Source organism: Lacerta agilis, chromosome 1, assembly GCF_009819535.1.
Source record: "Lacerta agilis isolate rLacAgi1 chromosome 1, rLacAgi1.pri, whole genome shotgun sequence".
Taxonomy (NCBI): Eukaryota; Metazoa; Chordata; class Lepidosauria; order Squamata; family Lacertidae; genus Lacerta; species Lacerta agilis.
In genome coordinates, this window is record NC_046312.1 from 80,778,216 (window position 1) to 80,909,166 (window position 130,951).

Consider the following 130,951-nt stretch of genomic DNA (forward strand, 5'->3'; position numbering starts at 1 on the left):
ATTATAGACTCTGCTACGGAGTTCTGTATGTTGCAATTAAAAATAATAGGACTTCATCAGCAAAGAATGCCAGCACTTATATCCTCCTAATAATGTCCTTTGTACACAATTATTTATTCATTTGCTTGTCTTCTCTGGGGTGCAGAATCCAGTAAAATGTTTGTTTTAATAAAGCCTCACGGGGCTAGCCACAAGTCATTGAAGAAGTTATTAATTAGAATCAAGATTGTTAAGTAAATGAGAATCATTTATTCCTACAAGTGAACCAAGGCCAGAGCTGTAGCTAATCCATTTACTATATTTGTCAACCTCTGTATCCTGAATATTGTCAATACGCCATGTTCTTGTCTGCATGCCATTGCCTGTACACTGACATCACACACATCTCCTAAATCTGTATGGAAATTGTACAATCAAAGTGTCATAACACCAGTGGTTTATAGTTGTTGTCTCCGTTCATTAGTGTGGCAAAGAGCATGTAACACAGTGTTTCCCAGACTTGGGTCTCCAGCTGTTTTTGGACTACAACTGCCATCATCCCTGACCACTTGCCCTGCTAGCTGGAGACCCGAGTTTGGGAAACACTGATGTAACACTACTGGGAGAGTGGAAAGTTAATAATTGTAGGAGAGGCTATCTGCCTTCCAGAGGCAACACGGGAATGCCAACACCTGGTTGGGTTATTGATAAAGTGGCTGCCAATAATTAGAAGCTATAGGCCATAATTGTGTTTATATTTAAATATTTTTAGAAGGGAAAAAGTCATCATGCTGCTGTTTGTGTGGCCACCAATAGGTGATCATGTGAACTGTAGCATGACAACAGTGGATGGAACGAGCAAAGCAGATAGGATGACAATGTGAGTGAGCAGGCCAGCAGAATGAGCAAACACACTGGCGAGCAGGCAGTCCAGGTGGGCTTTGACCTGTTCCCTGTGGTGCTGCCACCCGTCTGTCTGCTTCCATGATTGCACAACAGAGGGAAGCCTGCGTTTGAATGAGCAGACAGCTTAGCTGAGTGAGTAGGTGGGTGGGGTGAGTGAACAGACAGCCTGCCAAGTGGCTCAGGAAGGCTTACCACAGCTGGTTCACACCAATTGGTTGTTTGGTTCTTTGTTGCTTCCAGAAAATATTTATAAGGCAGTTCTTTGCTCTCCCTGCAATGGTTTTTCTTAATTTATAAAAATTGGCAAGTGTAAAAGCAACAAAATGGAAGTTGAACAATATAGAAAGATGAGTCTTCCTATATGAATTAATAAATTACTCTTTGCTTTCATGAAATCCCTGAAACCAACCAAGTTTATGAGATCCCCTGGAAAATGCTTTAGAATGAGAATTGACTGAATAGTATTGTATGGCTACTAGCAAATGCACTGTTCTTTCTTTGTCTTCTCCTCCTCCATTTCTCAGTCCTTTACCTTTCTACAGACTAGCCACACTCAACCTGCTGCTAGTGGAAACCCGTCAACCAGAACTGTTTTGAAAGCAAGGGTACCTCTCTTATTCATTGATGAGGTCATGGATCCCTTGGACTGAGTGCCTTCTGCACCCTTTTCCTCCATCCCATAAATAACCATTTATATGTTATTTGTCAACAAATAAAATATCGAGAACCAATATTCATGTGGAGGGGTAAGCTATGTAAATTTCCCCCATACTTACTATTCTGATACCAGTTACAATTTTGCTTCCAGAGCAAAATATTCAAACCTGAGCCATAAATAGCACAACACATGGACTCTTGCATAAAATATAAAGAAAGGGACTGGGGAACTGAGAAGTATGCACTTCTGTTATCTTTAAATACCCAACCTTTCTCAGAGCTTAATTGAATAGTCAAATTTGATCCTGGGAAACCATACAGTATCCATTCTGGTCCTCTGCTATTATTTGTGGTTGCACGACCCTTTGGAATTGTTTCCGGTTCCTTGCAACGTCCTAGAGGGTTTTATTAATTTATTTCTCACAATCCGTTTTTAACACATTTTCACAGGCAGCCTGCAATAACATGCTAATCATAGGGCCGGTTGCATTTGCTGACTCCATGCAAAACACTATCACCCCAATGCTTGGTGACAAATCATACTGGAGAAGAGATCTAAATCCTTCCAACCCTTGCCACATAATGGTTTCATTCCAAATTTTCTTTCATTCCAAATTTTCTTTAAATTCTTTAAATTCCAAATTTAATTCCAAATTTTCTTTAAATTCCAAATTTTCATTCCAAATTTTCTTTAAATTTTCTTTAAATTATTCCCCAGGATGTAAGCGATCTGTCAGGAATGCTTTGATGGTGTTTCCTGCTTGGCAGGGGGTTGGACTAGATGGCCCTTGTGGTCTCTTCCAACTCTATGATTCTATGATTCTATGATTCCCTCCCATCATCCTCTGTACAGCAGAAAGGCTGCACTGCAATACTCTGTATTTGCAATAAACCCCACCTTTCAGTTTGTTGAGATACAGTCCTTCTGCCAAAGAATTAAACATTGCAATAAATTTTATTTATTTCATTTGTTAAATTTGTATACCACCCTTCATCTGTAGATCTCAAGGCAGTTCATATAGCACAGGTATAAGATTAAAAAACAACAACTAAAAAGACTTAAAAGCAACAGCAAATTTATAGAACATGTTAAGTCCAGCCACCAAAGGCCATGATTCCACCAAGGGTCAGACACTCCCTAGTGATGTTCAGGTCCAGACCATTCAGATGGAAATTTTGGAAAATCTTCTATCTTAGTATTTTCGCTATCAATAGTTGGCCTTCCAAAAGGGAAACAGTTTGTTTCAGTTTACCAGTCTTTCTGGAAAAATGCTTTAGTCTGGTCATCTGCATCAGAATAGCCTCAAGGGGAATATCTGTTGTGCTTCTCATTCTTGTAATTCTATGGTCTGGTTTTGGAGTGACCTTTTCCTGGTCAGTCCCTCAGCTGTGCTCCCCCAAGGCACCTGGTGTTCCCCTAACCTCCAGGGTAAGAACCTCAAAAGGTCAGGAACTCATTTTAACTTGCATGCAGCGTATCCAGGTGTTGTTTCCTTCCCATTTTACAGTGGGATGAATGGCCAGAAGAGGGCTATCCCACTGTGCCTGTAGGCAATTCTTTCTCATTACCTTCTTTACCAGGACCCAATCACAAGGTTGCAGATCATACAGGGCCACATCCAGAGGCCAGGATTGAGTATTCCTAAAGAGCGTAACAGGGAGAGTCAATGCATTCTGGAGTTCTTCAACATGTTCAGCCAAATTTTAATCTCCTCCCATTAGTGAAGCATATATAGAATGCATAATGGCCCAGTTAACTGAAATAATCTTCCAAAGAGGACTTCATCGGGGCTCAGGCTTGTACCTACCATTGAGGTGATTCTAAGCTAAGTTTCTTCACCAAGTTTTCACAATCCCACCTTAATTTTCCCAATAGCTTTCTCAACAAGCCCTGATAACTGTGGACAACGCAGTGGATGCAGTTGCTGGGTTATTCCCCAGGATGTAAGCACTGTTTAAACAGCTTGATTATTGAAGTGGGATCCCCAATCTAGCTCTGTTATTTGAGGACCTCGAAACGGGGGGGGGGGGGGTTGACATCCTTCAGTAGAGCTTTGACTACTGAAGCAGCACCTGCCTTTCTGGTCAAGAAAGCCTTGACCCATTTAAAAAAAAGTAAAAATCATTAAATTCACCACTTCCTTCTCAGTTTCCTCTATCCATGTTTTACTCAAAAGATGCTCATAGCCCTGGCATGGAGGCATATCTGCAAAGTCTGTCTGTAATCTCTGAAGGGGGCCAAAGATGTTACTGGAATACAACTCCCATCATCCCTCGACTATTGGCCATGATTGCTGGAGAAGATTGAGAGTCTAGCGACATCTGAAGGGCCTCAGGACCCCATCCCCGCTTCAGAGCAAGGAAGGAATCAACATTGTGTCACACATTACAATTACCTGATGAGACTAACATGATGGTGATTATTACAGTGTGGTCTCTCTAGGATGAGTGTCATGGGAAGTTGCCCCCAAGGCTTTCTGTTGCTCAATAAGAACATATACTCTCTCATCACTCATCACCTCTAAAATCAGTTCTTTAAAACACATGTACACTCATTGCCTCTAGAATCAGTGCACAATATGAATAAAATTCAGTTTGACTACAGGTAAGGCGATGTAGTCAGATACTATAATATACATGCTGAGTTTTTATGGGGAAGGAAGAATCTTTTTTCTGCAAGAATAGTAGTTGCCATTACTGAAAGTATTTATCCACACTTAATGGGTTTTTAAAATTTTTGGTAAATATCCATTTTAATGAACTTTGAATCTTTTGTTTTCAGTTAGTTTGAGTAGCTGGAAACCAATGAGTATCTAGTTGAGGATGCAGGGCTTACTAAACTGTGATTTCTGAATTTTGGGAGGGGGGCACTGAATGGAGTAAACTGCTTTAATTTTGGCTTAAAACTGCTTTCCCCCACCCTCAGTGTCACCTACCCCTGCTTACTCTACTCAGACCTCTGTCATTGTTCAAGATCGCTCCTTTCTCTCTCTCAATTTTTCTACATGCCTGCTTTATTCAAGCCTCTGCTGTTTTAAATTTTGCATTTTTCCATCTTTGCTTTCCTCAAACCTCTGCTGTCATTTAAAACCACAATTTTCCTATGTATCCTTCAATCTCTGCTTTACTTAAACCTCAGTTGTTGTTTTAAAATGGGCAATTCCCTCTATGTCTTTCCACTCATGCTTTACTCAAACATCTGCTCTTGTTTAAAACCACAATTTTCCTCTCAGTGTTTCTCCACCCCTGCTTCACTCAAAGTTCTGTCATTGTTTAAAATAGCCACTATTTTTTCTTTCATCATCTCACACATATCTCATGTGTGAGATTTAAAGGATGTGTAGCCCTCATATGTTCCATTGTAAGAAGCAGTGGCAAAGGAAGCCTTTTCGCTGCCCAGGGCGGCGGCGTGGAGGCACCCTCTGGGGACGGGGTGTCACGACGCATGTGTCGTGATGCCACGACACATCAGATTCACTGTGCATGCCGGGAATTTCTGGGCATGCATAGTGGATCCCGCCGGCACTGCTGCGAGCCGGCGAGCGAGTGGGAGCAGCAGTGCCGGCCAGATGCACTATGCTGCCCCATCCGGACGGGGTGCTGGGCAGTGGGGGAGGGGCTGGGGAGTGTCACCCCCTCCCCTGGAACCCGAGGCACAGCGCCCCCTATGCCCCGCCCTTCCTACGCCACTGGTAAGAAGGTACTAGACTTAAATCTCTGTTGTTGTTTAAATCCACCTCTTCCTTCTCCGTTTCCTCTATCCATGCTTTACGCAAATTTCTGCCTTTCTTTAAAACCACCACCTTACCCATCTCAGTGCCTTTGCCTTCTCATTCCCAGGTCATGGCCATGGCTGGTGTGCAACCTGCATTCTCTTTTGCTCCCATATACCATGATAATTTCATGCAAACCCAGGCTTGTGATGAGGCAGTACAAATCCTCCAATGGGGGCTGCATGATGAAAGGAAGGCATGGCCAGTTGGTCCATGAAGAGCTGAGAGTGGTAAAGAAAATCTGAAATGATGGCACACGCTCATTAAAGTCCCCCCCTTTCTTTTTTATTTTAATGAATGTACACAAATATAAAATTAACTCTGGAGTGGCCATGCATTTGCCTAATGTAAGTGGAGTTTGGTTCATAGTGCAACATGAAAAATATTTTTGGAAAATATTTTTCCAAATTATATACATGAAAATCACATTCTCTTTTAAAAAAATAAAATAAAATGTTTTCAATGCATACTCTTATATTATCTCAGGTTTTCACTATACTTTTCAATGTTTTCTCTTATCTATCCTAATTTTAGCCCTTATTACTGATTGATGGTTAATCATACTGGAAGAATGCAAGAGGGGAACAGGACCCAGGTGTCTGAATTCATTCTCTCAGGATTCACAGATCGTTCTGAAGTGGAGATACCTTTGTTTTTGCTCTTCCTATTAATTTACCTACTGACAGTGATGGGAAATCTGGGTATGATTGTGTTGATCCAGACAGATTCCCTTTTGCAGTCTCCAATGTATTTTTTCCTCAGCAACCTGTCCTTCATTGACATTTGCTACTCCTCAATCATCATTCCCAGGCTGCTGTATGATCTCCTTACAGAGAGGAAGGTGATTTCATACAATGAATGTGCAACCCAGATGTGGTGCTTCACCCTCTATGCTACAACAGAGTGCTACATTCTGGCTGCTATGGCTTATGACCGTTTTGTTGCCATCTGCAAACCACTAATTTATCCTATTGCCATGGCTAGAAACGTCTGTCTTCAGCTTGTGGCTGGGTGCTACCTGGTGGGGCTTGTGAATGCTATTGTTCACACCTGTGGAACCTTTAGTTTGTCTTTCTGTGGTCCCAATGAAATTAGCTCCTTCTATTGTGACATCCCTCCATTGTTGCGGCTCTCCTGCTCAGGCAACTATGTTTCCAAGGTTGTACTCTTCGTCCTTTCCACTTTTGTTGTGGTAGGGAACGCAATTATTGTTCTTGTGTCCTATGCGTATGTCATCTCTGCCATCTTGAGGATGCGGTCATCCACAGGTAGACAGAAGACCTTCTCAACCTGTGCCTCACACCTGACTGCCGTTGTACTGTATTACGGGTCCTTGACCTTCATGTATGTGCAGCCTGGAGGCATTGAGGCAGTGGAGCAAGACAAGATTGTGTCTGTCTTCTACACCATTGTGATCCCCTTGGTGAACCCCATTATCTACAGTCTGAGGAATGAGGAGGTGAAAAGAGCCCTGAAGAAAAGACTAAGCAATAATATTTTACTCCCACAGCAAAAGCAGTGAATATTCATGTGGTTCTGGTTGTTAAAATGTTGTCCTATCTTGCACCTTTGTCTCTCCTCGCACAATATTGGATCTGAGCCAAAATTTCTCAGAAGTCATTTTTCTTGAGAGAGAAAAAACATCACTGTTTTCCCATTTCAGGCTGGGTACATTCCCAGCTCTGCCATGACATGCCAGGAATTGAACTATGATTTCCTATGTCTTTTTGATCTGTCTCCAGAAATATATGAGAAAACTCCTTAAAATAGGCCATCTTGACCCCAGCCTATCTTGCACATATATCTAGATTTGGGTCCCCTATGTGTTGGAAGGTATGTATCAAAAGAGCACATGTGGTAGTCTTGCAAACATGTATACAAATTTTGAGAAAAGTTAATGAAAGAAACTTCTGAAATAATAGGTGAACTGTTGCCCTTAAACCCCTAACTATGACTTTTATCCGTTTTTTGATTTGTTTAATGTGTAATTCTGTGAACCGCCCTGAGAACCCCGGGTATAGGGCAGTATATAAATTCAATATATAAATAATAAATAAGCAAACCGCTTAAATTTTTTCTATTAGTAGCTGCTCATTTGACAATATCACAGGGCTGGAAGGTGTCCTCAGGTTTTTCTTTAAATATTTGGTTCTATAAAGTAATGCTTGTTCCCATTTTTGAGAAATTGACTTATACATTAAGGGTATATCCAGATCTCGGTAAACATATCGATCTTGCTTCCATTTTGTGGCCATTTATTAATTACATAATAGGCCAATCATGGGGGTGGCGAGTCTCAATGAAATATGACTTTATTTGGTATTCATAACATTTGTTTTGTACCCATTCTGTATCAGTTTGGTTTTTGTTGTAACATCTAATTCAATGTGTGGTCAGCATGATTAATCACTTGGCTTGGCAAAGAACAGATGGTAAGGTTCTGGTCATAGACCTTCGTAGAGTTCTCTTGGTTTTCTGAAAGCTTTAAAGCAGCCCTTGTTTCCACTGGTAGAAACCTGCAGGGAAATAGCCAAATGATTAAGTTAGTTAGGGTATTTAAAAACACAAAGACCAGGAAATTTTTTTTGTCTTGCCATCAGATAAAACACCTGTTTAATTGGCCAAAAGCCTACTGAAGGAATTTTACTGCAGTTTCAATGTGTTCTTGTACCCGTTACAGAAATTGGCTAATTGTAAAGAGTTCTCTTTTGTTTTCTAGTTGGAATGTCAAAACATAGGCTATAAAACTGTGCAATATACTTGGCGAAGGAATCAAACATTATATAGGACATTGGTTTCTGGTAGTCATCGTTTTGGAATCCATTAACTCCATTCTCCAGTCCAATATATACCAGCAGAGAACCCATTTGTCAACCGTCAATCCTTATGTTGCAAATATGTATCAGCAGGCTTTGGGTGGGAAAACCCAAAGGTTTGTTGTTGTTGTTCAGTCGTTTAGTCATGTCCGACTCTTCGTGACCCCATGGACCAGAGCACACCAGGCACCCCTATCCTCCACTGCCTCCCACAGTTTGGCCAAACTCATGCCAGTCGCTTCGAGAACACTGTCCAACCATCTCATCCTCTGTCGTCCCCTTCTCCTTGTGCCCTCCATCTTTCCCAACATCAGGGTCTTTTCCAGGGAGTCTTCTCTTCTCATGAGGTGGCCAAAGTACTGGAGCCTCAACTTCAGGATCTGCCCTTCCAGTGAGCACTCAGGGCTGATTTCTTTGAGAATGGATAGGTTTGATCTTCTTGCAGTCCATTGGACTCTCAAGAGTCTCCTCCAGCACCATAATTCAAAAGCATCAATTCTTCGGCGATCAGTCTTCTTTATGGTCCAGTTTTCACTTCCATACATTACTACTGGGAAAACCATAGCTTTAACTATACGGATCTTTGTCGGCAAGGTGATGTCTCTGCTTTTTAAGATGCTGTCTAGGTTTGTCATTGCTTTACTCTCAAGAAGCAGGCGTCTTTTAATTTTGTGACTGCTATCACCACCTGCAGTGATCATGGAGCCCAAGAAAGTAAAATCTCTCACTGCCTCCATTTCTTCCCCTTCTATTTGCCAGGAGGTGATGGGGCCAGTGGCCATGATCTTAGTTTTTTTGATGTGGAGCTTCAGACCATATTTTGTGCTCTCCTCTTTCACCCTCATTAAAAGGTTCTTTAATTCCTCCTTACTTTCTGCCACTAAGGTTGTGTCATCAGCATATCTGAGGTTGTTGATATTTCTTCCGGCAATCTTAATTCCGGCTTGGGATTCATCCAGTTCAGCCTTTTGCATGATGAATTCTACATATAAGTTAAATAAGGTTTGTAGAAGCACCCAAAAGACAGCAAACCTGGGTGGCTTGGGGAAAACACAAAAACAGACCAGTGAAGAACATGGTCAGTGGTTGGAATACACTGTTTGTGATCCTCTCAGCTCTTCTCCTTTGCACCTTGACACCACCACCCCTCCCCCAGCCCTTGCACCTCCCAATTCTTTAAATCAGTGGTGACTAACCTTTTAGGCCAGAGCCCAATGGTAAATTTGGGATTTTGGGTGAGTGAGTGAGTGAGTGAGTGAGTGAGTGAGTGAGGTGGGCTCCTGGCTGCAGGGATGGTTCTTGACACAAAATAACTGCCATGAGCGGGTGTGGCTTGAAACAAAATTGGGGAATACTACTGTTCCTATATACGGTATGTGGATTTATCCATATTTAATGTTTTCTTTTTCTAGATGTTAACATCCATTTCACTGAACAGCTAGGTGAGGCTGGTGAAGTCAAAGACCTGCAGGCAGCCTTCTAATACTACCTTTCCAAATGTTTGCCTTATGCCTGTAACTATTGCTTTTATCCTCCTACCTATCACTCCCTTTTCCTTTTTTGCTGTTGCTTTAGTCTGCAAGCCTGGGGTTAAGGACTGTCTTACCACTGATATTTGTAAGCTGCTCACAGAAACTTTTGTCAGTTGAAGAATGGGATTTAAAAGTTCTAAATAAATAAACTTGGATGGTGGATAGAGGGTTGTTCTCAGTGTCTATTTTGAATTTTCTCAAGATGTGGCAACAAGATGTTTTAATTAGGTCCACAGAGCATTTATATTGTAATGATATCCAAAAAGGACTCCCAAAACCAACTATAAAATCCTTGTTTCTCCATTGGAAGTCACAGTTCCCCTTGACTCCTTTTAATATTAAGCCTTGACTTGCTAAAACTGAAAGATTAAACCAGGAACATGGACCATATCAGAAGAGAGTCACTGAATGATCTACAAAGCTTTTTTATTTCATGCACGTCACTGCTAAAGCGAAAAGGTAAGGTGCTAACCTTTGTAGAGCTCTCTTGGTTTTTCTGAGAGCTATAAATTAGTAGCAGCCCCTGATTCCAATGGGAAAGAAGAAGAAGAAGAAGAGTTTGGATTTGATATCCCGCTTTTCACTACCCGAAGGAGTCTCAAAGCGGCTAACATTCTCCTTTCCCTTCCTCCCCCACAACAAACACTCTGTGAGGTGAGTGGGGCTGAGAGACTTCAGAGAAGTGTGACTAGCCCAAGGTCACCCAGCAGCTGCATGTGGAGGAGCGGAGACACGAACCCGGTTCACCAGATTACGGGTCTACCACTCTTAACCACTACACCACACTGGCTCTCAATAGCCAAAGGATTCAGTTAAGGCTTTTGTTTTAAGCACACCAAAAGGGGCACCAAGAGACAAATTCTTATCTTGCCATCAGACAAGCACCTGTTTAATTTGGCCAAATATCTACTGAAAGAGACTTATTGCAGTTTCAATGCAGTTTGTGTGTCCTTGTACCCACTGCAGAAATTTGCTGAGCGTAAAGAGTGCTCTTTTGTCTTCTTGCTCAAATAACAAATCATAGGCTATAAAACTAGGTGAATGGACTAGACATTACATATGAAATTGGTTGGTGACATTCATCTTTTGGGGACACTTTACCTCCATTTCCCACCCCAATCTATACCAGCCTGGAACTCATTCTTCAAGCGTCAATCCGTATGTAGCCAAAACTGTAACACCAGCCAGGAACACGAGAGAGGTATTGGCAGGCTTTGGGGGACCCGAAAGATTTGTAGATATAGCAAAAAACTTGGTTAACTTGGGGTAAAATACAAAAACAGACCAATGAAAACTGAGCCTGAGAACACTGTTTATTCAGGGAAGAGTGGGAAAGAGACCTTGGGAATGGAATGGAGTATCCTGAAACAGAGCATGAATAAAATAATACTCTGTGTGTGTGTGTGTGTGTGTGTGTGTGTGTGTAGTGCATGTATTCACTCCATACAGTTTCAAAGGGACATAGTCATCCATCAAGAGAGCTATGGCTGAAAGTGAGGCATACATTGATAAAAACTCTGGGCTGTGAACTTGCTCTCTTCACTTGCTAACCCTCTCTACTCTAATCTATCTTAATTTCCCAGCTCCCACTTACTCACCAGATGCCTACAGGGCTGCACTGCTTTCAGAGGTGGGAAGGAGAGCAGCAGGAGAACAAAGCCCTTTGTGATCCTCCCACCTTCTCCTTTGCGCCATGCTTTGTTGGAGCTGCAACCATGTTCAGGCACACGGACACACCACCAACCTCCCTCTCTCCGATTCTCTGTCGCTCACAGAACACACACATGACTTTCTCCCTTACAAAAGCCTACCCAGGCTTGCAGACAGTCGGAGAAACAATTAGGGCAACCACCCCAACTGCTTCTCCAACACTTCGGTCATTATGTAACAGGAACAAATGTTTTTGAAAAGTATATTTCCAAGTAATGGAAATCACCATTTTAAAAGATGGTTTGCAATGCACCCCCTTGTATTATCTCAGCTTTTCACTTTCATTTCCAATCCTTCCCCTTATCTATCCTTATTTTAGCTTTCACTCCTGACTGAAAGTTAATCATATTGGAGAAATGCAAGAGGTGAACAGGACCCAGGTGTCTGAGTTCATTCTTTTAGGATTCACAGATCGTTCTGAAGTGGAGATACCCTTGTTTTTGCTCTTTCTACTAATCTACCTCCTAACAGTGATGGGAAATCTGGGTATGATTGTGTTAATCCAGACAGATCCCAGTTTGCAATCTCCGATGTACTTTTTCCTCAGCAACCTATCCTTCATTGACATTTGCTACTCCTCCACTATCATTCCCAGGCTGTTGTGTGACCTCCTTACAAATAGGAAAGTGATTTCGTACAACGCATGTGCGACCCAGATGTGGTTCTTCACCCTCTATGCTACAACAGAGTGCTACCTTTTGGCGGCTATGGCTTATGATCGCTTTGTTGCCATCTGCAAACCACTGATTTATCCTGTTGCCATGGCCAGAAACGTCTGTCTTCAGCTTGTGGCTGGGTGCTACCTGGTGGGACTTTTTATTGCCATTGTCCACACAAGTGGTGTCTTTAGACTCTCCTTCTGTGGTCCTAATGAAATCAGTTCCTTCTACTGTGACATCCCTCCTTTGTTGCGGCTCTCCTGCTCAGACAACTATGTTTCCAAGGTTGTACTCTTCGTCCTTTCCACTTTTGTTGTGGTAGGGAATGCAATTATTGTTCTTGTGTCCTATGCTTATGTCATCTCTGCCATCTTGAGGATGCGGTCATCCACAGGCAGACAGAAGACCTTCTCAACCTGTGCCTCACACCTGACTGCCGTTGTACTGTATTACGGGTCCTTGACCTTCATGTATGTGCAGCCTGGAGGCATTGAGGCAGTGGAGCAAGACAAGATTGTGTCTGTCTTCTACACCATTGTGATCCCCATGGTGAACCCTGTCATCTACAGTCTGAGGAACGAGGAGGTGAAAAGAGCCCTGAAGAAAAGACTGAGTAAGAAAATATTTCACCAGAGGCCACAGTAGCAACCATTCATATGGTGTGGATTATTATGATTTTGCTCAGTCCTGTGCATTTGTCTGCCCTCTCACATATGGGTGATACTGGAGCTGAGCCTAAATTTCTGAGATGTGATTTTTTTCTAAGGCAATTTCTGAAATTCTTTTTCTGTTTTGAGTGGTATAAAAGCTTGGTGAAATAAATAAATAAATGACAAATCCAGGTAGCTTTGAGGCACTGGGTGGGTAGGTGTTGTAGTGCTGGTGGGGATGTTGGTCAGGCTGCCAGCACAATTACTGCTGTCCAAATTGGGCATTAATGGAGTATTGCTTCTGCTGTTGAGGGTGAAGAGATAAGGGGTGATGCAGCCACAGTGGCAAAAGCATTGAATTGTCTCTCTCTCTCCCTCTCCCTCTCTGGAACTGGCAGTGACACTTGGCATTGGGAAGGCATGTGAGCAGTGCCACCATGCCTGTGCTGCCTCATTGCCTGCTGCAATTGCTATTGCCATTTCCAGTGGCAGCAATTTAAAAATTCATTTTTTAAAAAAGAAGCTGTGCTGCTGCCACTGCTAATGATGAGCCCCACTTCTGAGATACTGTGATCCCTGCCCCTGACAGTCCCTGCAGAAATTGAGTAAAATAGCCCACCAATTTGTCTATCTGGAAATATGGCAGATAAATTTGAGGGGCTATTTGTGCACAGCCCTAGCCTATATATTGCATGTATTTTACTGTCTATACAACACTATCAGTCTTCAACATCTGGCAGAATTTCAGGGTGCAATTCTGATTTATTTTTTGAATAGTGAACATTTTCATTTATTGCTCTTTTGGAATTTTGAGTTTGAGGACTGTTTTTAAGGAATTGATGTAAAGCAGGGATGGAAAATACCCAGATATTACTGGACTACAACTCCCATTATCACTGGTCATTGGCCATTCCAACTGTGGCTCCCACCACTACAATGAGAAGGATGGACTAGTTTTGACTGGAGGCATACCAATCTGGTCAGTGGTGCTTCTGCTATTGCAAGCACGTCCCTCTGCCCCCTTTGACTCTGTGCACCATAGCTACAAACAGGGGTGCTGACTTGGGCCCCAGGTTATGAGTGCCCAATGGTGCATGTGATGTAAAACGACATCATGGCTTCATGTTGTGTTGGTGCTTCTGAGGCCTTGCAGGGTCTCAGAGGTTACATCCAAAGCCTCACGAGACCTCTGATGAGATTTCTAGTTTCTACCGGAAGTCGTGTTCAGAGGCTGGCAGGGCCTCGGACATTGCTTCTCAGACCTCGCAGGGTCTCCAAAGTCACATCTGAGGCCTCGTGAGGCCTCCGAATGCAACTTCCAGTAGAAGGTCTCATTTTATGGCTTGTGTGTTGCAGCACTGATTGTGTGTGCTGGATGTACTCACATAAGACTTACACGGAACAAACACAAGAAAACAACAACTAAGACTACAGCCAAAATGGAGGGTGGAGGGTGCACTAGCCAATTAAGATAAAACACGGGCAACAAACAATGTTTACTTATTTATTTACTGATTTACTGACTTTAAGGAAGGGAATGATTAATTGGCAAAGGACAGAAAAATGAACAGATAATAGGCTGGATACCAGTAGGCATTGGATGGGAAAACAAGACAAAATAATTAATATAAATAACCACTAATGGATTAACCACTAATGTTAACAAAAGCTAAGTAGGGTACTACTGCAAAGATTCACACATGCACACATGCACACACAACACAAGATGAAGTGGAACACAGAACTGTAAAAAAAAAAAACTATCTAAAAAGCTTTAAGTAAAAAACAAACTTTAGCTCCTTGGATAGAGGATAGAAGGTGGTTCTCAGTGTCATGCTCTATTTACGAACTGTATTCTGTTTACTGTTTTGAATTTTCTCAATATTTGACAACTCAGATTTTAATTAGGTCCACCGAGCTTGTATATTGTTATGGCATCTCAAAGGACTTCCAAAACTAACTATAAAATTCATGTTTCTCCATTGGAAGTCAGAGTTCTCCTTGTTTCCTCTTTATATTTAGCCTCGACCATCTCAAACTGAAAGACTAAGCCAGGGACACGGATCATATCAGAGGAGAACCACTGCAGGACCTGCAGATTTATTTATTCTTTTTAACATCATGCACTTAACTGCAAAAGACACGTGTATGTGAGGCTGCTTTGCATGATTAACCCCTTGGCTTGGCAAATAACAAGAGGTAAGGTGCTGATCCTAGACCTTTGTAGACATCTCTTGATTTTTCTGAGAGCTTTACATGAGTATCAGCCCCTGATTCAGTTGATAGAAACCTGTTGGAAAATAGCCCAATGATTGTTAGTGTGTGTTTTTTAAAACCAATTCTGCTTGTCCCATAACTAGAAAGCACATGTCTGAGTGGTTTTCCACTTGACCAATGCTTTCTAGGCATGGATCCAAGTGATTTCCCCCTTGCCTCACTCCTTTCCCAGGGAAAACCTGCTCTTTAGGTCTTAAATCACAACACCAGATGGTGCTGTGGAGTCCCGTCTTTCCCTACTAGATTTCCCTGTATGAGTTTACAACGCATTTAACTGAATTGCTTCTTTGATGTGTCTAGATCCAGCCATGCAATCACCATGTACATACAGACACACATGCCTATGCATACCTCCTTCCCTCTCTCAGTTGGCCCAAGGGTATTTCTCTGTCTCTCATAGAACTGAACACACCTCTCTCCCTCACAATTGCTTCTCTAACACTAGAAGAAGAATCTCTTTAGGGCATTGCAAGCCCACCACCGCCTTCAACAGTACACAGCAGGGTGGCAAAGTGATCCTTTTTCTCCAATGGAAGTTATACTTCTCCTTGTTTCCTTTTAATCTTTAGTCCCAACCATCTAAAACTGAAAGATTAAGAAGGATCGTATCAGAAGAGAATCACCGCAGGATCTGCGGGAGTTTTTTTACATCATGGACATGTTGTTGTTGTTGTTCAGTCGTTCAGTCGTGTCCGACTCTTCGTGACCCCATGGACCAGAGCACGCCAGGCACGCCTATCCTTCACTGCCTCCCGCAGTTTGGCCAAACTCATGTTAGTAGCTTCGAGAATACTGTCCAACCATCTCATCCTCTGTCGTCCCCTTCTCCTTGTGCCCTCAATCTTTCCCAACATCAGGGTCTTTTCCAGGGAGTCTTCTCTTCTCATGAGGTGGCCAAAGTACTGGAGCCTCAACTTCAGGATCTGTCCTTCTAGTGAGCACTCAGGGCCGATTTCCTTGAGAATGGATAGGTTTGATCTTCTTGCAGTCCATGGGACTCTCAAGAGTCTCCTCCAGCACCATAATTCAAAAGCATCAATTCTTCGGCGATCAGCCTTCTTGATGGTCCAGCTCTCACTTCCGTACATTACTACTGGAAAAACCATAGCTTTAACTATACGGACCTTTGTCGGCAAGGTGATGTCTTTGCTTTTTAAGATGCTGTCTAGGTTTGTCATTGCTTTTCTCCCAAGAAGCAGGCGTCTTCTAATTTCGTGACTGCTGTCACCATCTGCAGTGATCATGGAACCCAAGAAAGTGAAATCTCTCACTGCCTCCATTTCTTCCCCTTCTATTTGCCAGGAGGTGATGGGACCAGTGGCCATGATCTTAGTTTTTTTGATGTTGAGCTTCAGACCATATTTTGCGCTTTCCTCTTTCACCCTCATTAAAAGGTTCTTCAATTCCTCCTCACTTTCTGCCATCAAGGTTGTATCATCAGCATATCTGAGGTTGTTGATATTTTTTCCGGCAATCTTAATTCCAGTTTGGGATTCATCCAGCCCAGCCTTTCGCATGATGAATTCTGCATATAAGTTAAATAAGCAGGGGGACAATATACAGCCTTGTCGTACTCCTTTCCCAATTTTGAACCAATCAGTTATTCCATATCCAGTTCTAACTGTAGCTTCTTGTCCCACATACAGATTTCTCAGGAGACGGATGAGGTGATCAGGCACTCCCATTTCTTTAAGAACTTGCCATAGTTTGCTGTGGTCGACACAGTCAAATGCTTTTGCGTAGTCAATGAAGCAGAAGTAGATGTTTTTCTGGAACTCTCTAGCTTTCTCCATAATCCAGCGCATGTTTGCAATTTGGTCTCTGGTTCCTCTGCCCCTTCGAAATCCAGCTTGCACTTCTGGGAGTTCTCGGTCCACGTACTGCTTAAGCCTGCCTTGTAGAATTTTAAGCATAACCTTGCTAGCGTGTGAAATGAGTGCAATTGTGCGGTAGTTAGAGCATTCTTTGGCACTGCCCTTCTTTGGGATTGGGATGTAAACTGATCTTCTCCAATCCTCTGGCCACTGCTGAGTTTTCCAAACTTGTTGGCATATTGAGTGTAGCACCTTAACAGCATCATCTTTTAGGATTTTAAATAGTTCAGCTGGAATATCATCACTTCCACTGGCCTTGTTGTTAGCAAGGCTTTCTAAGGCCCATTTGACTTCACTCTCCAGGATGTCTGGCTCAAGGTCAGCAACCACACTACCTGGGGTGTATGAGACCTCTATATCTTTCTGGTATAGTTCCTCTGTGTATTCTTGCCACCTCTTCTTGATGTCTTCTGCTTCTGTTAGGTCCTTTCCACTTTTGTCCTTAATTGTGGTAATCTTTGTACGAAATGTTCCTTTCATATCTCCAATTTTCTTGAACAGTTCTCTGGTTTTTCCCATTCTGTTATTTTCCTCTATTTCTTTGCATTGTTCATTTAGAAAGGCCCTCTTGTCTCTCCTTGCTATTCTTTGGAAATCTGCATTCAATTTCCTGTATCTTTCACTATCTCCCTCGCATTTTGCTTGCCTTCTCTCCCCCGCTATTTTTAAGGCCTCATTGGACAGCCACTTTGCTTTCTTGCATTTCTTTTTCATTGGGATGGTTTTCGTTGCTGTCTCCTGTATAATGTTACGAGCCTCCATCCACAGTTCTTCAGGCACTCTATCCACCAAATCTAAGTCCTTAAACCTGTTTTTCACTTCAACTGAGTATTCATAAGGAATTTGATTTAGATTGTATCTTACTGGCCCAGTGGTTTTTCCTACTTTCTTCAGTTTAAGCTGGAATTTTGCTATAAGAAGCTGATGATCAGAGCCACAGTCAGCTCCAGGTCTTGTTTTTGCTGAGTGTATAGAGCTTCTCCATCTTTGGCTGCAGAGAATATAATCAATCTGATTTCGATGTTGCCCATCTGGTGATGTCCATGTGTAGAGTCGTCTCTTGTGTTGTTGGAAAAGAGTGTTTGTGATGACCAGCTTGTTCTCTTGACAGAACTCTATTAGCCTTTGCCCTGCTTCATTTTGAACTCCAAGGCCAAACTTGCCAGTTGTTCCTTTTATCTCTTGACTCCCTACTTTAGCATTCCAATCCCCTATAATGAGAAGAACATCCTTCTTTGGTGTCATTTCTATAAGGTGTTGTAAGTCTTCATAGAATTGGTCAATTTCAGTTTCTTCAGCACTGGAAGTTGGTGCATAAACTTGGATTACTGTGATGTTAAAAGGACTGCCTTGGATTCGTATCGAGATCAATCTATCATTTTTGAAATTGCATCCCAGTACAGCTTTCGCCACTCTTTTGTTGACTATGAGAGCCACTCCATTTCTTTTACGGGATTCCTGCCCGCAGTAGTAGATATGATAGTCATCTGAACTGAATTCGCCCATTCCCGTCCATTTTATTTCACTGATGCCTAGGATGTCAATGTTTATTCTTGCCATCTCATTTTTGACCACATCCAGCTTACCAAGGTTCATGGTTCTTACATTCCAGGTTCCTATGCAATACTTTTCTTTACAGCATTGGACTTTCCTTTCGCTTCCAGGCATATCCGCAACCGAGCGTCCTTTCGGCTTTGGCCCAGCCGCTTCATCAGCTCTGGATCTACTTGTACTTGTCCTCCGCTCTTCCCCAGTAGCATGTTGGACGCCTTCCGACCTGAGGGGCTCATCTTCCAGCGTCATAACTTTTATATGCCTGTTGTCTTTGTCCATGGAGTTTTCTTGGCAGGGATACTGGAGTGGGTTGCCAGTTCCTCCTCCAGGTGGATCACGTTTGGTCCACATCATGGACATACTGTACCTGAAAAAGCCAAAAAGCCTTTTTGGCGGCTTTGCATGATTAATCCCTTGGTTTGGCAAGTAACAAAAGTTAAGGTGCTGATCATAGACCTTTGTTGAGCTCTCTTGGTTTTCAGATAGCTTTTCAAGAGCAACAAGCACTGTTTCCGTTGGTAGAAACCTATTGGGAAGTAGCCAGATGACTGAGTCCCAAGAACACATGTTCTCTAGGCCTGTTCTATAGACTTGATATCATAACTGGAAAGGAAAGGAAGGAATTGAACATCTGTTTGGTATTCACTTTTGTAAACAAGTTCAGGTCCACAGTTTCCCCCCAATATTCTAGGATGAGAAAAATTACACATGGTGAGGAAATGGTCATGGAGAATTACACCACAACGACTGAGTTCATCCTTCGTGGACTGACAGATCAGCCAGAACTGAAGATTCCCCTCTTTGTGATCTTTCTAGGGATCTATGCTGTCAGCATCGTGGGTAATCTAGGAATGATTGTTTTAATAGGAATTGACTCTCGACTTCACACACCCATGTATTTTTTCCTTTGCTACCTGTCCTTTGTTGACTTCTGTTACTCCACCGTCATCACTCCCAAGATGCTGGTGAACTTTGTAGCTGATGCTAACATCATTTCATTCCGTGGATGTGCAGTGCAGTTCTACTTCTTTGGCTCATTTGCGGGCATTGAGGGTTTCCTTTTGGCGGTAATGGCATATGACAGGTACAATGCCATTTGCAACCCACTCCTCTACAAGGTGATTATGTCATGGAAAGTCTGCAGCTACTTAGTAATTGCCTCGTTTCTAGCTGGGTTTATAAAGGCAGCAATTCACACTTATTTCACGTTCCACCTGCACTTTTGTGATTCTAACATCATCAACCACTTCTTCTGTGACACGCCCCCTCTCCTCGCACTCTCTTGCACTGACATACACATCAACCTGATCATCATTTTTGCCTTTGCCAGTTTTAATGAATTAAGCTGCCTCATCACAATTCTTATTTCCTACATCTATATCCTCTCTGCCATCTTACGGATCAGCTCCTCAGAAGGGAGGCACAAAGCTTTCTCTACCTGTGCTTCCCACTTACTGGCAGTCACCATATTCTTTGGAACAATCCTGTTCATGTATTTGAGACCCAGCTCCAGCCACTCTATGGACCAAGACAAAATAGTCTCTGTCTTCTACACTGTGGTGATTCCCATGCTGAACCCACTGATCTACAGCTTGAGGAACAGGGAGGTAAAAGATGCTCTGAGAAAAGCTGTGCGTAGGAAAGCTGTGTTTTAACACGTTGCCTACTGGAAGACTATCAATGTGTGCTTTGGGCATGTTGGTAGTAGACTAGCTTTAGCACAATTTTATAAATGTATTGTTAAATGTAAATGTTATCAGTTGATTTTTACCCAGTACTGTTTAGCTCATATTTTCATTATGTTGGGAAGAACAGACTGTTTGGGGTAGAGCTGCAGCTCAGTGGAAGAGCATCTGCATTGCCTGCAGAAGGTCCTCTGGTTCAGTCACGAGCATCTCTAGGTAGGCTAGGAGAGACCCCAGTCTGAAACCCAGGAGAGTCCCTGCCAGTCAATGTAAACGATGCTGATCTAGATGGATCAATGATCTGATTCAGTATAAGGCAGCTTCTTATATCCCTAACTTCATTATAATGGAACCTAATGACTTGTAATTCAGCCAGGTATCCAGATTGTGCAGAAATAACTTATGGAGACCTAGCATCAACTAAGTTCGACTCAAAGTAGACTCATTGAAATTTATGAACCTAAGTTAGTAATGTGTATTAACTCAGGACTACTCTGAGTAGGGCTAGCATTGAATGCCACCCATAGACATGGATCCTAATTTCCTTTCTTTCAACAGGAGCTTTCTCTGAGTGAAGTTCCATCAGCAGCAACAGAGAAGGTGATTTTTGCCATTCCCCCATGCAGTCACTGTTGGATTTCCACCCCTGGAAACCTGCTCAGGAGGGTTCTGGATCCTTCCAGAACAGTGTGAGAGGCTTCAATGGGAGGGGGTAATTGCCCCCCCAACCCCCCCAACCCTGCATCTCTTTCTTTTGATCCTTCAGCCAATCAAAAGCCCTGCATGAATGAAAGAAGCCCTTCTGTCTGCATTTAATTCATTTGCTGAATTAAAATATGCTGTATAATTTAGTACAGGAGTGGCCAATGTAGTATCCTCTGGGTGTTGTTGAACTATATTTCCAATTTGCCACAGCCAGCATGATCAATAATCAGGAATAATAGGAGATGTAGTCCAAAAACATTTGGAGGGCACCACGTTGATTACTCCTGAAGTATATTGACAAAAGTCTTGTCATCCCCAAAGAAATATCAAATTGAAATACAAACTATTTAAAGGTTCCATAAAGATGATCTATTTTCTCAGTTCTAGAAATATAATTAAAATATTTTTTGATAAAGCACCATTGTATTATTATTTCCCCCCATATTATCGATTTCCAGATCTAACATGACCTTCAGTGGAAACTAAATAGTTGTTGTTGTTGTTGTTGTTCAGTCATTCAGTCGTGTCCGACTCTTCGTGACCCCATGGACCAGAGCACGCCAGGCACGCCTATCCTAAATAGTAGCAAATTATAATTATGTCATAAAATTTATATGCCGCTTGATTGTAGAAAAAAGCCTCAATGTGGTTTACAAAAAGATAAATTTAGCAGAGCAAGGTGAATTAAAGATGCAACACAGACTGAATTCACATGTGATGCCACATTAGGGATGCTCACTGGAAGTTTTCTGGTGTAAAATGGTACTCCACGCTATAGGACCTTGTGAGGTTTTGGTGAGTTAGTCTTGAGAATGTGGGGACAAGAGGGGAAAATGTAATTCATTGGCATAAAATACCTGGTTTATTCAATAAATTACCTTACACTGAATATGACAAATATACATATTGCACAGAAAAAGTATCATTTTGTACAATGCCACACCATTTTATCATTCTACTAGTAGGCCTGGGATACATATTGTATTATGAAAACACACAGGGGGTCCTGCCCATTTAGGTTGCTGTTGCAGATATCAGATGGGAGATGGAGCTCTGAGAAAAGGAAGGAAATGAAGATGTTGTTTTCCATTGTGAATATAAGCCTGTTCAGGGTGATTCAGAGCTCTTTCTGAGCAATAAATGTCCTTTAAAAACAAACAAACCATGATGCTCAATAGTCGAATATTTGGAACTCAAATCCAATTCAGAAATATCCCTCATGTGAGGAGTGGGGCCATGCTGACTAGCCCACCAGGAGATTGCATGAACCAACTACCTCCTCCCCATCTGAACATTTACAGGAGAAAGCATTCGTTCATACCACTGTATGAAACCATACATATATAAAGGTTTTCCCCCTGCAGACATTTGCACTGTACAGGCCGATGTTAGAGTTTAGGCACATGGCAGGTGCAAGGCCTGTCAAAGCAGGCCCACTCTCTTTTTATGCACTGGCCCAATGTGTGAGGGATACTTTTGAACAGAACTTCAGTATGGAGGAAACTGAGCTAAGGGGATCTTCTTACCCCCTTTGAGATATAGACTTACAAAGCCACTGGGGCGTGGGTGGCGCTGTGGTCTAAACCACCAAGCCTCTTGGGCTTGCCGATCGGAAGGTCGGTGGTTCGAATCCCTGCAACGGGGTGAGCTACTGTTGCTCTGTCCCAGCTCCTGCCAACCTATCAGTTTGAAAGCACGCCAGTGCAAGTAGATAAATAGGTACCAATGCAGTGGGAAGGTAAACTGCTTCCTAGCAGTGGTTTAATCATGCTGGCCACATGACCTGGAAAGCTGTCTGTGGACAAACGCCGGCTCCCTTGGTCTGAAAGTGAGATGAGCGCCACAATCCCAGAGTCACCTTTGACTGGACTTAACCGTCCAGGGGTCCTTTACCTTTACTTTACAAAGCCACTGTAACATATGTAACAAAAGGTGAATCACTGTAGGATTAAAAACTTTACTGGACAGTATCAATGTCATTCTTAGGTATTGGCTCAGTTTTATTTCTACTGTAATCACTTTTAGTTTAACAACAAATCAACTGCTGTTGTGAAACTCCTGCACATCTTTGTCCTTTTATTCTAGTAAATTAAGACAGATATTGGGGTCTTAGGGGAGGGGTAGTACCTCTGGTGGGGGACACATCATGCTCCTTCTGGGGTAGTTTGCCCACCTTTGATCCCCACCCTGCACTCGGCTCTCACCTGTAGCTTCCAGAAGCTGTCAGCATGCAACAGCATGCAACACACCCCGGGAAATAGCTTCAATTGGCCAGATAAACCAAGTGAGGGTAGCCAATGGGTCTTAAACCCTCAGTGTGTTAGGGACTAGTCTGTAGGTGAAGAGTGAAGCCCTGTAGGCTCCAGTGGATTGAGTGGACGAGACCAATAGTGGGTCCAACAGTCAAGAAGGTGGTTTCTGCACATGATGTAGAGGCATATGGGGCTCATCAGCCTGGGAAGGTTGCCCATCTAGGGGAAGGAAAACTCTGATCCTAAACCTCTGCTGCCTTGTGGAATATTTTCCAGCCACAGTAAACCCTACACAAATCTGGAGTGGAGTCCCTAAGGTGGTTGGAAGGTGCCTTGCATGCCTCCTTTCAGCAACTCCTGCAGCAAAGCTCGTGCCAAAAGTATTGCTCTGCCTTCCTTTGGAGCACATCAATGAGGCCAAGTGGTGGTGGTGGTGGTGGTGGTGGTGAGGTCTTCTCCCTGCTTGGGAACGGCTTACAAAGGTGCATCAGCCTTCCTTGCCAAATGCCCTGCCCCTTGACAGCCCAGGTCACTCTGCGTAGTCCAAGGCAAACTGGGGTGATCCAGGACTGTCTAACTCTCACCCCAACTTCGTTGAAGCCAAGATCCCCCTTGTGCCCAAGCTTTGCTGTTCTAAGATAAAAAGAATCAGGCCCAACACTGCACAGATAGAGCTGTCATTGTCAGTATTATTTTTGTGTGGGGCGAAACCAACAGGTTTCTCTGGGTCTATTAAAAAGACCCTTGGAAGACTTACAAGTTTCAGCCCCGAATTAGTGACGTATCTAAGGGCATTGGTGTTTCACTAATCTCTGTTTTCTCCCTTGTCAGCCTCCCTAGTATTTCTTAGGGTTAGAAACAACCACTAACAATGTGGTAGCTGCTTTAAAGCCTTACTGCATCACCACCCTTAACAGAGGCAATTGTGTTTATTTTCTGGTTTGATGGAAGCTCTGAGAGCCACTCAGAAATTGATGAAAGTGAGGAGGAGTGGAAGAAATGGCAATGCTGGGCCTCCCGTGTTATTAGAGTTTGCTATGGTCTCAAACCTACAGAGATGTGTGAAAAGTCTATGAGCAGTGAAGGCTCTGGATAGCACCTTCTTTTGCCCATGGCTTCCCATCCCCAAGTCTGCCAGACATGCATACATTGGATGTCATGTTTGAATAGCTACACACAGCTCCAAAATCATAATGACCATTCTATACAACACATGTCCTTAAAATCAGAGATAATAATGGTATGGGCAGCTCTAATTCGAACAACAGTGCACTAGGCTGCTATTTTTCAGTAGAATTTCAATTTCATTTGTAATGTCCACTTCTGTCTTTAGACTATGTAAATGTACAATGTAAGAGCAAGCCGGCTTCCCATTTTATAATTATCAGCAAGTGCAGGTGCCGTAAAACTGCAATATTAATTTAATCTGAAACTAGCTCTGATAAAAAATGATCAAGAGCTGAACCCATTCTGCTGCAGTAGTTGACCAACACGGTTACTTGTTGCCTAATGCCCTTGGCATTACAAGCAGAACAGAAACACACAACACTCACAACAGTTCTTTATATAAGCATAGACTTCACACTATTTATGGAAATAAATAATAGTGGATATTAACCTTTAAATAAGGAATTAATAGACATTATCGTTTATGGTGTATATTAGTAAAATACTTCCCTACCAGTCTCTTCATGGCACCCTTGACCTCCTTGTTCCTTAGGCTATAGATCAGTGGATTCAGCATGGGAATCACCACTGCATAAAACAAAGATACTATTTTGCCCCGTTCTGGGGACAGGCTAGAAGGACGCCTGATATACATGATGAAAACTGTCCCATAAAAAAGGGTGACAGCCATCAGGTGGAAGCCACATGTAGAGAAAGCTTTGTACCTACCCTCGACAGAGGGTATCCTCAGGATCGCAGAGAGAATGAAAATGTAGGAGATTAGAATAGCAACAAGGGAGCTGATGAGGTTGAAACTGGCAGAAAGTAACATCAGGGTCAATTTGACATGGGTGTCAGAGCAGGACAGTTTCATGAGAGCTGGGTCAGCACAGTAAAAGTGGTTGATGACATGGGAGCCACAGAAGGTCAGGCGGAAGGTGAATATGGTATGTATCATGGCATCTAGGAAAGCATATGCAGAGGGAACTGCCACCAGCCACATGCAGACCTTCCATGACATCTTTGTGGTATAGAGCAGTGGGTTGCAGATGGCTACATACCGATCATATGCCATGATGGCCAGGATGAAGGATTCTGTGAGACCCAGAGCAATGAAAAGATAACACTGTATCAAGCATCCAGTAAAAGAAATGTATTTGTGGCCTGTAACTAAATTTGCCAACAACCGAGGTGTGACATTGGAGGAATAACAAAAGTCTATAAAGGACAAGCTGCTGAGGAAGAAGTACATGGGTGTGTGGAGTTGGGGATCCATCTTGATTACTGTGATTGATCCCAGATTTCCCACAACAGTAATAATATAGACCAGCAGGAACAAAACAGAGAGTGGGAGCTGCATTTTAGGATACTCTGCAAATCCCAACAGAATAAATTCAGATACTGATGTATTATTTCCTTTCACCATTCTGCTATGCATTTTGCCTTTTGAGGTACAAGAATTGAAATGCAGGCAGTCTAAGTGCTTTTCCTGAAAGACAAAACAACCCAGTTTATGTTTTTCCCTTCCTTTGGGCAGACGCTGGCACAATATACTTCCCTCGCAGGAGATAAGAACATCATTGTCATCAGTAAGTTTGTTGTTCTAGCTCAGGGGTCCTCAAACTAAGGCCCAGGGGCCGGATGCGGCCCAATCGCCTTCTAAATGCAGCCCGCGGACGGTCCGGGAATCAGCGTGTTTTTACATGAGTAGAATGTGTGCTTTTATTTAAAATGCATCTCTGGGTTATTTGTGGGGCATAGGAATTCGTTCATATTTTTTTTCAAAATATAGTCCAACCCCCCACAAGGTCTGAGGGACAGTGGACCGGCCCCCTGCTGAAAAAGTTTGCTGACCCCTGTTCTAGCTGAAGGACATGACAATTGAGTAGATTATCTATGGAAGAATAAACAGTCTACTCTTCAAGCCCATCTAAGCACAAACAAGCCCCAGATAATTCCCATTGAAAGAATAGAGGAAAGTAGGAATCCCGTGTGGAGGTTTATGCCATAATCACTGGGTCAGGTGGCATGTGGCTGACTTTTCACAGGATGGTTCACTATTTGAAGTGCTGCCAGATGATAGTCCTCAATTTGAAGACATCTTCTGTTTGAAGTGCTGTCTGGTCCAAGTCCAGTCTTAAGATAAAGAGCCACAAGAAGAGATAGCAGAAGCCTTGAACTTGCTCATCAGCAATTAGCCCCTGGACTGTAGACTGAGCAGAAACAAAGGTCATCTAGTCACATACTTCCCCATTATGGTGAGATATATTGCATTTCTCCTTAAATTATCATAATTCTTTCAACATTTGCACATATACATATAAATTAAAGGTAAAGGGACCCCTGACCATTAGTCCAGTCACGGATGACTCTGTGGTTGCAGCGCTCATCCCGCTTTATTGGCCGAGGGAGCGGGCGTACAGCTTCCGGGTCGTGTGGCCAGCATGACTAAGCCGCTTCTGGCGAACCAGAGCAGCGCACGGAAACACTGTTTACCTTCCCGCTGGAGCGGTACCAATTTATCTACTTGCACTTTGACATGCTTTCGAACTGCTAGGTGGGCAGGAGCTGGGACTGAGCAATGGGAACTCACCCTGTCGCAGAGATTCGAACCACCGACCTTCTGATCAGCAAGCCCTAGGCTCTGTGGTTTAACCCACAGCGCCACCCGCATCCCATACATATAAATTAGGATGTGTTAATTACATGCCAACCCATGTTCTCTTTTTTATGACAAATAAGTAGCTACCCTAATCACAGGTATGTTTTGCCAGCACAGTCTTGCCATTCTGTAGATTGGAACAATCCCCCCATAGGTATAGTGCTGTGTAGAATTACAAATAATCACTGGTCCTGGTACAAATAATGAATACTTTTTACAGCCATGTTCAGCCTACCAGTTCAGGAAATGTTGGAGATATTTCCACCCAGAGTCCAGAGCAGGGGTAATTATGGTAGTATGGCACCCTGAGTGAAGCCAGAATTTGGTGCCCCCAAATGAATCTTCTCAATGATGGATCTTCTCAATTTTGTGCCCCCTGGGCTCAGCACCTTGTGCAGGGAAACTGCCCTAAATCTGGCACTGTCCAGAGCACTGACACTGGAGCTAGGCAGAAGAATAGTTTTATACTGTCATCCTTAGCTCTAGGACATGTGACCACTAACATTTTTACTGAACTTCCCGACTAGCGTGGACCCCCAAAGACATGACACAATCATTATTTTAGCACAGCCTCAGAAGTCAATTAAAGATACTCTGAGAATTTATTTCCCCAGAGTTGCTGAGAATAGAAAAGGATATTTATGTTTGTGATTCCCATGAGGTTTTGAGTGAGTGGAATACAACCTCTTTCTACAACCGCCATGGCCTGTTTGAAAAGAGGCATTTAATTATTTGTTTTCTTTATTTATTTACAGCATCTATAGAGTGCTCTTTGTGAATGCTTTCAATCCCAGAGGGGGGTGGGGGACAAAGTAATAAAAATAAGCAGAGAAAAGCAAAATAAAAATACAAGGATCATATAAACAGGACCAATAAACAACTACACAATTCTATTGTAAGTTAAACAAGCAAAAATACAATGCAAATCAATATTTCCAATTTAACAAAACACAAGCCTCCAGGTTAGCAGGGCTGCCAGATAGTGATGTGGAGATGGATTTGCTGCCCCGCCATCTCTCTTCTCCTTACTTGTTGGCACAGACAGCATTCAGGGTCTTCCAGGGTCTTGGGAGGGGGGTCTGTAGCATTTCTCCTTAAACAGGGAACAAACACAGTTTCTTCATGGTATGGAGAGAGAAGCATAATTGTTAGGCATCCAGGCATGGCCACGCCTTCATTAAACAGCATTTGGGTTAATGGCTTGGCATGGCTGGGAAATAGTTCCTCATTACCTAGGGATGTTTTGAATGCAGGAAACTATCACTTGGGGGCATAGCTGTCAACTTTCCCCCCCTTTTAAGTGAAATTCCCTTATTCTGAATAGGATTCCTCACAAGAAAAGGGAAAAGTTGACAGCTATGCTTGGGGGCAGGTGTGTGTGTTTGATGGAACAATCACACAGGTTTGCCATACCCTAGCTCCCTCATAAAAGAAGACTCAGGTTGGGTTTTCTTCTTCCCCAGCTGTGGTGAACAGGGCCATTGTGGGGATGGCCCAGCTTATAAACCAGCTCCTCCCCAAACTGAATGAATGAATGAATGAACCAATGAATCAATCTATTTCTTAATTTATTATGGTCACAGTACAGAAATTCCTCCCCAAACTGCCCCCAAACTGTGTGGTACACACCCTTCCTGCCTTTGTACAGTGTGAACTTTGCTAGATGCTTGTTGAAGGGACTGAGTAGGAGTTCTTGGTAGTGCACCTAATTGGCTTGGGATTTGGCCTCTTTTTCACCTACTTTACTCTGTTGGGAGTTCCTTGTTTGGAGTGGAGTTCCTTATTTGGTTTAATCTGGCCTGTAGTCTAGGCAGCAAAGTGGAATTAAGATTTTGTTGAGTAAATTCCTGAGGCATTATGCAAGGCATTATGGGTAAATGTGCTCCTTAGCCAGCCTCCATTGCAATTGCTTTGTGGGTTATTGAGGGTGTCGTGTAGCATATTTACTAGGGAGAACGTCAAACCAGTGGGCTGTGATTCTTTGTTTGGCTCAAAAACCCAAGGCCTTGGTAGCAAGGAGGAAGTGTTACTTCAATATTTGCTGTGGGGTCATAGGATGTACCTGATGATATGCCCAGGAGCAAGAAGGGACATGATCTCTCCAATGAGGAACTTTCTTGCTTGGATTATTTGATTTGGTTGATCAGTTCAATTTTCTATTTGGTTATTGCAGATCCTCTTATTGTTATTTTCATATTTTAATAAATATAACATTCCCCCACTTTACTATTGTGCCCTGAGTCTTCTTTTGGGGTATGATGGCAATAGAAGCATTTTTGGAACAAAAGATGGGGAATGGGAAACACAGAATGGGACAGAGAAGCAGAAACTCACCTTTGAGCTCTAGAAGCTCATTTGCGTTGCAAGTGTCTCTGTTGACCTGAATGGAAATGCTGCACTGCTAGAAGGATGAAAGCTGTCTGCCTCCAGCTATGTTCTATTTGCATATTTCCACACATACTTTTTATTATATTTTATATTTTATATTTTTTACAAAAAGCTGTAAGTTTTCAGTGGTCTCATCTCCCAAACTCAGGTAAGTGCTTCCGCTTGGAATCTCTAACCATGTGAGGAAGTAGGGAGCATATAACAATATAAACCATCTCTATTTTATTTATTTATTATTAGCAAGCTTAGGAAGAATGTAGGCTCGTGTTCACCTTAGCTTTCTGTCTCCTAGTTGTGCAGTACTGCAGTTACGGTTAACATTATGGTCCATAGCCACTCCGATATCATTTGTACCATCTGGTTGTTTGATGTAGGTCCTAGGGATATGGCACAATCTAGTAAGACTCCACTTCTGGCTCCTCATCGCCAATTCAGAAAAAAATCTTCATCTATACATTATGTGCTACATGGGTTGCCAGCCTTTTTGAACCAATGGGTACATTTCAAATGTTGAGAGCGCTGGAGGCACTTGTCAATAAACAACTGTTATGGCATAAGACAAAATGGCTGCCATGGGGAGCGTAGCCAGAAACAGCAAAAGAGATATGGCTACCCCCAACAAAGTTATGCTTATTATGGAAAATCAGCTACTGCATGTTGTGTTGGTTTTGATTCTGGAAATCATACAATATTGGTTTTACGCGCGCGCGCACACACACACACACACACTGATCCCGCCACTGTCTAATGGCAACAGGGGACATTCTTCAGTAGGAAAAGAATATATACAATATAGCCACACCACACTCATTGTACATTTTGTCCCATAACTCATTTTTGGAGGGATACAACTTCCTTTTTCAATAAATAAAGTATGAAAGCTCAGAGACAGCAGTGAAACCCTTCTAAAGCATCATGGCTCCTGCACGTTTCAGGATGGCAATCTCTGATCTTCTGATTTATATTAGTCCAAAAGGTCATACCACTATAGTCTAATTAAACAGGAAAGGGGGCACAATTTCATTGTCAACAACAGCTCCCAGGAATCCGATGGAGAGCAGTAATTTTACTCTCAGGACTCTAGAGGACAACAAGTGGAGCAGAAGAGCCATTTCAGAGACAATCTCCCTGGGCTCATAGATGAATATAATGCCTTCTGCTTCATTCAGTTGCCAGTGCTCTTGGAGTCTGTAGGGTTGCCTCTTTCCTCATTGAGGTAGGTTTTACCAGCATCCATTGCCTATATTTGGGTGTGGGACATCTTATATCAATGGAGGCATTCAACCTAACATCCATTGGACTCTATATCTATAGCATGGTGTGTTGAGAAAGACTGCCACTGTGCAGTGGTCCTATCTGTTTCTGAAGTAGCTGCAGCTAGATGTGTCTACCAACAGCATGATTTAGTTTGGACCCCGATTCAGAACTGTTGGAAAACAACAGACCTCAGTCTGAAGTAGTTTGTAGAGTTGGCAATTCAATCAGAAAAAATATACCTTTTAATTATTATTTTAGGGTAGGAATGGATGAGATTTGCAGGCAAAGTCATCTGCTAAAGAGGGCACAGAACCTGTCAGATTTTGGAATAGCTGCTGTGGTTTTCCCTGCAGCTTTACAGTTTGGAGGTAGGTAAAAAAATAATCAACCTCGTCTGGGGTTTTAAGAGTAGTTGGTCTGAAAATTACAAATGTGTCTAATGTTCTTTTTTCTGAACTGTTCTGAGACCTCTGTGTATAGGGCAGTATATAAATTAAATTAAATTAAATTAAATTGAATGAATGAATGAATGAATCTCCCATTGAAATCCTCTAAAGCAGTCACCACCAAAGTACCTTCTTTTACCTATCCTGAATCTCTTGCCAATCACTTTCATTGGATGACCCTGAGTGCTAGCATTATTATTTAAACAACAACAACATTAGGAACTTGTCTCTGTTCATCATGTCCACAGTATGCATATTTTTAATTAACTTTAACCACCACCACTTGTCTCTGTTTTCTATGAGATCTGAACACCTTACTTTTTAAAGGAATGGTTTGCCAATCCCACGATCATTTTACTGGCATTTTCTGCATCTTTTCCAGATTGACAATATCCCTTTTGATACTGTGTGGCCAGAGCAGTAGGTAGTATTCCAAATACAGCTACCATTCTAAATTCTTTCTACCATGATCACAAGACGCTATGTCATCATTATAATCAGCAGATCCCTTTCCTGTATATGTCAGTTCTTGATATTTTGTCCCATTGTGTGAATCACTTTACATTTGCTTTCATTCAATCTTGTTTTCATTTCTCCCCTTTCATTTAATTTGGAGCTATTGACAAGCTGTTTGATTTTAGCTTGAAAGTAGTTTTTCTGGCTCTGGAATATTGAGTGGAGTTCTATGGTTGTGTATCTTTTCAGGTTCTTTTTTGAAATTTACCGGTACTTTAGCTATACCCTACCCGCCCCCCCCCCCCCAAAAAAAATATGGTGAGTCAATGTAACCACCTCTTTCTTCTGTACAGTGGACCCTTCGGTTACATACCTCTCTGGATATGTAACTTTCAGTTTCTTCTGGGTTTTGCCGCACGCATGCACAGAAACACTCTATCACGCCGAGCGCATGAGTGGAAGCAGCACCTCTGGTTACGGAATTTTCGGGGTGTGCACAGAACGAATTTAATTCAAATCTAGATGGTCTACTGTATATAGAAAAGAGATCCATTGCTCTATCTTCTCCATACATATAAGGTCTGATAATATCTGGATTACCAGTGCACCAGAAAGCACTTCAAGGTCCCCACTTTAACCACCTGCTTTACACGTGAGAATATGGACACCTCTGATGATCAGATGTTGGATCTAAACAAGGCAGAATAGCATTCACACACTTTTTTGTCACATTCTAAATGCATCTGTTTGGCTGGTGTGAGAAGGAAAATATTGAACTAGCTGGTGCTTTTTGTGTTTGTATTCTCTGTGTAGTCTCATCCCTCATATAATATTAACCTTTTCCAAATTTATAAGTTTGTGCATGTGTGCGCGTTTCAACTATGTTTCTATTATTCATTCCCTTTTCATTCAGGTAGCACAAAGTCTATTATGAAACAAAATATGTTGTCTTCAAGCTAGTTCTGTAGTGTGTTAAAACAATGGAGATAAAAAGGACCCCAAGATGCTCTCTTGAATCACACACAAAAACAGTAGAGGTTTGAGACCATAGAATAAAACCAGAGAAGAATATTGCTTCACCAGCACATCAAATAATCAGTCTGCTTTCACATTCTTTGTGTGTATGTTCCTTTTGTTTTCAGAAGACATTATTAATGTGTAGATGGCTGAAAGAAATAACACAATTGTATCTGACTTCATTCTTTTGGGTGTCACAAATCGTAGAGAGCTGCAGCTTCCTCTCTTCGTGCTGTTTTCAGTCGTTTACATTATCACCCTTCTGGGGAATCTGGGGATGATCACATTAATCAGGATGGACTCCCAACTCCACACTCCCATGTACTTCTTCCTCAGCAGTCTGTCCTTTGTAGACCTCTGCTATTCCTCCAATGTCACACCTCGGATGCTGGCCAATTTTGTAGCAGACTATAAAGTCATTTCCTTTACTGGATGTTTGATACAGTGTTATCTCTTCATTGCACTGGTGCTTACGGAGTCCTTCATCCTGGCCATCATGGCATATGATCGGTATGTAGCCATCTGCAACCCACTGCTCTATACCACAAAGATGTCATGGAAGGTCTGCATGTGGCTGGTGGCAGTTCCCTCTGCATATGCTTTCCTAGATGCCATGATACAGACCATATTCACCTTCCGCCTGACCTTCTGTGGCTCCCATGTCATCAACCACTTTTACTGTGCTGACCCACCTCTCATGAAACTGTCCTGCTCTGACACCCATGTCAAATTGACCCTGATGTTACTTTCTGCCAGTTTCAACCTCATCAGCTCCCTAGCTGTTATTCTGACTTCCTACACCTTCATCCTCTTCACTATTCTGAAAATTCGCAATACCGGAGCGAGGTACAAAGCTTTCTCCACATGTGGCTCCCACCTGACAGCTGTCACCCTTTTCTATGGGACACTATTTGTCATGTACATCAGACGTCCTTCTAGCCTGTCCATAGAACAGGGCAAAATAGTCTCTGTGTTCTATGCCGTGGTGATCCCTATGTTGAATCCGTTGATCTACAGCCTAAGGAACAAGGAGGTCAAGGGTGCCCTGAAGAGATTATTGCAGAGGAAGGTGTTATTGCATTAAATGTCTATTCGTTCACTAGTTATGAAATGAAATGATCCATGGGGAAGATGTTTCCACCATATGGCGAAGAAGAGGAAATATGATATTCTACAGCTTATGAATGTATGGTGTTTAATATGGTAGATAAGTTCTTGCACCTTGCTGTCTAGTTTCTTCCTTCCCTCCCCACTTTTCCAATTCAATTTTGGTTGTTGGTTTCCATCTCCATAAAATATTGACAGTATGGCCCAAATACAACATACTATCTCTCACTCATCATCAGCATCTACAGTAATTTTCAGATCCATCAGTTCTTCAAATTTGAAACAGGGTGTTTGGGTGGACATATTGCTTACACACTGCAATGGCACCTAATGGATGGGTGAAATGCTCTTTGCAGCCTCTTATGAAACTTCTGACTTACATTTTCATCCTCAAATTGTGAATCTCCTGGGGAAAAGGAGAAAGTTGGAGTCAGTACCAGGTACGGAATCCTTCTTACATCTGCAAGGAAACACTGATGCCCAAAGTCTAGCCTGGTGTCTTCTTCTCCATGAGCCCCCAACTTCATGATACCGTCAACTACAATGAATAAATGAGTATCTTTATCCTATCGGTGTTACTTCTCACTAATGATTTATCATTTTGGTTGTATATACACTATTCTTTATTTGGCTCTCCAAGAAATTCATCTCATGGTGTTAATGTGAGGTGGTATTTATGTTACTATTGGTTGATTGGAATTTACAATGTTCAGAGAGGGCAGGCAGCTTTCCCCTTTCCATGGTGTTTCCCTCCGCCCCATCCACAAACCATTTGTTTGCACCACAAGTTCCTTAGTCTTTCTGAGGATGCTTGTTTAGGAATGATAGGGGCTGGAGTGGGAGGGAGTAGTTGGGGTGGGGAGTTTTGGGAATGTGGAATTTGTTATAGGACACACACATTAGATTTTAGTGATGGCCCTGGGCCTGTATATCATTATGGGATTCCTCTTTTGTCATGACTGATGTCTATAGTGTTTCACCTGAAGGTACAAGGTTTAGATGATGTAATCAAGCAATGAAGGAACTCTGAGTACATTACTTTATTGTGTTTTTTTTTTTTTGCAGGAGACACACGATGCATCTACAAGCAGTAGCCTCTTATCCTACTAATACCTTAGCAAACATTATATGTCTCCAGGTAATAAGCAGTCCAGAGGTGTTGCTAAAACTATGTCCTAATCTCATGTTTCCCAGTTAGCTAAGTACTGTGGACCCCATATTTTTCAAAAGCCAAGCCACAGACCCCCTACTTTTGAAAATTGTGATATCTTTATGGTAGATTTTGTTATGTGAATGGTGCCACAGACCCCCTGGGTGTGTTACATGGACCCCTCTGGGTCTGTGGACTACCAATTGGGAACCACTGTCCCAATTTTTTAATTTTCAGGACCTATGGGGAAGGGTTTTGTGTGTGGCTGAAATGTTAGGTACCCTCACTCTCTTATTTGCATCGGTTTAAAAACTGGTCCTGTTTTACGAACACAATGGAAATCATTCCTTAGGCAATTGTTTGCATAACAAGTCAATGATTTCCACTGATTTCTGTTGGAAAAATTATAATGCACTCTTGACTATGCAATCTGTAGTGCATATAGTGAGGAATGGATACTAATTCATTTTGTTCAGATAAGTGAATTTTCGCATAGCAAGCGTTTGTAAAATGGGACCTGAGTGTTATCTTCAAAGCTATTTTTGCAGGCAATTTGAATGCTATCTGTAGTAAGCATTTGGATAGACTTCCCAATGTGTCTCTTGGCAGCTATTCTGGAAATAAATGTATATTCCCACGCTTAAACAGATACAATCTAAAAAAATGGATGGTGTCAGATAAACCAGGGAGCAAGCTATCACACATATTTATCTCTGAAATTTCATTCTTATTCAGGAATGAATTTTCTTTTTGATCTCTGTCTCCCTAATTTTGATTTTATTGAACATAGAACCCATGACTATCTGATCACTCCCCTACTAAGGCCTCTTTACAAATACAGGACCCCATTATCCCTGACTCAATATGGTGGTTGCATACATTCCTGCTGCACCACAAGATATTGCAGAAACAATCCAAATGGCTATAGCAAATTACTTTGCTGACCATGCCTCTCCCAGCGTGGAACCTCATATTCTCAGAGGTGCAATGAAGGCTGCAGTACTTGGCATATGCATTACAGAAATGTCTAGAACAACATCAACAAAAGGAATTCCTCTAACAAAAATGCCAATCTAGTCAGATATACAAGAACATGAATTAAAACATAAAAGTACAGGTTCCAACTGAATTTATGTCCACCTAATCACTAAAAGGATTCTGCATCCTGTGTCCATTGAACATATTCTTTGCTGGGCTACATTTATGTCCCTTCTTCCCTTGATTTTTGTTTTTGTTTTTTGTATTCTGCAAATCATGGAGTTGCCCCAAGGCTGCCAATAATTTTCTCTTGGGCATGGATGATTCCTTTTAGCTACGTAAGGGTTGATAATCTCAGAATGAGTTCACAATTAATATAAATTATTACACTAGCCCATATTTTAAATACTGGATATCTCTTCTGCAATTATTCCTGGTATTATTACCAAACTTTCACATTTCATTTCATTTCACATTTCATTCCTTTTCCATGAGTGATGAACTAAAATAATGACATAGTCAATGGTAAAAGAGAACAGGAACTCTAATATCTTCAGCCAACAAATTAACTACTAAATTATACTAGTTCAATAGATGCAATAGTCTAATTAAACAGGAAAAAGCATGGATGCATGTTCATTGTCAACAGCAGCCACTTAGTATCCTATGGAGTGCAGTAATTTTACTCTCAAGGCTCTAGAAAACAAGAGAAACAGAAGAGACAGTTCAGAGATTATGTCCCTTGACTCACAGATGACTATAAAGTTTTCTGTTTCATGCAGCTGTCAGTGCTATCAGGAATTTTTTGGGACTGCCTCTTCTCTCACTGAGGTAGGTTCTACCAGCATCCATTAACTATATTTGGGTGTGAAACATCTAATATCTATCCAGGCATTTAGCCAAATGTCCCTTTGGCTCTGAGAATTTTATTTCTATAGCATAGTATGTTGACTAAGACTGCAGTTGTGCACTGGTCACATTCATTTCCAAATCAGTTGCAACTAGATGTGTATCCACCAATGACAAAATTCAGTTCAGACCCCCTCCCCCATTCAACGCTTTGAGAAAACAGATTGCCCCAGTGTGAAGTGCTTTGCAGGCTCGCCAATTCATTCAGAAGCATTTATACCCTTTTAATTATTATTTTGGGCTAGAAATGAATGCAATCTGCTGGCAAAGTTGCTCCTTATGAGGGCATGGAAACTGCCACATTTCAAAATAGCTGCCATTGTTTTCCTGCAGCTTTATCTGCTGATGAGGTCTCACTCCTGTCTGCACTCGTGCTACAGCATTCTGTACCAACTGCAGCTTCACAAGAGAAGCCCCACACAGAGTTCAGTAATCCAATGCATGAACTACTGTGGCAAGGCTTTCCTGGTCCAGGGATGGTCATAGCTGTTGAAACAGTTGCAGTTGGTAAAAGGAACTAAGCACTCGCAAATGACAAATCTGCTCCTTCAGGGGGAGTGTAAACCCATCCAGGGTAGGCAACTGAACAATTTGTCAGACACAAGAACTACTCATTCACAGTGCCTCTGTCTTGCCAGGATTCAAGACCACTTCATTTTTCCTTATCCATTTCACCACTGCATCCAGGCAATGGCCCAGAGACTGCACAGATTCCCCTGATTCCAATGTTATGGAGAAACAGAGGTGATTGTCAGCAGCATACTGATGGCCCTCATCCTGAAACATTGAATGACTGCTCCCAATGGCTACGTGTAGATATTGATAGTACTGGGGACAACAGTGCAGTACCCCATAACATAGCTGCCAGGGGACTGAAAAGCACTCTCCCAATGCTACTCTCTGGACTCAGTCCTGAAAGTAGGATTGGAACCAGTGTAATAGAGTGTCCCCGATTCCCATTCCCCAGAGTTGGTCCAGGAGGATGCCATGGTTGATAGTATCAAAAGTCAACAAGAGATCAAGAAGTAGGAGCAAGGTCGCAGTCTCCCTGTCCCTCTCTCTGCACAGATCATCCATCAGGGTGACCAACAAAGTGTTTCTTATGTTCTTATTCTGTGTGTGGTCTCCTCTCCTGTATAATGCTAACCCTTTCCAAATTGTATCAGCTTGTTTATGTGCATGTGTGGAAATACATTCTGTCTTTCTGTCTTGATTTCACTGAGATTTTGATAGCACTAGTTCTATTAGAAAACAAAATGTGTTGTCTTCAAGCTAGTTCTATTGTGTGTTAAAAGGTGGGGGCATTAAAAAATAGGACCCCAAGTTCCTTCCCCAATTTACACGCAATCATAGAAGAGGTTTGAGACAACAGAATAAAACCAGAGAAGAGTATTGTTTCACCAGTACATCCAATAATAAGTCTGCATTCACTTTGTGTGTATGTTCTTTTTTCTTCTCAGAAGATATCGTACATGTGTAGATGGCTGATATTAATCAGACAACGATGTATGACTTCATTCTTTTGGGGTTCACCAATCGTAGAGAACTGAAGTTTCCATTCTTCATGCTGTTTTTATTTGTTTATATTATGACCCTGCTGTTGAATCTGGGGATGATCACATTAATCAGGATGGATTCGCAACTCCACACTCCCATGTACTTCTTTCTCAGCAGCTTATCCTTTGTGGACATTTGTTATTCCTCCAATGTCACACCTCGGATGTTGGCAAATTTAGTAGCAGACTACCAAGTGATTTCCCTCACTGGATGTGTGATACAGTGTGACCTGTTCATTGCACTGAATCTCACAGAATCCTTCATCCTGGCTGTCATGGCATATGATAGGTATGTTGCCATCTGCAACCCACTGACATATACCACAAAGATGTCCTGGAAGGTTTGTATGTGGCTGGTGGCAGTTCCCTCTGCATATGCTTTCCTAGATGCCACGATACAGACCATATTCACCTTCCGCTTGACCTTCTGTGGCTCCCGTGTCATCAACCACTTTTACTGTGCTGACCCACCTCTCATGAAGTTGTCCTGCTCTGACACCCATGTCAAATTGACCCTGATGTTACTTTCTGCCAGTTTCAACCTCATCAGCTCCCTCGTTGTTATTCTAATCTCCTACGTCTTCATTCTCTTCACTATCCTGAAAATTAAAAATGCTGGGGCGAGATACAAAGCTTTCTCCACATGTGGCTTCCACCTGACAGTTGTCACTCTCTATTATGGGACACTCTTTGTCATGTACATCAGATGTCCTTCTAGCGTGTCCCTAGAACAGGGCAAAATAGTCTCTGTGTTCTATGTGGTGGTGATTCCCATGCTGAATCCATTGATCTACAGCCTAAGGAACAAGGAGGTCAAGGGTGCGCTCAAGAGATTAATGCAGAAGAAAGTATTATTGCATTAGCTGTCTATTCATTCACTTGGTATGAACAAAAAATAAAGAAATAAGGAGGTTGTCTCCACATTATGTCCAAGTAGAAAGGAAATTAAATTGTAAAGCTTATGAATGTGTGAAGTTTATTATATGCTAGATGTGTTATCGCACATTGCTGTTCGGTTTCTTCGGTCCTTTACGAAATTTCTGATTCCCATTTAGTTATTGGTTTTTATCTCCAGAAGATACTGACAATATGACCAAAGTTTAGCTTAGTACCTCAAAATCCTAAGGAATCACCAGCATTTAATTCTCAAATTCACCAGTTCTTTGATTTATCCTTCTTGGGAATTTTCAGTTTTTTCTCAGGTTTTCTTCTCTATCAGTTGTGGAGCCATCAGGATGCAGCACTGTACTCCACATTCATTACAACTTTGAGATAAATGTATTGTTATTGTTTTGGGGGTCGGTTTGGGTGATATTAGTTGGTCCTTCTCAGACCTGTCATTCTTTGTGAGGTTAGAATCTACAAGAGGAAACCTGATGAACCAGTCAAACTAGTTACTTTTTTTAAGGTTATGGCCTTGGCTGGCCTCATTAGCATTGCAAAAATTTTGCTAAGAAAATATATGTTGCCATAGTGACAAATGAAGATGTGTCCAGCAGCAGATAGGCTTCCCCCCAGTCCTCTCACCTGGCTGGATGCCATGCAATCCAAGGAAAGAGAACAATAGACCAAGGGAGTTAATGTTTGTTGGTGAAGCTGGAAACACTGAGGCTTGCCTTGCTCTGTGCTCAACCCAAAGTTATGGCTTCCTGAGAACCTAATGGGGAAGCAAGATCTGTCTACCAGCTCCATCTGGTATGCAGGCTGAGATCCTACCTGCCAGCGGACTGTCTTGCCAGAGTGGTGCATGCTCTGGTTATCTCCCTCTTGGACTACTGCAATGCGCTCTGCATGGGGCTATCTTTGAAGGTGACCCAGAAACTGCAACTAATCCAGAATGCGGCAGCTAGACTGGTGACTGGGATTGGCCACCGAGAACATATAACACCGGTCCTGAAAGACCTACAATGGCTCCCAGTACGTTTCTGAGCCCAATTCAAAGTGTTGGTGCTGACCTTTAAAGCCCTAAATGGCCTCAGCCCAGTATACCTGAAGGAGCATCTCCACCCCCATTGTTCTGCCCGGACACTGAGGTCCAGCGCCGAGGGCTTTCTGGCGGTTCCCTCACTGCGAGAAGCCAAGTTACAGGGTACCAGGTCTCGGTAGTGGCACCCGCCCTGTGGAATGCCCTACCACCAGATGTCAAGGAAATAAACAACTATCTGACTTTTAGAAGACATCTGAAGGCAGCCCTATTTAGGGAAGTTTTTAATGTTTGATGTTTTATTCTGTTTTTAATATTCTGTTGGGAGCCACCCTTCCCGGACTTCCAACACATGGGTTGGGGTCGGATATAGTTGGTTAGGGTCCAATGCCTAAGCCAATACAGCTCAACATCCGTAACCAATAAAGTTGTGGCCTTTATGCCCATTAAACCTATATCACGTCTCAAGTGTCATTATTCCCTTCAGGGAGGGAGGGACATTGCCACGCAACTCCACTGCCAGTAGGAGATAAACTATGGAGATGGGAAATGCATTTTCATAGTGTACACTTCCTTGGTTTATCTCCTGCTGGCAGTGGAGTCACCAGAAAGAGATTACAGAAACCCTTAAGGTGGACTTTTGCAAAGAGAAACAAGTCAGACACAAAGCTTTTCCAAACACAATACTAAGGACAACCTCTCCAAGCTTTCTGGAGATTTCGGTATTGATATAATTTATGATAGGATGGTATAGAAATAATTATATAAACAAATAAATGGATTTTTAAATGGAAATGCCACATATGTTATGACTGGTCACATGATTTATTTTTGTAACCGGTAAACCTATTGTTGTTTCAGATTTTGCTGGGGTCAGCTGCTCATTGTGAACTCCTATAAGTTATTAAGGAAGAGCTTCTAGAATGAAAGAAGGATATCAAGGAATGCCTAAGAGAAGAGAGGGAAATTGTGGGAACTGAATTAAGTTTCTGAATGAATACTTTTATTGGAGACATGTGGCTTTTGCCTCTATGTTATTGAGACCTTCAGCTCCAGATGATAGTTTACCAGCCTAAGACTGGGCTCAAACTGGCAATAACTGAATGATTTATATGGCTTGAGTCCTTGGTCTAAGGCAGGGGTGGCCAACTTCCAAGAGACTGCGATCTACTCACAGAATTAAAAACTGGCAGTGATCTACCCCCTTTTGCGGGGTTCAGGTTGAGGTTGTTGAGCTTCTTTAGGAAGGAAAGCCATCCATGTTTTGGGGCGTTCAGGTCAAAGTTGAGCTTTTTTTTTTAGGAGGGAAAGCCTTGTTTTGGGGGCTTCAGGGCAAAGATGTAGAGCTTTTTTAGGGGAGCCAAAGCTGCTGAGCTTCTTTGGGGGGAGCCAGTGATCTACCACAGATGTCCAGTGATCTACCAGTAGATCACGATCTACCTGTTGGACATGCCTGGTCTAAGGCATCTAGTCGAGCAGGAGCAGATTCAACCAAAAATTGTGGTGATTTAGAATTGATTAATCTTTTAAAAATAACATACTTTTCGAAAATAAATGCATTGCCAAAAGAGACCCACCAACTAAATAACTGTAGGATTTGACAGAATGTCAGCTGTGCCATTGCCATGAGAGATACACTGATGGTACACTGATGGATTCACCAGTGGAACCAATATAGCTCCACTATATATATATTTATATATTTTGTGGTTTTATATTCTGATTTTGTTATGTGAACTGCCCTGAGACCTTCGGGTATAGGGCAGTATATAAATTCAATGAAATAAATAAATAAATCTGCACACTGCCCTTTATCCAAAGATCACAGAGTGGTTCAAAACATAAAAATACAAAGTGGGGACACAAAATACATAATAAAACAAAAAATAAAAGCGAACCAATAACCCCACTCCTAAAAGCACATTTTAAAAGGCCACATAATGTTAATCCGCCAAAGGTCTGGTTGTAGAGGAATCACTGTCTGAAAACGACCATCCAAGAAGTACCAGAACCACTGCAAAGTGGTGCTACCCACCCATAATTTGGACATCTGCTCCAGTAGTATACCATGGTCAAAGGAATCGAAAGCCACTGAGAGGTCAAGGAGAACTGACAGGGACACATTTCCCCTGTCTCTCTCCTGGCAGAAGTCGTAATCCAGGGCAACCAAAGCAGTTTCTGTGTCAGAACTGGGCCTAAACCCTTATTGAAATGGATTTCATTTCAAAAGGAATGATCGAAATGTATTGAAACGTACACTTTAAGATAAAATATATTTAGAGGACTGAACATTTTCTTGCAGATTTCTGAGAAGAAATACATTAGCAGATTAATGGGGAAAGGGAATTAAATGGCATTTTGAGTGAGCATATGTGGAAGTGACATAGACCAGAAAGAGATTGATTTAGCTATCCATCCCTACATTGAGACTCTTCCGTCTTGTCTCCTGTGCTGCTTTCTAGCACCACCTCCTTTTGACCACTCCAGGCATACACACAACACCGTCCATTCTTTGCTTGAATAAAATACATTTGGAAGAATGTTCTAAATATCCATCAGTGGACAACAACAATTCTTTCTGTTGTTCTCTTCAGAGCATCTTTCACCTCCTTGTTCCTCAGGCTATAGATCAGAGGATTGAGCATAGGAATCACCAGTGTGTAGAAAATGGAAGCTATTTTATCCGTTGCTAGAGAGTGGTTTGTACTAGGTTGCAAATACATAAAGATCAGAGTTCCATAGAAGATGGTGACAGCAGTCAAGTGCGATGCACATGTGGAGAAGGCTTTGAGTCGTCCCTTAGCAGAGCTGATTCTCAGAATGGCTGAGAGGATAAATGTGTAAGAGACAAGAACAATGAGAAGAGAGCATAGCATATCAAAACCAGCAAAAGCGTAGATCAGTATCTGCTTGGTGCTGGTGTCAGAGCAGGAAAGGGCTAACAACGGGAGGTCATCACAGTAGAAATGGTTGATCACATTAGCAGAGCAGAAGGACAAACGAAATGTAACCATGGTGTGGAACAAGGCAACACAGAAGCTGTATGCATAAGGGCCAGCTGCCAGCTGGATGCAGACTCTCTGGGACATGACGGTCCGATAAAGCAGTGGATTGCAGATGGCCACGTAACGGTCATATGCCATCACCGCCAGGAGAAAGCACTCTGTGATCATGAAAGTAAGGAAGCAGCCCAGCTGTGCTGCGCATGCATAGTATGAGATGGTTTTCTTAGCTGCTAAGAAGTTTGCCAGCATCTTAGGGGCAATGACAGAGGAATAGCAGAGGTCAACAAAAGCCAAGTGGCTGAGGAAGAAGTACATGGGGTTATGGAGGTGGCTATCAGTCCGGATTAGAAGGATGATCCCCAGATTCCCCATCACAGTGACAATGTAGATCAGGAGGAAGATGACAAAGAGGGGGACTTGTAGGTCCGAGCGGTCGGTGAGTCCAAACAGAATGAACTCCTTCACTGTGGTCAAGGTGTGATTGGCATCTGCCATTGATTCCACATCAGATCATCTGGTTAAACAGGGCATGATTAAATCAGGGGAGAATTTCACTTATCTCTGACAGGCAGAAAACATACAGTAGTGTTATCTCAGCATATGTGGATGATAATTTTTTCTGGTGGGTACTTAAAAAAATAATACTGTCTTGTTCCTGTAGGTGTTCTATTTTCAGTTCTGATGTGGTAAACATTGCCATGCAATCACAATGTCACCACCACCTGAAATTATGCTTTGAGAAATGTTATGTGTTTCTGATCTGCATAAACAGCACCACCCCAACCCTAAGAGTTTGCCTGGGTTCAGAAAGCATTTCTTGACCTTCTTACCAGATAAACCCCATGACTGAACACGGGTAGCTTAAACTCTGTCTCCTTATAGGGTTTTTTTTTGTCATTTGGGATCAGGAAGGCAATAGAAATCCTGCCCATTTTGAGACATTTCTGCATTTGCTCCTTAGAATAAGGTGTGTAATATATCCATTGTACACAGCAGGGAAATATTCAAACGTAAATACATCATACAGCAAAAGTGATCAGGGTGGAGGAGTGGTGGCACTTGCCTAACCTGCTGTGACTGGTGTTGCTGCGGGTTACTGGGAGAGGTGAGGTGGTGGGGAGGTTGGTGTGGTGCAAACACAGCAATGAAGCCAATCTGGTACTCCTGTTGGTGAATTTATATCTTGGCAACCTCTCCTTCCCAGTAAGCTGCACTGGTGTCAGTGATGAGAGGCCATGTAAGTGCCACCCCTCCTCCCCACCAACCATTATGGTCATACAGGTACACTGAAGAGACTAAATTGGTTGCCGCAACCTTTTGAGTGCACAGGTGACAAAATTGGACCTGCTGCTACATAAAGTGTGAAATGGTCTGTAGCAGCACCTTATTCTTGCCAGCAGGGCAGCTTTTTCAAACTGCCTTTCTAACAAAGCTGATACCACATGAACACCACCTCCCAATCAGGTTTTTGCTTGAATCATAACACACCTGACACTTTTCTGAAGAATCTCTAGGCAAGTAGATCCTCAGCCATATTGTTAGGGGATGCTTGAGGAATTTCGTCTTTTGTGACTTGCTCTGAACTTCTTAGACTGGATATTTTTTGCACTTCTCTGAATTTTGCAAGACTGCTGTCTGCAATTTAAGGGTATCAGAGTACATTTAGAAACACACACGTGCATGCGTGCACACACACACGCACGCACGCGCACACACACAGAGAGAGAGAGAGAGAGAGAATACATATAGAAATACACACCAACACATATATAAATGCATTTTTGTGTGGAGTTTCTTTTAAAAAAGAAATGGCTGATTAATGAGCACCTATGGAACAGATTTATGGATGACACAAATGAGAAACAGGTTGGTTCTTCCATCTCCATATATATCATACTTCTGTTTTTATTTCCTGGACAAATCCCATTTTCTACCATAAGCGTTGCTATTCCACCCTGCGCTGCTCAATGTCTGAAGGATGTTCTCTCTGTTTCTATACATCAAAAATGTATCTATCTACGTATACGAAGATGTGCATTCAATTTTGCACCTGTCACTCTTCCTGCAGAGAAGCAAAATTCACCCTCCTTGGAAGAACGGTGAGCAAAGTTGTGGGTGAAGAATGTGACAGTGTCCATTTTTTGCCACCACTAACCATGCTGAGACACTTCTGCACTGATTGTTTCCCCATCTCATGGAAGAAATATACTCTCCTCCAGCATTCCTTGTTCACAACAGAATACACATTTTTTTAAAACATGGAAATTATCCCCTAGAATTATCCCCTAGAATAATGCTAAGTGAGACAAAAAATTTTTTTGAAAAAAATTCCTTCTGAAGAAGTGTGCATGCACACGAAAAGCTCATACCAAGAACAAACTTAGTTGGTCTCTAAGTTGCTATGGCAGACCAGCACTGCTGTCTACCTGTAATGCTAAGTGAGTTGGTTCTTGGTTAAAGTAGCCAGCTGCTCAACTTACCAGAGTGTTCATTTCCTTGTTCTTTTATGCACTCTGCATGGGTCCCCTTGACTGCTTTCAAGCTCTTTATGTGTGTATCTGTCCCTCTAGCATTCTGCCTCATATTCTGCCTGTAGGAGTTTTGATCCTTAGGGATATCTCCAAATGAGCTGCTGATGTAAACATGTGGCATGTAATCGTGTTTCTTTGCATGATGGAATCCACTTCTTACCAACTAGTAAGTGCAGGATTCAACCCTGCATGGCATTGCTCCTTCCCAAGGGGTTTCCCTACAGGGCAGGTGCTTGCGAACAAGCAGCACCGAGCGCAATGGAATGTTTTGCTTATCAGATGGTAAGTGCAGGATTCAACCCTGCATATTGCACTCACAAACATGCAGGACCCAGCATTCAGTCAGGAGAGGGGAAAAGAAGATGCAGCATCTCTCCCCCATCGAACCATAAGTTTACTTAGGTTTTTAGAAAACCCTAAGTAATCACTAGCCCTGCCCCCGAATCAGAGGCACCAGCTTGCAAGGCCAGTGTTGCATGTGTGACACCCCAACTTCCCAACATATGTTTGACGTCAAGAGGTTAGGGGTGGAGCCAAACATGGTGTCCATGCAGTTTCAGTGGCTGGTGGCTTCTCCTCCACTTCCTCTTGGTACCAGCAATGATGGGAGGCTGCTTCGACCCTCCTGCCCCTCTGCAGCAGCAGCAGGAGAAGAATGAGCCGGCCACTGGAGCTGTGCCACACTCTTCTCCATGCTTCACCTCTGCACTTTTTGGACATTGGGGGGGGGCAGTCCCCACTCCCAAAATATAGGGAGGGCGAAAGGGTTCAGCCCCCAGGAGCTGGCACCGCTGCCTTGAATTGATCAGGGACCAGATTTTGGGTGGGTGACCTTTTGGCAGGTCTGCAAAATCCAGGGAATCTAGATTAGGGCCCTGGTGCACATTCAGAGTTTGTGTGAGTCTGTGCACAGCCCTAATAAATGGCTGCAATAAATAAATAATAAAATGTGACTTGTCATTCTATTTTGAAACAAGACAAGGCCAGGTAAGAATGTTTGATCCTAAGTGCTATCTGTGGTTTAAACCTTTTTTGTACATACAAAGAATGGGGTGAACATACATTTTTCTGTTTTTTATATTACAGAGTTTTATAACATTTAAATTAAAAAGAGATGCTGCTTTATAATGAATCAGAGCATCAATCCAGCAGCCCCCTTTTAAGACTCCGAGAAAACTTTGGAGATTCTGTGGTTTAGAAAATGAGACAGAACCAGGAAAGAAAAGTGCACCAAAGGGGAGTAGAAAACAGCAGTCGTTTAGGACTACAAGGATTCCTATAGAGCTTGGTGTCCAAACAACTCATTCACCAATCACAGCCCTGACTTCACACATTGATTGAAAACATTGAAAGGCAGGATCAGCCTGGTGACTCATTTCATAGAAATTGCTTAGAAAGTTGCATGTACAATACATTCTAGAAGGGCTTGGTATTTACAGTGGTACTTCGGTTTTCGAACATAATCCGTTCCGGAATACCGTTTGAGTTCTGAAACGTTCAAAAACCAAGGACTCAACAGCCGACAGCTAGGCCTCCGGATCTTGCATTCAGTGGAGGCTGCGTGGCATGTTCAACTTCTGAGGCATGTTTGAAAACCAAAGCATTTACTTCTGTGTTTATGGCATTCGTAAACTGAAATGTTTGTTAATAGAGATGTTTGAAAACTGAGGTACTGTTGTGTCGTGGGTTCTGGTAGCAAGAAGTCCAGCTACACGTCTTAGTGAAAACAGCTCTTTATTGTTGGGATTAGACAAGACTGGGGATAGGGGGTAGGGAAAGCTCTATTTATAGACACATTGGGACTGAGGGAAAAGATACATTTTAGCGGGAACCAATAATATTCAAACTTTCCGGCGGGACCCAATCAGGCTGTGGATTGTGATTGTACACTTCAAATTGACCAATAACAATACTTTACCCTGCTGCCAGAATCTCTTATTTAATACACAACAGGTACCACTGTACTTATTATTATTATTTAAATGAAAGCTTAGACTCTAGGCCCCTTGCAAGTCTGGACCCTGATGAGATGGCACCATTATAATCTCTCTCTCTCTCTCTCTCTCTCTCTCTCTCTCTCTCTCTCTCTCTCTCTGTGTGTGTGTGTGTGTTACTTGATGTTATGGGGAATTTTCCCAAGGCTCGGGTGAAATTGATGAATTTAGTCAGCTGCAGACACCCAAGTTGGGAGGCAGATAAACTAATCCTGGGCCATCCACAGGTGTGTCGCCTAGTGTGACTTTCTCTGCTCTGCAGCAACACAGACATAAAAGTGATTGAGAGCCTATAGGGAATCCTCACAAGGGAATGAATAAATACTCTGTGAGCTCCTCATCCAAGCTCAACCCTCTGAATGCTGCTGAGGCTCCATTCCATAGGTGAGCTACTAAAGTATGAAAATGGTGTTCAGGAGACAAGTCCTAGGAATCTCTGGTTGTTGTTGTTGTTGTCATTTGAAATTCATTGAGTACTTTAAAATAGATATTAGTGGTAGACAGAATGGTGCCGAGAGTTTAGGATTTTGCCCTTTGGTTACAATTAAAAATGCTGCAATCCATAGCTGATTGTGCTTTTTGGATTCTCAAATACATATCTTGCATAGATTGGAATTACCAATTCACTTCCGTGTGGGTGGAAGGGAGCCAATTTGTGTGTTCTGAGGAATATGTGAGTGGATCAGGGTTTTTTTTCCACTGAAAACAAAGAGAGAAGTGATTTGGTAGGGAAGATAGCATTATACAGGCACCAGAATTTCCACATTTGGAAAAAAATTACAGGAGGGCAGTAAGTTAAAATCTACCTTCGAAAGGTGTTTTCATGCAAATTGTGTAGGATTTTAAAAATTAGCAGCACTTTATCTCCAAGTAAAAAAAAAAAAAATGAAATATTTTCAGGCTTCAGAAGTAAATAACATTGAGTCTAATGTGGTTTGCCCCTGAATAAATGGGTACCTCGTGAAAATAGAACGTTCTGTAATTTGAAGGGAATTCTGAAATGATATCTCCTCCTGAATTTTAAAAGGGTGTAGTTCCACCGATTTCCCTCTTGCACATCATTTGCTCCTAATGACCATATGCAACTGGCAGGATTAAGGAGATGGAAATTGTCTGACCCCTCCTCCCATCTTCTTTGCTCTCAAATTAGATAGTAGATACTCAGCCTTTTTCTTTCTTTCTGTCCCAGCAGCTAATCTATAATAGAAAACATGTCTGTATGGAATCATTCAAGCACCACCGAGTTTATTCTCCTGGGAATCACAAGCCGAATGGAGCTGAAACTGCCCCTCTTCTTTCTGTTCCTTCTGATCTACGTTGTCACCCTGGTGGGGAACATAGGGATGATCTTGCTCATCAGGAGAGACCCTCGCCTCCACACCCCCATGTACTTCTTTCTCAGTAACTTGGCTTTTGTGGATGTCAACTATTCCTCAGCCATCACACCCAACATGTTAGTCACTCTCTTGGCAGAGAACAAAAGCATTGGGGTCATTGGATGTGCAACTCAAATGTTTATGTTTGTTATATGTGGGAGTTCTGAATGCCTCTTGTTGGCAGTGATGGCGTACGACCGGTATGTGGCTATCTGCAACCCACTGCGTTACGCCATCATAATGTCAGGGAAAAGGTGCATGTGGCTAGTAGCTGGTTCCTATTTCCTTGGCAATTCTTATGCAGTTCTACATACAGTGTTTACCTTCACCCTATCCTTTTGTGGGCCAAATGTGATCAACCATTATTACTGCGACATTCCCCCCCTGTTACAGCTTTCTTGTTCTGATACGCACACCAACGAGACAGTGATATTTGCACAGGTTAGCATAAATTGCATCGGCACGACAGCAATCATCTTGCTCTCCTATGCCTGTATCTTGGCCACCATTTTGAAGATCCATTCTGCCGAGAGCAGGCGCAAGGCCTTTTCCACCTGCACATCCCATCTGACGGTTGTCAGCTTATTCTATGGGGCAATTTTCTTCATGTATCTGAGGCCCAGCTCCACGTACGCATTAGAGCAAGACAAAGTGGCCTCGCTATTCTACACAGTGGTGATGCCCATGCTGAATCCCCTCATCTACAGCCTGAGAAACAAGGAGGTTAAGGATGCATTTTGGAGAATGCTTGGGAAGACACTGCCATGCTAAAGGACAATTATGGAATAACAAAACAGTATAATAATGAACAGGATATTCAACTTCCACTCTGTTAACTAATATTCATTATGCCTTTCAGTTTTTTTATTATTGTTGTATTTATATTTTAATGGTTTGTTCTAATGGCGGTGCAAGTAGAAGGAAGCTTCCCTAACCAATGCTTATCATGTATTTATTTATTAGATTTATATACCACCCTTCATTAAAAGATCTCAGGGCAGTTCACAAAATAATAATAATAATAATAATAATAATAATAATAATAATAATAATAATAATTTGTACCCCGCCCATCTGGCTGGATTTCCCCAGCCACTCTGGGCGGCTTCCAACAAAAATCAGATACAAAAATATCACACATTAAAAACTTCCCTAAAAATGTTCACCTCCCCTTTGCAGCCCCCTCTACCAAGGATAGAAGCACCAGTCATATCTGCATGTTGGTTCAGAAGTCCATTCCATCCCATTTCCAGATTAATTTGCAATTTTTACTTTAAAAAATACAAAATAATTTTTGCATATAATACACACACATACTTTTATTATAAAACACATATATAAATATTATTTGATCCCAACATGAGTATTTAAATACCTATTTCATCTCACGTTGTGCATTTTAAAGCATATTTTATCCTAAAACACACATTTCTTTACTGTTTTTTTTGTTTTTATGAAGAACTGTATTGAAAAATTCAGAGAAGCAGAAAGAAAATTACACTCTGATCTATGTATTATTCCGGGAGACGTGGATTACGTTTGTTCACTTATAAATTCAGACCAAACAAAATTCATCTCCCAGGCATCTTATTTTCATTTTTTTTTTTTTTTTACATTTTTTAAAATGCCAAAGCAGTCAGTAGGATAGCCATTCTCTACTTTGCAGAGAACAGTTCTCCATTTGAAGAGTTATCCCAGGACAGCCCTCTGATTTGAAGGGCTACTAATTACATGCTTAGTATACAAAGAACCACAAGAAGAGAAAGCAGCAGAGGCCTTGAGGTTGCACTTGCGCTGCAGTCTAAGTAGACACAGATGCCACCTGGTCACAGTCTTTGCTACTATGGGGAGATGTATTGTATTTCAATTGTAGTAATTATTTCCAGATTTGCATCTATACACATTAGCACCTGCAAATGTTAGGTGAACCTGTGTCCTACTTTATCCTCTTTATTTTTGGCAGTTTGACAATGGGTAAGTCACCACCCTGGCTTTAAGTCATGGAATCTGGAGTTGTACAGCTTAAGAATAGCTTTACCTCCACAACGAGAGACAGGCTAGCAGCAAATACAGCTGAACGTGCATTTGTTTATATAAAGAAATATAGTAGAAATGCATCTGCGAATAAGTGTTTATATGCTAATGCTAGAAGCCTCTGAACCTAGATAGGAAAACCTGAATGCAGGAGAGGAAGGTTAGGGCTGCCATACATCCTGACTTTCCAGGACGTGCCTTGGAATAAAAAAAAGCGCAACAACTTTTGTTCCCCTTAAAAAAAACCAAAAAAAACTCTGTTCTCGTTTTCACTTGGAGATATGGCAGCTCTAGGAAAGTGCCTGCTTGTATGCTGCCACAGGCATGTAGCTGGCCACTGTGAGAACGGGATGCTGGACTAGATGGGTCATTTGCCTGATCCAGCAGATTCATCTTATGTTCTTATGCCAGGCATAGGCAAACTCGGCCCTCCAGATGTTTTGGGACTACAACTCCCATCATTCCTAGCTAACCGGACAAGTGGTCAGGGGTGATGGGAGTTGTAGTCCCAAAACATGTGGAGGGCTGAGTTTGCCTATGCCTGTCTTATGCTACATTTACACCTATATGAAAGAGCTGGGGTGGAAACCACTACAAACAATATTCCTTGTTCAAGTAGCTACACACCCAGCTAGAAACATATAGTTTGATGTGGTTTTCATACATGAAACATGAATCTCCAGATTTAGAAAGGATAAAGACTGCAATGTACTTGAACATTCTGGCCAATGTAATTTTAATATATGCATTACAAACCCAACTGAAGCAAAAGCTCCATTAAGCCTTGTGTGTGGAAACTATATTTATCATGGCTTTCCATTGGTGAATTCCCTGTGATCCACCTATTATGGATACAGGCTCCAGATGGATATGTAAGTTAGTGGTGATGATCTATTAATACACTAGTGGTTATTATAGGCAGAATGTTTACAAAGATATAATTCCTCTTAGAGACTCATTAAGTTTATGGAAGCAATAATTACTGAAGGCAAATCTTTATTTAGCAGTAGGAACAATGCTTCCTAATGGTAACAATGATTATGGTCTATGATATGATAATGAGATTGGAGGTCCACAATGGCCTGCGCTTGCCCAGGCAGGTCCATTATGTGACCTATCAGAGCAGTAAAATAACCAGACTGTACAATGGTGATGGGGTAAAATCAGGCCAAATCTTTATTGAAAGCAGCAGGCAGGGCAAGGGTTGCCATGGCACTGGGTCCCAAGACCAGTTCATCATTCCACAAGCCCCATGTTGATGGAATAGATCTGCTGGGTTTGGATCGCTCCAAATCTGTATGATGGGAGTCAGCTAGTGTTGAAACTGCTGTTTACCTCCTCAATGAGAGTGCAAGCAAGGTCTCACTGGGGGACCAGGGTGCAGATTCCAACCAGGCAGATACCAAACCCACACTTGGGTTTGCCGTGGTCAATCCTCCCCTCAGGCCCCTTATGGGCCCCACTATACTATGTTGATCCTCACTAATGCCATTTCCGCCCTCATACAAACAACATTCTTCCGCCTAACAAAGGAAAGCCATAATTTCACTGAGGGAAAGGTGAGAAAAGCCCCAACCAAATGCCAATTAAGTTGAGAGAAAGAAATTCATTTCTGGTCCTTTCAACCAATGACCCAAAATTGCTATGTGAAGGCTCCAACCCAAGGGCAGGCAGGTGGGAAGCTCTCAAAACAAAATGGCAGTGAGCTTCAGGCTCTTTGCTTTGTCTGAATCTATACAAACCTCTGCCCCACCAGAACACCCTCCTAGTGCTTTGCCCCAGTGGGAGTTATCCATTGGCGGAGGAAGAGGAGTGTGGGGGGAGTGCACCGCCCCCGGCAGCACGATCCCGATAGGGTGCCACCGCGGCTGCCCCCCACCCGCGCTGGGCACCATGTCCCTGCGGGCACCATGCCCCGCCCCTACGGGCGGCTCACCCTGCCCCCAGGATGCGCATCACACCCCTGCAGGCGGTACGTCCCACCCCCGGTACGCATGCCAGCCCTGCCCCCACCTGCTCTCCGCCCCCTGGTGCCAGAGCATGAAACTCCGCCACTGGAAGTATCTGCTAATGGAGGAGAAGGGGGCCATTTTGACAATTACCCCACCCACTGCTGCCCCAAATGTCCCTTGAATCTAAGCTGGAGGGTGGGGAAACAGCCTACCCAGCCCCTGAGATCACTTTCTGAGGCTCTCCTAAGTGTGCCTCCTCCACCAGAGGTCTGGAGGGTGGTAACACAAGAAGAGGCCTTCTCTGCGGTGGCTCCCCATTTGTGAAATGCTCTCCCTGGGGAGGTTCAGCTGGCGCCTTCATTATACATCTTTAAGTGCCAGGCAAAAACATTCCTCTTCAACCAGACTTTGGGCTGATTCATTTCTATGGACCTTTACCGTTAAGTGTGTCTTGTGGCATAGTGGGTTTTGGTGGTTATTGTTTTGTTATTGTTTTTATTATATACCTTGTGGTTTTATTTTGTGTTGTTATGCTGTGAACTGCCCTAAGATGGTGATGATGATGATGATATTTCACTCTTTCTGTCTCTGGAATTCTGCTCAACAGCGCCATTTCACCTCATTTTTTTCATTAAGAGGCAAATAATAATAATTAGCTCCCTGTCGGTCATTTTCGTTGCTATCAGACTTCAGGAGGGATTAAAGTCTGAAAAAGTCATGTGTGGGGAAGTTCAATATCCTATCAGCTGTTTATCTTACAGCAGCCCAACAAAAGTGCTCCATAATAAATTGCAAGGTAGTCTCTTGCAAATTCAGATCAGAATAGACATTCTATTTATGCTAAGAATTCTGAAAGAACAGAACTACTGAGAGAATAACATTTGGAGGAAATAAAATAGAAAATTCTTTCCAGTAGCACCTTAGAGACCAACTGAGTTTGTTCTTGGGATGAGCTTTCATGTGCATGCACACTTCTTCAGATACTGTATTTGGAGGAAATGTATTGTTAGGAACCAAGTGTCACTAGAAAGATTGGTGAAGAAAGAAAATGGAACAGAGCTGCTTATGGTACCCATATAGTACCAATCATCAGGGGGCTGGCAATCAGATTAGGGGCACTTTTGTAGCTTATTTTAGAATCGAGGAGAGAAAACATTGTTGCAAATTATCAGATCCCTGTGATTCAACACATCTAGTTCATTTTAATATTATTTTACATCTTACATGAATTTGCTGACCTCTCTCTCTGCAACAGAGTACCACAGCTGTTTATGCAGAAGCTGCGCAGAGCTTATTTTCAAAGGTATGTAAAAGTATGCAAAAGTGCACTTTATGCTGTGCTTTCTTGTGTTAGTGTAGATAGAAGTACAGTATGTGAAATGAAAGAAATTACCTGCATGGGTTCTTGGAACATTCATAGCACAGGAGTAAATATATCCAAAGTAGATGCAGTGATAATCCAATTTGGTCTTAGATACCATCCATAGTCAGAAATAAGTCCTACTGTGTTCAGTGGAGTTTACTCCTATGTGATCATAGAACTGTTGGAAGGAATCATAGTTGGAAGGAACCCTAAGCATCATCTAGTCCAACTCCCTGCAATGCAGGAATCTCAACTAAGCTCTTTTAATACGAATTGGTTTGCAAAGTTTCTAACTGGATTTGTTTTTCCAACACTCACAATGTTAGATGATGTTGGATTTGCTGGCTTTTTAAAGTAGAAGTATGCCTACAGCATGATCAATTTAAGAGGCACACCCTGTACTAGAAGCAATTCATGATTCTGAGCTCTCACACTGTATCAAATATAGACAGCTCCCTGCACAAATTGACAATGCTTCCCCAAATCATCCATGCCTCCCAGTTGTCGTTGGACTATGCAGGGGTCCCCAAACTAAGGTCCGGGGGCCATATGCGGCCCAATCGCCTTCTAAATCCGGCCCGTGGATGGTCCGGGAATCAGTGTGTTTTTACATGAGTAGAATGTGTGCTTTTATTTAAAATGCATCTCTGGGTTATTTGTGGGGCCTGCCTGGTGTTTTTACATGTGTAGAATGTGTGCTTTTATTTAAAATGCATCTCTGGGTTATTTGTGGGGCATAGGAATTCATTCATACTTTTTTTTTCAAAATATAGTCCGGCCCCCCACAAGGTCCGAGGGACAGTAGACCAGCCCCCTGCAGAAAAAGTTTGCTGACCCCTGGTCTACAGCTTTCTTCATCCTTGTTCATTGACCCCAGCCCACATCTCTAGTTGTGCAGATAGGCAACTTTAAACATGGACTTGGTGGTCTTACAGATACCTCCTCTTTAGATGGTGATTTCATTTCTTTAAAATATGACATGCCCAACCTGGTGCATTTGAGATTCCTCTTGCTCATTCTACTGTGTGGTGCCTTGGACTTTTGCCCCCAGACTCCTGCCCTGAGGGGACTGCTGCCTATCACACCAAAGTTGAGCAAAAAAACCTCCATCCAATTCGGCAACTCACCTCAAACTTTGGCCCACTAGTTTGGGCTGGGGAGCCCACAAAGAAGGCATGGGGAAGGTGGCCATTCCCTGGTCTTTTTCACGAGCATTTGATAACCAGATCTATAATATTGCTTCTGTAATTGACATTTCAGATTAGCCACAGACAGTACAATCCTATGAATGTTAAGTAATCTGGAAGTAGGTCTCAGTGCATTCAGTGAGATTTACTCCCTTGTAAGTGTGCATAAGATTGCAGACTAAAAGCATAGCAAATCTGTTCGTCTCTAAGATGCTACATCAAACTGTTTGTTGGTTTGAATGCAAGCCTGCAGCGAACCCTGCCTGAAGGTCTTGTCCTTCAAGTATGCACAAAACTTTCTGTTAAAGCAATGAAGGCTCATAGTCATCCCTACCACTATTGGCATTGAATTCCATACATTGGTTGTGAAGTATTGTTTTACCTGTGCCATGCTTTGGTGTTTTTTCAGATCTGGACATTTCACCTGGGTATAATGTCTGAAGAAAACTCCACAACAGTGGTCAGTGAGTTTGCCTTTGTAGGATTAACAAACAATCCTACACTACGAACTAGTCTATTTTTGGTGTTCCTGGTTATTTATATGATCACCTTGGTTGAAAATCTAGGAATGATTGCCTTAATAAGGGCCAGTCCCCGGCTCCACACTCCAATGTACTTCTTTCTCAGCAGCCTGTCTTTCCTGGATGTATGCTTCTCTTCTGTGTTTGCTCCAGAGGCATTAGTGAACTTCCTAGCAGAGAAAAGGTCCATTTCCTTTATTGGGTGTGCAATGCAAATGTACTTTTTTGTAGGTCTGGGGAGCGCGGAGTGCTTTCTCTTGGCTGCAATGGCATATGCTCGCTACGTGGCTATCTGCAAACCCTTGCTGTACCCAGTCCTCATGTCTCCTAGAGTCTGCATTCTTCTGGTGTTGGGATCTTATGCTCTTGGCCTTTTGCACTCTCTCCTTCACACGGTCTTCACCTTCAGGCTGTCATTCTGCAGGTCTAATGTGATCAATAACTTTTTCTGTGACATCACAGCACTTTTGTCCATTTCCTGTTCGGATATCCACCTCAATCAACTCCTGATTTTCTATGTGGCTGGTCTTGTAGAAATAACCACCATCCTGAGTGTTGTAGTTTCTTATACATATATTCTCACCAACATTGTGGTGAGGATCAGTTCGGTCGCAGCCAGGTTGAAAGCCTTCTCCACCTGCACCTCACACCTCATCGTAGTTACCATTTTCCATGGGGCAATTCTCATCCTGCATTTCCGACTGACCTCTAGCGATGAATCCTTGGTTCAAGGCGTCTTTGACAAAACACTGACCGTGTTCTATACAGTTGTCATCCCTTTGCTCAACCCTTTGATTTATAGCCTCAGAAACAAGGAGGTAAAGGATGCTTTGGGAGGCTTTCAGCGGAAGGTGTGTGACAAAATGTTTTGCCCATGAACCTTATAAAAGCAAATGGGCATGACATTATTAAATCTGTAAAGTCTGGAAAGAAAGAAAGATGCATCCAAGTCCCTCTGGCCTCTATGTGCTGATTTGGTGAGGAATGTAATGCTTCCCTTAAACTAGGTCCATATTATTCCAAGCTGAATGAAGGGAACATTCTATGCTATGAATGATATATGGTGTATCCCCTAATATGGAGTTTGACCACTGTTTTAACTATTCTCTTTTGTATGATTAACATAGTGCTTAATAGTGCATTGTATCCCCACCTCCTTAAGTCAGAGATGGGGAGTTGCTGTGGCCCTCCTGGTGTCATTGGGTTCCAATTCCCATCAGACTCATGATCAGGCAAGATGGGAGTTACAGTCCAGCAATGTGCTTCGGCTAGGGTTGCCATATTTCAAAAAAGTCACAATACGGACTAAAAAGTTGTTGAGCTATTTTGGCAAAAGTGCTTTAAAAATGAGCTATTTTTGAGGAAAATCGGCAAAAGCACTGCCGACATTGGTTGCCATACATCTGGGTTTTCCCAGACATTTAGCCGATTTTCACCCAGACACTGATTCCGACTGCAATATTGTGGATATGTCCATGAAATTCTGGATGTATGGCAACCCTGATTCCTGCCATCTCACTGTTTTGTATTGTTGTCTGGTTTTGTAGTGTGTGTGTGTGTGTGTGTGTGTGTGTAAAACCTGGGACCTTCTGCAGGCAGATGCACTACCATGGAGTTACAACTAAACTGGCAGCTAGACTGGTGACTGGGAGCGGCCACCGAGACCCCATAACACCAGTCTTCAAAGACCTACATTGGCTCCTAGTACGTTTCCAAGCACAATTCAAAGTGTTGGTGCTGACCTTTAAAGCCCTAAATGGCCTTGGTCCAGTATACCCGAAGGAGCGTCTCCACCCCCATTGTTCTACCTGGACATTGAGGTCCAGCACCGAGGGCCTTCTGGCAGTTCCCTTGCTACGAGAAGCCAAGTTACAGGGAACCAGACAGAGGGCCTTCTTGGTAGTGGCACCCACCCTGTGGAACGCCTTCCCACCAGATGTCAAAGAGAAAAACAACTACCAGACTTTTAGAAGACATCTGAAGGCAGCCCTGTTTAGGGAAGCTTTTAATGTTTGACGGACTATTGTATTTTAATATTCTGTTGGAAGCCACCCAGAGTGGCTGGGGAAACCCCACCAGATGGGCGGGGTATAAATAAATAAATAAATAAATTATTATTATTATTATTATTCCCAGAAAAACAAATTGTGACAAAGTGTCAGTGTGAATTTGATGTAAGATCACATGCTTTGCCTGCAAAATATCCTAAGTTCAATGTGCAGCATCTCTGGGTAGTACTGGGAAGGACCTTTCCCTGAAACTGCCAGTCAGTGCATAGTCCTACACATAGCTGCTGCCCTCCAATGCCAAATACTCATTCAAAACAAAACAAAAATTAAAAAAAATTCCTTCCAGTAGCACCTTAGAGACCAACTAAGTTTGTTCTTGGTATGAGCTTTCGTGTGCATGCACACTTCTTCAGATACATGTACATTTTTTATTTTGTTTTGACTATGGCAGACCAACACGGCTACCTATCTGTAACAAATACTCATTCAAATAAACCAATGATCCAGCTTTGGCTTCCTATGTTATTGGGATTCCTTCATGAAACAATGTTATCCATTTCCAGTATATGATGCTCCCAACATTCTTGCAGTTGTAGCTTCCCCTTCTCTTTGCCTCTTCACAAGGGCAGCCCACCCATGAAGCAAGGTGAGGGAACCGCATCAGGTGGCAGGATCCACAGGGGTAGCAGATCCCAGTGTAGATCTTTATTTCCCCCTTGTTAATCTTTACTCACTTCTTCTCTAGCAGGGAGGGGGGGCACTTTTTGTGGTTCACTTGAGGTGCCAAAATGTATTGGGTTGGCCCTGCCTCTTCATATGGAATTATTATTATTTTTATCAGAAACAAACAATGAACAATTTCTGTGCCTCAATGCGGTTGAGTCTTGGGGAGAGTATAGCACATTTTCCCAATAGATGAATTCCTAAAATGATGAATTCTGTGAAGTTCTCCAAGGACATGGAGCACTGAGGGATAAAATAAAAGCTCTACAGTTATATATACATGCCATTCCGCGCAGCTGACAAAGGGGACTCCATCTAAGAATGCTTCTGAGTACAATAACTGTGCTCATTATCACATTTCTCTCTTTGGGTTTTACTGCAAGCGACCAAAATAGTTATCTCTCTGGAATTAAGTTCAATCAATGCAATTTCATTCTCCATTTATTTCTTCAGATCTTCTACCACCCCAATTTCCTTTAAGAGTAAGTAGAGACATATAAGAAAGCAGGAGTCAGTATGTTGTTTTCCCACAACCACACACCTTGTTTTGTCTGGAGGTAGTTGGAGGATGGATGGCGGCTAACAGATTGAGGTGGAATCCTGACAAGACAGAAGTACTGTTCTTGGGGGACAGGGGGTGGGCTGGTATGGAGGACTCCCTGATCCTGAATGGGGTAACTGTGCCCCTGAAGGACCAGGTGCACAGCCTGGGTGTCATTTTGGACTCACAGCTGTCCATGGAGGCATGGGTTAATTCTGTATCCAGGGCAGCTGTCTACCAGCTCCATATGGTACACAGGCTGAGACCCTACCTGTCTGCGGACTGTCTCACCAGAGTGGTGCATGCTCTAGTTATCTATCATTTGGATTACTGCAATGAGCTCTATGTGGGGCTACCTTTGAAGGTGACCCAGAAACTACAACTAATCCAGAATGCAGCACCTAGAGTGGTGACTGGGAGCGGCTGCTGAGACCACATAATACTGGTCTTGAAAGACCTACACTGGCTCGCTGTACGTTTCCGAGCACAATTCAAAGTGTTGGTGCTGACCTTTAAAGCCCTAAACAGCTTTGACCCAGTATACTTGAAGGAGTGTCTCCACCCCCATCATTCTGCCCGGACACTGAGGTCCAGTGCCAAGGGCCTTCTGGTGGTTCCCTCGCTGCAAGAAGCCAGGTTACAGGGAACCAGGCAGAGGGCCTTCTCGGTAGTGGCACCCGCCCTGTGGAACGTCCTCCCACCAAATGTCAGAGAGAAAAACAACTACCAGACTTTTAAAATACATCTGAAGGCAGTCCTGTTTAGGGAAGCTTTTAATGTTTAATAGATTATTGTATTTTAATATTCTGTTGGAAGCCGCCCAGAGTGGCTGGGGAAACCCCGCCAGATGGGTGGGGTATAAATAAATAAATAAATAAATAAATAAATAAATATTAATAATAATTAATAATTTTCTGCATACACTTTCCCCCAAATTTGCTCTTCATTTGGCACATATACCCGGTATGCACTTCTTCTGCTAATGATGATTTTGAAGCGTGTTTGACTGATCCTTGTGGCAGGCTTTTTGCCTATTTGTTTGTTATTTTGTCTGCTGTTTGCATTATTTATATGAGCTCTGTTATGCAGGCTTATATACATTTAAAGAATTATTTTTTTATGCTCTCAAGAGAAAAGAGAGATTGCTTCGTGATGCCACTGCAAGCCAGCTGATCAGCATTCTGCACTGATTATTTTTCTTCAAAAAAGGGGAAGGAAAATGTGTAGAATTTTTTTCTAAGGCACCCCCTTAACAGTCAAAATAGCTTCTGGAAAAATTGCAAATATGCGTAATTATTATTGTAAATGTACTCTGAGTGTCTTGATTATACACTTAAAACAGAAGTGAGAGGAAGTTTTCAGTCGAACTCTTGAATTTATTTGCATAACTTCAACTACATACTGGTATTCTTTCTCAACATCTCCAGTAATAGAGACTCTTAACAGAGGCATTATTGTAGCAGCAGAACCAAAGGCACACTTTCATATCCCTCAACTGTCCCAGTTTAAGTGGGACATCCCATTTTGTGGTGCTGTGTTCGTGCACAAGTCCCCTGGCTCTTTTGAGATTGCAGCCCCAAAAGATGCATGTCCTGGTTTTCCTCTGGGCTGGGCTGGAGAGTATTCACTTTCAATGCCAAAAGTAATTTTTGAAAGAGTTTCTACATTGCTTCCTGGTATAGCCAGTTTCCTAAATTAACAAAGGATGTGCTAGGTGTGTGGGGTACATTCTTAGTTTGTGTGGGTGTCCTCATCACATCCTTTTCCACCTATATCTAGGCCCCCATGTTGTATAAGCAGATACCTTTGTGGAGATGAAAAAGAAGGTAAGACACTCCCTTTATCCCCAAGCGCCTGGTACCTTTGATAGAAATCCTTCCTATATTTGTTTAAATAAAACAAGGGAGTCACTGGTGGCAAATGAGTTGCATAGATTTCTCATGTGCATGATGAATAAATGGTTGTTTCTTCTCAGTTGTTGTGTTTCTTTATTTTACAGCTCTGGAATAAAACAATCTGAATGCAATGAAAGAGAAAAACTTCACTGTAATGATCAATGAGTTTGTATTTGTAGGGTTAACAAACAATCTCATACTACGAATTGTCCTCTTTCTAGTCTTCCTTGCTATATATATTGCTACTTTGGTGGGAAATCTAGGACTGTTTGTGTTAATAAGAGCCTGTCCCCGTCTCCACACTCCAATGTACTTCTTTCTCAGCAACCTCTCTCTCCTCGATGCATGCTTCTCCTCTGTGGTTGCCCCTAAGACATTTGTGAATCTCTTAGCAGATAAAAAGACCATTTCCCTCACTGGATGTGCATTGCAAATGTACTTTGTGATAGGCCTGGGGAGCACAGAGTGCTTTCTCCTGGCTGCAATGGCATATGATCGCTATGTGGCTATCTGTAAACCACTGCTGTATCCAGTCCTCATGTCTCCTAGAATCTGTACATTTCTGGTGCTGGGGTCCTATGCTCTTGGGCTTCTGCACTCTCTTCTCCATACACTCTTCACCTTCAGGCTGTCATTCTGTCAATCTAATGAAATCAATCATGTATATTGTGACATCACTGCACTTTTATCACTTTCCTGTTCGGATACTTACATCAATGAACGCCTGATTTTTTTTGAGGCTGGGCTTGTAGAAGGATCCACCATCCTGAGTGTCATCGTCTCCTATATGTACATTCTCATCAACATTGTGAGGATCAGCTCAAGGGCAGGTAGACTCAAGGCGTTCTCCACTTGCACCTCACACCTCACTGCAGTTACCATCTTCCATGGGGCAATTCTTATCTTGCATTTCCGACCAAACTCTGGCAGCAGATCGTTTCTTCAAGACATCACAGACAAAATCCTTGCTGTGTTCTACACAATTGTCATCCCCTTACTGAATCCCTTGATATACAGCCTGAGAAACAAGGAGGTTAAGGGTGCTTTAGGAGGCATTCAGAGGAAGGTATGTAACAAAATGAGTAGCTAGCAACAATTTCTAAACATTTCCACAAGAGCTATATATTGCTAGTCCATTATCAGCATCTATGTATGGTCTTGCGTGTCCAATATTAAAATTACAAAAATGTAGCCTGCCTTGTCATTTACCTATATGATGATCTTAAGGATCAATATACTGTAAATTCAGCAAATAATATAAGCTGGAAGTGCTCATTGTACTGTAGCTTAGGGCTGCTATATTTCGAAAAGCAAAAAGCAGGACACCCCAAAAGTTGTTGAGATTTTTTTAGGGAACCCCCAAAACTGTTGAGCTTTTTTATTTTAATAAAAGAGGGTAAGTCAACTCTAGGAAAGTAATGCCCTATTCTTAAATTGCTTATCTATGTTTACCTCATACAATAAATATCTGTATGTAGAAGATATCACAAATGATGTGTGGTTGCAATGAGAGAGGGCTGTGGAGGTGAACATGAGATCTTAGGATTGTGAGGAAACACAAAAGCCAGAGTGGTCTCATGGGGAGATCTTGGACCAATCATTACTACTTAGTATATAGAATATTCTACTTAGAATATAGAATGTAGTAGATTATACTACTTAGAATATAGAATATGTACTACTATATACATCATAGAAATGCTGTGAGGATAAAAAGGTAATAAGGAGACCATGTTTACTCTACACACCCAGAGAAGCTTAATTATTGGGCAGTACATAAACACTGCAAATAAATTAATAAGCTACCCTCTGCTTCGAGAAAGGGTCAGGATTTTTTTTAAAGCAACAACAGCTAAACATATAATAAAGCAGTGTGCAAGAGTTCCATGATAGATGTTCAGAGATTCCTCATAACAAGTGCAAGGTGTGAAAAATAGGAAATATACTTTATTTCCTTGACATCTAATGGGAGGGCATTCCACAGGGTAGATGCAACTACTAAGAAGGCCCTTTCAGCTCTCCACAGCCTTCAACAGCGCACCCACAGGGAGGGAAGAATATACTTGGACTTCTGGTCCAGCATTCACTCTGCTCTCTCAGCTTCTTCATTAGGGTACATGCCCTTGGGGTACATGCTTGGAGGAAATTTGTTGCTCGGTAATACCATTTCATAAAAGGTTCAGGTCCATCTCAGCAATAATTCATAGTTTCATCATGAATAAAGGGTTAAACTAGAGGTGGAGAACCTGTGTCCCTTCAGATGCTGCTGGACTCCCAACTCCCATCAGTTCCAGCCAATATGGCCAATGATCAGGGGTGATGTTAGTCCTGGAGCATCTGGAGGGCTGTAGTTTAGCCATTCCTGAGTTAAACTAATCAGATTCTGGGTATGTGTCAAATACCTACCCTGGAAGGCAAACCATGCTAACCTCAAAATCTCAAAATACTTTCAGTTTATATTTTGATCCTGAGGAAGAACTTGAAGAAAAGAGAGTCCTCCTTGGAATGTAGCTGGCAAAATGAATATTTTGAGACTATTAGTACTAGAACAGGTAGGTAGCCATGTTGGTCTGCCATAGTCAAAACAAAATAAAAGATAAAAAATTTCCTTCCAGTAGCAACTTAGTTGGTCTCTAAGGTGCTACCGGAAGGAATTTTTTTTTTGTTAGTACTAGAAGTACTGCTTGTTGATTTCCTTGTGAGTTTTATTTTCAATACAAATAGGGTAAAATACAATTAAGACACTTTTCAACATGAATTTTGGCATCATCAATAGACCCCAACGCCAAACTGTTTAAGTTATGTGAGGCTTCATTGATGTTATAGGTAAACCTCTCTAAAGTGCAGGTCCAAAATACTTCTCAAAATCACGGAGTGTGCATGCACACGAAAGCTCATACCAAGGAGAAACTTAGTTGGTCTCTAAGGTGCTACTGGAAGGAATCCCCCCCCCCCCGACTACGGCAGACCAACACGGCTACCTACCTGTAATGGGGAAATGGCAATTGATCTTCTCATACTGGACAGCTGCCAGGAAGCAAAAGTGGAGAGGGTGAGAACAGGAAGCTGGACTAGATGGGCCTTTGGTCTGATGCAGTGGGGCTCTTCTTGTGTTCATTTCTTTTCTCTAGTATTTTTTTAATATTAAAAAAATGCCTTGCCAGTTTTACAAGCAGCATCTTAGATGCTCTCAGCTGCTGCCAAGCCATAGCCCATGGGACAGATTGCTTCCCATCAAATGTAGTCCTTTAGGATCCGATCATATTTGCATATTTTTTAATGTATTCAAGATAACTTGCACCTGTTTTATTTGTGGCATTTTTGTAGCTCATCCTGGGACAATTGGGTGAAGAATAGGGTCTATGCAATAAATAAATAAATAAATAAATATTAAAATTCACAAAAATCTGTTTCCTTCATGGTTACAGATGGCACTAACAGAGAATCCAGCAACTGTTTCATTAGCCAGTGCCCCATGGGAGATTATACTAACAAATCTCTGTATGCTAGAACCGCCACAGGGATTTTGTTGTTGTTGTTAAAGTACCGTGTGGAGAAAATTACTTTTTTGTCTTGTAAAATCCTGGCACTCCACCAACAAAGAAAGGACAGTATAATAAAGCTACTTTTTGCAACAGTTTGTGGAAGTTTATATTCCCTTCCAATGGGGTCTGTCAGCGTGAACCACCCCAAACCATTTCATCCATAATATCTTTCCACTGTGTATTATTTAGAGATATCTCCATATCAAACCAAAAACATCTTGGCAAAGTCACAAGGTAAACAACGAATTATTAACAGAGCAGCTTGACTTATTACTGCAGAGGTCCATCAGGTGTAAGGATCCCAGTGGGTTTACCCAAACCCAGATCTTCAAGATAAAATAACTACATCTTCATTTGAGAATCTGATGACTAAAAGAAGGCATACACTTCAGACCCAGAATAATAATTGAGAAACCAACTTCAATATGCCCTTGCTGCTATAATTGTTTCCTGAAACTGTGGTGAGTACAGATCTCTCCTTTTCTCCAATGGGGCATACAAGTTGATGTTGTCCTCAGATTCTCAGAGAATTCATAATTAATTTAAAGCATTTATGGCTAAAAATGAGATAACTATTCTACCTAAATTTATCAGTGAGAGACATCCATGGTGACGTAAAGAAAATGATTTGCTTCTTTCCCAGATGATTTGTCATCTTATATTTCTTAACGTGGTGCCCATGTCCATATATAGAGAATATTCCATCTGTGGAATATGTGGAACTCCTTTATTGGCTTGGCGTGTAACATCAGTATGTTACATTAATGAAAACATAAGAAGAGCTCTGACCACAGACCTGTCTTATTTAGCATCCTGACCTAGGCAAACAGATCCTTATGGGAAGCTCATAAACAGGATAGGAACAAAACAGCGCTACCATCAACTGTTATTCCCAGCACTTGAGGAAATAATACTGAGTTTAAATGAAGTCACTTGGGTGTAGCTTAAGTCCAAATAACTCATCATTGCTGGAGTTCTTAACCAGGGTCATAAATACATCGGAATATTAGACTTATTAATGGTTATCTGATCAGTATGTGAACTCTTAGGACCCCATAGGTAAATCCTCCTGAAACTCTTATTAGGAAAAGTGGACTACAATTTCCTTTCTCCCATTTTATTCTTCTTCTTGTTTTTATATATTATTTATAGGAAATTCTATCCTGCCATTCTAGTGCCTCTGCACTGCTCAGTATTCTTAATTCTCTCACAATATATAAATATATTTAGAGGGGGGTCTTTTAAAAAAGGAAAAAGAACAGCAACTGAAACAAAACCTGTGTATTTTCAGTTAAAGGATCAAATTGGAGATTGCTTGGACAAGTTCCTCCTTTTTTTATAAAAATGATGATATTTCCTAAGAGATTTTGAATGTTAAATAATCTTCTATTTTTCATAGCAGCTTTTCAAAATCTGATCTGCTACCTATGACACTGAAATTTATTATTTTCCTCCTTTCAAATAACAGTATGTTTGCAAGTGCACATGGATGGGGACAACTGCACTATAGTGAATGAGTTCATTCTTGTGGGACTCACAGATCGATCTGAACTGCAAATCATCCTCTTCATAGTCTTCTTGCTGATCTACATTATCACAGTATTGGGGAATGCTGGGATCATTGTAATCGTGAGGACTTGCTCTCAGCTTCAGACGCCAATGTATTTCTTCCTTAGCAACTTATCTTTCCTGGACCTGTGCTATTCCTCTGTAGTAACACCCAAGATGCTAGTGAGCTTCATATCACATAGAAAAACCATCTCCTACTCTAGCTGTTTCACTCAGTTGTATTTTTATATTGCTTTGGCAACAGCAGAATGTTACCTCTTGGCAGCCATGGCATATGATCGCTATGTGGCCATCTGTAACCCACTGCTGTACACAGTCATCATGTCTCAAAGACTATGTGTTTTGCTGGTGTTCGCTTCTTTTGTGGTTGGCTTCCTAAATGCAACAGTACAGACAGGTTTTTCCTTAACAGTGTCCTTTGGTGATTCTAAGGTCATCAACCATTTCTTTTGTGATGGGCCACCATTGATGAAGTTGGCCTGCTCTGATACCACTCTCAACCAAATCCTTGTTTTTACTATTGTTGGATTCAATGAGGTTACCACCACATTTGTAGTTCTCATCTCTTATACCTGCATCTTCTCTACCATCCTCAGAATACGCTCCAATGACAGCAAGCACAAAGCTTTCTCCACTTGTACTTCTCATCTAACCGCCGTCAGTTTGTTCTATGGTACCCTCCTCTTTATGTACTTGAGACCCAGCTCCAGCTACTCTTTGGAGCAGGATAAAATAATCGCAGTGGTCTACACAGTGTTGATCCCGTTTGTGAATCCCCTGATCTATAGCCTCAGGAACAAAGATGTGAAAGATGCCTTGATTAAAGGAATGGAGAGACTCGGGATTTCAGGATAAATGTAGCAGTCACATACTGGAAAGAATATAGCAAAGGGTTTGCTCTTTGATTTACCTGTAGGCTGGGGAGGGGAGAGAATTTTAAAACAAAAGAAAAAATAGGAATAAAAATGAATGCTCATTATCTATATATATCCAGAGTTACACAGGAAGATATTCAATGTTAGTTATACCCATTGTGCAAGGCTGACACAATGAGGCCGGTGAACTTTAGTCATGTACATTCATTGATTTTAATAGGTCTAAGCTCTGAATATGACAGTTGGATATCATCCATATGTAACGGATCTGCCCTAAGTCAGGGTATGGTCAGAAACCCCAGTGCATTAAAATACACTCTGTGTGAAGGGCAGCTCGTTCTCAGGAGGCAGGACTTTTCGCCCTTTAAAAGGAGGGAACGGCAGTTGGTCAAGGAGGGAGAAAGAGGCAGTGAGTGGTGACTGAGGGAGAGAGGGTTAGAGACCAGGATAGTGGTGGGTAGGTTAGGCTAGGTTGAAGGTTTAGTATGTTATACTGAATAGAAAACCTTTTATGCTGTTATGAAACTATGTTTAAACTATTGATTTACTGAAACCGTTATGCTATTAAAAAAAATAAAGACTAGTTTGTGTTGCTATAAGTCAGTTGTTGATTCTTGGGTCCAGCGGGTTATAACTGCTCATGAAGAGGTGAAGCCAGGGAAGAGTCCAAACTGTCCTGCGGTGTGTTAGTTTGTGTCTTAAGGGTTTCACTCAGGAGGGGCTAGCGGGCTGAAACATTGTGTATGCCACTGAGTTGCTAAAAGGGTTTAGCAGACTGCTACAGTGAGGGGTCTAGAGAGAGAGACCCTGGGGCTGTAGGCAAAAAAGTGTTTAACCCCTGAAGCCCAGAGCAAGGAATATAAACGGCCGCGGCAGCTGGACAAAGAAACTCCACTTACTAAGATTCTCCCATATTATATCTACAAGGGAGTTAACTTCACTGACGGACCTCCGAGGGACAGGTGGGGGTGGTTAATTAGTTTGACCCGGAACACCTGACCAAAAAAATAAAAAAATAAAAATAAATAAACTTAGTAACAGGGGAGGGTAGTGTGACAGGGAGGTTCGTTGCACCATACCTTATCATTTCAAAGAGAGAGTTTCACAAGTCTTCATAAAGTAGCCAAAAGGAAGAAAAATAATATATTTGTACGTACAGTATCTACAATAAATAAAAATGAGAACATAGTGATAGTAGTAGTTGTAGCAGTTTGAGTAGTTTTTAGAAGGTTCTTAATGCTTAGAAGGGATAGATATGGAGATTGTATTGATTGCTATTACCGTGCGAAACCAGACAAATAAACAAGTAGAAGGCACAAATATAGACGTGTTGGAATTAAGATTTTCAAATCAGATTGGTTGCACATTGGTTTGAAATTGATCGTTCCAGTGATTTATCAATATGGACCATCTCTGTGAGCTTGTCTTCTGTCTTTTGCTTAGCCCTATGTTTCTCTTGTCTTAGAAGTATGTAAATTTTATTAACGTATGCAACTACCATTTCAAAAGTAGCTTTGTCAATATAAGAAAGGGTTTCTTGAAAATGAGAAAGGTGATTCATGATTTGCATAGTAATTATTTATGAATAAATAAAAATAGAAATTCAAAAAAATATTATGCAACTTTACACAATGCCCCCCCCCCCCCGCAATCCAACTTGGTGCTGGTGCTTAGGTGGTTCAGAGATGACTTGTCGTTGGGGTAAACTGTGAGGTGGCCAAGCTTGCTAAACAAACCACATTATTTGGGATGATGAAAAAAAAGGATAGCAAAGATCTTCAAAGATATATAAATGGCAAATGTAATTCAATGTAAGAGATGCATATGGGTTTTTTTTTAAAAAAAAATATATCCTAATTTCATATATATGCTAACAGGGACTCAGCTGATGGTGATTGATCAGGAAGATTGTTAAAAATCTGTATTTCTCCATATATTAGTCTGTTACTTAGAGTGAAGAAAAATTGTTGGATTGCTTAAGTGAGAGAGTGGTTTCTATAGGCACAATCCTATACTCTCAAGCAGTTCTTTCAAAAAGTTAAGGCATTACAAACATTTTAAATATTCCCATAATAGTGAATGGGGAGACTTGAAGCTTCGTTGTTCCAAAACAAGATTCTTATTTGGGTCTGAGCAAAGCAAGTACCGGTAGCCTCCAGAGTGGTCTAGGCCAAAACACACCACTTTCTGAATCATCTGGTCGAGGTCCAAACCAAATATTGTGTTCAGTGCACACCTCTAATATCTATGGTCAGTACTAAAAGCTGTGACATGTGCTACAAAAGACATTTCCATTTTCTTCTTAGGGGGAATAAGCCTTTCTGGTATCACTCTGTTTATTTATAAGTATTTTTAGGAAGGTTGCAATATCCTTTTCATAGTTAAGGTGGAATTTAATTATATCATATATGGTATAAAAATGCGGTTTTTAAGTGGCTCCTTTTTTTTTTTTTGAAGGGGCTACTTGTTAAAGGGATTTTAAGTTTATTTTTATTAGTTTTCAAATTGCTACAGAACCATGAGGAGAGATAAACAATAACATACAAAAACTAAACAAATAAAATAATAACACCCAATCTAAGATCAAGACATCCATATTTCCCTAGAAGGTGCAGAGAGAGATAACTGTAAATCTGAAACTATATGGGATTACACACATGAGACAGGAACTTTACAGAGCTGTTGGAGTCCACTTGTCAGACTTAGGGAATGACATTATGATTAATAATAATAATAATAATAATAATAATAATAATAATAATAATTTCTTATTTATACTCCACCCATCTGGTTGGTTTTCCCCAGCCACTCTAGGCGGCCCCCAACAGAATATTAAAAACACAATAAAACATCAAACATTAAAAACTTCCCTAAACAGGGTTGCCTTCAGATGTCATCTAAAAGTCAGATAGTTGTTTATTTCCTTGACATCTGATGGGAGGGTGTTCCACAGGGCGGACGTCACTACTGAGAAGGCCCTCTGCCTGGTTCTCTGTAACCTCATTTCTGGCAGTGAAGGAACCACCAGAAGGCCCTCGGAGCCGGACCTCAGTGTCTGGGCTGAACGATGGGGGTGGAGATGCTCCTTCTGACCCTCATGGAGGTTAAGAGCAGTAACAGTTGAGCAGTGGGGGAAGAAGCACTAAGTTATCCTCTTCCTGTTGCAGGTGTGAATGGGAAAGGAATGGATTGAAGCGGATGATGAGTTCCTTGAGGCATGTTTGAAGTAAACTGTGATGCCAGAGTATTTCACACTTTGTGACGTCATAGCGAAGAGTATGGCTCACTGTTGAGCTTAACCTGTGTCACTCATTTTGAGTTTTGCAGACTTCATGGGCCATGAATCAGGAAGAAGTCCCTCCTCAGGGGACACCTTGTGTGACAGGTGCATGTCCATCTGCAAAGCCATTACACAGCTATCATGAGCAGAAGTGTATGCAGTTGGACGATGAGGGTATTATGGCTGGGTGCATTTCACATTCAGTGGTACAGACTCTCCTCACTATACATCTCTCCTTCTGTGGGTGAAATGAAATTGACCATTATTTCTGTGGTGTCCACCCTTTATTGAAATTTGCAAAAATTAAGTTTCACGCCCTAAAATGGCATGCCCTGGTGTGGCAAGGGGAGTTGGAAATTAAGGCCAGCTTGACTCCCTTCAGTGTAGGCTTACCCAGTTAACAGACTTAGGAGCCTGATAGAATTCGAAGATGCTTCTGTACATGGTTGTTATTTATAAGTTGAGTATGTTCTTCTTATATTTAATAAAGTGGTCCTCATTCTATGCCATACTTGGTGTTCTGCCTCATTATTTTCGGTTTCCTAACATAAAAGCACACTTTCTTCTTTTGGGAGTAGGGAATGGTTTTGAATAGAAAATGATTCCCTAGCTCCAATATTGTTTTCTCTACCATCAAGGGAAAACAACTCAAGCCATTAACAACCAACCAATTTTTGTGCTCAAGGAACTAAAGCTCTTGACATCAGGCAACCTAGTATAAATGTACCAACACTTTCAGACCATTGCATCTTTCTGAAATGAGAAAAGGGCATTATCTAGAGACATAAATGTACCGGTAGGGTAAGTATTAACTAGCAGGATGAGAGAGTTGAATTTTGCTCTGTTGGAAAGGTTGACAAAATCTTTGTGTGACTGAGTAGAAGACTAGGAAACAAAGATGTTTCCCAATGCCATTACAGCATTTGCTAAAGTTGCAATAATCAAACTTTAATTGGTCTAGCTGACACCTATAGCTTTCATCCATAATCTGGTGCCCACAGACCCCATTAAATTCAGTGAGATTTATTTTTGAGTAGACATGTACAGGATTGCTTAGACAGTGAGGCACAGAGCTAAAGAGCTCACTCAATTAATTTTATGTAACCTGTTTGGGTTGTGGTGCATTACTGTGAAAGAATCAGTATGAAAGAATCAGCATGATTCATGGGTTACATTTGTTTCAATATAATTAAAAACATGATGTCAAGATGGTTGTTATTATTATTATTATTATTATTATTATTAGTCAGTCATATACTTTAAATTCAGAATGCTGATAACGCCAATTGTTTAATCAGTTGACAGCTGTAATAATTGGAGAGCTTCTGGTTGTGCTGTGGCCTGCCAAATGACATCTAGTGGTAACCTAGGCTAAGCCAAGCCTTTTTCTGTTGCAGAATCTAGTCTTTGGGATCTCTCTCCCCATGCCCCATATGAAATAAAGGTAGGTAGCAGCTCTGCTGAGTTTTTGGTGCCTCCTGAAAATGCATTTATTAACCAAGATTTTGTTGGTTACTGACGACAAAATTTGAAAAATTACAGTGGTACCTCGGGTTACAGACGCTACAGGTTACAGACGCTTCAGGTTACAGACTCTGCTAACCCAGAAATAGTACCTCGGGTTAAGAACTTTGCTTCAGGATGAGAACAGAAATCATGTGGTGGTGGCACGGTGGCAGCGGGAGGCCCCATTAGCTAAAGTGGTACCTCAGGTTAAGAACAGTTTCAGGTTAAGAACAGACCTCCAGAACGAATTAAGTTCTTAACCCGAGGTACCACTATATCTGGAAACTGCTGTCTCTAGTGCCTTCACTGCCCAGCATTTTTAATTTTCTTACAATAGTTAAGATTCTTTGGAGGGGAATTTTGAAAGAGAAGAGGAGGAAGAAGAAGAAGGAAGAAGAAAAGGAGCATTACATGAGTCAACCATAACATGACCTTCATGCTCTCATTTGAACTATCATAATGGTGATTGCTGGGGGAAGATCCACCTTTTCCCCAAAACTGATGAGATTTCAGCTTTAAAATTATAATTAAATCATATTTTTCTCATGAACAGTAACTACATACCTTTTAAAATTCAAATCCCTGGAGAAACCCAGCCAGGTGGATGGGGTATAAATAATAGCATTATTAAAAAAAATATTGTGAATGATGTACACTGCACACTGAAATATTATTTCCACCCATCAAATAACAAAATATATACACATATATATACAGATAGACAGACAGATATATCAAGTGCTTGCAAGTGCACATGGATGGGGACAATTGCACTATGGTGGATGAGTTCATTCTTGCGGGATTCACAGATCAATCCAAGCTGCAGACCACCCTCTTCATAGTCTTCTTGCTGATCTACATTATCACTGTGATGGGGAATATTGGGATCATTGTAATCGTGAGGACTTGCTCTCAGCTTCAGACGCCAATGTATTTCTTCCTTAGCAACTTATCCTTCCTGGACCTGTGCTATTCCTCTGCCGTAACACCCAAGATGCTAGTGAGTCTTTTATCTCATAGAAAAACCATCTCCTACTCTAGCTGTTTCACCCAGTTGTTTTTTTTATATTGTTGGTGCAACAACAGAATGTTACCTCTTGGCTGCCATGGCATACGATCGCTATGTCGCCATCTGTAACCCACTGCTCTACACAGTCATTATGTCTCAAAGGCTATGTATTTTGTTGGTATTTGCTTCTTATGTAGCTGGGTTTATAAATGCACTAGTAAATGCAGGGTATACCTTAACAGTGTCCTTTGGTGACTCTAATGTAATCAACCATTTCTTCTGTGATTGGCCACCATTGATTCAGTTGGCCTGCTCTGATACCAGTCTGAACCAAATCCTTGTTTTTGCTATTGCTGGATTTAATGAGGTTACCACCACATTGGTAGTTCTCATCTCTTACACCTGCATCTTCTCTACCATCCTCAGAATACGCTCCAATGACAGCAAGCGTAAAGCTTTCTCCACCTGTACATCTCACCTGACCACTGTCAGTCTGTTTTATGGGACCCTCCTCTTTATGTACTTGAGACCCAGTTCCAGCTACTCTATGGAACAGGATAAAATAATTGCAGTGGTCTACACAGTGTTGATCCCATTCATGAATCCCCTGATCTATAGTCTCAGGAACAAGGATGTGAAAGAAGCTTTCATGAAAGGAATGGGGAGGCTGAGGATTACTTTAGGAAGGGAGAACATTTTAAAAATGAAAGAAAAATTGTGAGTAAAAAATAATCACACTCTGAACAAGCCCAATGAATTTAAGAGATTTAAATAATGTACATCCAGTGGCTTCAATAGCTCTATTCTCTGAGTATGACAGCTGGAGATCATCCATATTTCATTATTTCAAAAAAAGAGAATCATACAAGCTTTCAGAATGTGATGAAATGAACAACAACAAAAAAACATTTGTAAATACAATATATACAGTAAAGAAAAATATAAGAACATAGCAATATTAGCAGTACATATGTAGAAGGTTCTTAGTTATTAGAGTGGACATGGAGATTGTATTGTTACCAGACTAACCCAGACATAGACACAGATATGAGGAACAAACATACACTCATGAGAATACAGATATTCAAAACAAAGAAGAAAAAAGAAATGGTTGCACATTGGCTTCAAATCTGTCATTCCAATAATTTATTAATAAAGACCAACTCTGTGAACTTGTCATCTTTTGTCTTTCACTTAGCTCGATGTTTCATTTAGCCCTGGAGAATATGTGTGTTTTGTTGACATACAAAACTCCCTTTTCAAATGCCCTTTTTCTGTGATGCTCATTTTAAAGAATAAATTTTGAATAACTAAATAAATGTGAGTCATAAATACAACAAATTATGGTCGCTGTTGTTCAATAATAATTTATTATATATACACCGCCCATCTGGCTGGGTTTCCCCAGCCACTCTGGGTGGCTTCCAACAAAATATTAAAATACAATGGTCTGTTAGACATTAGAAGCTTCCCTACACAGGGCTGCCTCCAGAAATAATAATAATAAAATATTATGTAACACTATTATTTTTTCATAATGGAAGGATGCAAGGGGGAACACACACACACACACAGAGAGAGAGAGAGAGAGAGAGAGAGAGAGAGAGAGAGAGAACCCTTTTGAGTTAAAAAAAAAAACTGAATAAGGAGGGGACCTGACCGAGGTCCATAACAGTGGAACTCATGGTCATCTAATAAAGCTACATCTCAGGAGACAAAAAAAAAAAAATGGACTTGCTTCATGGAATTCACTAACACAAATGTACTGGTGACCACCAACAAGGACAGCTTTCAAAGATTAGATACATAAAAGAGGATCAGGCAAATTCATGGAGGATAAGTTGCTCAGTGGCTACTAGTTTTTGTGGCTATAAGTCAGCTCCAGTATCAAAGGCCACATATTTCTGAAATCATGTTCCTTGGTTCCAGCTCAAAGGTATAGCCTATGTGCATTCAGCAGGCTTCCCCTCTACAGACACGCCCCCAACATGTGGACAGCAGAGGGTGGGGCCAGCAGAGGATTTGACTGTAGGAGTGGAGCTGGCATGCATGGCTCTGCCTTTCCCCCACATAATTGAGAAAATAACCCTGGAGGGGAAAACACACAGCAAAGTGCATAAAGCTGTACACAGTACTTTAATTTCTTTTTATTTGTATTATTTGTATACTAGGGTTGACATATTCCCCAAAGTGAAAATCTGGATTTGTTAACCACAAATCCGTCCGGACGCCATTTTTCAGAGCAATTCCCGGATGAATGGCAGCCATATTGTCAGTGCAGGATTTACGTATAAACTAAAGAAGCGGGAGACTGCGCATGCGTCGGCGTGGGTAGACGCTCACCCGTATCGCTCCTGGAACTCACTGAATTAAAAGCCTGAAAAACAAATAATTTATGGTAAACTGATAGCAGAGACAACTCACCGAGAACTGTGTTTACGTCTAAGTCCTGGACTGGGGTGAGTCAGAGTTTAAAACGGTCGTAAATTCACCTATTTGGCAAAGACTTGAGAAGGCCTTAACAAGATGGCCAAGTCTATTAAGGAGCTGGGGGAGATGATCCAGCGTTCGGAGATAAATGTCCGTGCTGATATGCAAGAACTGAAAGCAGAAATGAGAAGAATGACTGCTACATTAGAAAAAGTCACAAAAATAGCAGAGCATGCAAAAGAGGTAGCAGAAGGAAATGCAAATAAAATAGAAACCTTGACAAAAAGAATTTCGCAAATGAATGATAGACAGCGTAGAAGGAATTTGAAGTTCTCTGGCATTTCTGAGGACATTGGAAATAAGGACCTGGAAAAGGGGATGTTTGAATGGCTCAAAGAACAAGGAATTGTAATTGAGCAATATGAAATCGAGAGAGTGCATCGTTTGTTTACACCACGAGGAGGCTCCGGAATTCCCAGGGATGTAATAATGGCATTTACAAGGGAGAAGTTAAGAGATCAAATTTATAAATCTCTTCGACAGAAAGCAGACCTGCAGTTTAAACAGCGAAAGGTCATAGTGAGACAAGACTTCTCTCCAGAAACGCTGCAAGAAAGGAAACAAATGCAGCAGTACGCACAAGCTCTATACAAACATAAAATCCTCTTTTCCTGGGCCTACCCTGCTACACTGGTGGTCTATAAAGATGGCAGGAAACACTCGGCTAAGAACCCTGACGAAGCAAAAAAAATGCTAACTGACCTAGAAGTTGGAATACAAGGACGGATAGAGCAAGAACTCTCAAGTTCGGAAGAACTACAGGAAGACCAACAGGGAGAACCTAGTGAACCTACTGAATCTCCAGTGCAGAGACAAGAGAGTAAAAGAAGACGGCAGTCGGGAGATGAAGGGAACAGCAAGAAATAATAAATACTAGAGACAATTTAAAACGGGCTTTGGTAAATACATTTAAGGACATAAGCTTTCCAGGAGTGAAGGGAGAGGAGTGCAGTCCTCTAAGAAACCATGAGACAGGGATCATGGAGATCCCTATCTGAGTCTCAGGGGGGAAGGGAGAGGGGGATTGAATGGGACAGAATTGGAAATACAAAATATGTACACAGAAGGGTTCAAAAAATAAATGGTAGTCGGGACAATGGATAGATCCTTAAAGGTTTTATCGCTTAATGTTAACGGGTTGGCCTCAAATATTAAAAGATATAGGGTACTGACATTGGCAAAGAAGATGAAAGCGGATATATTATGCCTTCAGGAGACACATAGAGCTAAAGCAAATAATAGACCTTTGTTATGCTCTCAGCAATGGGGCTTAATAGAAGAATCAAAAGCGACGAACAAGGCTAGAGGGGTCGCTATACTATGTAATGCAAATCTCAGGCCAGAGGTTCTGAGCCGGAAAAAAGATAATGATGGTAGATTTATATTCTTAAAAATCAAAGTGTCACAAAAAATCTTTACAATAGCTAATATATATAGTCCAAACACAAGACAGAAAAAATTTATAAAGAAAATCTTGAATAAACTGCAGCTTTACGCTGAAGGGGAAGTTATCGTTACAGCAGATTTTAACTGGAATATAAAAAACGATAACACATTTAGATTATCTAAATGGGGATTAAAGGATGTGTTTGAGATGGGTAATCCCAGCACTAAACCTACTTTTTTTTCCAACAGACACAAGAGTTTTTCTTATATCGATTATGTGTTAATTAAAGAGGGGAATGAAATTAGTGTTAAAACGGCAAATACTATGGGAATATGGATATCAGATCATGCTCCACTATTTGTGGAGCTGGGGCTGGAAGAAGATGGGAAAAGTAGGAGATGGCGGTATAATAATCTAATAATGGCAAAAGAGATTGATAGGGAATATATCAGAAATCAAATTGACTGGTACTTTAAAGAGAATAATGGCTCAGCCGAGATCCCGGTAGTGTGGGACGCTTTCAAAGCTGTTATAAGAGGACATTGTATATTGAAAGAGAATGCTATTAAGAAGGAGTGGTACTCGGGGAGACAGGAAAAAATTAAAGAGATTGAATTCTTGCAACAACAGCAACAGGTTAAATATCTAAGGAGTAGGAAGCAGCAGTTAAGAAAGTTAAAACAGGAACTGGATGAGTTGGATATAGTTGCGGTGTGGAAGAGAGATAATATGATCAAAAACGATTTTCAGAGAACCTCAATAGGATCATATAAGAGACTTGCAAACTATTTAAAGAAAAGAAGGGACAAACAGAGGGTGAAGGCCATTAAGACCAGAAGGAAAACACTCACACAAAGCTCTAAAGAAATAAGGAAAGAATTTGCAGAATTCTATCAATCTCTATATACAGAAGAAAATAAAAATATCAGTAGGGAAAGCTTAGGGTTTAAAATTGAAGAAAGTGATAGATTGAGACTGAAGGAGGAAATCTCTCTGGAAGAAATAGAGAATGTAGTTAAATCATTTAAGAGTAAGAAATCACCAGGATTAGATGGAATTACTGCAGACTTTTATAAAGAAACAATTCATATCCTGGGCGCAGAACTAAAAAAAGTATTTAATAATATCCTAGAAGGGGGGGAAAGCCCCAGATACCTGGAAACTAGCGGAAATAGTAGTGATTGAAAAACCACAAAAGGACCCTACAGAGGTGGGGTCATACAGACCAATCAGTCTATTAAATCAAGACTATAAGATATTTACAAAGATCCTGGCAAGACGATTGGAAAAGGTACTACCCAAAATAATTAAGGAAGATCAATATGGATTTGTTAAGGGAAGATACATAGGCCATCCTATAAGAAACGTATTAAACGTACTAACAAGCAGGGTAAAAGGTAAACTGGCGGTTTTAAAATTGGATGTGTATAAGGCCTTTGACACGATTAGACATAAGTTCTTATGGAACATCATGCGGGAGGTAGGATTAGGAGAAAACTTTGTGGAAGCAATCCGAGAAGTGTATAGAGAAGGGAAGGCTGTGGTCAGAGTGAACAAGGGGGTTTCAGATCAATTCAATATACAAAGAGGAGTTAAACAAGGATGCCCACTCTCACCGCTACTATTTGTGTTGGGTATGGAGTACTTGGCAGACAGGATACGAAATTCAGTAAGGATAAAAGGATATAAGAAAGGAAAGGAGGAAATCAAGTTGAACATGTATGCAGATGATATCCTATTATTATTTACAAACCCCCTTGAGGGCGTAAGAGAACTTATGATAATCCTGAAGGACTTTAAAGAGGAGTCAGGATTGGGAGTAAATTTGGAATAGTCCGAAATTCTGTTCTGGGACGTAAATAAAGAGGAGAAGAAGGGAATTGCAAAAATGACAAGGATGGATATTAATAAGAAAAAAATTAAATATTTGGGGGTAAATATCATAAAAAATATTGCTAGGATTCCAGATGTAAATTACAAAGAAGCATGGAGGAAGATCAAGAAGGATATAAAATCATGGAAAAATAAGAATTTATCTATTCTAGGTAGGATTAGAGCAGTTAAAATGTTTCTGGTACCGAAATTATTATATTTATTTCAAGTAATTGCACTACCCATTAGGAAAATATGGTTCAAAACATGGAATAAGGTATTTAAAAATTGGATTTTTGGAAGCAAAAGAGTTAGAACCCCAGACATAGTAAATTACTCACCGCAAGAAGAGATGGGATGGGGAATACCAAACTTAGAATTTTATTACGAAACATTTCAACTAAAAAATTTAATAGACATTGGATATAAGGATAGGACTAAATGGATTAGGCTGGAAAATGAAATAAATGAAGGAATAGGAAGAGAGGGGATATTTATTAGAGATATTAACTTGGCTTGTAAGAAGACAATAGGACCAAGAAAATCTGCGCTAGGAATCTGGAAGAAATGGAATACGAAATGGATGCCAACTCTCTCAAGATGGATGCCGTTAAAATACTTGCTGGAGAGTCAGGGGGAACCAGGCTGGTGGAGGAGATTGGAGGATCGGGGATTTGTTATATTGGGGAATATGTATGATGATGAAGGGAGTTTAATTAAAAAAAATGTTTTTTTTGGAAAAAAATAGGAAAACAATATTGGTTGAAAGTGGAAGGACTTTATGATTTGATAAAAACAGAAAGAGCGGAGGAGATGAGGAGGACGGAGATGAAAGTGGATATGGTGTTGAACAGAAGACAAACAACAGAGAAGGGGATAGCGGGGATGTTGTATGGATTCATGGTGAGGGATAAAGAAAGAATGATAAGAATAATCCAGAGTAAATGGGAGCAGGAGGGTGTTATTCATCAAAGTGTAGTCCAAGAATTAATGAAGAATATAAATAATATTAAAATAGAAAAGTTTAAAGAATTAAGTAGAAAATTTTTATTAAAATGGTATAGAACTCCGGCACAAATGGCGTATATAGTGAAAGGGTTTAGTCCCAAATGTTGGCATTGCGGTCAGGAAAAAGGATTTTATTCCCACATGTGGTGGGAATGCAGTCTGGTTAAGGAATATTGGCAAAAGATTACAAAGGTAATTTCTGGATTATTTCAAATAAATATAGAAGTGAATAGGGATTTACTATTTTCGGGAATACTGGGAAATAACAAAGTAAAAAGTAATATGCAAGAGCTGTATAAGATTATGATTCTAGCCGGAATGGCAGTTATTGCACTGGGATGGAAAGAAAAGGCTAAATGGGAAATGGGAAAATGGAATGATTATGTTTTTGAATACGTACAATCTGAAATATTTGCACAGATAGCGGCAGAGGATAGTTGGGAAAATAAATGCCAAAGAATTACAAATAAATGGGCAATTTATAGGAATTGGATAGAAAGGGGTGAAGCCAACCCAAACATACAAGCTCGAATGAACAGACTGTGTACATGGATAAAGATCTGAAGAACGAAGGTCTGTCCAGAGGGGAGGGGGAGGGGGGGGAAAAAAAGAAAAGAAAAAGAAAAAGGTCTATTGGAGATGCTTGAGAGTGCTACCTTGTTTAGTGGCTGTTTTAAATGACGCATTCGAAATGTATTAATTGTATTCTGAACTTTGTGCATATCTTATTGTACGATGATTCTTTTTTCTGTAAATCAGCTGCAGATTTTTGTTAAGAGGTATTTATATCTTCTGAATAAATAGTTCATTAAAAAAAAAAAAAAGTCCAGTAAGCAGGTTGAAGTCTTAAAAGTCTTTCCAGTGTGAAAAGACTTTGTAAGCTCTCCACCCTGCTTCCCCGGCCCTGGAGAGATCGTGTGAGATCTCAAATGTCCTGCTCTGACTGTTTCCCTCCTGTTCTCCATTTATTTTCCTGCCACAAGTGCAAAGCCACCACTGTAAATGACGCCTAAGTTGCTGGTCTATAGTATTGCCTGAATGCAACATTTGCCAAAACGGCCTTCTGCAGTTTTGGTGCTACTCCCCTCCCTAATCAAATAAGCCTTCTTCAGCCTCATAATATAAAGGTGGTCATCAAAATCTACCATATTTTTAAATGTGGAACAATGGTTCCTAAATAAATGCTGTTCCCATTCTAAGTTGGATTCATATTTCTGGTTTTATTTTGCAATATTCTAAAATGAATACATATATAGATATACCCAGCTGTCCTTGGAAAATATATTATAGATCTCAATATTTGTTGCATGCATGCATCTTTTAGGCCCTCTTCCAGAAATGGATCTCCCCATTTCTTGCAAAGAACACTTTTTATGAACATATCACCATAAGGAATAACTTTGTCCATGTTGCAACTGCAGCTGGTCACCAGAACAGCAAACAAGAAGGAATCCTAGAATTTAGCACTTTCCTAGTCTTGGGTCACTAGATGCTGTTCAGCTACAACTCCCAGCATCCATGACCCTTGGCCATGCTAGCCACTGTTGTTGAACAACATTGTGGACCTAAGGTGGGAGGGCTACTCTACCTTCGATCCACATGCTACCTGAGGGACATCAGCCTTTTGAAGGCTCCTTTCACTTCATTGTTCCTCAGGGTGTAAATCAGGGGATTCAGCATGGGGATCACTATTGTGTAGAATACAGAAGCAATTCTGTCTCTTTCCAAGGAACGGCTGACATTTGGCTGGCAATATATGAAGAGAATGGTAGCATGGAATATAATGATGGCTGTGAAGTGAGAGGCACAAGTGGAGAAGGCTTTGTATTTTCCTTCATTGGAGCGAATCCTGGATACAGATAAAATAATGAAAATGTAAGACATGAGAATGATCGCTATGTTGCTAGACTCCACAAAGGTAGCAAAAATGAACATTAACATCTTATTGATGCTGTAGTCAGAGCAGGATAAGGCTAACACTGGGGCAATGTCACAATAGAAGTGATGGATGACATTTGGCCCACAGAAAATTAGTCTAAAAGCAGAACAAGTGTGAACTAGGGCACAAACCATGCCACACATGTAAGAAACAGCTACCAGTTGGGTGCAGAGCTTTCTAGACATGACCACTGTGTACAGCAAGGGATTACAAATGGCCACATAGCGATCATATGCCATCACAGCCAAGAGGTAAGATTCAGTCACCACTAAATTGACAAATAGGTACATCTGTACTGCACAAGCAAAGAAAGAAATTCCTTTGGCATCAGAGATGATGTCAATTAGCAATTTGGGTGTGATGGATGAAGAATAACAAATGTCAACAAAGGACAGGTGACTGAGGAAGAAGTACATGGGAGTGTGGAGTCGCGCTTCAAGACGGATTATGAGGATGATGCCAAAATTCCCCATCAAGGTGACAACATAGATTGTGAGAAACACCACAAAGAGGAGGATCTGCAGCTCTGGGTGGTCTGTGAAGCCCAGAAGGATGAACTCTGATACCAAAGTGTAATTTCCTCTCTCCATTCCTTTGAGATCAAGCTTTATTGCCAAGAATTGGGGAAGGTGGTGGTGGATACGAGATTGTTGACTCAAAAATCAACTTTGAACAAGACTATCTGTTGACATATTATTTTGTCAATGAATAATGCTTCATATTGACACCTCTGTGCATGGTCTGGGTAGAGTCTTGTGGGCTGGATAGAGAGATCTGGATGACTTAAATGATCCTGTAATTGGTTTGAAAGAGAACCAGATTAATCAAAAGGTTCATCACTATGAAATATTCTGTATTTATACTGGATATGTATTTGTTGTTTTATCATTTCTTATTTGCTGTCCTGTGTTCCTGTGTGAGGAAGGATGGCATATAAATTTAATTAACAAAGAAATAAAATGCAAGAAGCATTTTAAATTCAAACTCACTACATTTTTTATTTATTTTTACTTCAAAGGATGTTTTTGTTTCTCAGGTTTTTATCATGTGATTAAAAAAACCATTCTAGAAGAAATCTCAGCTGGAAAAAAATACTGTGTGCAAAAATCTTTATGAAACAGGTCAATTTAATATCAGTATTAAAAACTATTACAATGTTGTCTAGTGCAAAGGTGCATTTTTCACATATCTTACTAGAAAACCAAGGGATGGACCTCACCTATTGAAGTCTTTACAACATCTATTTACTATCAAATTAGAAATGTGTACATGAAACTGCTTCCAGGTAACATAGCCAGTGTTATAATGACCACAGAATGTGAAAGGAGAAGGAAAATCTCCCTCCAGTAGTCTAAATCTGAGGTAAAGTTTATGAAAAGCTATGTGGCTATTGTGAGAGTTAATGCTGAAGGGAAAGTCTTTGCCTCTGAAGGATCCTGGGAAGAAAGAGGGGGTTCCAGTTCTGCTGAGAACTGTTTTTAGTTGCAATGGTCAACATTTTCTGGGACCAATCATAACTTTGTTCCTGCCCTTCTTACCTGTCTGGGTAGTGAAGCCGTGAAGGAGGAGAGAAGATGCTCTTCCTTGAATTCAAAAGCAAATGCTACTTGAGTGTGCGGAAGCTGTTTTTCATTCACTTTTATGACCTTTGGGGTTTAATCTCTGGAGCAATATGAGAATTCCCCATCTTGGGGAAAAGTAACATTATGACAAAACTTTAGTTGCATTGCTTTTTTTCCCTAGAAAAAATGGGTGCCGTACTCACCATGAAGTTGTTACAGTAAGTGCCACACTTTTTTTAAAAAAAGTATTTTTTATTAAAGATTTTCTTGATTTACAAAGGTAGTGCAATGTCTCTCTCATATTTTTTTCATGTAACATTTTTACAAGTCAGTTTCGTTTGTTGAGACATTAGGAAGAAAAGGGGGAAAGAGGTGGGCGTGACGATGTTTCTATTTTCCTTAATATATGTAGGGTTTGGTGTCAGCATTGTTTGTGTGGGTTCTCTGTTGTCCGCTTGTGCTTCTTTGGTGGTGAGAGAGGTCAGAATTGGTGTAGGGCATGAGAGAGGTCAGGATTGGTGTAGGGAGTTCCATCTTGGTGATATTAGTGAGTTCTCTTTGGATGTGAGGGGGGGTGTTGAAGCACATGGCTTCAGATTTTGCAAAATTTACTTGTAGGCCCGACACCATTGCAAATGTGTTGAGTTCTCTGATTAGGGAGGATGCTGTGTTTAAGGGATCTGGTATTGTGACCATTAGGTCGTCTGCAAAAAGTCCTAATTTATAGGTTCTGCCTTTCATTTCCACCCCCTTGATGTCTGTGGCTGCTCGGATTTGGATTGCTAGGGGTTCCAGCGCCAGGATAAATAGGAAGGGAGACAGTGGGCATCCTTGTTTTGTGCCTCTTTGGATTGCTATGGTATTTGAGTCCGTATTATTAATTCTGCATTTTGCTGAGACTTGGGAGTATATTTGTTCGATGGTTTGTAGGAAGTTGGGGCCAAATTTCATGCTAGTTTTTACTGCCGATAGGTATTTCCATTCTAGGCAATCAAAAGCTTTGAGGATGTCTAGGGACATAATTGTCAATGGGAGTTTAGTTGCCTTGCTATGTTTGATTAGGTTCAGTAGTTTCCTGATGGGGTCTGTAATATTGTGACCAGGGACAAAGCCAGTCTGGTCTGGGGCTATTAGCTTGGATAAGAATTTTTTCAGGCGGTTGGCCAAGATTGATGTGAATATTTTGTAGTCTTGGTTTATTAATGAGATTGGGTGGTATGATTCTACTTTGAGGCTGTCCTTCAATGGTTTTGAGATGGAGACTATTTTGGAGAGGATCCAGGTTTGGGGGATGGGCCCTCCTTTCATGATGTCATTAAACAGGCGTGTCATGTAGGGCATCAGGGGTTCTTTGAATTTCTTATAGAATTCTGCTGTGAAGCCATCTGGGACTGGGGCTTTGTGAGGTTTTAAGTTTTTGAGGATTGTGTCTATTTCCTCTAGGGTGATAGGACTGTCCATGAATTCCTGTTAAGCACTGTATCAGTTGTATTGTATCAGTGCTTTTCTTCTAAAAAAATGTTTAGGGGCACTCTCATTTTCCTACTCATATTGAAATATTGCCCCTCAATGAAGCCAAACTTAGATTCACAAAATGTTTAAGGGTATGCGTACCCCTGCGTACCCCCAGGAAAAAAGCACTGATTATAATAATGCACAGCCTAAGTTGCAGTCTTAAGGAGCTCCTTATGGCAATGGATGAAAAGTTAAACTTATAAAACTAATTAATTAAACTTGTTTATGTGGCAGTTTATCATCAAGGATACCTTATTCTTCCCCTAAGACAAAAATCCTCCTGTGCTTCCATCCCCCAACCTACCACAGAAAAACAAAGCCCAAGTGTAGAAACAACTTGAAAAAGAAACAAACAAATTCAGAATCATTGTGCCCTTGGGGTGAGGCCACAGTATAGGCACTCTTGGGGAGAGAAACAAGTATTTCCAGTGACTCGTGGTTTCATATATGCAATTAAACAATGTTGAGAGCTTGCAAAGGAGCCATTTTCATGCCACTTAACGGTACCGTTAAAATTTAAAAATCTGATCTTATTTCCTTCCTTAGAAATATCTTATTCCAAAAGTTTTATATGTATATGATGATATATCTGTTGATGATGATATTTGTGCATTTGGATATGAATGGTGAGAAGCCTCAAGTGTAGCAATTAAAAAGATGTAGCATAAAATAGCAGTGAAGATATGTAAAGAGATGGGAATGGAAAGCAAATCAGAAACATTCTAAATTGATGAAGAGGTTTTTTTCTGCCAAAAGTTTAATGTATGTATTAACCAGTAAATACATGTTTTAATACTCAAACTAGGGGATGTCAAAGACATGGCTAAAGGTTTTGCCGGGAGGTGTAGAGAAAAGGTAAAGGGACCCCTGACCATTAGGTCCAGTTGCGGACGACTCTGGGGTTGCAGTGCTCATCTCGCTTTATTGGCCAAGGGAGCCGGCGTACAGCTTCTGGGTCATGTGGCCAGCATGACTAAGCCGCTTCTGGCGAACCAGAGCAGCACACGCGGGGGCGGCGGGGGGGAGAGAAAAGGTAGGATTTGAAATATTGAAGAGAATGGCAGGATTTGGAAATGACTTGGATATAGGAGAAGGAAGGAGATGAGTTGGAGATGATTCCAAGCTTGGACACAAAGGAGTTGACCAATAGCCATGTAGACTATTACAGCATTAGCTGCCAACTAAAATATAATATATATTTTTTCTTTCAGCTCCAGTGCCATCAAGTGACAGAGACAGACAAAGACTGGCATGTGAGAGCAGCATTGAAGGAATGTCTGAGGGAAATGGCTCCTTGGGAACAGACTTCATCCTTTTAGGATTTACAGATCAACATGAGCTCCAGGTTTTGTGCTTTGTGCTCTTCTTTGCCATTTATATTTTCACTGTGGCTGGGAATCTTGGCATGATTGTGTTAATCAGGATGGACCACCGGCTCCACACACCCATGTACTTTTTCCTTAGCCATCTTTCCTTCTTAGATGTGTGCTATTCTACTACAATTGTCCCCAAGACCTTGATGAATTCTTTAGCAGACAGCAAATCCATTTCTTTCTCCGGATGCACCATTCAGCTCTTCTTCTTTGCAGCTTGTGCTACCACCGAGTGCTACCTGCTGGCTGCCATGGCCTATGACCGTTACATTGCCGTTTGTAACCCTCTGCTGTACGCGGTTGTGATGTCTCATAAGCTTTGCATAGGGCTAGTGGCTGGGGCATACGCTGCTGGCATGGTTAGCTCAACCACACACACCATTTCCATCTTTCGCCTGCCATTCTGCCGTTCTCGTAGAATCAACCATTTTTTCTGTGACGGGCCTCCACTCCTAACTCTGGCCTGCTCAGACACACATTTCAATGAGATGCTGCTTTTTGCAGTTGTTGGCTTCAACATCATAGTCACCACTGTTATCATTCTAGCATCGTACTTGTCTGTCCTCACCACTATCCTGAGGATCCGGACAACAGAAGGAAGGCACAAAGCCTTTTCCACCTGTGCCTCCCATTTGGCCTCTGTTACTTTGTACTATGGGAGTTCCCTCTTCATGTATTCACGGCCCAGCTCAAGCTATTCACTAGATCAGGACAAGGTGGTTTCTGTTCTATACTCAGTTACAATCCCCATGTTGAACCCTCTCATCTACAGCATGAGGAACAAGGAGGTGAAAGATGCCCTCAGAAAAGTGAGAGGCAGATTCCTTTCTTGGTGACTAAAACTGCACAGTAAGATAGAGGGGGGGGGTCATACATTTTTCTGATGCAAGAGCCAGGCAGCATGGCTGACCAAATGTCTGGTGGTCTCAGGGCAGAGGTGGGGAAGCAGTGAGCCTCCAAATGTTGCTGGACTCCAGCTCCCATTGTCTTTGACCATGAACCATGTTGGCTAGGGCTGATGGGAGTTGGAGTCCAACAACATCTATAGGGCCACAGGTGGTCCACAAGCGGGGAATGCCCACAGGAGATCTGCCATCATGTAATATGTTGGAAATGCTTCCCTCTTTAAGAAATACATTCCTGCCCTGTTCTTGACTTGGTACAGGAATCTCTGTGCGATTTTTGTTGGCTTGTATTGTACAGAATCATCTGTTCCACTTGCATGATGTTCAATACATTGGTGTTTTATACTTTTTGATAAAGTTAGATGTCACCTCTGTGCAAAGAGGAAGTAGAAGGGGGGGGGATCCACATTTGAGTGCCATAATAACCACATGCCCAACTCTGCTCTGCTTCTTTTGAGAGTCTGCTGCTGATGTCACAAACTGAAAGGACAAATATGAGCTGTGTAAGGCCTTTGGTATGATGGGGAGAGGAGTCTGCTTCTTTTTCTGATGGTGTGTTTCACATAATTGAGTTTGACCTTTACTGCCTTTTCTCCAATTAAGGTTCCCAGAGTAATTGCACTGGAATGCTTTTAGTCCTGTACAATTTACTTCGGCAGATTAAAATGGATTAAATCACACCAGTCAGGCTTCACAGTGCTATGTGAAGCAGGCAATTAATGAGCTGTTGCTCCTTCCCATCTTTAGGCTATTGTGTAGTTAATGATAACCTCTGCCTTTCAGGATGAGCATCAAAGTTGTAAGGAGCCAAGCTTCAGTATTAAGTCTCATACTCAGGTTAACCCGAAGGACAAACACCAGTATAACAAAAGAAAACTGCATACTTAGAGCATGTTATATAAATGAAGGACATGTTCAATGCACTTTTTATGTGTTGCCTTGCTGTAATCTATACAAAATCCCAGCATGATAAATTGGTATTATTAACCCACATTGTGGACTGAAGGAGAGCAGCTTGCATAAGTCTACCTAGTCACCTGAAAATCAGACCTTCCATGGCTTTGTTTACAGCACTTTGTAAGTCCTGAAAGTCACCTAGTTGTCCTGACACTGTGTGATTGACACAGGGACACCACCTTCCTGTCAAGCTTGACCCATGGGGGATGGGGGAGAGGAGAATGAAGCCCACTGGGCAGCTCCAGTTCCTCACCGCAGATCTAGTGAGATGATGGTAGACATGTATTCCTGAAGGGGAGTTCCTGATTCATAACCCAGTCACTCAGCCACTATGCTATGTCAGCGTTCAGTAAGCTAATTTATCAACATGAAGCTTTGAGTAGTACTTTTAGGTAAATAGGTCCACTAGCTGAGGGTGAATTCTTTCTTCTGCCTCTCAGTTAGGTTTCACCATAGATTTCATTCAAGTGCTCTAGCCTTGTTATGTAAAGTACTTAAGCATGTTCTTCATTTAAACATATCAGTAATCTAACAGAAGCATCCATGCTTCAAATCATATTATGTATATTTTTAGAGATCACATGAATTGTTTTTATTTTTGGAGAAGACTCTGGACTGTTCCCCTCAAGACAATGAGCATAATATGGTTCTGAGAAAAAATGTTTCATGTAGTTAAAGTTCTTCCTTGAATATATGTCCCCCAAAATGGTGCTGGGGAGCTGCGGCTTTAAACTGTGTCCTTTGACAGGGAGGCACTGAAGGGTTCCATCCTGTCTCTCATCTAATGTGGGGAAGCGGCTGAGCTGAAAGTGATACCATCCTTGGTCCTGGCACTTATCCTGATATAATGTTGAATGATTTATCCCTGCCTTGGAAATATGGTCTGTGTTGCTTGTAAACCTGATCAATAAAGTTGTGGCTATTGATAAGGAGTTGCCTCATGGTCTATCTTCTAGCTGGTTCAGTAATATGGAAATGACAACTTCTGCATCTCTGGGTCTTTCTTACTCCTCTGAGATCAAGTCCCTCAAATTAGTAAACAGTATATCTTTCCAATTAGTATAACAGTGTTTGTTCCCATATGAATACATGCAACAGGAATTTAAGGGCAAAAGGATTTTAAGGCACAGTGGAAGAAAGATACAGCTCTTTTGCCAACCTCAGCTGACTGGCCGACTGGCCTCAGTGAGATCAGCAGCACACTCTATAGTTGCTGTGATAATTACTTTCTTGAGGACTTATTTACATTACGATAAAATCACCAAACCACAGAAAGGATATGGTACTGAAGTATGGCAGTGAGGCATTTCCACTGTCAAGTAACTTTCTTCACAGTCATTAAGGTAGGTAGGAAGTACATGATCACAACAGATCAGATGAGTTGTCTCCTTACTGCCCTTGGACACTTCGTATGACTGGGAATAGGAATGGTGGCTGAGCGTATTTGTATGGGTTTGTGTGTGTATGTATATGTATATGAAATAATGGTGTTTGTGTGCGTGTTTAGGGAAAGATGAATACTACTTGTGAATGGGGTATCTGATAGGTCAGAAACATAAAAGAAGCAGGCCCTGACCCCCTTCCCTCAAAGTTGCTGGATCTTAACTCAGTGAGACTAGCAGAATTTCATGCCTGCTTAGGACATCCTGGACCAGTGTGAGAATCGTAGTATAAAGCACTAAAATATATACCCTGAAGTAACGCCTACTGAATGCATTGGGGCTTATTTCAAAGTAATAAGGCATAGGATTGCAGCTTCAAAGCATTTTTAAAAGATAACAGTTGCATATTAAATGATCTACCGTAATCTGAAAATGATTTTTTAAAAAGATGCATATTCACGAAGCTAGATATAAGTGAAAATGAAGGAAAAAATAGATTTTCCCTAAAATGTATATGAAATTTATTTAGCTAATGAACTATGGGAAGTAACATTTGTTAAATTATATAGCTATTCTTTGTAATATCCCTAGGCATTATGATAATGTTTTTTTTATATTTGCAGATTGAGGATAAAGAAGAAATACATCCTCTAAAAGCTACGGCACACAAGCAGCCTGAACGAATTGGTAATCACAGAAATACTCATTACTAAGTACAGTGATGCATTCTGACATTTGGGGTTATGACTTCTGAAGGTATATCAGTGCACTCTATCTCCAACTGCCTCTGTCCACGCACACCCTTAGTATCTGACAAGGGGCTGGAGAAGTCAAATGACCTCTTCACAGAGCAAGATGTCAAAATAGGCAGAGCACTACTCTGCAGACTTCACTTCCTTCCCCCCAACTGAAATCATATGAAGATCCATGTTCATTCTAAAATAAAAATACCAGGAATAAATCAGCTACAAAAATGTCTACACAAAATACCAGTGGCGTGTCTGAATTTATCTTTGTGGGATTTGCAGATGTACCAGAACTGAAGATTCCCATCTTCACATTGTTGCTGATGATCTATGTTATCACTGTGGTGGGCAACCTAGGGATGATTTTGCTGATCAGAATGGACTCTCAGCTCCACACCCCCATGTACTTTTTCCTCAGTAATCTTGCTTTCTTAGACTTTTGCTATTCCTCCAACATCACCCCCAAAGCCTTAAGAACTTTGCTATCAGAGAGGAGAACCATTTCTTTCCTGGGTTGCCTCATCCAAGTGTATTTCTTTGTTGCTCTGGTAAGTACAGAATGCATTCTTTTTGGGCTGATGGCTTATGACCGCTATGTGGCCATCTGCAACCCTTTGCTGTACACTTCAATCATGTCACACACCCGATGCATCAAGATGGCTGGTGGAGCATTCACAGCTGGCTTCTTGAACTCCATCATTCATACCACTTTGGTAGGTACTTTGTCTTTTTGCCAGTCTAATGAAATCAACCATTTCTTCTGTGACATCCCCCCACTACTCAAGCTCTCATGTTCTGACATATCCATAGCTGAAGCACTACTTTTCATCTGTGCTGGAATCAATATATTGAGCTCTCTTCTGATAATGCTGAGCTCCTACCTGTACATCCTTTCCACGGTGCTCCGGATGAAGTCAGCCAAGGGCCGCAAGAAAGCCTTTTCCACTTGCATCTCCCACCTGATTGCTGTGATCATATTCTATGGAACTACTATATATGTTTACTTACAACCTAGTTCCAACTATTCAGAGGATCAGAATAAAGTTGTGTCCGTGTTCTATTCCTTTGTCATCCCGATGCTCAACCCCTTAATTTACAGTCTGAGGAACAAGGAGGTGAAGGAGGCAATGAAGAGAGTGATGGATAAGAATACATTTTCGCATTTACTATAAAATATTATACCAACAGACTGTCAAATTAATTAGATTGCATCCTAGATTTTATTCAAGTATTCTAGCCCTATTATGTAAAGTACTTAAGCAGGTTCTTCATTTAAACATATCAGTAATCTAACAGAAGCATCCAAGTTCTTTGCCATATTTTTTAACATTTTAGAGAACATATGGCTCCCCATTGTATTTGGAGGAGATAGTCAAGCATCTACCCACAATAGGCATTGCACTATTAGAAAACACTCCCCAAAAAGAGGCCCTCAAAATTTGCAAGAAAAGAGCAATGTAGCAATGGTGGTAGAACTGAATGCATGTGTTCCCAAATTAGCCTAAAATGGGTGGGAAACCTGGGGTCCTCCAGATGTCTTTCGGATGTGATTTCCTTCATCCACACCGAACGTAGAATCCTTCTCGACCACCAGGGTAAGAAGATTTTTAGGAAGAGGGGAAAACATTGTTCTGTGTGTTTATATCACTACCTGAAATACAAGGTGGTGCTGGGTACTTTTTCACTAAAATGTGACCTTTGACAGGTAGGCACTGAATGGTTCCATCTTCTCTCCCATGCTTTTCACATCTACCTGAATAAGTCACCTGTAGTTTGGGGGTGGAATGACATCACAATGCTGATGACACCCAGCTCTTATTTATTGCTTCGACAATTAAATCCTGGGAAAGCATTGCAAATTCTAAACTTTATATACTTTTGGAAGAACATCAATTGAAATGTAATCAATTTAGAACAGAAGCAATCTTGGTTGGCCATTTTAATGATCTTGGAGGAAGTACACAAACTTTTCTCAACTGGGTGTACAGAAGTGCCCCTATATTCAGCAAGATAAACTATACATTTCTAAAAGAATCTAAAGAGCTAGAGTGGTTGGTTTCATACCTCACGTGGTATTACAAGCATTTATCTGCAGGGCTAGAGAGAGATTGAAAAAGGTTATACTATGTGGAGAAGCAGCTGAGCTGAGTTTATCCCTGCCTTGGAAAGGTGGTCTGTGTTGCTTGCAAGCCCAATCAATAAAGTTGTGCCTGTTAATGGTCTATCTTTTAGAAATCTTTGAGATAATATTTTAGTTTTCTGTTATGTTGCTTTGACTGTATACCCTATATCTGACTTTTTCAGATATTTCAGATATTTTATTTATGTTTTATTGATTTAATATGCTGTAAACCGCTTTGAGATTTTTCTTAAAAATATAAAGCGGTATAGAGATTAAATAAATAAATAAATAAATAAATAAGGAAATGACAACTTCTGAGTCTCTGGATCTTTCTTATTCCTTGGAGATCAAGTTCCCTGATGAACGGTGTATGCTCCAATTAGTATAAAAATGTTTGTTCCCATACGAATATTTGCAAAAGGAATTTAAGGCACAGTGGCAGAAAGATACAGTTCTTTTACTAACCTCAGCAGATGGGGTAGACCTGACCCTGAATGAAATCAGTCACACACTCTTTGCTTACTAGGACGATAACTTTATTGAGGACTTAAAGGTACATTGTAGCTGAATCGCTGAGTCACAGAAAGAAAACACTTCTGAAGGTTGGTGGTGGGGCACTTCCACTGTCAAGTGACTTTCTTCGTAATCATACAGGTAGGTAGTTTCTGATCCCATCAAGTTTTGTGTGTTCTATCATTATTGCCCTTTTACAGTGCTTCTGACTGGGGATATGAATGGTGGCGCTGTGTGTGTGTTTGTCTATACTCTCACTGTGTGCAGCACACACACGCATATATATGAAAGAGTGTGTTCATGAGACAATGGGTTGTGTATTTTTAGGGAGGGGTGAGTACTGCTTGATGTGTGAATGGGGCATTTGGGTAGTTAGAATGTGAGATGTGGGGGGAGGGAAAGGAGAGTGAACAGTGTATATGTGCAATGGGAGGACTAGAGTGAAGGTAACTGATTGAATTTTCCTCAAAAGAATTGTTAATACTGTTCCTTGCTGCACCAATATCGAAGTGGTGGAAGATTTTAGGGGTTCCAGCACTTTTTCAGGTTTTGTTTTCCTTGGATTGAAGCTCAGTGAAGACTGTGGTGCATGTATGATATCTAGTTTCATTTAGACACATACAGTATATAACCTGAGCATAAGATGTAGGGGCTCACAGCATTAACACCCCAACAGACCTTGTTTCTCTGTTAGTCCCAGCTTTAGATATAGCACAGTTCAAGCATGTCTCTGTTTCTCCAGCTTCCAGCTCAGTTCACACACACCCATCAAGCTATTTTTTTCCTATCTAGCAGCTAGGTGAGTGCAAGTGGATGAAAGGCCCACCTATTAGTCTGGAGTGGACCATCACCTAGTGGTAGCCTAGCTCATTCTTTTTGGATGCCAAAGAGGACACTTAAGGGGTCAGCTAAAGTCATTCTATTACAAGGAAACTTTTCTGACTAGTTCAGCTATCTCATCTGTTAAATTATAACCCTCACTGGTTACACAGAGCTCCCTGATGCTTAGCGGCTGTTTCCCACTTTACTTTTCATGGCTGCCTTACTCGGTCTAATGGCAGTGCTGGCTCTGAACCAGACACAAACATAGTTCTCCCTCCAGCACATGTGCACAAGGTGACAACTATAGGCTTAAGCACTAAAATATATAGCTTCAAAGAATTTATATATATAAAGAAGAATTGCATCTTAAATTATCTAACATGAAAAATGAAAAGAAAGTAGATGAAAATTCATATACCAAAATATTACTGTAAAATTTTAAAATAATGGATTTTTCAGAAAATTGATATGAAACTTGTTTAAGCAATGGAACGTTGCAAAATGATATTTGTTAAATTATAGCAATATTATTTGTAATATACCTAGACATTAAGATGAGGCTTATTTTATTTCATATCTGCAGATTGAGAAGAAAAGAAAAATCATGCTCTACAGTGTAAGGCACACAAGCAGTCTGTATATATTGACAACCCAAGAAATGCCCATTACTTAGTACAACCAGACTTTTTGGGTTATGACTACTGAAGGTATATCAGCACTCTTCCCAGCTAAATCCATCCTCTCCCCCAACTGAAATCATATGAAGATCCACGATCATTCTAAAATAAAAATACCAGGAATAAATCAGCTACAAAAATGTCTACAGAAAATACCAGTGGTGTGTCTGAATTTATCTTTGTGGGATTTGCAGATGTACCAGAACTGAAGATTCCCATCTTCACATTGTTGCTGATGATCTATGTTATCACTGTGGTGGGCAACCTAGGGATGATTTCGCTGATCAGAATGGACTCTCAGCTCCACACCCCCATGTACTTTTTTCTCAGTAATTTGGCTTTCTTAGATTTTTGCTATTCCTCCAACATCACCCCCAAAGCCTTAAGAACTTTGCTATCAGAGAAGAGAACCATTTCTTTCCTGGGTTGCCTTATCCAACTGTATTTCTTTGTTGCTCTGGCAAGTACAGAAATCATGCTTTTTGGACTGATGGCTTATGACCGCTATGTGGCCATCTGCAACCCTTTGCTGTACACTTCAATCATGTCACACACCCGATGCATCAAGATGGCTGGTGGAGCATTCACAGCTGGCTTCTTGAACTCCATCATTCATACCACTTTGGTGGGTACTTTGTCTTTTTGCCAGTCTAATGAAATCAACCATTTCTTCTGTGAGATCCCCCCACTACTCAAGCTCTCATGTTCTGACACATCCATAGCTGAAGCACTAGTTTTCATTTGTGCTGGAATCAATATGTTAGGCTCTCTCTTGATAATACTGAGCTCCTACCTGTACATCCTTTCCACGGTGCTCCGGATGAAGTCAGCCAAGGGCCGCAAGAAAGCCTTTTCCACTTGCATCTCCCACCTGATTGCTGTGACCATATTCTATGGAACTACTATATATGTTTACTTACAACCTAGTTCCAACTATTCACAGGATCAGAATAAAGTTGTGTCCATGTTCTATTCTTTTATCATCCCAATGCTCAACCCCTTAATTTACAGTCTGAGGAACAAAGAGGTGAAGGAGGCAATGAAGAGAGTGATGGATAAGAATGCATTTTCACATTTATTATAAAATATTATACCAACAGACTGTCAAATTAATTAAATTCCACCCTAGATTTTATTCAAGTACTCTAGCATGTTATGTAAAGTACTTAAGCAGGTTCTTCATTTAAACATATCAGTAATCCAGAAGAACTGCCCATGTTCTTTGCCATATTTTTGAACATTTTAGAGAACATATGGCTCCCCATTGTATTTGGAGGAGATAGTCAAGCATCCACCCACAATAGGCATTGCACTATTAGAAAACACTCCCCCAAAAGAGGCCCTCAAAATTTGCAAGAAAAGAGCAATGCAGCAATGGTGGTAGAGCTGAATGCATGTGTTCCCAAATTAGCCAAAAATGGGTGGGAAACCTGGGGTCCTCCAGATGTCTTTGTGCTCTGATTTCCTTCATCCACACCTAGCGTAGAATCCTTCTGGACTATTAGGGTAAGAAGCTTTTGAGGAAGAGGGAAAAACATTATTCTGTATGGTTATACTCATTCCTGAAATACAAGGTGTTGCTGGGTAAAAAGGTTAAGGGACCCCTGACCATTAGGTCCAGTCGCGAACGACTCTGGGGTTGCGGCGCTCATCTCACTTTACTGGCCGAGGGAGCCGGCATACAGCTTCCGGGTCATGTGGCCAGCATGACGAAGCCGCTTCTTGCGAACCAGAGCAGCGCACGGAAACACCGTTTACCTTCACGCCGGAGTGGTACATATTTATCTACTTGCACTTTGACACACTTTCAAACTGCTAGGTTGGCAGGAGCAGAGACCGAGCAACGGTAGATCACCCTGTCGTGGGAATTCAAACCGCCGACCTTGTGATCGGCAAGCCGTCGGCTCTGTGGTGACCTTTAACAGGTAGGCACTGAATGGTTCCATCTTCTCTCCCATGCTTTTGACATCTACCTGAAGAAGTCATCTGTAGTTTGGGGGTGGTATGCCATCACAACGCTGATGACACCCAGCTCTAATTTATTGCTTCCACAGTTCAATCCTGGTGTCAGAGACATGGTCGGCAGAGAGGGAGGAAGTGGCAGAGGAAAACAGAAGCTTGATTCTTTCACACAACAATAGGCAGATAAGCGCTTCTCACTCCTGATTGTTGCCTGTAAGTTTTCACAGCAGCACAGAAATAAAAAAGCAGGATGCAGGTGGTAGTAGGGGGTGGGATTCAACTCCAAAAGAGGAGGAATTGGCTGCACCTGAGTCTCCAAGAAGCAGGAGGCAGAGCAAGTTATTAGAACAAAGGATGGCCGGCATGAAGCAGGGGAGGAAGTGGCGTATATCTGTCCTCAGGAGGGGCCGGAAGCCAGTCAAGTCAACTGACTCCGACAGTGAGGAATGAGTTGTGGGAGGCTTGGATTGGTGAATGTCTGTAATTGCTAAATAAACCTCAACTAGTAAAACTGTCAGTGTTCCGTGTCTTGTGTGAGAGAAGTGCTAAACCTGACACCTGGGGAGGCACTGCAAATTCTAAACTTTATATAGTTTTGGAAGAAAATCAATTGAAATGTAATCAAGGTAGGGCAGAAGCAATCTTAGTTGGCAATTTTAATGATCTTGGAGGAAGTACACAGACTTTTCTTGACTGGGTGTACAGAAGTGCCCTTATATTCAGAAAGATAGAATATACATTTCTAAAAGAATCTAAAGAACTAGGGTGGTTGGTTTCATACTTCAAGTGGTATTACAAGCATTCATCTGCAGGGCTAGAGGGAGATTGAAAAAGGTTATACTATGTGGAGAAACAGCTGAACTGAGTTTATCCCTGCCTTGGAAATGTGGTCTGTGTTGCTTGCAAGCCCAGTCAATAAAGTTGTGTCTGTTAATGGTCTAACTTTTAGCTGGTCTAATAATATAGAAATGACAATTTCTGAGTCTCTGGATCTTTCTTATTCCTTGGAGATTAAGTTCCCTGATAAAAAATGTATGCTCCAATTAGTATAAAAAATGTTTGTTCCCATATGAATAGTTGCAAAAGGAATTTAAGACATAGTGGCAGAAAGATACGATTCTTTTGCTAACCTCAGCAGATGGGGTAGACCTGACCCTGAATGAAATCAGCCCCACACTCTTTGCTTACTAGGACGATAACGTTATTGAGGACTTAAATGTATGTTGTAGCTGAATCACTGAATCACAGAAAGAAAACATGTGATGGCCTGGGAGTCAGACTCTGATGCTGAACCTGAGGGATCCCAGCCTGCACAGGATTCCCCGCCTCCAGAACCAGCTGAGCCGGGGCCAGGGCTTGAGCCTGAAGGATCCCCACCTGTGCTGGATCCCCAGGTGCAGGCATCAGCAGAGTCTGCTCTGGCTCCTGATGGGAGGGAGGACCCATTGCCTGCAGGTGCTCCACTCCCAGCCTCTTCAGAGGAAGCTGAGGCATCCCCTGGGTCCAGTAACCCACCAGCCTCTCCTGAGCTACAGAGGCTCAGGGCAGAGAGGCGAAGGGAGTTAAATGTCTGCAGGAGGAGTGCTCGCCTCCAGGCCCGGAGGAGAGGCGAGTCTCCAGAGGATCGGGGCGGCCCTAAGCATAGGGCCAGATAAAAGCCAGCCAGACCCAGCCCAAGTTGCGTGAGCAACTTAGTTGCAAGCATGTGCTCAACCTGCAACCTCGTGCCTTGGACTTTGACCTGCTCCCTGCCTTGCTCCCCGCCGGACTGACCTCCTTTGAATCCCTTGACCCCGGACTGGACTTGGACCTTGCTACACGGACACTCCCCTGGGGCCAGCACAGTTTGCTCACGCCACACCCGCACTCCCCCTTCGCTGGGGTGCGTTCGGGAGGAACCAGTAGCCATGGCTGACCAGGCGGCTGCACTGGTGGCATTGGCCCAGGAGAATCAGACTTTGTCCCACACTGTGCAGCAGCTAAGCAATGCGGTTACGGCGCTGCAGCAGCGTTTGGATGCCTTACCGGCTCCTGGGGCCGCCGCCCCAGCTCCTGGCAAGTACCCAGTGGCCTTGCCAGAGAAATTTGATGGGTCCCCAGCCAGCTTTCCCATGTTTCTCGCCCAGGCCAAGCTGTATATTCAGGGGCGAGCTCGGGATTTCCCTGACGACCGCACCAAGGTGCACTTCCTGATCAGCTTGCTGAAGGACCAGGCGGCCAAGTGGGCGCTGCCGCTGCTCCGGCAAGACTCCCCTTTGCTGACAGACTATACGGGGTTTTGCAATCATCTGGAGACCACGTTTGCCAACCCTCAGAAGGGGAGTCAAGCCAATCGGGCAATTCGGCGGTTGAAACAGGGCAAGTCCACAGTGGCCACCTACGCCACAGAATTTCGGCTGCTGGCGCAGGACTTGACCTGGAATGACTCCGCACTTCGGGACCAGTATCTTGAGGGACTATCAGACGAGATACTGGATCAGCTGGCCACGTTGGATCGCCCTGCCACACTGGATGCCCTCATTCAACGGAGTCTGCAGATAGATGATCGGTTGGAGGATCGTCGCCAGGCCCGGGGCCACCGGCACTCCGGGCCCCCGGCGCCGGTGCTTCCCAGCAGTTCCGTGGCCAGAGTTGAGTCACCGGAGGAGCCGATGCAGCTCGGGGCAGTGCGGCCACGCCTCTCTCCCTCGGAAAAGACTCGGCGTCGGGAGGGGAACCTGTGTCTCTACTGCGGTGGGAGTGGACATTATGCCCGAACCTGCCCTGAGAAACGCCAGCCGCAGGGAAACCGCCAACCCCGGTAGCTGATGGCCCTGGCTACCTGGGGTCCCAAGCATCGCATGATGGGCCCTCACCAGTGGAATTGCAACACCTCATGATACCAGTGCGTCTATACCCCCCCGGTGGGCCCTGGATTCTCACTCACGCTCTGGTGGATTCGGGGGCAACCCGCTCCTATATGGACTCTGCCTTTGCCACTCAGCATCAGGTCCCGCTTCAGAACAAGCCGGAACCGGTACAGGTGGAGGCAATTGATGGACGGCTCCTGCGCTCGGGCGCTGTTACTCGGGAGACCCAGCCCTTGGTCCTGTGCTGCCAGCAGCACCGGGAGGTGCGAACCCTGGACATTGCTACCATGCCCCGGTTTCCCCTGGTGCTTGGGATGGACTGGCTGGAGTCGCACAATGTTCAGATCGACTGGGTCAATCGGACTGTACGCTTCCCAGACCCGGGTTCCCATGCTCAGTTCGAGTTCGCAGCAGCTGCCCCCATGGGGCAGGCTGTGTCAATGCTCCCCACCGTGTACCAGGACTATCTAGACGTGTTCGAGGAACAGGGAGCAGACCAGCTGCCGCCTCATCGGTCCTTCGACTGCGGCATAGACCTACAGCCTGGGGCGCCCCTGCCGGTGAGCCGCCTATACTCCCTTTCGGAACCAGAGCGTGAAGCCTTGCAGGACTTCCTTCGCAAGAACCTGGAACGCGGGTTCATTAGGCCCTCTACCTCACCCACTGCCGCTCCTGTACTCTTCGTTAAGAAGAAGTGTGGGGAGCTTCGCCTTTGCCATGACTATTGGGCCCTGAATAAGATCACCATCCCAGACCGGTACCCCTTGCCCCTTATTGCAGAGTTGCTGGAGCGGGTGCAGGGGGCACAGATGTTCACCAAACTGGACCTCCGAGGGGCCTACAATTTGATCCGGATCCGTGCCGGGGACGAGTGGAAGACGGCATTCGGGACCCGGTATGGGCAGTTTGAATACCTGGTTATGCCGTTCGGATTATGCAACGCGCCCGCCGTGTTTCAACGGTACATCAACCACGTGTTCCAGGACTTGCTAGACAAATACGTGGTGGTGTACCTAGATGATATTCTGATTTATTCCCGTGACCCAACTCGTCATGAGAGTCATGTCCGGTCCGTGTTGCAGCGCTTGCGGGAGCACCGCCTGTACGCCAAGCTCAGCAAGTGCGAGTTCCACCAGCGGTCAGTAGACTTCCTTGGACACCGACTCTCCCCTGATGGGGTACAGATGGACCCTGGAAAGGTGGCTGCGGTTCGAGAGTGGGCAGCGCCCCGGAACCGCAAGGACTTACAGCGGTTCCTAGGGTTCGCCAACTATTACCGAACCTTCATTGCAGATTATGCTCATCGCACCACCCCATTAACCCAACTGCTGCGCCCCAAGACGCCCTTCTCCTGGGATGAGGAGGCTGAAGTGGCATTTCAGGGGTTGAAAGCCTGTTTCCAGAGGGCGCCGATTTTACAGCATCCTGATCCCTCTCGTCCCTTTGTGGTGGAGACGGATGCCTCCAGCACGGCTCTCGGTGCCATCCTGTCTCAGCAACACGGACCCGATGCGCCGCTGTTACCCTGCGCTTACTACTCCCGGCAGCTCCTTCCGGCGGAGCGTAACTATACCGTGTGGGAGCGGGAACTACTGGCCATTAAGGTGGCCTTTGAGGTCTGGCGCCATCATCTGGAGGGAGCACGACACCCGGTGGAAGTGAGGACAGACCACCGGAATCTGGAGTACCTCCAGACCGCCCGCAAGTTGAACCAAAGGCAGATCCGGTGGGCGCTGTTTTTCTCCCGGTTCCAGTTCCGGATCCGCTACATCCCTAGCTCCCAAAACCGGAAGGCGGATGCCCTGTCCCGGAAACCCGAGGACGTCGCAGACACGGTACAGCAGGCAGTACCGACGACGATCTTACCACCGGCTGCATTCCTGGCCACTCAGGAGGCCAAGCCGCTGCGGGTTCGGGTGCAGGAACAGCAACGGGTGGATGCTTGGGCTCAGGCACGGCTCCAGGAACTGTCTGACGGGTCATGCCCTCGATATCCGGGGCTGGCCCTGCGCCAGGGCCTACTGCTGCACCAGGGACGTCTATACATCCCGCCAGGACCATTGCGGGCCGAGGTTCTCCGGATGTCTCACGATGCCCCAGCCGCAGGGCACTTTGGGCGGTACCGGACCACCCATCTGGTAAGCCGGGAGTTCTGGTGGCCCCGCCTGAAGGCTGATGTGGTACGCTACGTTGCTGGTTGCGATGTCTGTCGGCGGGCCAAGGGCCCTACCGGCCGACCCCCCGGCCTGCTCCAGCCATTGCCAGTCCCACCGCGTCCCTGGCACACGGTCTCGCTGGACTTTGTGGTGGACTTGCCCCCATCTCGTCACTGTACCTGCCTCCTAGTTTTCACGGACCATTTCACTAAGATGGTGCACTGTGCCCCCTGCCCGTCCATACCCACAGCTAAGGAGACGGCTCAACTGTACCTTCAGCACATCTTCCGCCTGCATGGCCTGCCCGAGCGTGTGGTTTCTGACCGCGGCGTCCAGTTCACATCCCGCTTCTGGCGAGCCCTGCACCAGACCCTTGGGACGGAGGTCTGCCTATCTTCGGCCCACCACCCGCAGACCGATGGCCAGACGGAATGGGCAAACGCGGTGCTGGAGCAGTACCTCCGGTGTTACTGCAGCTTCCAGCAGGATGACTGGGTCGATCACTTGCCATTGGCGGAGTTCGCCTACAACAATGCAGTGAACGCCTCCACCCAGCAGACCCCGTTCCAGGCCTCCTACGGCTACCATCCACGTTTGTTCCCGGACGTGCTGCCAGCTTCCGCGGTCCCCGCAGTGACAGACTGGCTTCAGGAGCTTCAGTCCCAGCAACAATTATTGATGGAGCAACTGCGCCAGGCCAAGGACGCATACAAGGCCCAGGCGGACCGACATCGTCAGGAGGGGCCAGAACTCCGTGTTGGCAATCGGGTGTGGCTCTCTACCCGTCACCTGCATCCTTCTCGGCCCTCACGAAAGCTGGATGCACGGTTTGCCGGCCCATTCACCATCACTGCGCAGGTGTCGCCGGTGGCGTTTCGCCTCCAGTTACCTCCATCGCTCAAGGTTCACCCAGTATTCCACCGGTCCCTACTTAGTCCAGTCGCCCCGCCTGACGAGTTCCACCCAGACAATCCACGACCGCAGCCAGTTTTGGTTGAGGGGGAGCCTGAGTACGAGGTGGAGCGCATTCTGGACTCACGATACCGCAGGGGGAAGCTCCAATACCTCATCGACTGGAAGGGGTATGGGCCTGAGGATCGTTCATGGGAACCAGCGGAAAACGTCCACGCACCTGCCTGCCTCCGTGATTTCCATGCAGCTTACCCCAGCAAGCCTGGTCCGGCCCCTCGGTTGAGGGGGAGGCCTGGGAGGGGGGATGGTGTGATGGCCTGGGAGTCAGACTCTGATGCTGAACCTGAGGGATCCCAGCCTGCACAGGATTCCCCGCCTCCAGAACCAGCTGAGCCGGGGCCAGGGCTTGAGCCTGAAGGATCCCCACCTGTGCTGGATCCCCAGGTGCAGGCATCAGCAGAGTCTGCTCTGGCTCCTGATGGGAGGGAGGACCCATTGCCTGCAGGTGCTCCACTCCCAGCCTCTTCAGAGGAAGCTGAGGCATCCCCTGGGTCCAGTAACCCACCAGCCTCTCCTGAGCTACAGAGGCTCAGGGCAGAGAGGCGAAGGGAGTTAAGTGTCTGCAGGAGGAGTGCTCGCCTCCAGGCCCGGAGGAGAGGCGAGTCTCCAGAGGATCGGGGCGGCCCTAAGCATAGGGCCAGATAAAAGCCAGCCAGACCCAGCCCAAGTTGCGTGAGCAACTTAGTTGCAAGCGTGTGCTCAACCTGCAACCTCGTGCCTTGGACTTTGACCTGCTCCCTGCCTTGCTCCCCGCCGGACTGACCTCCTTTGAATCCCTTGACCCCGGACTGGACTTGGACCTTGCTACACGGACACTCCCCTGGGGCCAGCACAAAACACTTCTGAAGGTTGGTGGTAGGGCACTTCCACTGTCAAGTGACTTTCTTCGTAGTCATAAAGGTAGGTAGTTTCTGATCCCAACAAGTTACATGCATTCTACCATTATTGCCCATTTGCAGTGCTTCTGACTGGGAAAATGAATGGTGGCTTTGTGTGTATGTGTGTGTCTATACTTTCTCTGTGTGCGGCACACACATATGAAAGAGTGTGTGCATGAGACAATGGGTTGTGTATTTTTAGGGATGGATGAGTACTGCTTGAGTGTGAATGGGGCATTTGGGTAGTTAGAATGTGAGATGTGGGGGGAGGGAAAGGAGAGGGAACAGTGTATATATGTGAAATGGGATGACTTCAGTGAACGTATCAGATAGAATCACCCTCCAAAAAATTGTTAATACTGTTCCTTGCCACCCCAATCTCCAACTGGTGGGAGATTTTAGGGTTTCCAGCACTTTTTCAGGGTTCATTTTCCTTGGAATGAAGCTCAGCGAAGACTGTGGTACATTTAAGACATCTAGTTTCGTTTAGACACACACAGTATATAACCTCAGCATAAGATGGAGGGACTCACAGCATTAACACTCCAACAGATCTTGTTTCTCTAGTAGTCCCAGCTTTGGATATAGCACAGTTCAAGCATGTCTCTGTTTCTCCAGCTTCCAGCTCAGTTCACACTCACCCACCAAGCTATTGTTTGACTCTCTAGCAGCTAGGTGAGTGCAAGTGGATGAAAGGCCCACCTATTAGTCTGGAAGGCACCATCACCTAGTGGTAGCCCAGCTCATTCTTTTTGGATGCCAAAGAGGACATTTAAAGGGTCAGCTAATGTTACTGCTAATGTTACTGCATTGCAAAGAAACTTCTCTGACTAGTTCAGCTATCTCCTCTGTTAGATTCCAACCCTCACTGGGTACAGGACCCCAATAATTGGAAGGGTCTAAGGGCATTATCCAGACAGGACCCCCCCCCCCAATCACAATGTCGCTGATAACTGCAATCCCTCAGCAATCAACATATACTTGTGTCATGCACAGACTCATTATCTTATCCAGACCTGCCCCTATCTCTCTATTTAACCTTAGGGATGCAGGTAAACCATCATCCCCCATGGTAACCGTTGTTCATCCATGGGGGATGGAGGTATTGCCCATCATTCATGGGTGGACAACCACTTTCCTCAGGGCCATTTAATTCAGAGAGTTACTTAAAAAATGTGTGACTAATTACATACAATTTACTGAGGGTTTTTCTTTTTTAAAAAAACAACCCTGAGAAAATACGATTGCATTCAGTTCAACAAGAAACTCTATTTCAAATCAGTGAATGAACAGGGAAGTTGGAAATTTCTGCATCTGTGCCCCTGTACAGTGGAGCTCTCTGACATAGGGTTGCCATTTTTCAAACAGTGAAAATCCAGACAGAAAAGGCTTATTTTATTTTTTATTTGCAGATTAAGAAGAAAAGAAAAATCATGCTCTACAGTGTAAGGCACACAAGCAGTCTGTATATATTGACAAGTCAATAAATGCGCATTACTTAGTACAGCCAGACTTTTTTGGTTATGACTACTGAAGGTATATCAGCACTCTTCCCAGCTAAATCAATCCTCTCCCCCAACTGAAATCATATGAAGATCCACAATCATTCTAAAATAAAAATAACAGGAATAAAACAGCTACAGAAATGTCTACAGAAAATACCAGTGGTGTGTCTGAATTTATCTTTGTGGGATTTGCAGATGTACAAGAACTGAAGATTCCCATCTTCACATTGTTGCTGCTGATCTATGTTATCACTGTGGTGGGCAACCTAGGGATGATTTTGCTGATCAGAATGGACTCTCAGCTCCACACCCCCATGTACTTTTTCCTCAGTAATCTGGCTATCTTAGATTTTTGCTATTCCTCCAACATCACCCCCAAAGCCTTAAGAACTTTGCTATCAGAGAAGAGAACCATTTCTTTCCTGGGTTGCCTCATCCAAGTGTATTTCTTTGTTGCTCTGGTAAGTACAGAATGCATTCTTTTTGGGCTGATGGCTTATGACCGCTATGTGGCCATCTGCAACCCTTTGCTGTACACTTCAATCATGTCACACACCCGATGCGTCAAGATGGCTGGTGCAGCATTCACAGCTGGCTTCTTGAACTCCATCATTCATACCACTTTGGTAGGTACTTTGTCTTTTTGCCAGTCTAATGAAATCAACCATTTCTTCTGTGAGATCCCCCCACTACTCAAGCTCTCATGTTCTGATACAGCCATAGCTGAAGCACTAGTTTTCATCTCTGCTGGAATCAATATATTGGGATCTCTTCTGATAATACTGAGTTCTTATCTGTACATCCTTTCCACGGTGCTCCGGATGAAGTCAGCCAAGGGCCGCAAGAAAGCCTTTTCCACCTGCATCTCCCATCTGATTGCTGTGATCATATTCTATGGAACTGGCCTGTTTATATATTTACAGCCCAGTTCAAACTATTCAGAGGATCAGAATAAAATGGTCTCTGTATTTTATGCCTTTGTCATCCCAATGCTCAACCCCTTAATCTACAGTCTGAGGAACAAGGAGGTGAAGGACGCAATGAAGAGAGTAACAGGTAAAAGCAGATCTTCTCATTTACTATAGCTTACTTACTATAGCTTACTATAGCCATATGGATTACTTACTATAGCTTACTATAGCCATATGGATTACCTTTTTTGTATATAATTTTTATTAAATTTTCTGTTTTACAATTTAAAATACTCATTTTTACATCCTTAAAATATCAATGACTTTCCTTCTTCTCTTTCCATGGTTCAATACATATCATCAATTCCTGCATATTTTACAAAACACTATACCATTCAGTATTCCATTTACAATTTAAAATACTCATTTTTACTCACTGTTGAATTTATCTTAATGCTACAAACGTTTTCAGCTGTACACAATTATTTCCCATATATTCAATAAATGTTTTCCAATATTCTCTAAACATGTGTTCTTCTTGTTCTCTTATTCTATATGTTAAGTATCCAAGCTGCTTATATTCTTTCAGTTTAAGTTGCCATTCTTCTTTGTTTGAGACCTCGCTCGTTTTCCATTTTGGGGCTAACAAAACATGGTCCGCAGTAGTAACATACATAAATAAGCTTTTTTGACACTTGGGAATTTCAGTCTGAGTTACCCCCAACAGAAAAGACTCCTTTTTTTTTTGAGGGGGAGTGCTTTTAAACATGTTTTTCAATTCATTATGGATCATTCCCCAATACTCTTTTACCCTTTTACAAATCTACCACATATGAAAAAACATTCCCTCCACCTCTTATACATTTTAGCAAGCCTACTCGGAGTTAGATACGATCTGTAAATCATTTTCAAGCAGTTCTCCTTCAAAGAATAACATGCTGTAAACTTCAAATCACTTTTTCATAATTTCCCCCAGAGGTTAAAATCTATATTTTGTCCTATATCTATTGCCCAGTGTGTCATAGAGGCTTTAACATGCTGTCTTTTGTTTCCCAGTCTATATATTGTGAGCTTTGGTCTGAAAAACATTTTTCCCCCATCTAATTTAAACATTTCATGTAACTGATGGTATTGTAACCCCCTGTAAAGTACAGCAATTCCCTGTAAATTACCCACCGGTATGGATTACCTTTTAGATATTTTCAAATATTCTAGTCTGGTGACATGGGTACTTAAGTACTTAACTTCCATTTAAGTGAATCTGTAATCTTCTAGAAGTATTTGCTATGTCTTCAAGGATGGATCCACATACGTGCGCGCACACACACACACACACACACACACACACACAACCCTACCAAGGGCAGGCATTCTTAGACTGTGAACTACTCACCAACAGCAGCTCCATCTCCCAATTGACCAGCATTCATCTCACCACTGTATCCAAGCAGCGATCCAGGGTTTGCCTGGCCTCTGCTTATTAAAAAGTTAAGGAGAAATTGAGCCTGATGTCATCAGCATACTGATCTGACCTTGCCCCAAATCTCCCAATGATGGCTCCCAATGTCATCATATAGATATCAAATAGCACTAGGTATACAACAGTGCCCCAGCAGCACTCCAAAGCATAATTGCCAGGGTGCTGAAAAACACTTCCCCAATGCTACTGGACTTGACCATCTAGGTAGAGCAAGAACCACTGTAACACAGTGCCTTCAATTCCCATCCCACAGAGCCAGCCCAAGATGGAGGAATCCAAGGTCACAGAGAGACAGAGATGCAGGAGAAAACTTGAATTTCCCATGTCCCACTCTTGGTAATGGTCATCCATCAGAGCAACCAAGACTGGCTCCATCTCATGGCCAGGTGTGGACCCAGATTAGAATGATCTAGATTCAAAATGCCTGCAGTTCCTCTCTTGACCACTTGCCCAAGGAAAGGGGTATGTTGCCTTCCTTCCGTCTCTTTTTTGCTGTCTTCCAGGACCACAAAGGTCTTGAAGAAGCAGACACAGTGGCAACTTCTGTGTAGGAGAAGCTGTAGGTTGCTCGTGTGCGCGCCATCAGATGATGGTACCTAAGTTTGGGCAGAGGTATGGCCGTGCTGTTGCTCCAACAGTTCAGCTTGGAGCACAAGTCTGAGGAGAGGATGCAAGCTACTTAGGCACCAGAAGTGGGTGTGGAGCTACTGTGTGTGCTTTGTCAATAAAGAATTAAACTACCATCCATTTGTCATCTTTGGGCTGGGTGTGCTGAGGACACCTACCACATGGGAGGCATGATTCTGTGTACTAACCAGTGTTGGGTTGACTTCAAAATAAGAATTGCACCATTTGTGCTCTAGTCTTCATCTGGCTTGTTTCATAGCCTGCAGCTCACCAGAATACCCCAGAGTCACTTGGGTTCCACAATGCTGGAGTGGACATTTAGCAGTGACTCTATCAACCACCCATCTCATCTTGCCATTCCACAGCAAGAGCATGATCAACAGCTTTCTCCACTGGAAAGCCTGGCAGAGCATTCAGGAATCCTGCAGTTTCCATCATCAGTCTCTGGGGGTGAGCTACCCAATGAATTCCACCACCCTTGCAGTGAGGAACATCTGCCACCACTCCAATCTAGGCCAGAAGCAAACTTCACTTGGTGAATGCTGGACAGTGGGGCCAAGATGCCTGTGTCACATTCACATATCCGAAGTCCACATTTATTTATTTATTACCCACCCATCATCCTAAGATTCCAGAGTGGGTTACCACATTAAAGCACAACATCATTTAAAAAAAAAATTACAATCATAAAAATAATGTGGGTCCTGAAAACATAACCTCAAGTTTCAAAGGCCAGGGTAAATAAGTACGTCATCAGCACTCTCCAGAAGTTGTAAAATGAAGGTGCCAGACACACCTCCGTGAGAAGGGAGTTCCACAAATTAAGAGGCTACCACAGAGAATGCCACCACCGCCTGAGCTTCGGAGGGCAGATGAACTACCAAGAGGACTTCCTCTGCTGATCTCAGCACTTGAGAGGGTCTTTAGGGAAGGAGACGGTCTTTCAGGTATATGGAGCCCGAGCCATTTAGGGCCGTTTTCCTGTAGTGGAAACAAGGGAAAGCATTTCAAAAGCTTTCTGAGCACTGGTTAATATGAGCACTGGTGTTTCCATCCAAAAATCTTAGGACACCAACCTTCATTGATTCACGTTTTACCCCTGCAGTATCGTGACATACCTGTAACTCTTTGGTTTGGATATGCAACAGTCCCTTTCCCCCTGGACCCTTCCCCAGCTTCCGTCAAGTTCTCCAGGGAATTGGTCTCAACAGCATGATAATTAACGCAAACCTTCAAAAGCAACAGTTCCTGCAATGAGACAATGAATAATCCATTACGTGTTTCACAGGTAAGTTGCCACAAATGAGAACCATTTAAGGAGAATTGGACCTGAATATGGTCATTTTTGCTATCTTAGGAGCTGCAACGCAGTGGCAAATTGCTGTCTTCCTTGATACAGACACTTCAAAGACTCCGGCTTGTGACTATTCTGCATAAAGGCTTCACAAAGGCACCTTACTGTATTTTCTTATACATGGTTTTCTGAGCTCAAATTGCGTTAATTCATCAAATTATTGCTTTCCTTAAAAAAATGTCAGGAAAGCACAACCTCCAAAAGTAAGAAAACTTGTTTTATTATAATTTGCATAAAGAAACTATACAATATTATAAGTGACCTGCTCTTTCCAATAATGTTATGAAGGCACTTAGGTGTTCTGTTTGTATTGCTTTTGCATCTTACTGCTTTTGCATATACCGGTACTACTTTGGGTATTTTTTAAAAAATAAGCAAGTGGTTATACAGAATGAAGTTCTATAAACAGACGTCTATTGGCAGCAAGTTGTTCTGAGCAGTCAATAAACACACACAGAGACAACTTATTTCAAGACATGTTGACTATTATGCAGTGATATTTTTTGGCTTAATTTCAGTTAGGGTTCATGAGGTTGAAACCTTGTAAAATATTTTAATGCCAAGGCTCAACTCTGAGAAATACATGGCAATAAAGAAGATACGGTAGCTCTGAGCATGTGCAAAGTGTCCCTTATCATCAAAGAGAGAAGGAAAATTCAGGTGTGGCCCCCAGATCAGCAAGTGAGTTTTCTAATCTCACATGAGCCATAGCATCTACAAATTAACCATTAAGGGTACTTTGACACACCCTAGCCATAGTTTACACCACAATCAGAGTTCTGTAGATCTCCTTTGTGAAATGCTCAATAAAGCTGTGGCCCAAGTTACTAAACTAATAGTGGCTCCACCAGTGCACTTGCACAGCATTAACCTCCTCATTGCCTCAGACTCTTAGTAAGCAGCAGCTCTGCTGACAGGAGGCCAGGAGCATGGTCACTGCCCCTCCTCACTAGCCACTATTGGTGAGGCAGCCTCAGGAGCCATCATGTGATAGCCTGGCTGAGAACCAGATAGCCCTTCAATTAGAGGACACCTGGTTGGCAATGTAATATGTTTCTATGTTGGGGATTCCCCATCTTCCTTCTGAGGTGGGGAGGTGCAGGTATTTGGGGCTTATTCTTGGTTTTTTTGTGGGAGGAGATAAAGGAGTGTAGTTTTCTCTGCCATCTGCGGAGTTGGGTTTGGGGAATCCAGATTGGGAGGGTTTGGAATAGGTAGGTTAGTTTTGGGAGGGTGATCACTTTGATCATGGCTTTTTGTCTGAGAGAGTGAAATTCGTGTTGTTCCATCTCTTTAGGTCTTTGTTTATTTGTCACCACAGGGGCTTGTAGTTGTGGAGGTATAATTTATTGAAGTTTCTGGTTATTTGTACCCCTAGGCATCTGAATTTGGTGTGACAAAGTTTTATCTTGGTGATATTAGTGAGTTCTTTTTGGGTGTGATTATACACCATATAATCCCATATATACTAGAAGATGAGACAAAACAATGGACACACCTAGAGAGGGACACAATTGACAATACCTGCACCACAGCATACCCTCTCCTCCCAAACAAACTAAGGAAAACCCCCACAACACTTAACAGGTATACACAGACCATGCTCAAAGCATGGGAAACAGTAATAGGCAAACTATCCCCAACCCCATTCCCACTAATTCCCCTGGTTTACCACCCATTATTCCACCATACAGCACAAAACCTCCAGATTAAAACCTGGCAATCCAAAGGCTTATGTCGCCTAATAGACTTCTATAAAAATAACAAACCTTTGTCAATACAAGAAATACAAAATAAACTAGAAGATGTGATGGTTAACACATCACCAATTACATGCCCTCTTAAACAATCCAGTAGTAAAATCAGCAGCAACTAGGCCTCTGACAACCTTCGAAAACCTCACCCTTACAACAAAGGGACACGGCAGAGGGATGGTATCTGCAATATACAAAATACTACTCCAAAACCCCACAAATTCCCTAGACACAATCAAAAAACAATGGGAGGATGACATAGGCTATGAGATTAACCCCACTCAATGGACCCGAATGTGGTCGAAACCCCCCTTTAAATCCATATCAATGAAAAGAAAAGAACTCACTCTGAAACTCACCTACAGGTGGTACCTAATGCCAAGAAAATTAGTGCAAATACGCCCAGGAACCTCACCCCCCCCCCAAAAAAATAGAGGACATATTTCAAAAAGAAGACTGTTCTCTGCAAAGTTCTCTGCAAAGAGCCCTCCCACACTCCTCCTTTAAGCAACTGCAACCACATCCAAAATGTTCTCACAAGGGTAATATTTATTTGTTTGTTTGTTTGTTTGTTTGTTTGTTGTTGTTTTTTAATTTTGCCATATATAGCACACTTCCCTATAAAATATACAAGGCAGCTTTTGAGAATATTTACTCTACTTCTTCTAGTTTCAAGGGAAAGGCCGAGGAAACCACTGTCTAAAACCATTTCATTTTCATTGTCCCCACAGCTCATTCTTCTTCTACCATAGATCCAGATGCAATGAAACAAAAACGGGAGGAAATGGCCAAGGGGAATTTCACGGCAGTGACGGAGTTCATTCTCCTTGGCTTCACGGATCGTCAGGAGATCAAAGCCATCCTCTTTGTGCTCTTCCTGGCCATCTATGTGGCCACCTTGGTGGGGAACTTTGGCATCATCACATTAATCTGGATCAGTCCCTCTCTGCACAGTCCGATGTACTTTTTCCTAAACAATCTGGCCTTCCTGGACCTCAGTTATTCCTCCACCATTACTCCCAAGATGCTGGCCAACTTCATAGCAGAGAGGAAGAGCATTTCATTCTCAGGATGCATTGCGCAAATGTATCTGTTTGCTGCCTTTGCCGATGCAGAATGCCTCCTGCTGGCTGCCATGGCGTACGACCGCTACATGGCCATTTGTAACCCACTACTCTATCCACTTTTCATGTCACGCAAAGTGTGCATATGTCTGGTAGTTGGCTCCTATCTCACAAGCAGCATGACCTCACTGGTGCACACTTGTCTTACATTCCGTCTCTCCTTCTGCGGTTCCAACATAATCAACCATTTCTTCTGTGACATCCCTCCTCTGTTGGCCCTCTCCTGCTCCAATACCCACTTCAATGAAATCCTACTCTTTGCCCTGTGTGGATTCATCCAAATGAGCACTTTTGTGCTCATCATCATCTCTTATGCCTGCATCCTTTGCACCATCTTGAGGATCCCCTCAACCGATGGCCGCCACAAAGCCTTTTCCACATGCACCTCCCATTTGACAGCTGTTGCCCTTTTCTATGGCACCCTCTTATTCATGTATCTACGTCCTAGTTCCAGCTATGCCATGGACACAGACAAAATAATCTCAGTGTTTTACACAGTGGTGTTTCCCATGGTGAACCCCTTGATCTACTGCCTGAGGAACAAAGAGGTGAAGGATGCCTTGAAGAGAACATTGGAGAGACATGTGTGCTGCTGTTAGTGATGAAATGCAGAGAAATGGAGACGCAAGCTCTTCTTAGTCTATTTGTTATCTACTTTGTGTATAGATAGACTTGTAAAGGAGTGGTCCAGAAGAATATATAAACTTGGTCAGAGACACCTGAGTATGAAGAAGCCACACTTCTACATGGTTTGGTTCTAATGTACTATGTTGTTTTGATGTGGCTCAGTGGTAGAGCATCTGCTTCGCATGCAGAAGATCACAGGTGGGGCTGGGAGAGATTCCCATCTGAAATACTGGAGAGCAGCTGCCAGTCAGAGTAAAAAATATTGTGCTAGATTGACCAATTGTCTGACTCATATATATATAGCATCTGATATATAGCATCTTTCCTTAATTCCTATTCTGAATGGATGAATGTCATTTTCTCAGTGATATATTTGTTCACCTGACACTGCAGGGGGAGGGGTTCTGAACAGGGAGAAGGAAGCACCCCCAACCCTTAAACCACATTACATAAATGTGGAAACATTTTAAAACATATTCATTGATAATTGGTGTTTTCCTGTACCATTTCCCTGCATTTATAATAGGGAAAGAATTACTTGACTCTTCCTCCCATCCTCCATTATTCATTTCATCTTCCTTCTTTCTTGTCTTTTTGGCATGAAATTTGATTTGTGTTTGTTAAAGGGCTGGTGTAATGTGACAAAGTAGTGGAATCTGAGGATCCCCTAATACAGAATAGTACTGACTCAAGAGCAAAGGAGTGTTTCTTCATTGCTTATTGGTGTCATCTTCCACTCTGCCTTCCCAATGAGTAAGTTGAAGCATGAGATAGAAATTGGCAGAAAATCAGGTGGCAGAAATGAGCCAATTCAACCAGCGAGCCTGAACATCAACAAAAAAACAGCATTGCTTCACTGAGAGAACAATCCTATACATGTTTCTTCATGGGTCAGCCCCACAGTTTCCAACTTAGCTTACACCCATGTGATGATGGGCAAATTTGCCAATTTCAGTTTCTCATTTTTCCAATCTGGAGTTCATTTCTCCACACTTACAAATTGATGTAGAAGGTTTTTTTTAATGTGAATTAGTTTTTAAAGTCCTCATGAAAATTCATCAGCATTTTTGTGTGAATTTATTCGAATATACACATATTGTACAATGGTACCTCAGGTTACATACACTTCAGGTTACAGACTCTGCTAACCCAGAAATAACACTTCAGGTTAAGAACTTTGCTTCAGGATAAGAACAGAAATTGTGCTCTGGCGGCGCAGTGGCAGCAGGAGGTCCCATTAGCTAAAGTGGTGCTTCAGGTTAAAAACAGTTTCAGGTTAAGAACGGACCACCAGAACAAATTAAGTTCTTAACCCAAGATACCACTGTAGTTGTAAATCAATTTCCCTTAATATAATGCACATTTGTATGCTTTTCACCAATATATGCATTATCATGCATACCTCACCACACACACACACACACACACACACACACACACACTGCGAGAGAGATTACTTGCCTGGGGAACTGCATTGCAAAATTTGCAGAAGTGTAAATTCTGAAGGATGTCTGTGTTTTGGTCCGTGTGTTGTTTCAGAAAGTGCAGTTTAGTTAGATTCCCCTTTAAAGGAGAACTGAATCAAATTTCTCCCCCTTCCCTACTCCTTGTGCACAGGAATACAACATGAAAGGGCCAATTCATGCTTTTGGTTGCAGAACAGATTTGCTGGTGTTTACTATGGCAAACTCATACAATGTCAAGTAGAGGTGTACATTTCCATAAACACATGCTAGAATGAAAGAATAACTATGGCTTCTAGGCAGGAGTGCCAGCTTGGCCCCATGACCATGGGTCCCCGGGGCTGTGGGTGCCATGCAGCCTACATGCCCCTTGCACTGAAATTTGTGGGTGCCCGGCCCCTTCATGGGGAATCTTGTGGGTGCTCAAGCACCCAGGGCTCCAGGGATTTGGCACCTATGCTTCCAGGTACATTTTCACTGCATGTCTGGAGATGCACACTGTAAGATTCTTTAGGCACTTTGGGGGGGGGCATTACACACACGCAGCAGATGAAGATTAGTGAAGACCAGGCTCAGTAACTGAAACACAAATGAAATGAATTGGGCTTCTTGTCCTTTTGTGTGAGCATTCACAACCACCCTTCAAATAATTTATTATCTAAGGCTGGGTAATAATGGGGGTGTATGTGGTTTCCTCCCCTGGCAAAAATCCCACTCACCATTTGTGACCAGGGCCCCTTTTCTCCTGAGGCCATTACAGAGAGAAGTCCCAACATTTTAGGCAAGCCCCACTCATTAAGGAGGCAGTCCTTAGCTCGCTGCTCCCCATTCCAGTGGCAACACTATAATTGGTGGCTACTGCTACTGAAAATGGCTGCAGATTTACTGTGGCTCTTTTCATCAAATTGCCCATCTCCCACCAGTAACAGTGGCAATGCCACTCTGATCTGGCTATGTGACAATGTCACCAAAAGCAAAGCAAACTAATTCAGACCTTTACTTGCTCTCCATTAGCTGTGCTTGCCCTCACTGGTGTCATCAAATAACCAAATCTGATCGACTGGGCAGCAAGATCACCATTACTAGGATTGCAAAGGGCAATTTTAAGGGGGAACAAAAATAATGCCCAAGTAACACCTGTTGGAGAGAGAGAGTTTTGGATTTGATATCCCACTTTATCACTACCCGAAGGAGTCTCAAAGTGGCTAACATTCTCCTTTCCCTTCCTCCCCCACAACAAACACACTGTGAGGTGGGTGGGGCTGAGAGACTTCAAAGAAGTGTGACTAGCCCAAGGTCACCCAGCAGCTGCATGTGGAGGAGCGGAGACGCGAACCCGGTTCCCCAGATTACGAGTCTACCGCTCTTAACCACTGCACCACACTGGCTCTCTGTTGGGGGTGGCAAATATGACTAGGGTGGTTGTGTGTCCTACTTTTACAGAGGACATCCCACTGTTTAAAGCTGTCGAGTCCAGCTTAAAGAACCACAAGAAGGGAGAGGGTGAGGAAGCCTTGAAACTGTTCATCAACAACACCTGAACCACAACAGATTGAGCAGGCACACAGGTCACTTTCCTTCTCACTATGGTGAGACATATTTCTATTTAAATTGAGAAAATTATAGTAATTATTTCTATCTGTGTGCATTAGCCGATGCTAATTTTACACAAATATGTGCCCTCTTTTGCCTGCCTCTTTGATGATGCATAAGACCCTGATGTTGGGAAAGATGGAGGGCACAAGGAGAAGGGGATGGCAGAGGATGAGATGGTTGGACAGTGTTCTTGAAGCTACTAACATGAGTTTGGCCAAACTGCGAGAGGCAGTAAAGGATAGGCGTGCCTGGCGTGCTCTGGTCCATGGGGTCACGCAGAGTCGGACACGACTGAACGACTGAACAACAACAACAAAGGGCCTACACTAAATATGTTCATATGAGGATCTTTCAACCCCCTGAAATCCCCCCTCTTACACTGAATTGTCCACTGGGAAACATTAGGCCCATTCCTAACTGTGTGTGATATATATTCATGATGCACTCATGGCAATTCAGAAAATGATTAGAAATGTGTCTCCAGGTCCAGAAAGTGATCACTGGCAGTACAAACCACAGGTCCATCTATTCCAGCATTATGTTTTCAGTAAGATGCTCCTGAGCATGAATAAAGCTTCAGTGAAAATACTCTGTTATACTGTCCCAATAAATTGTTTATAGGAACTCTTATCCAGAGCACTTACATTATTTTCATGATAACAGAGAATCTTTATGACCGTGATCCACAAATCATATGACTCACGGTGTGTCTGTTTGAAAATGTCTTCATCACCTCTTCCAAAAGATGTAATGTTCTCCAACTTTTCCATTAGAAAGCTGCTATGTCCCACACAGCCATTAAACATCTAAATATCACTGGTTAAGCAAATGGTTTTAAATGAAGTAATGATCACCTGCAGAACTGAACTGAAGCAATATAATTAGGGTCACCATATTTCAAATGGTGAAAATCCAGCCAGAAAAGTTGTTGTGCTTCTTCTTCTTCCTTTGCCAAAGTTGTTTAGCTTTTTTTGAGTTTTGGCCAAATTTGTTGGGCGAACCTAGTTTGAGCTAGTTTTAAGGGAAATCACCAAAAACAATATTGCCAACATGGGTTGCCATATGTCTGGATTTTCCCAAATATTTTTGCAATTCCTACCCAGACACTGCTTCAGAATGCAGTATTCCAGATATGTCCGGGAAATTCCGGATGTGTGGCAACCTTAAATATAATACAACCACAAGTACTGGAAAGGGTGTAGCATTCTGTTGTTGTGGATCCATAGCTTCAAATCTGTATGGCAAGTGGTGGTGTTTATGCCATCAATAATAAATGGAAATCTTGCTATCGACCTCTGAGTACCATCACTTTCCTTTGCAATATTTTGACGAGGGCATCCTTCACCTCTTCATTTCTCAAGCTGTAGATCAATGGGTTCAACATGGGGAAAATCACAGTATAGAACACTGAGATTATTTTGTCTGTGTCCAGAGCATAGCTGGAGCTTGGGCGCAAGTAGGTGAAGAGAAGAGTACCATAGTACAAAGTGACAGCCGTCAAGTGGGACGTGCAGGTGGAAAAGGCTTTGTGGCGGCCTTCTGCTGAGTGGATCCTTAGGATGGTGCAAAGGATCCAGGCATAAGAGATAAGGATGAACACAAAAGTGCTCGTTTGGATGAATCCACAAAGGGCAAAGAGCAGGATTTCATTGAAGTGGGTGCTGGAGCAGGAGAGGGCCAACAGAGGAGGGATGTCACAGAAGAAATGATTGATGACATTGGAATTGCAGAAGGGGAGACGGAATGTAAAGTAAGTGTGCATAAATGAGCTCATGCTGCCTGTGAGATAGGAGCCAGCGACCAGCCAGACACAAACCTTGCGTGACATGAGAACCGGATAAAGCAGCGGGTTACAAATGGCCATGTAGCGGTCGTACGCCATGGCAGCCAGCAGGAGGCATTCCGCATCTGCAAAGGAAGCAAACAGATACATTTGCGCAATGCATCCTGCAAGCGAAATAGTTTTCCTTCCTGTTAAGAAACTGGCCAGCATCTTGGGAGTAATGGCAGAGGAATAACTGAGGTCTAGGAAGGCCAGATTGTTGAGGAAAAAGTACATCGGACTGTGCAGAGAAGGACTGATCCAGATTAACGTCATGATGCCGATGTTCCCCACCAGGGTAGCCACATAGATGGCCAGGAAGAGCACAAAGAGGACTACCTGTGTCTCTTGATGATCTGTGAAACCAAGGAGAATGAACTCGGTCACTGTTGTCTGATTCCCCTTGGCCATTGCTTCTGTTTTCATATTCATATATACGGAAGCAGCACTTGCCGATCTGAGTAGGGAGACGGCAGAGAAGTTGCTTTAAGAGCAGGTTTCCCCTCAGATTTCGTCTGTTACCTGTATCTGAAAGAGAAGGTGAATGTGCTTAACAACCCATCCATTCCGAAACACTGCTTAGTATAATCACTGTTTATACAAATGAAAACCTTCACCAGTGTTGTCATAAGGGTAATAAAAATGATTGCATCTATTTGGCATAATATGAATATATTCAAGTTGTGCATATAGTGTTTGGAGATCTGAATAAATTGAGAATCGACCTGCTTGCCAAAGGCAAAAGGGAGATGAGTCCCCATGTGCCACATGTAACAGCAATGTCTGCCATTAATGTCCCATGATACATACACACACAACCGTTCTGGATTACTTGCCCTCAAGATGGTGAACAGGAATATAACCCTAAAACACAACAATGCAATGCTCCATAATGCAATATGTTAGTTTTATAACTTGTATTAAACAGAATAAAACTTTCAAAATGAAGAACACCAATCAGTAGAATAGAGTTGGGGAAGTTGCGGCCCTCCAGATGCTGCTGTACTACAACTCCCATCATGACTGACTGGGGTTGATGAGCGTTAGGAGGCCAGCAACCTATGGGGCCCACATGTTATCCATCTCTGCATTAAACTATAAACCAGCAGGAAGCTATTTACACAGTCACAGCTTTTAAAACAACAAAACAGTAACTTATACAAATATTTAATCAGTGAAAAACTAATGGAGACAGAGGTGTGTGTGTATATGTGTGTGTGCATGTAAAGTATTTTCAATACTATGGTACCTCCCTGCTCCCTTCTTTGCTCTATCTTTCTCTCAGTATATAAGCACAATTATGCACATATAATACTTTAATTTTTTTTAAAAAAAAACTCAGAGCAAAGAGAGCTTTACAGCACAATCTTATCCATGTATATTTAAAAGGAAGTCCCACTTAATTCCGTGGGGCTCACTCCAAAGTAAGCAGGGTTAGGATTGCAGGCTGAGCTGTCTTCTGCTTTCTTAAATAATCCCTCCCTGCCCCCAAAAGCTGCTTACAAATTATGATGATAAAACGAATCGTGATGATATGTACAGTACTTACTTCCACGAGATGATGACTATCACTAGAAAAAATGTAAGGAGGAGTGACAAATTTTGGGGGGTATCTGCAAGAAAGAGAAAGTTTTAGCATTTTGTACACGTAACAGTCCAATAATGTATACACAAGTTCACCTTAAAAAAAAACACATCCAATCGAGAGAGATGTTTATGTTTCTTGATTCGCTGTTCACTTGCTCCACTGTAGCTACAGAGACTACTTCATAAGGGAGGACCCCCATATCCAGCCAATATATAAAAACGCGAAGGTAAATCAGCTTAGTTGTGAGGAGTTTCTGTGAGGAGTTCGTTGTGAAGAGTTTCACTAACTTAGCTGAGGGGTACATAGGGAAAATATGTCATTTTGCTTTGGGGTTGTATTTTGGTACTGTGTTGATTTTAGGTAAAAGGAGAAAGATTTTAGGTAAGCTGATTTGTGTACTTTGTGTAGAAAGCGGGTATAAAATCTTATTATTTATTTATTTATTTATTATTTGAAAACATTTCTGAGCTGCCTATTATTTCAGAATACAGTGGTACCTCAGGTTACATACGCTTCAGGTTACATACTCCGCCAACCCAGAAATAACGCTTCAGGTTAAGAACTTTGCTTCAGGATAAGAACAGAAATCATGCTCTGGCGGCACAGCAGCAGCAAGAGGTCCCATTAGCTAAAGTGGTGCTTCAGATTAAGAACAGTTTCAGGTTAAGAACGGACCCCCAGAACGAATTAAGTACGTAACCAGAGGTACCACTGTACAATAAAAACAGTGAATACATAAAAACAAAGCTACAGCATAAAACCAGTAAAAAAATATTATAAAAATGGGAATTCAGAAATAACGGGCTCCAACCATATGGGGGGGGGGCGAAATGTTTTAGCACTTCAGCACCTGAAGAAACTTGGGGATAATGCTTCAAGTATTATCAGAGAAAATAATATGACTAAAGTGCTCCCTCTGGCCTTCTCCTTGCTAGTTTCTGCCCTGTGACAGGCTTTTGCTTCCATTGCCATCTGCGCTGTGAGGAACATGAATGCAGTAGCAGAAGGAATATATCCTTCAGTGTCTACTAAGAATGCAGATTAGCATTCTTACTTCACATCGAAGCTTACAGAGAGAAAGTGCAAGGTCTAGGGATAACTAACCCATGCAATGCTCTCATAAGAATTCACACCAAACCTGTCGGATCGGGTTGGAACTATGGCCTGGAGAACTTGCATCATAGAACTGTAGAGTTGGAAGGGACCGCAAGGGTCATCTAGTCCAACCCCTTGCAATGCAGGAATCTTTTGCCCAATGTGGCTCTCAAGCCCACAGCCCTGAGATTAAGAGACTCATGCTCCATCTTTGGCACTGGAAAACACACTGCCTCTGAAAAGTGGGAGCAGTAATCTATTCCATAAAGTGCTCATTGTAAGATTATGAAACACTGTGCAATTTAAAAGTGCTATAAGGTAAATGGTGAGGCACTCTCTACTTCAGCATTAGGGCATATAATACTATCACAATTTATAAATGTATAACAATGACAGAGCAGGGGGGGGAGAGGCATGATAATCATTATTAAGGTGTGCCTAAATGCTTTTTAAAGCCTCTTCTGCCTTTTATTTAATTTTAAATATAGGTAAGCATAATTTTAATATAGGATTATCAACAAATTTAATATAATTTTAGCTCTTTAACCAATTAGTCAGTTTCATTTAAAATAATGTAATGTTACCCATACCTCATTATTCTTTATTCTTATTCTTACTCTGATTTATTAATTGATGTATTTATATACCACCATCTCATAAAATATCAGGGCAGTATGGTGCAATGTAAAAACATAAAAACCATTAAAGGTAATACAGAGCAATTATTATAATGATTGGCTACTCAATAAAATTCTATACAACTGCATAAGCCTCTTGGCATAAAAAGGTCTTTAAGAGACATCTGAAAAGTCAAAAGGGAGGATGCATGCCCAATCTCTGCTGGGGAGTGTTTACAGCATAGAACCAATGACACTAAATTCCTGGCTTCTGAGTGAAGTCAGTCAAGCCTCTGTAACATTCCGTTTATGCATTGCTTCCCATAAAACACCCCATAGTGGTTTTACAAGAAACACAGGTTCCTTTTCATATATATATTTTTAAAGTGCAATGTAACTTGAATTTAATAAGAAAAAGTTTTCCTTAACCTTTATTATTTCCCTTTTATATACTCGTAGCAACTAAATTAGCCCCCCTAATAACCTATTGGCTCTGCCACATTTGGGCTCTTGCTAATTCAAGTGACCAACCTTCACTCAACCAACTAAGAAACTTTAGTTGATATATCTACCAATCAAGCCTTCAGTCTTATTGGAAGTATATTTTGCATTAGTAGAAGAGCTTCAAAAGATACTTTAAGAAAGCAACAATACTGTTTTGAAATATTCCAAAGGAGAATATCTTTCTCATCACTTTCTCACACTTTGGCACACGTGCTTAACTCAAAGCTTCTAATTTCTCTGAACAATTCATCACCAGCCCCTTTCCCCCTTTGCATTGGAGAAATGGTCATACCTGTTAGATAAGAAGGGTGATGGCCATTCTCTATTCCTGAGGATATGTAAGACAGAGTTGATGGTTTTCTTCCATGCAACATAATGCCACTTTGAAAGAGAGATAAGCTCATACCTCTGTCTTTCAAAACAAGACCTGTTGGGAAAATTAAAATGCCCTTTGCATCTCCTGGGGGGCAGATTAATGACATGTAGAAAAGTGGCCTTGAAAAGTTAAGTAAAGTTCATAGTATTTTGACTAACATTTGGTAGGAAAACTTAACAAACTGCAAAAACACAGTACTTTCTTTAAAAGCACAGAGGTTTTTATTGCCTGACATGAAGATGAGTAAAGAACCCATTTTGATGGAACAACCTGAGCACCTCAAATTGTTAAAACGGAAATGATACCTGTCATTTTGGTTGTCAAGTTGGTTGGCGAGAGGGAGAGAGACACCATATAAGGTCCCTTTGAATAGGTCGTTCATTATTGCATGCTGGGGTCCAGATCTTATATCCATCACAATGGTCTCTTCAAACTTACTGCCTTACCTGTGTACTCAGAATTCCTGCTCACGTAGAACAGGGATGGGAAATCTTTTTTCAATCTGAAGGCCACATTCCTTCACTGACAAGCTTCTGGGAGCCATATGCCTGTGGTGGGTGGAAACAGAGGCAAAAGTGCGCAGAACAGTGGATGTGATTCTTCACTCTGTGTAGTAAACTTCTACACACCCAGCCATACACCTCTCCATTTTTCTTTCAGGCAAGCATTATGAGAGTTTGAGGAGTCATTCCAGCCAGCCAAAAGCCCCAACAGTCCTAATAATGACATCCCATTTACTTTGCACTTTATTCAATTATTTGTGACTATTTTCTTACATTTGTATTTGGCATAAATGCGGTTTGCAGAAGTCACCTGTCCAGGCACTGACCAGATCCAGACCTGCACAGCTTTACCAAATGCTGGATACTGACAAGCTGGAACGTGTCCAGAGGAGGGCAACCAAAATGGTCAAAGGCCTGGAAACGATGCCTTATGAGGAACGGCTTAGGGAGCTGGGTATGTTTAGCCTGGAGAAGAGAAGGTTAAGGGGTGATATGATAGCCATGTTCAAATATATAAAAGGATGTCATCTAGAGGAGGGAGAAAGGTTTTTTTCTGCTGCTCCAGAGATGCGGACACGGAGCAATGGATTCAAACTACAAGAAAGAAGATTCCACCTAAACATTAGGAAGAACTTCCTGACAGTAAGAGCTGTTTGACAGTGGATTTTGCTGCCAAGGAGTGTGGTGGAGTCTACTTCTTTGGAGGTCTTTAAGCAGAGGCTTGACAGCCATCTGTCAGGAATGCTTTGATGGTGTTTCCTGCTTGGCAGGGGGTTGGACTGGATGGCCCTTGTGGTCTCTTCCAACTCTATGATTCTATGATTCTATGAAATGGCTCCATGTGCTTTCCCGATCATATCCTGGGACCATTGTAAATTGACTCTGCACTTGACTTATTACTATTATTAATTAATTTTATATGCCACCCTTCATCCAAAGATCACAGGGTGATTAACATGATCAAAGTATAAAGACTTGTGGGCTGGAGGTTCCCCACCCCATCCAGGGTTGTATCCAGCATTAGTTGTATTCAGAGTAGAACTATTGAATCAAGCCACCCCAATCTCTGTCAAGCAATAGCAAGAGATGCCAGGGGTCTTGACACTTGACCAGGGTTTGTGTTTCCTTGGAGGAAATGAGGCACAACGCAGGCTAGTGTCTTTATGAAGTATGGTTTTTAAACACATATTTACACCTGAGTTTTATGGAGAGCTCACAGCATTTGCATCTCTAGAGGGGCTTGTCCTTCCCAACAGCTCAGCATTGGATTCAGAGGCATCCTGTGCACCAAAGCTGTGTCTGTCTGTAACAGCCTGCTCCAGTCAACCAGCATGGTGGCTGCCCTTCATTCCTGACATGGAGTTCTTCCCACTACCTCCTCCTGTTTCCTAGTGGCACCTGCAGAAAACAAACCTTCCACTTCCAGCACCCCCAGCCTCTGTTGCCACAACCATGGCAACCTCTGTTTCTTAAGTCTACTCCAAAAGGCTTTCTTCTTCTTCTTCTTCTTCTTCTTCTTCTTCTTCTTCTTCTTCTTCTTCTTCTTCTTCCTCTTCCTCTTCCTCTTCCTCTTTGCTACTGCTTACATCAGGCCAATGGTAAACCTACCAACCCCAAAAGCTACTGGGCAGAGAGTCTGATGTTTTGCCAATGCCTTGCCATTACCAGCCTTTTATTTCTTCAGTGAACCACCCACAGTGAGTCTCATGAGGAAGCTAGCTAGTATTATTTCCAGCCCTTGCTAAATTCATGAATTTATGAGTTTGCTTCACTAAATGTAGAGGTTATTGGGGGGAGGAGCTCACCTCCCAAAACTCATAATAGTAACTTTAAACCATTTATTTCAATGGGATTACTTTGAGTATGAAGCATCTGGATATGTCTCCAATTACTGTACTCAAAATGCCAGCACACAAAGACACTAAAAAAGCCAATCAGAGAAGGTGGGTAAAATGCTAGTTTAACTTTTTAATAAAATCAGAAGCCTAAGGGCATTTCCCCTCCCACCGCTTGCTTGTGGCCCCCAGAAATTTGCCCTAAGGTGAGTGTGGTCTTTAGGCTGAATAATTTGCCCCACCCCATTAATTTGACTTAGTTCCTTGATGGGAGACATTGGGAGCTAAATGGGCAACCTACTGCAGCAGGAAATCATGTGTTCCAAGCATTGAGCACGTTGGTTTTATGGTGTGTTCCATTACCAGGAAGAATTCTTGAAGCAAGTTTGAGATTTTCAGTTTGTAAACTGTAAATAATTGTTGTTGTTGTTGTTCAGTCGTTCAGTCGTGTCCGACTCTTCGTGACCCCATGGACCAGAGCACGCCAGGCACGCCTATCCTTCACTGCCTCCCGCAGTTTGGCCAAACTCATGTTAGTAGCTTCGAGAATACTGTCCAACCATCTCATCCTTTGTCATCCCCTTCTCCTTGTGCCCTCCATCTTTCCCAACATCAGGGTCTTTTCCAGGGAGTCTTCTCTTCTCATGAGGTGGCCAAAGTACTGGAGCCTCAACTTCAGGATCTGTCCTTCTAGTGAGCACTCAGGGCCGATTTCCTTGAGAATGGATAGGTTTGATCTTCTTGCAGTCCATGGGACTGTCAAGAGTCTCCTCCAGCACCATAATTCAAAAGCATCAATTCTTCGGCGATCAGTCTTCTTGATGGTCCAGCTCTCACTTCCGTACATTACTACTGGGAAAACCATAGCTTTAACTATACGGACCTTTGTTGGCAAGGTGATGTAAATAATTAAGAAGCAATAAATGAGAAATTTTTACACAACATTGCAAAAAGTTTACATTCTAGAGGAGTAAGCATGCTCATCTGCTGCAGAGGGTGGATAGGGAGATGTCTCGTGGCACCACTAAGGTGTCACATAATTCTCTGCTGTTCCCCAAGAATGCTCATCTTTATGTGATTAATGCTGCTCCCAAGTGGTGAAAGGCATTATAATGAACCCAGAACAGCTCTGCAGTGCATTCTCTTCCACTGCAATAGCATGCTAGACACAAAAACCTAGATCTCCCATCCAATTCTGTGATTCCATGAATCAAGAAAGAAATCCCATCCCGTAAGTATGGCTATGCATCCAAATGGATTTCAGGTTGCCAGAAAAGAAATCAGGATATAATCATATATGATATCTATCTATCAATCATCTATCTATCTATATCTCTCTATCATCTCTCTCTCTCTCTCTCTCATCTATCTATCATTTCTTTTTGAAGTCATGTTAAAGAAGTCAAATGAATTCAAGAATTCCTCAGAGTGGGGAGATAACAATGCAAAGAATAGTAAGTCACAGTCTCCAATCCATGGGTCTATGTATATGAGAAAGACTGTTCATTTGCACTCATTGTTCTGACAGGACTCTTGTGGCTAAGAGCAAAAGTCTTTCTTGGTCCTGGTAAACTGTCACACAGGGTAAGAGTAGAGGACAGATGGCATGCAGAAGTAGTCTAGTAACTTGCTTTGCTGCTTTCAGCAACAGACAGCATTGACCATTAAAATGTGATTGGTTGCATTGGATTCTGCAACAAATATGCATGGATATCAGAACACAGACATATAACAACACATCTATTTCCAGAAGAACATAAAAGAGCCATGTTGAATGAGGCCAATGACCCATCTAGTCCAGCACTTTGTGCTTACAGTGGTGGACCAAGGGGAAGGCTGCAAGAATTGCTTTCTATGTTATCCTGGTTTAATTATTACCTTTTTTATTCTAGTGCAGTAACTCTTGGAACTGAATAAATGGTGAACATAAATTGCACTACAGCTACCCCTGAATTTGTTTTCTTGGGATTGACAGCTTCCAAGGAGGTGCAGATCACCCTATTTGAGCTGTTCCTAATGATTTACCTGGTCACCCTGGTGGGGAATCTCGGGATGGTAGCCTTGATCCATGCTGATGCCCACCTTCAGACTCCCATGTACTCCTTCCTACAGAGCTTGTCCATCGTTGACAGCTTTTATTCAACAGTTATCACTCCAAAGCTGTTGGCGGACCTCTTAGCAAGGAAAGCCACCATTACCTATGTAGGTTGCATTCTTCAATACTACGCTTTCATCTTTTTTGCGACCTCAGAGTGCCTCCTGCTTGCTGTGATGGCATATGACCATTACGTTGCCGTCTGCAACCCCTTGCTCTATGCAGTGATCATGTCCCCGAAAAGGTGCGTACAGCTGTTGACAGTAACATTCATATGGGGTTTCATGACCTCTTCAGTACACACCGGTTACTTGCTCAGATTGTCTTTCTGTGACTCCAACGTCATCAACCATTTCTTCTGTGATATCACTGCTTTGCTGGAACTTTCTTCCACAAACACATCAATGAACTATGTGTTTTCGTATTGGGTACCTTTGCTGAAATGAGCAGCATTGTCACAATCATTATTTCCTATGCTTTCATTGTGATTACTGTGCTAAGGATAAAGTCTGCTGAGGGAAAGAAAAAAGCCTTCTCCACTTGTACATCCCACCTCACAATAGTCACAGTCTTCCATGGCACAGTTCTCTTCATGTATTTCCGACCTAGATCTAGTTACTCCCTGGGTACAGACAAAGTGGCTTCAGTCTTCTATACTGTGGTCATTCCCATGCTCAATCCCCTTATCTATAGCCTGAGAAACAGGGAGGTTAAGGATGCCCTGAGGAGAGTGGCACAGAGAAGGCTATTATTACATTAATGAAGAAAGAAACACAAGCAAATCTATTTTCTGTTATAGATCTGGTCAGCACCACATTTAACCTTCTCTGACACATGATGCCCATTTTGAGAACCCATTACAGTGGAGTCAACAGCAGACAGCTTTGCACAATGTTTACCTATGCGCTTAAAGGATAAATCCATTTCAGTCCACACTGTGCTGATCATATCACACTGTGCCACCGATGTACACAAAGGCGTCAAAGGATCTCACCCATAAGGTCTCCTCCTCTTCATTCTGAAAAAGTTCAGCATGTCACACAGACAGAGTGTACCTCCATATGTACAAATCCATGCCCTGCTAATGGTTCGTAATTGGGTGGGAAGTGTACACATCATCAACAATCCTTTTCAGTGGAGATCTTAATTCCAGTCTCTACCTGTATTGGATTTGAACTTGTTTTAATGTATGATATTGTTACATATATAGTTTTACTTTTGTTGTTTTTATTGTTACGTCACTTTGAGATGTTTCATAACAAATGTTTCCAAAATTAAATTAAAACAATATAAAAACAATAAAACAAATAAAAAGTGTGTCGGTGAATAGGCTTTTGTGCAATGAATATAAAAATTGGCATGGCAGCAGGCACAACCCTGCTCTCCTGCACACATATGGACTGTCCATCAATACCACATGTAAAGAAAGAGAAAGGTTTTTTCTTTTTTCAGTCGTGGCCCCAGTGAAAAATCTCTCACTGATTTTAATGCCTTTTTGGCAAAAAGTTAGGACCATCCTCTTTCCCCCAGGCATTTGGTTAATTGTGACAGGCTTGTTGTGGCCCACATATGACTAATGTACTGTTGCTGGTGTTGCTGTAATTATTGAGGTTATTTTTTTGTTAGTGAATGGATGACTGATGGTTTTAACTCTGCATTTTTATTCTATAAGTTACCTTTCCTGCATTAGGTGACTAATATGATAGTAATTAATAATATGCTAATGATGCTTATTAAAACATAGTTTAGTGGCATTTCAGTGTTTGATCTTTTTGCTTAAATTTCACTTTTGTGTGATAAGACTGGTAGAAGAACGAAATGCTTTCAGAAAGAGCGAAAAGAAGTTCACAATACTGTAATACCAAATTTATTTATTTCGCACCAGTGAAACTGGGCTTATCCTCCCTCAGATATTTTTCTGAGCTATTTCTTCATATCACATTTGCAAAATGTTCATTATCTACACTTGCACCCAAATATCTATGTGTATTCTTTGATGTGAAACTTCCAGACATGCTTGCTTTAGGATGATAGGAAATAAAACTACCGTTTCCTTGAACTTTAGACAGGAATATTTGCACACATATTGAAGGGTGACTGGAAGTCAGACATCTCAGAACATATTGTACTGAGCAGAGTGCAAGCCAGTAGGAGCTGTATTATCCAATATGAACATGAATGTGACTTCAACTTGAGGGTAAAACATTATGACCTCTTCACTCATTAGGAATTTAGGGCAAGACTGCAGTCCTCTTCTGTGTTAAAGTTGTAAGTTTCATGTTCATAAAATGTCATGTTTGATCTCATTGTATTTGGAATGCTGTAAAGAGACATTTACCTTAAACGAGAGGTTCCACTCTGGGTGAAAGCGGAAGGCTGGTGTTTTTCGATTTCAAGGAGATAAACTACCTGATGACTCATCTCCTGGAAATCAGAGCTGCAACTCTTACAGCAGGAAATGAAACTTCAGAAGTCAGAGATGGGACTTGAGAGAGGAAAGTTTACTGAACAACATAAAGAACTGAACCACATTGCTTGTTTGCAGTTGTGCTACTTTACTATTCTGTTCATGTAATGTTTATACCTGACTAGCATTTAAAACTGTTCTACAATAAAACTTTAAAATGCATTCTTGTGGTTGAAATTTAATTTACTTCTACACAAGACCCAGATCAGGGATTCCACTGAACAACTATAACATTCTGTGCACACTTACTACAGAAAATACTAGGACTGGGTAGTATGGCTGCAATCCCATACACACTTATTTGATAATAAGAGCTATTGAATCCAATGGTACTTATTTCCAATTAAACATGCATAGAATCATGGTGTTTAAAACAGGAAAAAACCACGCAAGAATATGCCCATGTTTACAATATTGTTTGGTCCAATAGAATAAGCAATCTCATCAGTTCTATGCCATGATTTCACTGGGAATTGATATTGGGATGTATTTCCACTGAAAAGGGTGGTTTAGGGAGCGATCTTAAGCATAGGAAGCCAGCATAAGTTACAATGGCTTAATTTTTTTCAGGCATATATCCTAGCTCTATTTAGCCATTGCTCAGTGGTAGAGTATCTGTTTTGCTTCCAGAAGGTCCCAGGTTTCATCCCCAGCATCTTGAGGGAGGGTGGCAGAGACTCCTGCTTGAAACCCTAGGGAGCTACTGCCAGTGGGTGTAAACAATACTGAGTTAGAAGAGCCAATGGTTTGAGTACATCACCGTCTTATGTTCCTGTGCATCCTACTTTAAGGCTGTACTTTCACATCCATTATGGAGACAGGAAATTCTGCTATATTAATTTTGTTTCAGTGGGCCTAAATGGCATTCCTGCAGGTTTGTGAACCTTCTTGATTGATAAGAAGGGAATTGGACTCATTTCCACCCCTCTGTTTAGATTAAGGATTGAGCGCAGTGCCTTTATCCACCAGCAAGCTGTGACATTTGTTGTGATGTAAGCAAAACCTCCAAACCAGCCCAATTTGTCTGTACGCTATTTCCTCCTTGGCCCCAAATATGGTGACCGAGTAACTCCACAGCAAGGTCATAAGCACATATTGCCCGCTTACCTTTGGGCAGGGGCAAAACATGCAAGTTGGGTGGGTGGGACATCCATTGCCAACTGTGCTGCTGAGCATACATGGTTAGAACTGCAAACCAGAAGTATGAAAAGTAAAAAAATTACTTTGGGGTGAAAGAAGCATTTCACAAACAGGGACAATATTCACAAATACCTTTGAGATCAATTACCTTTCTTGGAGAACACACCACTGGGGGAAATTTTAATTGTGTTGTTTTGGTATTAGAGATATTTTTGAAAACTTCATGTAATTTGCCTCAAATCTCTCTATGATACACATAAGTAGTTCAGAAAAGCACAACTTCATTTCAGGAATGATTTCTTAAGCAACTGGATATCTTCCATTTCTTCTACAGGTAATTCTCATAGCATTAGTGACTTTTCTCTTTTCGTAGCTTGCTAAATATTTATTCGTGGTTGCCTCTTCACTTTGTTTACCAAATGTCTGAAAAGCATAAAGAAAATCATTACAATATCTCGGGTCTGTTTTGGGCCTGTCAAACTCACCAGCGAAATGTGGTGACGCAAAACCTGGTTTTGTTGGCTGCCTTTAAGTTCTAAAATGGGAGCTGCAACAACAACATGGTTGGTGTGTCTTAAGTTGTGCAATCTGGTCCATGTCCCAGAGAATGAATCCCCCCCCCACACACACCAAGTCATATAACAGCAATTGCTCTGGTCATTTGAGGGCTGCCTTGAGCCTCATGGATAGCAGTTCTGTTTACCCATCTCATACGGCAGCTCCCAGCGTTCCTGACTTTGGGTGATGCTGGCAGGTTCCGTGAAATAGACTGATATACCAGAAATGGTCTGATTTGTGTCCTCCAGAATAAGGTCTGTTATATTTCATCCAAGATTCATATTTTCCAAATAATGATAAATAAATGTGATTTGTTTTGGGATGTCATTAGTAGTTTTGTTGAATATAAAAGCCAAACAATAAATAAACCTATAGCCATGAATGAACTTTATGTTTATCTTGTGGTTAGGAGGGTGGTTCCAGCCAGATGTGTGGAAAGACTTGGAGAACGTGTGGTTCTTTTATTCTACTGTTCCAATTTTGAAAACTTAAGAGAATGTTCCTAACGCTCACTGGAGTGATCTGTGCAGAGGGGCAACATTGTTCAGACTAGAAGAAACTTTGACGTATCTACTTATGTAAATGTGAGGAGACATAGAAGTGAGGTTCAATCGGGGAGGGTGATCCAGGTCCATGATGGAGACACTTGTCTAAGAGAAAGAATAATGCTCAAAGGGAAGAGTTAGGTAGAAGATCTTGAGGAATGGAAATGGGATGAAGAGCGATGTGGAAAGAAAAGAGGAGAGTCTGGTAGCATCAAAAGAGGAGTAGTGCAGCTGATGCATGTCTGGTAGGGGTCCATAGTCAACAGTGGAGAGAACTTCACCTTCCAGAGCAGTGTCAAATTCAGAGGCAGGGAGCC

General features: G+C 42.2%; 20 protein-coding genes across 23 annotated transcripts; 16 read left to right on the top strand and 4 right to left on the bottom strand.

Annotated features, from left to right (window-relative positions):
* The first annotated feature begins 5,886 nt into the window (after positions 1-5,886).
* On the top strand, positions 5,887-6,837 carry LOC117043610 (olfactory receptor 1019-like). The gene has a single exon (XM_033143523.1). The coding sequence runs from the start codon at positions 5,887-5,889 to the stop codon at positions 6,835-6,837; it is 951 nt and encodes a 316-aa protein (XP_032999414.1).
* Positions 6,838-11,729: 4,892 nt separating this feature from the next.
* Positions 11,730-14,497, top strand: LOC117051944 (olfactory receptor 8U9-like). The gene is made up of 2 exons (XM_033158675.1): positions 11,730-12,645; positions 14,493-14,497. Exons 1-2 carry the CDS (start codon positions 11,730-11,732, stop codon positions 14,495-14,497), a joined length of 921 nt encoding a protein of 306 aa, XP_033014566.1.
* A 2,640-nt stretch (positions 14,498-17,137) lies between these two features.
* Positions 17,138-20,042, top strand: LOC117051895 (olfactory receptor 1020-like). Of its 2 annotated transcripts, XM_033158626.1 has the most exons (2): positions 17,138-17,173; positions 19,140-20,042. In XM_033158626.1, the coding sequence occupies exons 1-2, from the start codon at positions 17,138-17,140 to the stop codon at positions 20,040-20,042; spliced, it is 939 nt and encodes a 312-aa protein (XP_033014517.1). The 2 variants fall into 2 exon arrangements, with proteins under 2 accessions (XP_033014517.1, XP_033014508.1); XM_033158617.1 differs by lacking the exon at positions 17,138-17,173 and having other exon boundaries at positions 19,080-20,042.
* A 4,629-nt stretch (positions 20,043-24,671) lies between these two features.
* On the bottom strand, positions 24,672-25,622 carry LOC117043668 (olfactory receptor 5M11-like). Its single transcript, XM_033143651.1, has one exon. It carries the CDS (start codon positions 25,620-25,622, stop codon positions 24,672-24,674), a length of 951 nt encoding a protein of 316 aa, XP_032999542.1.
* A 6,945-nt stretch (positions 25,623-32,567) lies between these two features.
* On the top strand, positions 32,568-33,506 carry LOC117051909 (olfactory receptor 1030-like). Its single transcript, XM_033158634.1, has one exon. It carries the CDS (start codon positions 32,568-32,570, stop codon positions 33,504-33,506), a length of 939 nt encoding a protein of 312 aa, XP_033014525.1.
* A 4,540-nt stretch (positions 33,507-38,046) lies between these two features.
* LOC117051920 (olfactory receptor 5M11-like) lies at positions 38,047-38,985 on the top strand. The gene has a single exon (XM_033158646.1). The coding sequence runs from the start codon at positions 38,047-38,049 to the stop codon at positions 38,983-38,985; it is 939 nt and encodes a 312-aa protein (XP_033014537.1).
* A 3,616-nt stretch (positions 38,986-42,601) lies between these two features.
* LOC117051955 (olfactory receptor 1038-like) lies at positions 42,602-43,549 on the bottom strand. Its single transcript, XM_033158686.1, has one exon. It carries the CDS (start codon positions 43,544-43,546, stop codon positions 42,602-42,604), a length of 945 nt encoding a protein of 314 aa, XP_033014577.1. The 5' UTR covers positions 43,547-43,549.
* A 4,341-nt stretch (positions 43,550-47,890) lies between these two features.
* Positions 47,891-49,743, top strand: LOC117051930 (olfactory receptor 1020-like). Of its 2 annotated transcripts, none has more exons than XM_033158656.1 (2): positions 47,891-47,960; positions 48,769-49,743. In XM_033158656.1, the coding sequence occupies exon 2, from the start codon at positions 48,788-48,790 to the stop codon at positions 49,721-49,723; it is 936 nt and encodes a 311-aa protein (XP_033014547.1). In that variant the 5' UTR covers positions 47,891-47,960; positions 48,769-48,787; the 3' UTR covers positions 49,724-49,743. The 2 variants fall into 2 exon arrangements, with proteins under 2 accessions (XP_033014547.1, XP_033014555.1); XM_033158664.1 differs by having other exon boundaries at positions 47,896-47,960; positions 48,766-49,743.
* A 6,172-nt stretch (positions 49,744-55,915) lies between these two features.
* On the top strand, positions 55,916-56,887 carry LOC117043742 (olfactory receptor 1009-like). The gene has a single exon (XM_033143777.1). The coding sequence runs from the start codon at positions 55,922-55,924 to the stop codon at positions 56,885-56,887; it is 966 nt and encodes a 321-aa protein (XP_032999668.1). The 5' UTR covers positions 55,916-55,921.
* A 4,411-nt stretch (positions 56,888-61,298) lies between these two features.
* Positions 61,299-62,267, top strand: LOC117051977 (olfactory receptor 1102-like). The gene has a single exon (XM_033158708.1). It carries the CDS (start codon positions 61,308-61,310, stop codon positions 62,265-62,267), a length of 960 nt encoding a protein of 319 aa, XP_033014599.1. The 5' UTR covers positions 61,299-61,307.
* A 3,940-nt stretch (positions 62,268-66,207) lies between these two features.
* On the top strand, positions 66,208-67,213 carry LOC117051966 (olfactory receptor 1019-like). The gene has a single exon (XM_033158697.1). It carries the CDS (start codon positions 66,208-66,210, stop codon positions 67,144-67,146), a length of 939 nt encoding a protein of 312 aa, XP_033014588.1. The 3' UTR covers positions 67,147-67,213.
* A 5,493-nt stretch (positions 67,214-72,706) lies between these two features.
* On the top strand, positions 72,707-73,682 carry LOC117043797 (olfactory receptor 1019-like). Its single transcript, XM_033143911.1, is given in 2 exon segments — positions 72,707-73,006; positions 73,008-73,682. Coding segments are annotated over 2 exon segments (975 nt in total).
* A 7,638-nt stretch (positions 73,683-81,320) lies between these two features.
* LOC117052000 (olfactory receptor 1038-like) lies at positions 81,321-82,247 on the bottom strand. The gene has a single exon (XM_033158729.1). The coding sequence runs from the start codon at positions 82,245-82,247 to the stop codon at positions 81,321-81,323; it is 927 nt and encodes a 308-aa protein (XP_033014620.1).
* Positions 82,248-85,970: 3,723 nt separating this feature from the next.
* On the top strand, positions 85,971-86,943 carry LOC117043862 (olfactory receptor 1020-like). The gene has a single exon (XM_033144045.1). The coding sequence runs from the start codon at positions 86,008-86,010 to the stop codon at positions 86,941-86,943; it is 936 nt and encodes a 311-aa protein (XP_032999936.1). The 5' UTR covers positions 85,971-86,007.
* Positions 86,944-90,324: 3,381 nt separating this feature from the next.
* On the top strand, positions 90,325-91,269 carry LOC117051989 (olfactory receptor 5F1-like). The gene has a single exon (XM_033158719.1). The coding sequence runs from the start codon at positions 90,325-90,327 to the stop codon at positions 91,267-91,269; it is 945 nt and encodes a 314-aa protein (XP_033014610.1).
* Positions 91,270-94,370: 3,101 nt separating this feature from the next.
* Positions 94,371-96,372, top strand: LOC117043917 (olfactory receptor 5F1-like). Its single transcript, XM_033144178.1, has 3 exons — positions 94,371-95,279; positions 95,806-95,823; positions 96,286-96,372. The coding sequence occupies exons 1-3, from the start codon at positions 94,371-94,373 to the stop codon at positions 96,370-96,372; spliced, it is 1,014 nt and encodes a 337-aa protein (XP_033000069.1).
* Positions 96,373-104,693: 8,321 nt separating this feature from the next.
* LOC117043979 (olfactory receptor 5F1-like) lies at positions 104,694-107,605 on the top strand. The gene is made up of 2 exons (XM_033144307.1): positions 104,694-105,602; positions 107,531-107,605. Exons 1-2 carry the CDS (start codon positions 104,694-104,696, stop codon positions 107,603-107,605), a joined length of 984 nt encoding a protein of 327 aa, XP_033000198.1.
* A 3,837-nt stretch (positions 107,606-111,442) lies between these two features.
* On the top strand, positions 111,443-112,402 carry LOC117044043 (olfactory receptor 5AS1-like). Its single transcript, XM_033144438.1, has one exon. It carries the CDS (start codon positions 111,443-111,445, stop codon positions 112,400-112,402), a length of 960 nt encoding a protein of 319 aa, XP_033000329.1.
* Positions 112,403-116,708: 4,306 nt separating this feature from the next.
* On the bottom strand, positions 116,709-117,726 carry LOC117052020 (olfactory receptor 5AS1-like). 2 transcript variants are annotated; one of them, XM_033158757.1, is made up of 2 exons: positions 117,651-117,726; positions 116,709-117,397 (listed from the first exon to the last, which is right to left on the bottom strand). In XM_033158757.1, the coding sequence occupies exon 2, from the start codon at positions 117,369-117,371 to the stop codon at positions 116,775-116,777; it is 597 nt and encodes a 198-aa protein (XP_033014648.1). In that variant the 5' UTR covers positions 117,372-117,397; positions 117,651-117,726; the 3' UTR covers positions 116,709-116,774. The 2 variants fall into 2 exon arrangements, with proteins under 2 accessions (XP_033014648.1, XP_033014641.1); XM_033158750.1 differs by having other exon boundaries at positions 116,709-117,722.
* An 8,020-nt stretch (positions 117,727-125,746) lies between these two features.
* On the top strand, positions 125,747-126,684 carry LOC117044101 (olfactory receptor-like protein COR5). Its single transcript, XM_033144568.1, is given in 2 exon segments — positions 125,747-126,320; positions 126,323-126,684. Coding segments are annotated over 2 exon segments (936 nt in total).
* The last annotated feature ends 4,267 nt before the right edge of the window (positions 126,685-130,951 follow it).

Coding starts and splice junctions, on each gene's coding strand:
- LOC117043610 (XM_033143523.1), top strand. CDS start 5,887: ATGCAAGAGGGGAACAGGACCCAGGTGTCTGAATTCATTCTCTCAGGA.
- LOC117051944 (XM_033158675.1), top strand. CDS start 11,730: ATGCAAGAGGTGAACAGGACCCAGGTGTCTGAGTTCATTCTTTTAGGA.
- LOC117051895 (XM_033158617.1), top strand. CDS start 19,080: ATGAGAAAAATTACACATGGTGAGGAAATGGTCATGGAGAATTACACC.
- LOC117043668 (XM_033143651.1), bottom strand. CDS start 25,622: ATGGTGAAAGGAAATAATACATCAGTATCTGAATTTATTCTGTTGGGA.
- LOC117051909 (XM_033158634.1), top strand. CDS start 32,568: ATGGCTGAAAGAAATAACACAATTGTATCTGACTTCATTCTTTTGGGT.
- LOC117051920 (XM_033158646.1), top strand. CDS start 38,047: ATGGCTGATATTAATCAGACAACGATGTATGACTTCATTCTTTTGGGG.
- LOC117051955 (XM_033158686.1), bottom strand. CDS start 43,546: ATGGCAGATGCCAATCACACCTTGACCACAGTGAAGGAGTTCATTCTG.
- LOC117051930 (XM_033158656.1), top strand. CDS start 48,788: ATGTCTGTATGGAATCATTCAAGCACCACCGAGTTTATTCTCCTGGGA.
- LOC117043742 (XM_033143777.1), top strand. CDS start 55,922: ATGTCTGAAGAAAACTCCACAACAGTGGTCAGTGAGTTTGCCTTTGTA.
- LOC117051977 (XM_033158708.1), top strand. CDS start 61,308: ATGAAAGAGAAAAACTTCACTGTAATGATCAATGAGTTTGTATTTGTA.
- LOC117051966 (XM_033158697.1), top strand. CDS start 66,208: ATGGATGGGGACAACTGCACTATAGTGAATGAGTTCATTCTTGTGGGA.
- LOC117052000 (XM_033158729.1), bottom strand. CDS start 82,247: ATGGAGAGAGGAAATTACACTTTGGTATCAGAGTTCATCCTTCTGGGC.
- LOC117043862 (XM_033144045.1), top strand. CDS start 86,008: ATGTCTGAGGGAAATGGCTCCTTGGGAACAGACTTCATCCTTTTAGGA.
- LOC117051989 (XM_033158719.1), top strand. CDS start 90,325: ATGTCTACACAAAATACCAGTGGCGTGTCTGAATTTATCTTTGTGGGA.
- LOC117043917 (XM_033144178.1), top strand. CDS start 94,371: ATGTCTACAGAAAATACCAGTGGTGTGTCTGAATTTATCTTTGTGGGA.
- LOC117043979 (XM_033144307.1), top strand. CDS start 104,694: ATGTCTACAGAAAATACCAGTGGTGTGTCTGAATTTATCTTTGTGGGA. Junction 105,603..107,530: donor TGAAGGACGCAATGAAGAGA/GTAACAGGTAAA, acceptor GCGCGCCATCAG/ATGATGGTACCTAAGTTTGG.
- LOC117044043 (XM_033144438.1), top strand. CDS start 111,443: ATGAAACAAAAACGGGAGGAAATGGCCAAGGGGAATTTCACGGCAGTG.
- LOC117052020 (XM_033158750.1), bottom strand. CDS start 117,722: ATGGCCAAGGGGAATCAGACAACAGTGACCGAGTTCATTCTCCTTGGT.